Genomic DNA, 144,179 nt, shown 5'->3' on the forward strand with positions numbered 1-144,179 from the left:
TGAGATCTTTCTCCTTTTTTTAATGTAAACATTTATTGCAGTGTACTTCCCTCTTCTATTTTTGCTGCATCCCATAAGTTTTGGTAATTTTTGTTTTCATTTTCATTTGTCTTGAGGTAACATCTTTTTTTAAAAAATTAATTAATTAATTAATTTTTGGCTGTGTTGGGTCTTCATTGCTGTGCATGGGCTTTCTCTAGTTGCGGCGAGCGGGCTTCTCATCGCAGTGGCTTCTCTTGTTGTGGAGCACGGGCCCTAGAGCACACAGGCTTCAGTAGTTGGGGCACGTGGGCTCAGTAGTTGTGGCTTGCGGGCTCTAGAGTGCAGGCTCAGTAGTTGTGGTGCACGGGCTTAGTTGCTCCACAGCATGTGGGATCTTCCTGGACCAGGGCTTGAACCCGTGTACCTTGCATTGGCAGATGGATTCTTAACCACTGCGCCACCAGGGAAGTCCTTGAGGTATCTTCTAATGTCCTTTTTGATTTCTTGTTTGACCTAATGGTTGTTCAAGAGCATGCTGTTTAATTTCCACATACTTGTGAATTTTCCAGTTAGTTTTTTCAAAGATAAGCAAAATAGACAAACACCTAGTTAGACTAAGATAAAAAGAAGACTCAAATAAAATCAGAAATGAAAGAGGAGTCATTACAACTGACACTACAGAAATAAAAAGGATCGTAAGAGACCACTATGAACAACTATACACCAACAAACTGGATAACCTAGAAGAAATGGATAAATTCCTAGAAACATACAGCCTCCCAAGACTAAATCATGAAGAAACAGAAAGTCTGAACAGACCTATAATTAGTATAGCAATTGAATCAGTAATCAAAATCTCCCAAAAAAGAAAACCAGAGAAACACATGGCTTCATGGTGAATCACACCAAACAATTAAAGAAGAATTAGTGCCAATCCTTCTCAAACTCTTTCAAAAAATCGAAGAGTGAACACTTCCAAACATTTCATGAGGCCAGCATTAACCTGATACCAAAAACAGATAAAGACACCACAAGAAAAGAAAACTATAGCCAATATCTCTGATGAATATAGATGCAAAGTTCCTCATCAAAATACTAGCAAACTGAAGGCAACAGCACATTGGAAGGATCGTACACCACAACCAAGTGAGATTTATCCTTAGGATGGAAGGATGTTTCAGTATATGAAAATCAATTAATGTGATATACCATATTACCAGAATAAAGAATAAAAATCATAGATCATCTCAATAAATACAGAAAAAGCCTCTGACAAAATCTAACAGCTTTTCATGATAAAAATTCTAAACAAACTAGAAATAGAAGGAAAGTACTTCAACATAATAAAGACTAATTATGAAAAGCCCACAGGAAACATTATACTTAATGGTGAAAAACTGAAAGCTTTTCCCCTAAGATCAAACCAAAAATCTTCTTCAAAGCAAAGGAAACAATCAACAGAATAAAAAGGCAACTTATGGAATGGGAGAAAATATTTGCAAACCATACATCTGACAAGGAGTTAATCTTCAAAATATATTAGTAACTCCTACAACTCTTTAAAAATGGGCTAAAGACTTAAACAGACATTTTTCCAAAGAAGACATACTGATGGCCAAGAGATATATGAAAAATGTTCAATGTCACTAATCATCAGGGAAATGCAGATCAAAACCACAATGAGACATCACTTCACGCCTGTCAGGATGGTTATTATATTAAAAACAAAACAAAACAAAACAAGAGACAACAAGTGTTGGCAAGAATGTGGAGAAATTGGAACCCTTGCATTCTGTTGGTAGGAATGCAAAATGGTACAACTGCTATGGAGAACAGTATGGAGCTTTCTCAGAAAATTAAACGTAAAACTACCATTTGATCCGGCAATCCCATTTCTGGGTATTTATCCAAAATAACTGAAATCAGAATCTTGAAGAGATATTAGCATTCCCTTGTTCATTGCATCACTACTCACAATAGCCAAATGTGGAAACAACCTAAGTGTCCCTTGACAGATGAATGAATAAAGAAAATGCGGTAGATACAGACGATGGAATACTATTAACCTTTAAAAAAAGAAAGGAATTCTGCAATATGTGACAACATGGTTGAACCTTGTTGAACCATGCTAAATGAAATAAGCCAATCACAGAAGAATAAATACTGCATGATTCCACATACATGAGATATCTAAAATAGTCAAATTCCTAGAATCAAAGAGTGGAAGGGTGGTTGCCAGGAGCTGGAGGTGGAAGAAATGGGAAGTTACTAGTCAACTGACATAAAGGTTCCGTTAAGAAAGATAAATAAGTTCTAGAGATCTTCTGTACAACCCTGTACCTATAGTCAACAATACTGGGCTGTACACTTAAATTTTCGTTAAAAGGGTAGCTCTCAGGTTAAGTGCTCTACCCACAGTTAAAAAAAAAAAAAAAGAGCTTCAATCAGCAAAAGTTTTTCTGGGCAGGATGACATGCAAATGAGCTAGTTTCTCTCTCTCCCTTCCCCATAGCACCCCTAGGAGACTACAGACCAAACTTTTTGCTTATCATGTAGTTTTTTGTCAAGAGGTCACCCATTATATATAGGTGACTCATCTTCACCTCGGATGAAGTACAGCTTCTCCACTGATGCCAAACAGCCTTTTCTAAATTGCTACAGGGTCAAGTATATGATCTGGGTGCTCAGGGATGTCAACCCATACGCTGCAGCCCTTAAAACCATGAGTCATTACTAAAAGGTACCAAGCTCTGGTCCTACGTCATATCAAACCCACCAGGGAAGCTTGGCCTTCCTTATGTCTAACAAATCAACCCTACTTAGGTCTATTTCCTCTTGATTGGTTCTCTAAGAAAACAACTTTGAACTTCACACAATTGAGTACTCAATTTTCCATAGTTTAGTTGGTTCCTTGTTTCTCTTATGTTCATCTCCTCTATTCCATGGTCTTGCAGTTTTCTTGTATCATCTCCACCTCCCTCAAGCAACGAGCGGCACCCACCTTACATCTCTGGTCTAATCGTATGATTTCCGGGCCTACCTGGTGGGTGCTAGTGGGGAGGTGAGTGGAGTCTAGGATGGGAGCAGGTTCTTAGAGTGGGGCCCTTGAGATCCAGGGAAACTGACACTCTTCCAGAATTACCTATCAGCATAAACATTGTCTTTGATCCATTGTAAAGTCTGAGAAAGCGGTTGTCTGCAACACTGTAATATCAAATTCATGCACCAGGCCACAGTATGCTTGTGGGAACGTGCCTAATAAAGATTATTTAGAAGGGATTATAAGGCTATGGGCCTTTAAAATTATTTCTAGTAAACAGTATATTATTTTGCACCAGTTAATTTCTAAATACCTTACGACATGATGTAGGTCTAAACAGAAAACTAACTTTACAGCACTCTAAAGCCCTGTAATCCTCATGTTGGTGTCTTGAGACACATTTTCGTGCACAGAAAATCACACTGGGCACCTTCCTTCCAGACATTTAGGATAGAGGTATTTACTGGTCATATGGGTTCAGAATGCAGCACACTTCTGTGGGCTGAAAAGTTACAATATAAATACTACAGGGAAGCCTTTCCTGTACCTTATGTTTCAAAACATGGTTAATTAGTATTATATAAAAATAGAGTATACCCCAAATGGTAAATTTGGTGAATCACTTACTTTTATATTTTCTGACACTAATATGTAAAGAAAATTTCTTCCTTGACCAAGAAGACAATAAACCAAACAAATATAGTACATGTGGGAGTGGAGAAAATAAATCTGACATTTTTCCTAGTGCCTCGATCTGACTATTTATTATATTTCTAATTATAGAGCATGGACAGGGCTGTTTTAGGCTGGAATGCAAAATTAGTGAGAAGAGATCATTTCCTGGGTAGAGTCAGAGCATTTCCTGAAGTATCATTAATCTGTCTTTTTTTTTCTCTCTCTCTCAAGACATACAACGCAATGTCTTTTAGTTTAATGATACTAGTTTCCAGGTAATCAAACTAGAAATGCAGAAACATGGCCCGATGTTGATAAGCCAGTATGGTCTAGCTGATTACATCTTCCTTAGGTGATTTTCAGAATCACTAGGATGCTACTTAAACATACATACACACACTCCAAAATCGTTCTCTGAGATTCATCTCCCCTCGCTGCCGATCTCATTAAGGCATTCTCATCAAAAGTCATATGCGATGAAATTATCATCCCCCATCAGTAGAGCAGATAAAGCGAACTCAGGTGCCTAAGTGCCTTTCCCTGATCAATAATGATGATGCTGGGGCAGTCACATAACTCATGTTCTTGCTCTGACCTACTGAGTTTTCACTTCATCTAAGTAGCTTACCTAGATTACGCAGGCTCCCACCTGGACCAGCTAAATGGCATTATGATGAGGCTCTAATTTTCAAACCTAAGATGTAAAGGGACGGTTTAGAACTATCCTGTGAAGTTCATTAGTGCAGAAAACGAAATACTTCTTCTGGTCCAGGATGGTTTGGGGACCTAAACTATCTGGTTTACATCTGCACAGTAATCAGTTTTGTTGATCAACTGCCATATCTCCAGGTGACTGGCATTTGTGAAGAAAAAAAACTGTAAACAACTCTAGTCGGGAACTGAAAAGGGAAAAAAAATTAAATGCTGCTCTAGGACAAAAGGAGAAGCTGCTGTGGTAACCAGATTTTTCTATCTAACTGAAATATGTTTCCATCTAATTACACAGCATCTAATTATGCTATTTACATCCCCTGCCAGAACAACTATACAGAAGTTTAAAGCAAGCAAACTGTAGATGTGTACATCTACGGTCTAAAGGTGTCCACTTGCAATGCTGAAAAAAGCATTGTGAAATAAATATATATTGGAAGAGTTATATGAAATATGGAGATACTGTCTCCATTCCACGAAAGAATTAATTGAAAATAAATAAAAATTACTCTTTTTGATTGTTAAGCATGTACTAGAAAAGACTCTTTTTGTAGGGATATATACACAGAAACCAATTCATCAAGCCATACAGAAACCAATTCATCAAGCCATTTACTGTGTGGCCAATAACTTAAATATGGGAGAAACACAACTCTAAATATATTTAAATCTCTCTGTACTTACTAAAAAGTTACACTGACATGCATAGTGATGTGAGCTCTTCAAAACTCCCATTTCATTTTCCCTTAGGTCCTTATTATTTGCATTATTTTATCATTCATGTTATTTACACTACAACATGTACAACATAAATTAGCCAAAAGTTTCGGTCAAGGTATAGTTGGTAGACTGACTTCAGATGAAGCTGGATAAGGGGCTTTACACTTGCAGTTTCTAAAGAGCTCAAAAGTTTTAAATTGCAAGATATATTTTATAATTTTACCAATGTTATAATAATGAACTAGAAGCTATTCTTTAACCCAAATCCATTTTGAGAATAATTAGAACCAATAAGCATCATTCCCCTGAACTAAATGTTGTCAATCCTGGGACTTCCCTGGTGGCGCAGTGGTTGAGAATCCGCCTGCCAATGCAGGGGACACGGGTTCGAGCCCTGGTCTGGGAAGATCCCACATGCCGCAGAGCAACTAAGCCCGTGCACCACAACTACTGAGCCTGCGCTCTAGAGCCCACAAGCCACAACTACTGAGCCCTCGAGCCACAACTACTGAGCCTGCGTGCTGCAACTACTGAAGCCCGCGCGCCTAGAGCCCAAGTTCACACAGAAGGCCCAAGATATCCAGAAAAGGGAAAGTTAACTTCAGCACTGTTTCAGAAGACAGAGTATCTTCCTTTTAGAAAGATTCCCAAAAAAGTGAGCTTAAGTTATCTGAAAAACTAACATATTTGGAACACATTCCCCTGTAATGGCAGATGAACAAGGCTTTGTTGTGCTTGTGAAATCGGGTTGTTTTTGTTTTTGTTTTTTTAGTTTTGCTTGTTCTTTTTTTATTTATTTTTGAATTTTATTTTATTTTTTTATACAGCAGGTTCTTATTAGTTATCTGTTTCATACATATTAGTGTATATACGTCAATCCCAATCTCCTTATTGTGCTTGTGAAATCTGAAGTGGCCGACTTTGCATAAGCCCTCCAAACAGCGCACTAAGCTCTGCCCTATCTGTAAACAGAGGGATAGACTGGGCACTTAGGCAGTAATGGTTCAGGATCAACTATGGCATAATCAGATTAACTTCAGGCAGTCATCACTTTCTTCTGCTTTGGTTGGTTAATCCTCAAGGTCTCCTTTCAATCAAGCATATCCTCTTATTTAATGGGTGTTCAAGTAAAATAGAGACCACCTTGCCAAGTTTTGCAAATAAGTAAACCCATGCACAAAAGCCCAGAAACTTCACTTAAGTTCACAGATAAAACTCATAAGCAGACCCGACAATTCAAAAGATTAGCAGGAGAGGGACTTCCCTGGTGGCGCAGTGGTTAATAATCTGCCAGCCAATGCAGGGGACATGGGTTTGATCTCTGGTCCAGGAAGATCCCACATGCCACATGCCCGTGTGCCACAAATACTGAGCCTGCACTCTAGAGCCCACGAGCCACAACTACTGAGCCACGAGCCACAACTACTGAGCCCGTGTGCCACAACTACTGAAGCCCATGCACCTAGAGCCCATGCTCTGCTACAAGAGAAGCCACCACAATGAGAAGCCCTTGCACCGCAACGAAGAGTAGCCCCTGCTCGCCACACCTAGAGAAAGCCCGCACGCAGCAACAAAGACCCAATGCAATCAAAAATTAAATTAAATTAAATCTTAAAAAAAAAAAAAAAAGATTAGCAGGAGGGAATTTAGCCAATCAGATAGTGCAAAATAAAAGTTACTTAGAATCTCCCCTTTAAAATAAGGTTGAACCTTGTCTACAATACTGATAATAATGTTGATATGAAGACATTAATAGAACACTTTTTTTTTTTTTTTTTGGCTGCCTTGGGTCTTCATTGCTGTGCACGGGCTTTCTCTAGTTGCAGAGAGCAGGGGCTACTCTCCATTGTGGTGCGCGGACTTCTCATTGCAGTGGCTTCTCTTGCTGCAGAGCACGGGCTCTAGGTGCGCGGGCTTCAGTAGTTGTGGTGCTCAGGCTCAGTAGTTGTGGCTCGCGGGCTTAGTTGCTCCGCGGCATGTGGGATCTTCCCAGACCAGGGATCGAACCCGTGTCCCCTGCATTGGCAAGAGGATTCTTAACCACTGTGCCACCAGGGAAGCCCCCATATACTTTTAAATTACTGTTAGTAGGGTGTATTTTAGAATTCTGCAGGTGTATTTGGACTTTCAGCCGTTTGGGGCTATAGCCAAAGTTGTGGGAATTTATGCCCCCTTGAGCCAAAACAATAAAGGTTCGTTCACAGAGCCAAATTGGCAGCCACTTTGCCCAGTTCTGCTACGCAGTCCAGCATCTTCCCACAGCCCTCAGGCCGTATTGGGAGTGGACGGTATCACCTCCCACACACACACTGTTAAGCCCCCCTCTGATTCTGAGCAGCCTCCCTCTGGTTCTGTGATTTCTTGGACCCACTGGGTGCTCAGGAAGGTGACGGTTTGGGTTTAAACGGCCCCCTAACCCCAGTAGCTGAACTTGGAGGTTTAGAACACCTCAAACTTTGAACTTGGAGGTTTAGAACACCTCAAACTTCTTCCCTTTTAGGACAACTTGAATAAAACTTAGAGTCAGCAAAGGAGAGGCTATTTTAAACTGGAGAGGAAAATTACAACCATGGTTCTTAAACACTTTTAGCCATGGGTTCCTCTAAGATCTAAGAACTTGATCAAAGCTATAGACTCCAAAATAATAATAATAATAATAAAAGGAAAGAAAGGAAAGAATACCTACATAATTCACAATTTGTGTGAAACACAAATTTCAAGGGAGAAGTCATCAACGTCCTGAATCTCATCCAGGATGCAAATGAAATCAATCCTGCCACGGCCATCTCCCCAGGTCCCTTGACAGCTTTGAATCGTGTTCCTTGTTTTCTAGTCTGGGGTCAGCTGGCTTGGCACCTCGCTGGTTGGTGAGCCTGGGGCACTGTGTCGGGTGGGATAGGAGGGGAGAGGTGCGGAGGGGGGCACAGATCTGGGCCCCTCTCCCCGTCTCCTCATTGGCATTCCTCACACTCAGTTCTGGCTGAAAGCTTAGGAGGCTGTGCCAGCTCTGACTGGTCTTCTACTAAATAGGGGTAATTCACATAGAATTTCTTTTCAACACTTCCAGGATTCCTTTCTGGGGCTAAGGACATGATCCAACAAGAAATCGAGTCCAACAGTTTCAGCAAAAATACAATTAAAAGCACATACTAGAATGTGTTTGTGTCCAATGGCCATTTCTGATAAATACCTTAACTGTTTAACAAACATTGAGGAGAAACTGAAAACATCCAAAAGCCACTCATCCCATTTGCACTGGCCTGTAAGTGCTGGCAAACGTCAGTGTCTGGGAAGGCTTTTAATGTTATTGACAGCTTATTCAAATAGGCTGGAGTGGTCCCACAGGGCCTGAATCACTACTACTGCTGAGGAATAAGCCACTTATACAACAAGATGGGGAGAAATCTCAGAACTAAGTGCTGGGCTGTGCCTCAATCAAAATGGCCCTTCTCAGCATCTATGACGTAACCAGAAGGCCGTAACCCTTTCTTCCAGTTACAACCAACTAGCCGCGAGAGTGCCATGAAAGCCACAGCATGGAATGGCTTCCTTTAAGAAAAAACAAAGACCAAAAACCAAAAATCTTTTAAATAGGTAGTGCTGCTTCAGGAAACTTTAACAGTTGTGATGGTTGCAGAAAATACCGTGGTCTCAGTTTCTTTCAGATACATCATACGTCCTCCCTGAGAGGACAAAAATGTCAGGGCATTGTCCAGAAGGAAAGAAGGGGGAGAAGAGACCTGGCAGTGCTGAAAGAAGGCTTGAAGTTGGGGGAGAGAGGACCAGACAGTTGAAGCAGCTGCCCGCGCTGGCCAGGGAGGAAAGGACGCCGCATGCACAGGGGCGCACTGGGTGCCCAGTGATTTCGAGGCTCCGTGTTCCTCGGTGGAGAAGGTAAAAGAACAAAATTATTTGCGGCTAGAGAATGGTGACTCTGATTCATTTTTTAAAATGTGTATTTGTGTGTATTATGTCTGTATATAAATACACATATAAATACACACAGATGTGTGTGTGTGTATTTTTTTTTTTTTTTTTTTTTTGCAGGAGGGTGGAGGTAAGATGGCAGACTGAGGAAAGAGGAGATCAAGATAGTGTTAAAAAAAAGCAATATCAATTACTTAGAACTTATTTGAAGAGCTCTGATGGGCTTTTGGAAAATCTAGGTAGCAAAAGGCAATTTATACGTTCCTGGGTAAACCGTCTGGATAAAGAACCACGAAGGCATCGTAAGTGTCTGATTCTACTGGTATGAAACATCTTGCTTAGTACTCTTCACAGTAAAGTCACGGGAGGTTTCAGAGACTGATAACACTCAAACTGCAGGATCATAAAGACAGGCTGGTTGCTTGTCTGTCTGGCAACCAAAATTTGGCTGCGCCATTGCTCATTAGGCTCTGAATCAGGGGCTAATCAGGGGAAATAGAAGGAAGAGAAACTCAAATCAGTCCATTTGTGAGCAGCTCTAGTCAAAAGATGGACGAGAAGGAGATTTAAACTATCATGAAGTTTGGTTCTTATCTGTGGGTTTTAATTATCTTTGGATCTTGGCTCCCAGGGGAAGCAGTAATTGAGAGCCAGCTATAGAAATGGAAATTATAAGATGGGGAGGATGTCAGCATTCTGAATGGCAGATGGTCTTGGTTTTAAGAGGCCAGTTGGCAGTGTTGTGTCTCTCCTGACGTTTATCCATCAGAAGATGCAAGGCAGAAAAAGCTCATTTGCAATTCTGTGTCAGAGCCACCAGGATGACACTGAGACCTCTCAGTAGATAAACAGTAGGAGGCTCATGATGACAAGAGTACGGGGCAGAGGTAGGAGTCCAGATGCAGACCTCTCCTCCCGCTTTGTAAGTGAAACCCAGCTTGGGGACTTAAAAACTCCACAAGGCAGAGAGTGTGTTTTGTATAGAGACGGACAAAGTCCTCAGCCTTGGGGCTAAGTGGGGGCTTCTCTAGTGTCTCGAAACACAAGGACCAAGGTCTGATGACTTTTTGTCTAAAAATCTATGTAATGGTTTACTGCCATGGAGAGATATTTGGGATAAATTGTGCTATGTGAAAAAGCAGCTTATAAAATAGTATATTAAATGATTCCATCTTGTATACAATATATCTATACATGAAAAAAAGAAATCTGGGAGGAAACATGCAAAAATGCAAACTGATTATATTTTGGAGGTGGGATTATGGACGGTTTTTATTTTCTTCTATTTGCTTAATTAAATCTTTAAAATCTTCAACACTGAACATATATTACTTGCCTAATAAGACATAGTTTAACACACATTAATATTAAAATGTATTTAATGTATTTTAAACTCGTTAAAATGTATTAAAAATGTATTAATGAGGTATCACGTACCCATGGTATTGAACCCGTGAGAATAAAAAAGTAATTTCACAACTGATTTCTAAAAACTTCTAAGTGGATGCCCCAGGATCTCCTTAAGGAAAGGTCTGGAGGAATACAATGTAGGTTTCACTGGCTACAATATATTTACAAGAATGTTTAAGGTCGCTAACTACTTAGGACCTTATGGAACTCGTAATTAAATGTACTCTTTCTATATAGTTATGGCTTCAAGAGTACACTAGAGGTACTAGTGGCAACCAAATTTTGGCTACCCCATTGCTCATGTCTAGGACACTCTCTTCTCCCCCAGGACCGATCTTTTCTTCCTTACACAGAGTGACTGGATGTGTGGGAAGCAGCAGAAGTTTTCTTCTCACTTGAGAAGGGCTCACTTGAGAAGGGCTCACTTTGAGCCCTGATCCAGGGCTCAAAGGATAGCAAATCAAGATGATAATTCCCCAGTTTTGGGCACCAGAGTGTTGAGCGAAAACTTTCCTCCTGTTTTACTTTTGGTGGATTTAATTCTACTGTTTTGCTGAGGGGGTGGAGGTTCCCACAAGGAATAGTGCCGCTCTGCCCCCTCCCTTTTAAAGTGCTTCCTCTTCCACTTCTGCTTCCCACTCATCCAGTCACTCTGTGCAAGGAAGACAAGATCGGTCCCGGTGGAGAAGAGAGGCTTCTAGACTGGACTTAACCGAGGTCAGTAAAGAAGCTCCTGTAGATGTGCAATGGTGAATGGCTAGGATAGAGTGTTTGCCATGGCAATGGGCGTGACTGGGCTAAATCTGAGAGATGAAAAAAAATACCTGGGACTTTGCTGAGACTGTTATTCGGCCATTTTCCACAGCAACAAAGACGGCAGTAACAACAGGCAACCACTCGGATCGGGCCATTAGGGCGTCTGATACTTTATACATACATACTCTCTTACAAACCCACAACAAACTTGCCCCGTAGAAATGAACGGCCCCATCTTACAGAGGAGGAAGCTAAACCTGAGGGATGTTCAGCACACCCCATGGGAGCATAATGTCGGTGCTTAAATGCATAATTCTGGGGTCAGACACTCTGGGTTCTTCTCTCAGCTTCTTCACTTGCTATCAGGGTGACACAGGGCAAAATACCTAACCTCTCTGTTGTTCAGTTTCCTCATCTGTAAAATAGAGATAGTAACAGGGTCAACTGCCCGGGGGCTGTATGGGGATTAAACAGCATAAGGAGAGGACGGAGAGCCTTTAGCTTGGTACGAGCCATGCAGCCACCTTCAACTGGCACTGATTCATTTCTCATTCCATGACGAGGGGATGGCAAGCCCAGGTCAGTCTGAGTCAAAGCTCTTTCCATCCCCCAAACACACCTGATATAATGTAGCCACAGCTCAAGGGGCCTCCCAACCTCTATTTTGATCCTTTCCATGGTCCAGAAGGTCATCCTCCAGCCACATGCAATACTCACAGAGACAGAGTTTCCACCTCCACTTCCCAGAGAAATAAGGAAAACAACGCTGAAGTGAACATTTTATGAGGCTCAAGACCAGGTTTCAAAACCTGAACTACTGTTTCAGATAAGTGTGTTTTTAAGAGATGCAACTAAGATAGAGACACTGTCTAATGCGCTACTAGTATCTCCAAGTGTCCAAACTGTAGTCTTTTGTCAAATTTGTTTCTATCATCTGGAAAAACAAGTAAGAGAAGAAAATTCTGATATGTAATTCTGTCTCAAGTGGTTTCTGAATAAAGCCCCGATGATTTATCTTCTCCAGTGGTGTCTTAAGGATGGTTGCTGTTATTTTTGTTTTATTAGTGCAACAAATGAACAAGCAGTCAGTGGATATGGAATTCCAACTTCCCAAATTACTTTTGATCTTTGTCAAAGCACAGACTACACCTTTAAATGGTGGTAATCAATGTGTGTGTTTCATGCTCTGGGCCTATCATGTGATGATCTAACATTTGTACCTCAATGTCCAAAATGTCTGCTCCTCTCCCTCAACCCCTGGAATATGAGATCATGCCACACATTCCATATTCATATCAACCCCTTATGTATTTTAGATAAGTTTTCATTAGCTATGTTCTTTCTCATTCTGCCATTCTGCCTTTTAGAATTGTCTTATTATATTCCATTATTGAAATGATGATCAGTTTTCTGTATTCCAATGCATCTTCTTTTGTAAGATGACATGACTATTCAGAAAAATCTTCACTGACTTCAGACTTAGGCTAAAAACATTACTTTGTTTTCTTTCCCTCCCTCCCTCCCTCCCTTCTTTCCCCTCTTTTTCTTTTTTATTAAGACTTTATTTTTTAGAGCAATTTTAGGTTCACAGCAGAATTGAGGGGAAGGTACAGAAATGTCCCGTATACCCCCAGCCCCACACATGCACAGCCTCCGTCATTACCAACATCCTCCACCAGGTGGTACATTTGTTACAACTGATGAACCTACATTGACACATCATCATCACCCAAAGTCTATTGTTTACATTACGGTTCCCTCACGGTGTTGTACATTCTGTGTACAACAAATTTGTAATGACATGTATCCATCATTATGGTATTTCTTTTTTTTTCTCCAACATGTAACACTATGGCTTATAGGAAATTTATCGCAATATTTGGTTATGACCAAAATATAAGTTATTCTTTCTCTTACTGTTTTCTCTTCAAACTGTTATTCTACTGTTCTAGCAAGCTTGATTAAGTAATTGATCCTTTCTTCAAAAGCTGTATTGCTTATTTGTATGTGTTAAATTAAGTTCACTAATCTAAATCAAAATCTGTAATTTCTATACTATTATTTTTAATCTGCCTAGCTTTCAATCCAACATCAGAGAATTTTAACAATGATCATTTGTAATAGATTTTTAAATTTAAGACAAGGTTATCGTCATGACTTCTATTTGTTAAAATTTCAGTTTTGATGTTCTTGATTCCTTATTCCAGATGATTTAACTATCAAATTATAAGGTATTTGGTGAGGCTTTTATTCATAAATCTTTGAGCCAAAGAAGGATGGGAATTCCTGTGTCAACCAGTCAAAGGATATTTTTAAATTCAGCAAGTAGTTATTAAGCCCCTGCCATGTGCAGGCAGTTTTCTAGGCTCCAGGGCTGAAGAGATAAGCAACGGTATGCCTCTTTCCACTCCACCCCCAAAAGAGAGCAATTCAAATTCATAAAGGTTAAAGTCAAAATAGAACGCAAATACCTAGAACAGCTCCAGGAAGGCTGCCCGCTCTCCCCTCACCCTCCCATATGGGATTTCACTTATAAGTATCAACACAAAGAAAGAGCTCCAGGAAGCAAAGGACTCACTGATGAGTGAGAAATACCTGAAAGCAAGATACAGGTTGATGTAATTGTTCGTTACATTTCTTGGACAATTCAAATGTTTCTGCATATTACCTCATTTGACTGAATACTCCATTTTTACATGGGCCTAATTCATGTAGGGAATCAGAGGTGAAAAGGCCATAAAAGCCTGGATTATAAAACGTACCTGAGATTAAGAGATAATGCGTCACTGGTGTGGATAAATCCAAAGACCATCCTGACCAACATCAGATCTAGGTCAGCAACATAAGCCAGGCAGAAGTGTTTTCACTGGCCAGTTTAGGCTACCATTGCTAGTTTAATTAAAGAGTTATGACATCAGTGTGGAAACACAAAGGGAGAGCAGCTGTGTTCCAGTGAAAACATTTCTGCAATTTCCATCAACACAGATAAGCTCCTACACGAACACAAAAGAGATGTGTGCAAAGTCACAAACTAGGAGGAACTGTACGCAGAGGGCGATCGCAGAGTTTTCATGGAGAAGGAATTACCCTTCTTAGATGATTAGATTGCCCTCCTGTTTATGTTTTCATTATTGTCTCTTAACGTGCATGGTCCAGATTTGAAAGAAAAGTCATAGGACTTCGAAGACGTTATAACCATTAACCAACCACATGAAGAAAAGTCCCGAGGCTGAACAGAGGAACAACTCAATTACTTTACTTCACTGGGAGTCCAGACACGCCCACCCTCAAGCACCCCTGCCATCCATCATTAAGAGTAATGCCTTGAGTCTAACCCCGGGCCCAGCCCACACGTGGCCATCCTTCATCAGTGTCCTCAAAGCAGACACTTGTTAAACAGGTGGTTTTAAACATTCTATGCCTAGACTTGTTTCCCCACACGTCCTGTTAATTGCCTTCGAGTAACCCTTTCCAGTACCGTGCTTTCATGCGTATGTAAATCATCCGCTCGTCTGATCAACACTGATGTGCGGCTGAGAAGAAAAGTATGTTTCGTGCTATTTTGAGTACCTCACCTTTAGAAGCCTACCCCTGAGCACACCATTTGCAGCGCACGATTCACTTCCCAACTCCGATTTTACTCTGAGAAACAACCTTTTACAAAATTGCCTGTAACTTTCATGCTTCCTGACTTTTATTGATATTCCACATCCACAGTGGATAAGGAATTACCCCAAACATTCAATTATCTGATAGATTTTAAGATCTTAAAGCTGAAGATGTATTTGCTTAAGGGTTCATTTATGTTTTTAGAGACTTCACTGTTTTTCCTCCTCTTCGCCCTGGGTAGTTCATCTTTCCTCTGGGGATCCTCTACGCAGTGTATAGCTTCTCATTTTTTTTCTTTTTCTGAAGATGAACAGTGCACACCTGACCGCGGTATCCAGCAAAGACTGACTGTGAGCGTGATGGGACCATCTGGCACCAGGACTCAGATTTAATGAATGTTTACTGGATGAGTACCAAGTGTCAGATCCTGAGCAAGGGGCTTCTGCACATGTGGCTGCACCTGGGCCTAATTCATTAATTGACTATTTTAAAAAATCCCCTTGTACTAACCATGCCTTTTATTTTCTGTATCCTGATCTTTTGACATCTTGGGGCCTTGAGAACCCTGGAGGGACTGCTCCTCCCAGGGTGAGCCAACCTAGAGATAATCAACTTGCCTTCCCGCAAGCCTTTCCACATGCACACCGACCAAGCCGAGTCCACACTCCTAACCGCCTCGTTATTGGCTCTCACACCTCGGGCCACTCTCCACCTGCCCTTGTCTCCTCAGGGCCAGGCATCAGCCTACTGGGAACAGCCCCTCTGTGGCAGAGCCTCTGAAATTCTTCAAACGAGCTAATCCCAAACCTGCTTCCCTTGCCTTTTCTGTTCCTTCCAGTGGAACCACAATAAAGACTCTTGTCCACATTTTCCCTCCTCCCCTCCTCCCCCTGCCCCCACTGCATGATATAGCAAGGCTCCTGCTTCCAGCAGACTGTGAGTATAATAAAATTCTTCCACTAAGACAGTCATTTCCATATCTGCATGTCTCACCACACCTGATTAAAACAAATCCTGGGTACCGCTAAAACATCCCACAGAATCACAGAATCATAGAATTGGCAGCTAAGATTATTTTGTTTTTGTTGGTTTGTTTCATTCTACCTTCTTTGCTCTGTAAAAACAAGTGTTAAGCCTTCTTTTTTTTTTTTTGGTCTTTTGTCATTTGTCTGGCCCATGTTAACAATACTTAATAAAAGTAATTGTATGTAAGCTCTTTAAGTATGTAACCAAAAAGATTTAATTACTATTTTTTGCTGTGTGAAAGAGCCAGCTCTGGCCTACGTGCCAAGTCCCTTCACAGCCTCCACTGCCACGCCACATTGCCACACCTGCTTGTGGAGGAGGGGTAACCAGCCTCTGCTCACAGCACTTATCCTCTCCCCGAACAAGCAGACTAAATGAATCTTAGGAACTCAGGGGTGACCTTGGTTTGTTAGATGTGTTTCAAAGTCCCCACATTTCCCTGGACTGGAATCTGGGTGTGTCTCTGCAGGTCCAGCTATTCCGTTCATAGACCCTGGGGTGATCTGGGCAGTGCGAATTCACTTCAGTCCTCAGGACAGCTCCAGAGCTTGCTGCTACATCAACTTCTCTGCCATTCCTTCTGCTGGCATCTTCACCCAGCTCCCTGGCCCTGGCCTAGACGTGCATTCTGCTTGACCAGGAGCAATAAGGAAGCAGAGGCCCTGGCAGATGCAGGTCTGCCTTGCCCATCAAGGTTTTCTCTTTCCTTCCTTCCTTCCTCCCTCCCTCTCTTTCTTTGTTTCTCTCTTTCTCTTTATCTTGTTTCTTTCTCCCTTCCTTCTTTCCTTCCTTCCTCCCTCCCTCCCGCTTTCTTTCTCTTCCTTCCTTCCTTCCTTTCTTTTTTCTTTTTCTTTTTCTTCCCTTCCTTCCTTCCTTTTCCTTCCTTCCTTCCTTTCTTTCTTTCTCTCTTTTCATTCTCCCTTCCTTCCTTCCTTTCTCTCTCTCTCTTTTCTTTCCCTTTCTTTTTTTTCTTTTGTCTTTTTCTTTGCCAAATGTCAAAATATAAAGACGGCCTCTTTGGGGGGTTAAAAAGCAGACTGTAAGGCACGGCCTTTAAGTAGACATATATTTTCTTGGGGATGTACATCCAGACAAGGTCACGAGCACTGAGTTTCTGTTTCAGAGGAGCCTACTGAAGGAAAAGGTGTTTACCTGTCATCTGGTACGTGTTACATCTACAACAGGACAAGTACATGAAAATGAACTAAGCATAAAATTCAAGCAATTAATGATTCTGGATCATACAAAAGAACCAAGATATAAGTTGTTATAAATTCCTTCAGTGGTCAAAGATCAATAAAAGCCACACTGGAATTTCTTCTACTAGTTTCCAGAAACTAGTTCTGCAATGGCATGAAATATTTTGTATTGGGCTTTGTAAATAGAAAAAAAGGACTTAATGCTGGCCTGTATTCTTTCTCTATGTTTGGCATTTCTGTCAATGTCTTCATTTTAAGAATATGTTTTCTAACCAGCAGGAGAGTAGTGAGCTGCCTGACGTGTCTCCCTGTCTTCCAAAGGGGATATTCATTCACTCGTTCTATGCATACTTATTGAGCAGCTCAACTATGTGTCAGGACTATCCTAAGGGGTTGGCATATGGCAGAGAACAAGGCAGAAAAAGTCCTTGCCCTCTTGGAGCTTGGAGTTTAACAAAATGCATGACTCTGTGAATGAATGAATACATGCAAGGTGGGAGGCAGGTTATTCACAAAACTGAGTGGGCACAGATTAACATATTTCATTGATAAGGTTCACTTTTTCCTCACACTTTAATATCTCTGAAATCAGGATGTGTCTTAATACTGATGGTGTCTTAAAACGGCTGACAACTTGGCAGCAGTCACAGCACAATTGTCATTTCCCTGCATTTGCATAAACTTGGTCATCGCTATTCATGTTGCCATCACTTCCACTAAGTTAGGGGCATCCTTAGCACTGCACGTGTTCTGTTAAACTGCCATTTAAATGGTTTTCAAAAAGATTACACTACGATTTGGCACTTAAAGATGTTACTGTGTATGTACCAAGGCAAACAAACAGAGCAGTGGGGCCTGAATGTTATATTACTGGAGGAAACATTTGTCTTTGTTTGGCATTTCCACATTACCTTGCAAAGCAAAATCCAAATGCTTTACCAGACTGAAGAAAAACACAAAAGAGGAATCTGTGTTACAGTTTGTAAGTGAGACATCCAAACCGATTGCCTATCACACCATAAGCAATGCTACTGAAGGTACCAGCAGGAAAAAGTACCAAAAGCCATGGAAGAGATGAAGGAATCTTGAAAGCAATGAGATGCTAGTGTGACAGATTCATGCAGTGTCATGGAAGACCACTGTTAAAGTGGCATGTCATAATATAATTGGCAGTATTTTCTCTTTCTTCCTGTATAACAAATATCATGCTATGTCTTACAGCTGACATTTTCAATCTGATGAAATACAGAAATAAAGATGGATTGGTAGTTAATGAGAAGTTTTAAAACTAGAATAGAATGCAGAGTGGAAGTTTGTTGATACTGGACATTTTTAGGTTAGTGAAGCATTTGCATGCACCCAACTTCAGGCAAACTGTACCATGTCAATAATTTGGTATAGTTTTGTATGTTTTTGGTACATTTTCCATTCTGGTGCAAGAGTGACAATGAGTAAACCTCATGTTCTACTTTCCCAACTTTAATTAGTGCTGCTCCAGTTCTTGGCCATTTAGAGATATCAGAGGGGAGGTGCCACGGCTGTCTTCTAAACTAAAACCTCACCACGCTGCAGGGGATGGAGTGAAATAATTAGACAGGAGAGCCCATTTGAAATCCCAAAGCATGCACACGGGACCTTGCAATGCTTAGCACTAGATTAACATGAGTAAAATGCCAACTACATGGATATGCTTCCAGGCAGCATATGGTCACAGCTCAAAAAAGCATTTATTTCTTTTTAGCCTTAGTACTGCATCATTTTGGAACCAAAATGTACAGTTGAAGACTATACAAAGGGAGAGAATACACACACATACACACCCCCCTAGGGAAGAGAAATGATAAAACAGTGGTTGTAGATTATAATAATAAATTTTTTTTAGGCACAGCTTCAAGCTTACTGTCACAACTGTGACACAAGGTTTCCATACCCTTCAGCCAAGTGACAACTGCCTCAGTGTAAAAGGGAGTAATCAAATCAGAAATAGGTGTGTGGCCACATCCATCACCAATATAACCGGTAAAAGCGTTTCTGTATGGTGAATACGTATCTTCAGCAGTGTTGACAACAGGCTACACCACACAAATGGCATTTTGCACTCCGGAGAAGGCCTGCTTCCTGCTCCTAGGGTCCATAGTGAATTTCCTTTCTGGTCAGTAGAGGAGAATCCAGGGATTCCCTGGAATAACACCACCTTCCCCAGTGACCTTGTTTCAGTCTTCCGTTGTAAGTAGACAGGGCTGTGTCAGGAATTCTCTGACAGTTGGTACAGGAGGATGAGTGGGCCAGTGGGAGCGCCGCAGGGGATATGCTGCTGCCAGCTGGTGGGGGGCACTTATACGTGCACACTTATAATAGACTTGAATGGCTGAGAGGGGAGAGACTGCTCCTTAAGTGCGAGTGAGGGAAACACTTGGTTACCTGTCTTCTGGAACCAAGCTATGTGGAAGGGCAAGGAGTTTATATGTCTGGAGATTTCCATCTGATTTACATCCTGGGGATTGGGGGTGTGGGGGGAGGAGTCTACGGAGTCCCTGATGTCACCCTTGGGTGAAGGGAATACCTGCGGGGCACAGGCACACAGTGGTGGGTTCCCAGAGGGAGAAGATACTCTACAAAGGGGTCTGATCTAGGAGGCTGGGAGATGCAGTACAGGTTGCCATATCTGGATTTCCTGCTATATCATAACATGGGCAACTCTCTCTCAAGAGGGGCTGGGAGACAGCATAAGATAGTGGAAAAGAGCATGGGCAGGGAGTCACACACATCCGGGGTCAAATCCCACCTCTATCATTTGACAAGTAATCTTGGGAAAATTGAAAAACTCTTTAAACCTTAAAACAGGGGAAGTAATAATAACTCGTCAGGGTGACTGTGAGAATTAAAAGTTATACGTAAAATACTTAGTACTATATCTGGCACGTAGTATGTGCTCGACGTACTGTGTTACCATTGACCAAGGAGGTTTCCTTCCCTTTAATATGTAAATGTTCTCACAGAAGTGGTGGGACCTGGTGTGGGGATAAATCATATGGACCAGAGCAAGGGGTTGACGTCCTTGGCTAAGGGTGTCCCCAGGGTACAAAAGTTGGCATTATCAAGTTGTCTTATGGTATGAATATTTTTGATAAGAAATAAAGTAACTTGGGCTTCCCTGGTGGCGCAGTGGTTAAGAGTCCGCCTGCCAATGTAGGGGACACGGGTTCGAGCCCTGGTCCGGGAAGATCCCACATGCCGCGGAGCAACTAAGCCCGTGCGCCACAACTACTGAGCCTGCGGCCTAGAGCCCGCGAGCCACAACTACTGAAGCCCGCACACCGCAACTACTGAAGCCCATGCGCCTAGAGCCCGTGCTCCGCAACAAGAGAAGCCACCGCAATGAGAAGCCCGCGCACCGCAACGAAGAGTAGCCCCCGCTCACCGCAACTAGAGAACGCCCGCACGCAGCAACGAAGACCCATCGTGGCCAAAACTAAAAATAAATAAAATAAATAAATTTATATTAAAAAAAATAAAGTACCTGGGAGAATCCACACATGTGATCAGAAACGTATCAGACTGATTAGAATTAAACAGAATTCAACATACACTTGTTGAGATCTGCTCATTTCAAGTCCATAGGACATCCACATGACTACCTCTACTCTGAGCTACTTTATGACAGATGTGTTCCTACAATCATGTGTGAAACTCAACGCTAACTTTATTTCTCTGCATTCGAGGAAGTTTTGTAAAGCAAATCATCCACACCTAATCCATCTTTTTTTGAAGGTCGAAACTTTCTCCCATCTTCAAGTGGGTACGTGGGTTCTGTATTCCTTCTTCCCACCTCTCACCCTAAGAGCTGGGCCACAACTTCTACTCTCTTTCACGTGCTCCACCCCAGCACTCAGGGAAAACATGTAGCATTAAGAAAATATTCAAGATTTGACAGAAGAATCATCGGCACCTTGGTCACATTGTTTAGGGACCTTTAATTAGAAGGTAAGGGAGACTTAACTACCTGCGGCAAAAGCCACAGTACGGGGGGCTCTGAGTGCCCGGTCTCCGGAAAGTCCCCTCCCCCAGGGGGATTCCCGCAGAGGAATGTCCTCAGGGAAGAGCCTGCGTCAGGAATGCTGCTCGGGCCAGAAAGTGGCCTGCGTTCCTGCATGCCCACATTCAGGTCACGGGCGTCCCCGGCCAGGGTGACCTGTCTCCCTCTAATGGGGTTGCGCCTCAGGGACCCCCCGAGTCCGGCTCCTCTCGTCTCAGCATCAAACTTTCTCCTGGAACAAAACCTCTTTCAAACCACATGGGGGCAGGAGGATGGAGGATGGCAAAGCCACCAGCTGCTGCCCGGAGACAGCCCTCCTCCCCCAGCCCGCTTCCCTCAGCCGCCACCCTCTTCCTCGCAGGGAAAGCGGCCCAGACAGCGCAGCCCCGCCCAGCCCCGCCCAGCCCGCGCCCCAGCCCACCGCCCGCTCGCTGCAGCCCAGGGCTTTGCAAAGCCACTTTCCTGCGCTGCGACGCCCGGGGCGACGGGGCGAGCCCAGCCGAGTACCTTTAGGAAGAGGTCAGGACACCGGCGCCCAAGGAGACCCGCAGCATCGCCTGGACGCCGCCGCTGCCGCCGCCGCCGCCGCCGCGGGAGGCTACTCCGCTGCGCCAAGAGCCGGAGCTGGCGGGGACCCGGCACCGCCGCCGCCGCCGCCGCCGCCGCCGCTGCTGCCGCCTGCGCCGCTCGAGCTCCCTGCGCCGCGCTGCGCTCGCTGCGCCCTGGCTGAGCTGCCCGGCGACCGCCACTGTCAAGCGGAGCCCCGCCCCCTGCGCGCCGGGCGAGCCGCGGCCCCCGGGACGCGCCGCCGCCCGGATTGGCTGCGGAGTCACTGGCTCCGCCCCCATCGCCGCGCCCCTCCCGCGCTAGGGGCGCGCGCGGCTGTCGGGTCTTTCCAGGGGCGCCGCGGAGGGTGGGGTCCCGGGCTGGGCGAGACTTCCTGCGTGTAGCGCGCGCGAAGACTCCGCTACTGGGCTCTGCAGTTTCTCCTTGGCCCGCGCCGAAATAGACGACCAAGAAGGACAGGAAAAGAGAAAGCATTTTCTCTAGGGCCCTTCGCGGGGAAGGCAGGGGCTGCAGCAATTCTGGTGTGAAGTCTTAATTATATAAAGATATTTATTTATTAAGGAAGCCCAGAAAAGGCTACCTAGGGTGGAGTCTCGGAATTATAGACAGAGGGTTTTTTTGTTTTGTTTTTGCTTTTTTTTTTTTTTAACCTGAAGGTGCCCTCACACACTGTCCAAACTTCTTCATTTTATGTGGAAACTAAATCCAGTTCAACAACTTATCCAAGGTCACAGAGCAAGGAGATTGATTTTGTACTTCTGTATTAAATCGAAGCTGCTTCAGCTTTTATTTCTCAGTCATGCAGAGATGCGTTCTAATAACTGAGCTATGTACACAGTGTAACAAGAAATTAAGAGTCCATAGAGACAGAAAGTAGACTAGCGGTTGCTAGGGGGCGGGGAAGGGGGGATGGGGAGTGACTGCTAATAGGTTGGGGTTTCTTTGGGGGTAATGTGACTGTTCCTCAATGTGTTAGTGGCGATGGATGCACAATTCTGAATATACTAAAAACCACTGCGCTGTACACTTTAAGTGAAATTGTGGTACAGGTTTCCCCTGCTACCCGAAGTAGAGTGTTCCTATGAAGCCTTTCATAAGCCAAAACGGCGTAAAGCACAGAAGCAATTACCTTGAGGCACGTCTTGCTAACGCATACACAAAATAAATGGAGATAAAGCACAGATGCTCACAGACACAGTTCAAAACTATGGCAGATTGATGCTGCGATGCTGAGTGTAGTTCCCGGAGGAGGACCTTGGCAGGGCCACTCTCCTTGCCCAGGTTGGCGCTGCCTCCATAACGGCTTGTTGCAAATCAAATGACAAACGCTATGTTTGCTTTTTGCCTTTTACATAAAAGCAAAAACCCTCCTGGGATTTCCTTCAGTTAGCGAAAATGGTTACTAATGTAGGTTTGTCGTAAAAGCAAAGTGGTATATGGCAAACTTTTGGAAAAACCGAGGCTACCTGTATGTGAATTACATCTCAGTAAAGCTGTTATAAAACCATATTGAGAGTTATAGTGCTTTAGGGAGACACACGTAAGCACATAGTTGGAGTATGTCACAATTCTGTTCTTTGTGGGCAGAAATGGTTTATATGCATGCACCCATCCACTCATTCAATAAACCATGTATCTTTATCAGGTACTCTGACAGGGGTACAAAGATTGATAATACATGATCTCTGTCTTCAAAGAGTTGCCGGACTGTTAAGGGGACAGTCGTTATAACACAATAAGGTGTTACTCCAAGGAGGTAAGACAGCGCCAGGTTTAGGGTACTAAGACCGAAGGCAGGACCTTGGCACAGGCGTGGAGGGGCTGGTGTTGTGCTGTCTTTTAGCAATGAATGATGTGGTCCTGTGTGGGAGGTGTGGCAGGAAGTGAAGCTGGACAGTTCCTCACAGGACAAACTATCGCTGTGGATTAGAGCTCAGTTCAAGAGGGGCAGCCTAATCAGGAAGTGAAATTTTGAATTCCTCTGGGTCTTTCTTATCCCTCCTGTAGTGTGTGATTTTGGTGGTCTTAATCTAAGCCCCGTTCCGTCGTCTCTGAGAGGCATAGTAGTATCATTAGCTGGCCTTTGTTTCTACCTTTTTATTTCACGAAGGGCTTTCTTGCATTCTCTCCTGAAAGTGGAGAGGTGAGGGGATGCACTTAAGGCCGTATGGTTTTTAAGTGATGGAGCTGAGACAGAACTCATTTCCTGGCTCTGAGAAAGCTTTTTTTTTTTTAATTTTATGTATTTATTTATTTTTGGCTGCGTTGGGTCCTCGTTGCTGCGCGTGGTCTTTCTTTAGTAGCGGCGAGCAGGGGCTACTCTTCCTTGCGGTGCGCGGGCTTCTCATTGCGGTGGCGTCTCTTGTTGCAGAGCACGGACTCTAGGCGTGCGGGCTTCAGTAGTTGTGGCACGTGGGCTCAGTAGCTGTGGCTCGCGGGCTCTAGAACGCAGGCTCAGCAGTGTGGCGCACGGGCTTAGTTGCTCCGTGGCATGTGGGATCTTCCCGGACCAGGGCTCGAACCCGTCTCCCCTGCACTGGCAGGCGGATTCTTAACCACTGCGCCACCAGGGAAGTCCCCAAGAGCATTTTTCTTTTCCTCCACCTTTTCTCTCAACTCTCGTGGGATCATGAACACCTTTGAAAGCGGGTACTGTGCTTTGTTAATTTCCTTATTTCCCCTCCCCCCCACCTGCATCCCCCATCTATCCTTACCCTGTGCACTTCCTCACCCCCTTCCCCATCCCCATCCAGGCACTGAGAGTGCCTGGGACCCAATAGGCCCTCAATGAATGTCTGTTAAATGTTCAGTATCATTTTACCATCAAAAAGGGTATCATCTTTTTGTTGTTGTTACTAACTGTTTATAGTGCTGACATACACTATGAAGCTTGGAAATTAATTGGCCCATATAGTGTGTACACTCTGGAGTTTTGGGACATAGTTGTAAGAACATTAGAGAATCACATCCCACACTTTAATAAGCTGTGAGTTGAACCCTAAATCTAAATGCCTGAAATTTAAAAGTTAGTCTCAATCTACGGAAGCACAATTTTAATATTTTAACAGTAAATAAGCTAAGTACTTGCCAGCGGAATAATTTTAATACTTATTATAGAATTTTTTTTCGCTCTGAGGAGATAATTTCCTAGTAGTTTTAAAGATCTTTGAAATCTTTTCTAAATCTTCCTTGCTTCTTTTCTTTTTCTTTTTCCGGTCATCCTTTTAGTCTCATTTTTATCCTTCACAAGATTGTAATATCTAATTAACACCACAGCATTACAATGCTCTTTTCCCTAAATTTCTGTGCAAAAATCTAGGGAATGCAGAAGAATGGGGGAGTGCTGATCTCCCTGGAGTCTTTAGGCAGGGGAGAACCAATGAGAAGGCTGGAGCTATTCCTCTTGCAGGATCAGATGTTGTCCCTCCCCGAGGAGTTATGATGTACTGGAAGAAATGAGATAATGAAAATAAGCAAGCTACTTTGTGAATGTTATCAAATATCATCAGCCCCAGCCAGATAGATCCCTAAATAAGTATTCGTTACTGATCAGAGTAAAAGCAGATGAACATGACAGTTTTCCTAATACATTTAGAAAAAAAATGATTTGTGCGAAAGGACCAACTTAATTGGACCACACATAACAGCGTGTGGGAAACAGTCCTCGGGAAGAGGAAAGTGGTGTCATTGGAGGGGTTCAGCCCCTGTCAGCCGTCCACTGTACCCAGCCATGGCTCCACAGCCTTCTCAAGCAGGCTTCCTCCTTTCCAGGTCACTTGGCAGAGAGCTATTGGGACAGTGATCCGCTACTGCCCCTTGGGATATTTACGGGACCTGCTTCTATAGACGAAAAGACAATCAAAGGTAGAGAGGAGGAACCAGAACGTTCCCCTGCTGAGCCACCTGCCAGATCCTGGTGTTTCCAGCCAGCTAGCCTGGGGTCCCTTGCCGTTCTAGGAGAATCAACGTACCTTGTGGCAAAATTTCAGGAAAGGAAGGATACCAGCAGACAGTGACTGCAAACGTTGGTAGCCCCATGAAAAAGAACAATTTTGTAAGTAGTGTAAATGTGAAAATTGTGAAGTTTCTTTTTTTTTTTTTAAATCAAAACGAATGCTAAAATTGTATACTCTAAAAAGTTAACAGTGGGGACCCATTCCCTAGCTGAGAAAAGAACACATCATCCTGTCTGGGTGATCAGGGGAAAAGGCATCATGATGGAGATGGATTCTGAGCTGACAATGAAAGATGCGTGAGGAACAGGAGTCTGAGAATGAGGGGGAGGGAAGAGCAGGAGTAAACAGCACCTGGAAAGCCCCGGGGTGTGAATGTGTTTACGGTTTCAGAAGAAAGCCAGCTGACTTGATGTGGATGAAGTGTGGAGGGGATACACGTTTCTGTTCATCTACACTGATTATACGTTCTCTGCCTTTGCATATTACAGGTCCCCCACCTCCACTTCCAGAAAAATAGCTTTGTATTTAAGAGAGAAAAGAAACAGGCTTGAAGTAACTTGGCTGTTTCCTAGAGAATGAGAAAATAAAAATTTTCATATTATGTGAAAGTAAAGTCAAGCATGATATGCAATTATTCAGAGTAAACCACTTAAAAGGCTCTTCAGTACAATAAAGAAGAATAGTTATCCCAAAGGAAGCTTACTGTTTTGACATTTAACTGGGAAGACATCCAAAAATTTAGACTAGGGTTATAGCCCTTGCCTTTCTTTTGGAAGACTTCATAGTGATTGTTCAGAGAAGCTGATGTTTGCAGTTCTAGTTACCTTCAAATGATAATAAAATAAAACAAAACCCAACAGATGCATGTGTTTAAAGGAGATTGACACTGAAATCATTTCTATCTTTTAAATGATTGACTTGAAGCATTTTTTTGATGTAGCTAAACTTCTCTCAAAAATGAACTCAAATTATCCTTTTTTATTTCTTAACTCTCTCTTTTTGATTACTTTTAAAAACTACTATTGCCAGGTTGTCTTGACCACTTAACATGATAACAATTACTTTACTTCTTTTGAAGGATGTCATTCTAGTTACGAAATGAAACTAGAGGACCTCCAACATTGGTGGTGGGTGGAATAGATGCAGGGCTGTCCCAGGACTGGTTTGGAGTCAGGCAGATTTGAATGATCTAAGCTAGTTTTGCAGATTCCGTTCTCATTTCCAGCTAGCACTTTTGTGCTTTTATCAGGTTAAAAGACACGTGACTACTGGAAGAACCATGTATATATTATATTCTATACAAGTAGCAACTGCAATGTTTTCAGCTTTAGGTTGGTTCCTGAGGCCTTGCTGCTCTGCACCCACAGCCCTCAGCATGATTCAAAATTCAGATGGATGCTTGTGGACTAGGAAGCCTGGGGGGCTTATGTGGAGATTGGCCATCAGCAAGGGCCCGGAGAAGTGAAAATCAGGGCAGTTCCACCTCTACCCGTGTGCGGAGTGTGAAAAGCTCCAATACCATTCGTCTCCCTTAACAATTTATTGAAGTGAAATCAGGTTAAACTAAACTCACAGCCACCTTGAAGACAGAAGGGTAAATTGCAGCTTGAGGGATGTGCATGGACAAGGGGAGGGAGATTCCCACCTGAGCTGGGATGTGAAGGTTGAAAGATTGTATATACGTGCATCCAGGTTTTTTTCAGCACCATCTGCAGAATTGTTCTCAGGCTCTCTCTTGCACACAGCCCATTCTCTGCCACTCCTTGGGCCAGGTATGGTTCGGTGGTGGCATCATCGGGTTTGCCTACAGATATCAAACCTTGTGAATTTCTTGTGAAATATTATGTATTTCATTAATTTTTCCCCCAAGACTATATGTTTCTAACAGATGTATTTCTATAATTATCTTTTCAAACCAGTACCTACCACGGTCTGAAGTAAGAGGCTCTAAGTATTTTATAGTTAAAGATTCCAATTTGAGTTCACTAACCACTGCTGACTAAAACCACAATAAATTGCAAATGTGTAATTTTCAGGCATGTGCTGAAAATTTACCCAAATTATAGACTTTGAAGTGATAAAGAATCAACAAAATATATAATTTTGATGAATTTAGAAATGTTGAACAATTAATTATTATAAATAAAAATGAAAGTAATACCTCTGTTTGCTCAGAAAAAAAATCATTTTTAAATTCAACTAGGAAATAAAGATGAACTGTAATGAGTGTTGAATCAACTGTAACCTGATTTGTTATGAACCAGATTAATGTAGTATTAATTAGTTTGATTATAGTCTATTTATATATCAGAGCATGAATTTAGAAATCTTGAAGTAATACGTAATTACAGAGTAAATTTTTTTTCCATAAAAATGTGTCTTAATTTCCCTAAAATTAATCATGGAAAGAAAAATTGCAAACCTCATATAAAGCAAAATATATTTATATCTATTTGCTCTTTCAATATTCAAAAATTCCTAGGGACTTTAAAACCCTAACAAAAATATTATATTTGTTATAAATGTTGTTGCTTTATTGTTTAGTGATTGCTCTTCATTGATGTAATCCCTACAATACTGTTGTTACTTGTTTCTCCAAACATACCTTAGGAAAATGAATTAAGCATTATATAATCAGTGGATAATAATATTGAACTCACAAATAATATAACTGCTCTTTTCCCTATATTTTAAAAGAAATATTAAGATAAAAGAAACTTATAGTTAATTTTTACTTTATTCATTTCTTTGTCAGTGGTTGTGGTAACTCCCTATGACTAAGACACAGAGTTTTAGCTGTAGAAAATCTATGTCTAAGCTGTTCAAGTTTAATATTCTTTCATCATTTAGTTCATCCCCCCAAGTTGGTTAAATATAAGTATTGGCCCTGCACAATCAAATCCTACAGACAGTATTGAAAATGTTGTTTTCATTTTTACAGAGTATGCCTTTGATTTTTCTAGAAAATGAGATGTGCATGCCTCTAGGATGAATAATGCCCAAGTATGCATTTAAAATACTTTTAGATATTGATTTTTAAATCATATTTCAGAAACCATTACAGTTGTGCTTACAAACACAATCTCAGACATCTCTATAGTATTCAGTAACAGCTGTTGGGTCAGAGAAATAATGTACTTCATTTTAAAAACAATTTAATGCCAGATGTATATGCCCATTATAAATTTGGATTTAAGATATTTGATTAATAGAAATATCAAAGGAAATAGTCCTACTTTACATTCTAAGAAATTAAACTTCTTTTCTGGGTCAGTTATTAGGAGAGAAATACCGAGTCAACAATCTGGTTTATTTTATAGTATCCATTAGGTACACTGACACAGCTGAATTTTTCTCTCAAAGGTTCTTTTTTTTTTAATGTTGTTCCTTAATTGGAAAAAAATTACCCAGATCCTAAGGGAAAAAAATTACTAAAAATCATACAATTTGATGGTATAAATTAATAGCACTAATTGTGCAACAAAATATTATGCTAACCAAAATAAACAGTTATGTAATTGCCTTGAAACATAGACTGAATAAACTCTTCAATCCCCCCCCCAGAATCATACAATTTGTTCTCCACCTTACAAAAACTAAATCTTTAGTCAAGACTATGAAAAAATAAATTATTTCTTTCTTGCAGCTGATGATTATTAATTTTGACAATCTGATATTAAGCAAAAGTGAGGAGCACTCTGATCTTGCAAAGACTCAAGTTTTTGTTTTTCTAAGTCTTGCATTTTAATGTGGTTTTCTTTATACAGTGACAACTCAATGAACAAATCCTTCAGGAATAAAGTTTCATTATAACAAAATTGTCCAAAGTTGACAGAAATGACCTACAAAAAAACATAGGGAGTAAGCTCCTTGACACTGGTCTTGGCAATGATGTTTTTTAGATTTGACACCAAAAGCAAAAGCACCAAAAGCAAAAAAAAAAACAAGTGGGACTACATCAAACTAAAAAGCATCTACACAGCAAAACAAACCATCAACAAAATGAAAGAAAATACAACCTACAGAATGAGAAAATATTTGCAACTCATACATCTGCTAAGGGGTTAATATCTAAAATATATAAAGAACTCACACAACTCAATAGCAAAAAATCAAACAATTCAACTTAAAAATGGGCAGAGGAACTGAATACACATTTTTCCAAAGAAGACATATAAATGATCAATAGGTACATGGAAAGGTACTCACATCCTTAATCATCAGGGAAATGCAAATCAAAACTACGATGAGATATCACCTCACACCTGTTAGAATGGCTATTATCAAAAAGACAAGAGATAACAAGTGTTGGTGAGGATGTGGAGAAAAGGGAACCCTTGTGCACTGTTGGTGGGAGTGGAAATTGGTTTAGCCTCTAAGGAAAGCAGTTTGGAGGTTCCTCAAAAAACTAAAAATAGAATTACCATATGATGCAGCAATCCCACTTCTGGATATATACCCAGAGCAAATGAAAATAGAATATCAGAGAGATATCTGCACTTTCATGTTCATAGCAGCATTATTCACAATAGCCAAGATATGGAAACAATGTTAAGTGTCCATCAACAGATGAATGGATAAAGAAGGTGTGGTATATGTACAGATGATCCCCAACTTATGATGTTTTGACTTATGATTTTTTGACTTTATGATGGTGCAAAAGTGATATGCATTCTGTAGAAACTGTACTTTGAATTTTTTTTTTTGGCTGTGTTGGGTCTTCGTTGCTGCGCGCTTTCTCTAGTTGTGGCGAGTGGGAGCTACTCTTCGTTGCGGTGCGCGGGCTTCTCATTGCGGTGGCTTCTCTTGCTGCAGAGCACGGGCTCTAGGCACACGGGCTTCAGTAGTTGAGGCGCAGGCTCAATAGTTGTGGCTCACGGGCTCTAGAGCGCAGGCTCAGTAGTTGTGGCGCATGGGCTTAGTTGCTCCGCAGCATGTGGGATCTTCCTGGACAAGGGCTCGAACCCATTGTCCCCTGCATTGGCAGGCGGATTCTTAACCACTGTGCCACCAGGGAAGCCCCTGTACTTTGAATTTTGAATTTAGATCTTTTCCTGGGCTAGTGATAGGTGGTACGATACTCTCTTGTGTGATTCTGGGCAGCGACAGCGAGCCGCAGCTCCCAGTCAACCAGAGGCTCACAAGGGTGAGCAGCTGATACACCTACAACCATTCCGTACCCATAACAACCATTCTGTTTTTCACTTTCAATACAGAATCCAATACACGGCATGAGATATTCAACACTTTGTTATATTGTCGCCTATTCTATAAAATAGGCTTTGTGTTAGATGATTTTGCCCAACTGTAGGCTAATGTTGTGTTCTGAGCATGTTGAAGGTAGGCTGGGCTAAGCTATGTTGTTCAGTAGGTTAGGAGTATTAAATACATTTTCAATTTATGATATTTTCAACATACGATGGGTTTATGGGGCATAACCCTATCATAAGTCGAGGAAGATCTGTATATACAATCAAATATTATTCAGACACAACAAAGAAGGAAATGGTGCCATTTGTGACAACATGGGTGAACCTGGAGGGCATTATGCTACGTGAAATAAGCCAAACAAAGAAAGACAAATGCCGTATGGTATCACTTATATGTGGACTCTGAAATAAATAAATAAGTAAATAAAATAAACAAACACACAAATAAATAAATTTATTTTTAAAATGTCAAACTCATAGAAACAAAGAGTAGAAAAGTGGTTGCCTTGGGGTGGGGAGGGTGGGGAAAATAGAGAGAGGCTGCTAAAAGGCCACAAACAAAAAAAATAAGCAAAACTGACCATATTTAAATCTTATACCTGTACATGAATCATGTGAAGCACAGCTACCCTAATATGTTAAGAGGAAAAAATATCTCTTTCAACTGCATACATGTGTTACATCCAAGTGTCTGGAAGGCAGACATAAACATCATTCTGGAATATGTGGAAGTTGGTGAAATCTGTCTCCCCCGTCCCTATCCCCCATTTTCCCACTCCATTCATTTCACTGAATGAGTGAATGACTTGTTTTTAGTCATTTTGGATAGTCAGGACTTTGGGGCAACATTAGTGATGTGGGCCTTATATTTGCCAATTCATGAGAACAAAAGGCAAGGTTTGCCATGTTGGTTTTCTCTCTTCAGGAGATGAGCAGCGGGTACGTGTTAGTAGGAGGCATTTGCTGGGCTCCTCATTCCTCTGCGGGGCTTTACTGCTTACCGTACAGCTTCTCCACTTGTCCCCGTCATCTCCTCCCTAGCGTCCTCTTTGCTTGGTTTCCGCTCTTCCCCGCCTCGTCTAAATGGCAGCTGTGCTTCTCACAGGAAACTGCTGTTTAACATCACCGCTGATCAACCTCCCCAAACCCCCTTGGCAGTATCACTCTCTTCACACAGCTTCTACCTCAGGAAATGCAGAATGATTCTGTTGCATATGCTGGGGGAGTTTTAAAGCTTCACGATTTTTTAAAACATGTAGGTTGAAATACCGCGAGTGTGTCTGGGTACCTACTACTTCTCTTTTGGGTGGCACTCAGTAGGTTAATACATAATGGTCCTCACGCATAGGCACTGCTCCTCTAATTGTCTCATTTTGGCACGTTTATGCTTCAGAATTGCCAGATCAGAGGAGATCATCATTGACAGACAGTTCAGTCCTCTCTGTTCTGAAGCCAAGGTATACTACCAGACTGAAGGGAATCAAGGGAATCAAAAAGGCTTTTGGCAAGATGGTATCGACGTTCCCAGAACTTTGAAGGAAGGAAACTAGCAGGTAGAGGGCCTCTACATCAAGAGATTAGGGCTGGGAGGAACCTTCTCAGATTGGGGTGAAAGTGGTCATTCCAGCTGCAGTTCTCTTCGCTCCCCCCAGCCAGCCGGAGCCTGGCCCTCCTTAGCTGTCAAGTCTGAAACGTCCACCATTGGAATCTCTAATGGGGAAAATGGTTCCCATGGGCCACTTGTCTTTAGGAAGTTATTATTAACATGTATTTGCTATATGTTATCTGGGAGCAGCCCCTCCCTACCCAGCCTCTTCTGTAATCTATGTTAGCCTCGGACTAGCTAGTTAGCCCTTAAAACCTGAGGGCATAAGACCCATTGACTAATGGGGTTATGAGTGGGGAAGGAGTGCATGCCTTGGGTTGGGGAGTGGAGGTAAATAAAGATACTGAGTCATGGACAGCCAAATTAGGGTGAGGAGTTTGGGAGGCCAAGGGATTGCAAGGGGAGAAAACCTGTACAAAGGTTGGTAGACCCTAAGGAAGAGAGAAAAGTGACATGAACAGAGAGGGGACGAGAAGAGACACTTAAACCAACTTTGCATTTTTTGTTTTTCTTTGTTTAGCCTGGATCTTATTCTGTTTACTGTCAAATGAACTCCCACTCTCTCTATTAATTATTTATTAATTTTTTGGGGGAAAATTAAGGATAATTTGTTCACTCTTGTTCACTGGTGTTGACAGAGCAGCTCCACTTTCTACAGTGGGCTTTTTGAATGGGATCTGCTTTCTCCTCATCAGTGCTGGAAAAGGACTAAGAGAAAGATTGCTGCCCTTAGCAAAGGGAAAATGCTTTAACTTTTAATTAATATTGTGTTTTTCATTGAATCGAGATGAGGAAATCAAAGATCTCTGAAGGTTGCTGAAGGTGGAGAGAGGCTAAGACCCTCATTATAACCCCTAATTTTTCTTTTATAACAATTTACAGGTCAGTGAATTGTCACACTAATCGGAGACTTTCTCTCTCAAAAAAAGAGATAGAGATGATAGATAGATGATACATAGATAGATAAATAAGATATAGATAGACGATTGACAGATTAGATAGATAGATAGATGGTAGATAGATAGCTGGATAGATAGATGGAGTGTTTGCAGTGGCTGCGGTTCACTGGATGCTATGTCTTACCGACTTGGCATAGGACATGGTGGTCAGAGGAAGAGAAGTTGTGACACGGTGGTCACACCTTCTCAATGGGAGAGGCTCCCAGTGACGCTGTGCACTGAAGAGCTGCCGTCCCCACTATGTCCAGTCTCTGCATTACCAGTCTCTCCTTCCATTGCAAATCGAAATGTCCATCATTCTTCTGATTTCCAGTCTAGCTACCATCTCTCTGATGAGACTCCTAATTATTATGAAGAAATTTCAACAACAGAAAGAAAAATGAACCAAGGCGTGCTTACAAAGTTCTCTAGCCAGGATGGGCTGAAATATTAGCAATAGACCCCCCTCCTCATAAAATCATTATACTATAACTTCCTATCATTAACAGGACTGGGGCCACATAATCTCCTTTATATCTGGTCCTGTGTCTACCTCAGACTCTCTTATGTCTTAGTTCATTTATACCCAAGACTACAGGGCTTCCTGTAGCCTGGGATCTGGGTGTGTAGTCATAAAATATTTTATGTAGAAATGTTTGTTGTAAATATGCAGAGTCCTTTGATATTCTCTCAGTGTTCTTGATCTTTTACATCTCTTTATGAGCCTTAGAGAGTGAGTTCCAGCCACCTATGAGAATAACCCAGGGAAATATTTTTCTAGAGCAATCTGAATGGTTTAATGCTGAGAAGGATGAACTTAACAAAGAAAAGAACAACTCCAGAATCTACTGAATAACAAATTATCTAGCAACTTACACTCTGTAGTGTTTTCCCAAGACACATCTTATCATTAAATCTTCATGCCATAACCCTGTAAGATAGATGGGGAGGAATTATTCTTCTCTTAGAAACATTTGAGGTTCAAGACAGTAAGAGGCTTGTTCGAGATCACACTGCCTCTCTGTGGCTGATCTGGGACTTGAACTAGGTCTTTTGATCCCCGGTGTGAGATTTATGTTCCATTTCTACCCAAGGGTTTGAAAAGCTCACCTTTCTTTTATGGTGTTTCACAGGTTGGTGTATTCAGAAAGCAGACTCTGAGACAGTCTAGCGTTCAGGGGGTTTATTAGGGTGTACTCACGGGATCAACTCCTGTGGAAAGGAGAGGGAGGAAGAAGACTAGGCAGAGGGAGAAGTGAGCTCGGATGCAAGACCAACGCCACGGGGAGCTCTGGATCCAGGCAGTCTGGTTCCAGGTCCCCCCTTCAGTGACCCCATCTCTTTTCCCCTGAATTTGTCAAGAGCAGGGACTATTTATGTCTCTAATGTTTAGTATAGTGTTTGGCACATAAAAGACACTTCATGCTTTCTGAATGAATGAACAAAGTTGTAAAGAACCAAAATGCTTCACAGCAGGGAAGTGGTTAAATCAATTAGGATTAATACTTCAATGGAAAATCACTGAATCTCAATATAGAAAAAATAACAGTTATGAAAACTGGGGAACATGAAAAAATTTTACACTCTCGCAAAAGAAAAACAGCACCATGTAATTGTATATATGCTGGGTTTGCAATGAGGGAAAACATATCCATTAACATAATAGAAAATAAATAAATGAAAATCATATTATATTAAAGTGAGGGGATTATGGGTGATTTTCATTTTTTTATTTAAGTTTCTTTCAGTGTTGCCATAGTTTAGTTTGTGCAATACTAATTACATTGTTAAAAAGAAAAGAAAACAGGGCTTCCCTGGTGGCGCAGTGGTTGAGAATCTGCCTGCCAATGCAGGGGACACGGGTTCGAGCCCTGGTCTGGGAAGATCCCACATGCCGCGGAGCGACTGGGCCCGTGAGCCACAATTGCTGAGCCTGCACGTCTGGAGCCTGTGCTCCGCAACAGGAGAGGCCGCGATAGTGAGGCCCGCGCACCGCGATGAACAGTGGCCCCCGCTTGCCGCAACTAGAGAAAGCCCTCGCACAGAAACGGAGACCCAACACAGCCAAAAATAGATAAATAAATAAATAAATAAATAAATTAAAAAAAAAAAAAAAAGAAAAGAAAACAAATCACCAGTTTGTGGCTTTTCCAGCACCACTGTCGGCCTGGGAGTGAGGCTGTTGAGCCCCAGCAGTGACTTGGGGTTTATTGAGATGGGGAGGAGATCTGGCTGTCGAAGCCATTCAGCCACTCTGGAGTTCGGGGAATGCTGTATTTTACTTCCTTAATCCACCCCCAGGGAAGACGTTATCTCCTTGGCTAGAGGCTCTTCCCAAATCTTTTTAACTCTTAAATTGAATCCTCAATATCTGCTGATTCAAAATTGCATTGAGTTAATGGAGTTTTGTTTCTTTTGATTCACGTTCACTTATCACAAGATGTTTGAATCCTTTAGCAAATTTTTTATTCAATACCATCATACAAGTTCATTACTTGGCAGTGTTCTTTAAGCTTCTCATGGTGATAGACCACGAACCTATTCAGGGATTGCTGTCTTCTTGTGCAGAAAGAGACCCCTTTTCTCTCCTTCATATGCTTTGCAGGTGACTTAATAACATTCTGGCATTTTTGCTAGATAGATATTGATTCTGTTTTGGCTAGTGTTCTAAATTCTCCAGTGTGCTTCAACCTGACTGCACTACTTGCACCGGGGTTTAAACCCTGATCTTCACTCTTCCTCTTTGAATCCCTTCTCTCTTCTCTTAACTCTCTGAAGCAAATTCTGCCAAATAAAACTCTGCTGTTTGCTCAGCCACTGGGCAGTCTCTCCTGAGAGTGGGACCGAGGTCTGTTCTCTGATGCGTCCCATTCTCTGAGCAAATTTTCCCCCTCTTGTGAATCAGAGTCAAGGGTTTTACTTCACTTTATATTACCTCTGTGCTCTGCACGGCCACATTCACCCTCAGCACAAGGAAGAAGGAAGGAAGTCACATATGCTCTCTCCTTTAAGAAAGTCTGATTTCACCAAAGATTACTCAAAGGGTACTCTATTCAGTAGGTAATAAAGTTGTGAAAAAATCTTATCTGAATCTCAGCATCTTCTTCTAGGTATGGTTTTTATATCCCTGGGTATGTTTTCTTATATATTAATGATCTATACTTTCTAATGTGGCTTTGAAGACAAAGGACGTAGGCAAGGAAGAGAGTAATAGAAATGGGGAATTTCTAGAGATATATATATATATTTCTCCATACATATAAACCCATCTCCCTCCATCCTGGATAACACCATTTCAACCATCTAAAACCCGTGGGTTATTCTGGATAACTAAATAGTGATTTCAGGCAGCCAGGGACATACACATTTCATTCATTCATTCAACAAATTCTTGAGCACCTACTATGCATTAGGCACTGTTCTAGACAACCATTTGTCCACCGAAGCTTAAACTTTGAAATGAATTCTTCTGAAATCTTTTAGATTTCTTTTCACCTTATCCTTTCTACAGTACTCATACTAATCTAATCTTTTCTAGGTGACATAAGTTTAGATACAGCTTGGTAGAGTGGAAAGAATTTTATTGTGTCGAGAGAACTGGATTTTAGTTTCAGTTCTGCTAAAAATTATTTGTGTCTCCTTATGTATTTCTTTACAGATTGTGTTCTATATAAAAGTTCCTTGTAAACTGTGGAAGGCTATGCACATCTAAGGCATCATCCTTATGGACAGTAATTCTAATACTGGATCATAATGCATATATTTCTTCAGTATCAACTAAGGTGTACGGAATTATTTGCCCCTATACTAAATGGACCTAGATTTCAGGGCTTTTAGCACTTGTATATATGTGTAGGGGTGCTGAGTTGGGTAAACTGTGGTGGGGCATTGGGGGAGATTCACCACCCTTGCAGATTTATTCTGGACAGACGTAAAATGAATTTTCATACTGTTTTCCTTCTGTTTTGAGAAAGACTTGTAGGGGGAAGCTATCTTTCATAAAATTTGTTCATGCTAAAGGAAAGCCTATAATTTCAAAGCTTTTCCTTCTGTTTTGTGTAGCCAAAGGGCAGAGATCCTAAATAGAAGGCCCTTTGTTTAACAATGTGGATTCATATTTTGGATAAGCCAGGGTAGGCTTGAAAGTCAGTTTGGGGCAGGGGCAAAACTATTCTGAAGAAGGGATTAACAGAATTTGTGGGATAAAACGGCTGGCAGTCAGGGTAGGGAGAAGGGGTGTGTGTGTGTGTGTGTGTGTGTGTGTGTGTGTGTGTGTGTGTGTGTGTGTGTGTGTGTGTGTGTGTGTGTGTAACAGAAAAGCCCCAGAAGATGCAGACAGTGTGGGCCTAAATGTAGAGAGGGAAATGACTGAATGAGCTTTTAGAACACACTTCATTTAAGTTTTGTGTTCTTTTTTTTTTTTTAGCTGAACTGTAATCTGTCTTCATTACCCTCAGCTATCAGTCTGTTAATGGTACACGGAGTTGAGGGATAACACAGCCTCCCTACAGCACCCCTCTGCTCTGTGAGTGTGTTGGCACCATATCGAGGGAGGACTGAGGCCCATGGTCCAGACAGTTGAGGCTAGAGGAGGCCCAGGGCTGGGGATCAGGGGAGAAGGAAAGTGCTCACAGAACAGGAACCGATTTAGCCAATTGTAAATCCCCTGAAAAGTCAAAGAAACCTCGCTTGAGGAGACTTTGGGACATTCTAACGTTATGATATGCAGGATGAGGGCTTGAGTCATTTAAATTTTAATTCTAAAAGATGGTGGAACCACAAAAAAGTTTATGAACTAATATTGGGGTGGCCAAAAAGTTCGTTCGGGTTTTCCGTAAAATGCTATGGAAAACCTGAACAAACTTTTTGGCCAACCCAATATAACTGATAACAATATATACACTGGCAAAATTAAACAGATAATCACATTAGTGATATTTGCTTTAGGTCTTTTTTTTTTTTTTTTTAGAACAATTGTTAAAGACAGATTAAAATTTTTTTCTTTCCCAGAGGTAAATCCTTTCTTAAAATTGCAGAATATCATTCCCATGTATAAGATATATAAGGGATATATTGTTTTGTGTTTTAAAATTTTGTGTAAGTGATATAGTGTACTCCATTTTTTATAACTGTTTTCAGTCAATATTACGTTCTTGACATTTCTCTATTTTGATACATGAGATCACTTTAACTGTTGAATGATAATGGATTGTTTTACTTAATAAGCCATAGTTTACCCATTCTCCTACTGCAGGACAGTGAGACTGCCTCTGCTTTTGTGCTAACACAAATACTGAACAAACATTGTAGCACTGAACATCTCTGTATTCATCTCTTTGTGCCCATGTGCTCCGATTTCTCTAGGGTGAACACCTGCAAGTTGAATTGCTGGTTTGTGGGATGTCTTAGCCTGGATCCCCTAGAAAAATCAGAGCCTGAGGCAAGGTTTAAGAGCTAGTGCTTTATTAGGAAGCCAATCCTAGAGCAGTGAGGCTGAGAGAAGCAGAATGTGAGGCGGAGAAGGATAAGGAGCAAATGCAAGGTTTGTGCAAATGCCAGAGCTTCAGAACAAGCCAAAACGAGCAGCTGGGCAGGTGGACCCACTTGGCCACATGAGGTGTCTCTGGATAGGCTTTAGGGGAACGTATTCCTAGGAATAGTTCCCTGGAGCAGGACAAGTGGAAATGGATCTGTTGGCCCCCTTTTCTCTTCTCTGTCCTATGGACAAAGTTCATTCAGAGGGGAGTAAATCACCCTGCACTTTCAGATTACAAGCCCTGGCCTCTTCAGTAGTTGCCGGAGAAGCCAGATTCTACTACCCCTCCTCCACTCTCACACTCCTGTGGCCTGATGCGTCTTCCTGAACAGGAAGTGATGGAAGAACCAGAGACTCTTGTACACCTGAAACATTGTAAATCAACTATACTTCAATGAAAAAAAGTAATTTATTTATTTATTTATATTGAAGTGTAATTGACATAACATTAGTTTCATGTGTACAACATAGTGATTTGATCTTCATGAGGGCAGCTCAGTGGAGTGGTGAGGGTGGAGGTCAGTGGTTGAGAAGTCATGGGAGGTGAGATGCTGATGACCAAGAATGTACTATTCTTTCAAAATGTTTAGCTATAAAGAGAAGGTGAGAATAAGACAGATGCTAAAGGAGGGTGCAGGATGGTGGGATTGTCTTCTTTGCGGTGAGAATTCTGAGCATTGCGAGCTGAGGAGAAAGAGCCGGCAGAGGGAGGGAGAGGCTGGTGACACAGGGAGGGAGTTTACAGATGATGGTGCAAAGTTGGAGGTGGAGCTGAACCCTGGGTCAAGAACCACATGTTCTATGCTGGTTCCACAGGGAAATCAGGTATGTCATTGTCTCTTTATCCTAACAACATTTTCCCAGGAGTATACCCAGTCATAAGTGCTGGACATCCCTGTGCATCTATGTCTGTTTCAGAGGATAATGCAGGTGATAGCAGACCTATTTTTACACTTATGTGAAGAGATCAGTCTGATTTGTAGTTAAGATGTTTGCTTGTTAATTATCCTGATCTCTGCATTCCTGGATCTTGCTAGCAATAGGCCATCTAATTTTTAAGTTGTACTTACTGCTGTATTGTTGTAAGTGCCTGTGTCCTAGAAAAGCTTCAATGTCTGAGGCTTTGCTTCAGTATTTTTTCCAGAATAGAAGCTTCCTGGAAGGAAATCCACTGAAAGGAGTGGATTTCTGAACATTGGTGGCTCTGTGCATTGATTCTTCCTGAGAAAAGGGAAATTGAGAATTGAATGATCTTTGAACTTTATGTAAACTTTTGGATTTTTAATCCATATCAACCTTCAGCAAGTGTTTTAATCCACATAATAGATCTTCCCAGAAATGGGCCAAGACATCAGTTTATGTGACATAATCTTAAGGAAAGTCAGTTATAGAGAATGATAGAGATTTAAAGATATTTGTCTGAGGTCTTGGAAGTAGTTGATGGCTGACCTTGAACTACGTCACCAGCCCCCTTACTTCTGACAGTGTATTTCCTTGTATTAAATGTGTGTTGTCTTAGCAAGAAACTATACAGCTTTCATTACAAAACCTATACTGAATCAGACACCCCCGCACCATGAAGTCAGAGAATCACTAAACAAGTGAACGTTTTACTAGCTCCCAGATAGTCCAGAAATAATTTCTTCTGTATAAAGTAGTTATGAACTTATAACTCAAAATTGTTATGAGTTTCTTCAGGTCCTGGGGGTAGGAGGTGTCACTATGGACTTGGACCAGGCTGTTCAGACAGCAGACGATCCCCACTGCCAATCTGCAATTTTGTCACTTGGCCTTTTTGTTCTCTATTTCTTCATTTGTAATTTGTTCCTTCCGTATGTGTCATGTGGAGAAATATCCTGAAGACTAGTGTAATGAAATACAGGGAGTAATAGGTTTCAACTAGCTTTCAGGGCTTTGGGAAGTATTTCTCAAGGACTTTGAGATCTCCCACTGAAAAGCCATGTAAAAGGAGAATCATCTTATTTCATTTCATTTTCCTGGTCAGAGATAAACATTATCATTATTAAATATACATCTTCTGTCTTTCATAAACAAGATGTCAGACAACTGATATATAAACAGAAACATAAACAGATTAATATATAAATAGATACATAGAGATCTTTGTAATCATTCTCTTATCTACCACAATAAGGAAATAAAACACAAATACTTATCTTCAATGTTTTGTTTCTTAAGTTGCCTAAGTCTATTTATTAAATAGAACCATATGCCCATTTACATTATACTGCAAAAACTAAAAAGAGATATGTCTTACATGTATTCCTTGTTAATTTTGGAAGATACATTTCCTTCAGACTCCCTTGGAGGATTTATCAAATGATAGGGTAGATATGATTGATGTGAAGTCTTTACCACTTCTCATCTCTAACATGTGCATTCTCTGGATTTCTGCACTGCTTATGAACTTGAGGATGGTAAAACAGAGTGAAGAATCACCTGGAGTGAGATAAAATCTTGAAAATGTGGCATGAGTAGATAGGTAGCAAATCACCAAATGCTAATTTGATCTGGCAACTGAGTCATCCTTAGGAGACAAACACTGGGGAGATGGGTCTGCTTTTGTGGCTCCTTGATTTTATAGAGACCAGGTAGATGAAGCCGCAGAATTGGGGTGCAAGATGGGATTGGGGGAAGGTGATACCACTATTTATACAAAAGTTCAGATATGCCTAATTTCACTTAAAGCACCTGACCATCAAGAAGCTATTTCAGCAACTGTGATTGGCATAAACTAGTTTAACTTTAATTAGATATAAAACTTAAGAATAAAACAAAGTGATGTAGAAAAGCTTGGCTATGTCTAGTACAGATAAACCACAAAGCCTCTTTTCGTACTGATGTCTGAGGTTCCATATTGATTTTTTAGAATATCTTTTTCTTTTCAAGACAAGATACGTTATACACAAAGGCATAATAACATGTGGATCAGGTAATTTGCCCTCACCCTCTCCTACTCAGAGATGGCACAGTCTGTGGCCTCTTAAATTCTGGAGTGACATTTAATTGATGTTTATCTTGTCATGGAAAATGGCTCATGAACAGAGGTATTTTCACAACCACGTAGAAATACTGGGTTTAGAAAACAAGTCTGACCCAACACAAAAGATTTCACTCAGCCCAGATAAAACACTATCATTTGCTAAAATTAAACATATTTCTGATGGTTTTCTATTTATATACCAGTACAGAATAAGACTGTAAATCACTAAGCTATTAGAATTCAATTTTATACTATTTGTCATGCTGCTGACCAATATAGAGCTTCCATTTTTCCATGAAATATGCTGCCAAATTCCCTGGTGCATCTGACCTTGTGCTTCTCCTCATGTCCAAAGCTCAACAGTTAAGAGTGTAGACATTCACAAACACAGTTCCCAGATCCTTGCTTCCCGGCCCATGCCTGAGGCTCGAGAATGGGAAACTGGGAGACACATTTGTGCTAAGACTGAGACACCCTACACTCAGGGTCTATTCCTTATTTATGCTTTTGATGTTGGGAAATATATTAGAAATAAATCATGTGATGTTCAAGGACTGGCAAAGGACATTTAAAAAAATAGACAAGTTGGGAAGCAACTAATCATAGTGAGGAGATAAGACAGAGGAAATTTGAAACTATAAGGAAAAAGGGTGGCCTAGTCAATGGGTAGGGACATTATTTCTAGAATAAGAGTGAAAAGCTTTCACTGATATAAGGAATATCTCACTAGATCAAAATAAAGGAACTCCCATGATGGTTTTAGTCAATATTAGATAATAACAGGTAAGTTACTGACACAGCTGTGATGCATAAACTCTGGGATTCTTTCTTTCCTGGATGCTACTGGATAAAAGGGCATCTCATTTAATATGCAGTAGGAGGTGATGTGGAGTTCTGAGTCAGCTGCTTACATTTCATCTTATTAAAGGAACTCAGAATGAAGTGAAGAGTAAAGAAATTAAGTTACTGCTCCATGCTTTGGAAAAGGGGGGATGAGAAAGAAAAATGTAAAGAGGTGTCTTGTTAACTACGGTGCTGTGTTTGTTTCCTAGTTATATTCTCTACCAAGAAAAACATGGGTAACAGTCAATAAGCCCTATCTGTGGTCTTTACTGAATTTAAAATAATGTATAGACAAATGCAAATTATAATTTTATTTACCTGATTCTTTTTTTTTTTCACATATAAACTTTCCATATAAAAACATGTCCAGGACTTCACAACTACTTTTCATTTTCAAAAAACAAATCCAAACTTACCAGCCTTTTTGTTAAAAACAATAGGAATTTATCTGAGTCCAGTATTCTTAAATCCCCCTTAACACTTCTTATCTGTGTGTTCTATGATGGCAGAACTTGCCAGCAATAGGGATACTGCTCTTAAGAAATTATACTTTAAAACATATTAAAATGTAGTTTTTGGCAGTTGGAGTGCCCAATTTGCCTTTATGGCATGGGCAACTTTAAGACAAATATTTTGAGAGCTCAGTTCTTCTCACATTAAATACAAGCTGAAAAGGTGAATGGTACTAGGCGAATGGTCAGCGTGCCTCTCTGGTCATATGTTAGACTTCGAACCTTGTACGAAGTTCTGCTTTCAAAGCCGCTAATCCACGGGCCTCCATAGGGCAGGACTTGAGGTGGGTGGACATCTTGGAAATCCTTCGCTATCAGTTCAGCAGGATGCTGATGATTTCATTTGACGTTGAAAAAGCAAGGAGAGAGATGTTAGGCTTATGCTATTACCGCCACGCTAGAGTTAGATGTCGTGACTGTTTTTATTTTATGGACAGCACAATTCAATTTAAAAACAGACCATGCAGCGCCAACGTATGAGCATCCGCTGGTAGGTTGGCCGCGTTGGCGAGCTAGAGAACAACTGCTTATCAGCCTACTATTTATGGATTCACTTGTGCATTTCAGGCATGTCGGTGAGGAGAACTCTCAGGTACAGTTCTCAGCCCAGTTGGTAAACAGTACAGCTGCCATCGGAATGCAGTGCCTGACATCATCCTGCCGTGCTCTCTGTGCAGAAAGGTTCGCAGTTGGTAAAGATGAAAAGCACTGCAGATGTCATCTTCCAAATGCTGTGCTTTTTTAGGTAGTCCAATGAAAGTCCAGTGCTCCAAAACCATTACTAGGAAACTGGTTTCACTATATTCTCCTCGAGGTTTATTTTGTTCAAAACCCCAAGTTTCAGTGACGAGGAGTCATCGGCCCACACGATGGATGTAGACAAACTTTTTTTTTCAGTTTTGAAAATCGATTTCCTCTGATGTTTGTGCAGCAGCTGTTTCAACTTGTCTTTGAAAAAGCTGGTTGTGAGAGTGTAGAGGATTGGGTTCAAGGCACTGTTTACCGGGAGGAAAAAAATGACGACCCAGGAAGTGATTGTTTCTGAGAAGGAAACGAAGTGTGAAAGAAAGTTGAGGTTTTCATAGACACAAGACACATAACACTTTATAGTCAATGCTACTTTTGAGACGGCTACCTGGTTCGTTTACGTTCTCTCTCATCTCATGGAAAATCTCTTTGCTGGAAGAGCATAGGAGCCACGAATTCAAGGTCCTACCACCAACTTTTCTGAGTTTCAGAAACTACTTCGCAGGTTGTTACGAAACAACACGGGAGGAAATATGTGAAAACACTTCACAAACTATAAATTGATATATAATGTATTTTTCTTGTTTTTATTGCCCTTCCTTATAGAAAAATAAGAAAATGAGGAAATAATTCATAATCAATAGGACAGTGTCCAGAACTAGAAGGTTCTGGTCCAGAGTCAGCTCTGACCTTGGTCTGAATTTCAGTCCTGAAGGTCTTCCTGCCCTGCCCTCATATCCCCGCTGCTATATTCAGAGTGCAGTCAGAAGATTTGAAGAGCAAAAAAGAATATATCTCCAAACTCAATGAATTCCTTCTGTGTGAAGGCTTACAAAGGCTAATAGAATATTAAGGGAAATATGCCAGAAAAAGTGAGAAGGAACTTTGGATGGCAGTGACATTTCTGAATTCAGTTGTCCCTCAGAATCCACCATGGAAGTGGTTCCAGGAGCTCCACAGACACCGAAATCAACAGGTTCTCAAGTCCGTTAAATAAAATGGCATAGTATTTGCATATAACCTATGCACATCCCCCCGTATACTTTACATCATCTCTAGATTACTTCACCTAATACAAGGTACAGCCATGTAAAGAGTTGTAAATACAATGTAAATGCTATGTAAATATTTGCCAGCACAAGGCAAATTAAAGTTTTGCTTTTTGGAACTTTCTGGAAATTTTTTTCCAATATTTTCCATCTGCAGTTGGTTGAATGCATGGATTTGGAATGCAGGGCTACGGAGGGCCGACGGTACATCGGTTGCTTGGTTAGGATGAAATCTATTTTCTCCCTTAAACAGAGCCTGCTCCCAGGGTTACACACTTCTTAGCTGTGTGACTGTGGGCAAATCCCCTAAGCTCCCCAGACCTCAACTGCCTTATCTGTGAAAGGGGCTGACGATAACTTACATGACTGAAGTCAGTGAGCTGGGCCGGCTCTGCGGACAACCATTTTTAGCACATTTTCAGAACCTGGGGTTCTCCAGTCCCACCACACTCTGCTGTCTCCTCCCCCATCTTCAAAAGTCTGAGAACTGCCAGCTCAGGTGAGAGCTGGACATAAGCCTAGCATCCTTCCTCTCCCCCTCTCCTTTGTGACCCCCTCCTTCCCTCCCCATCCTGTAAATTTCTTATCCTTCAGACACTGTTACTTGTTCTTCTCTTAGCCCTGCTCTGTTCCCTGCATCCTGTCTGTTCTTCCTCCGGTTTACTTTTCCATTTCTTCTCTGACTTTATCTGCACTTTCCTCCTTCCCTTTGATCTCTCCCTTCTCCTTTTTCTATGTTTGCCTTTCCTCTTTTCCACCCCGTCTTCTCTTTCTTTTCCTTATTTCTTTTTAACTGGAAAGAATATGAAAGAAATACGTTTGTATTTAGCATACCTTAGATTTATTAAATGAAGTTTTATATTACTATATTATCTGTCCTTAATTTAAAAAAAAAATTAGATATGAACAGTTTGTGACTGAAGAAAAAGTCAGTTGTTTTTTGTCTGTTGTGTCCCCAAAGGAGGTTGTGATCAGGAATGAGACTTCCTGTTCGTCTCAGGATGACTCACTGATGTAAGGTTAGCACGTAAGTCCTGAGATGGGAGGGCTGAAGCCAGCTTATCTTTGGGGCTGACCCCATGTACTCTCAGTGACCTACCATGATGGAGCAGACCCCGGAGTTCTTGGAGGGTGGGGACAGGGGGCATTTAGGTCCATGAATGTAGCAATTTCTACAACACCATGGGAAGTTGGGCAAGCGAGGAGGGGCTTAGTCAAGTGTGGTAAAGACTTTTCTCCTAGGTGCACTGAGGTATTCAAGACAAACCTCAAAGGACTGAACTATAAAATGTAGAGAAAGACCAATGTGTGGCCCAATAACATTTTCATGATTTTTTTTCCTATTCTAGTTCCATATCATGATCTGAAATGTCTTAGACTCTCTCTAAGAATAATGATTACTACCCCTGCTATCAGAAAACCTTGTTGTGAGACTAAGCTCATAGGTTAAGGGGATGCTGCAAATGTTGTATATCATTTTGCAGTGAGGCATTTGGCAAGGCAGAGGGACATAAATAGTTGCAGGTGTTTGTTACTTGTACATTCATCACTCTTTTATAAGGGCTTCTGATGTGTCAACCCCATGCTTGACACTTCTTTTGTTTTTATCCAAAAGATTTCATATTCCATGGAATCTCATTATAAAGTCATACAAATAGAATTTCACAAAATTGATTTATCTTAGGCCTATTGTCAGAAAGTTTAGTTAAGAATAAAATTAAATGACTGTTAAAGATGTTCCTCTGGTACAAATCCTGAAAACATCTTCTACCAAGATGAAGAAGACAATTCCTGCCCTGGAGGAACACTCCAAATAGATTCGCAATAGGCTGAAAAAGTGAGTTGAAGATGATCCCAAAGTTTGTTTCCCTGAGGGTTGGGCAAAAGCCCTGGGTGGACCCTAGAATGGCTACAATTTCTAGGTCCCAGAAAGGCCTTCAAGCAAAATCCTAACTAATGAAAGGTGATTTTCTCTGGTTGAAGCAGGGGTGTGGCCTTTTAGATAGGCACTTTCATGGAACATTAGACCTCCACAGGGCACAGTGTGACAACCACATGGCTAGGGCCACGAAATAGACTGGTGGTTCTTAACCAGGGTTGTGCACCTTAGAATCACAAAACACCCATGTAGAGGCCTTGGCCCCTACAGGCTAAATTCAGAGGCCCAGGGTGAAACCCGGGCATGTATATTTTGTTTTGTTTTAGGTACTCTTGGTGAAGCACCACTATCTAGCTCAAGTGGAAGCAAGACACTAATACTTAGTTTTTCTCTGTCTCCTGTGTTTTTGTTATTCTTGTCTGGGTTGCACCATTACCCAGTTCCTATCGTAGAATACTGATTATAAAACACTTAGGAAATCCTAAACCTTTGTATTCAAGTTGTAGGTATTTATGGAGAACTTACTATATGTGATGGACTGTATTCTCGCCTCGTCAAACAAAGGGCATAAGAAAGCACAACGTACTTGGGAATAACAGAAGGGACTGACCTGGTATTTCCACCCGGAAGAGGGAAAGGATTTTAATTACAAATACAGGAATCCAGCAGATGGCATCAGAGAACACTATAAAAAAGAAACGGTTTGCGACGGCCGCCTCTCTTCCAGTGTTATTCCTCACTTCTGAAGTCTGCAAGGCAGTTTTTTGAATGGAACAGAACATAATAGTATAGGAAAACACAATGATGAGAAAAGCCAGCAAATTCATACCTGTTGGGAAAAGCACACCTCTTAACATCTCAGGTGTATAAATCAACAGTAGAAATATTGTGTTACGTAGATGTTCAATATGGTGCCTCTCCCCCTCCCCTGTACTTCCAGGAAGCATACTTGGTATAAGCCCAGTGGTAAATCAGCTAAAACCCTGAATCCAAGGCTATAAACTGGAACAAATTGAAAAAATTGGGTTTGCCAGATCAAAAAGGTATTTTAAATACATACACTTTTCCAAGAATTGTAGACTTTGAAATTCAGATCTATGTATATCATGAGGTAAATTTTAGCTTTTTTAAAGCAGGAAAAAAGCTATTTCATTTTTAGTTCTCTGCAAATTCAAACCTTAAGGGATTACTGTAATCACATGTACAGCTCAAGAAATCAATATGCCCCTATTCCTTTAACTTATAAGTATGAATAAGATACCCTTGGAATATCAAGAAGACAATAGCCTCAGAAACATTATTTCTTATGTTTTTTGGTCTTAAAAAAAATAATACATAGGACTAAAATACATTTTTATTTTTTTCTTCAGATTGCCCATAGTAATCTAAACTAAAATTCAGAACCTTTTAGACTTGTTTTAGAAAAACGAGGAATAAGAGAAAAATTAAAAATTCAACTATATAAATTACTCTTTTAGGATCAAATATGTTCAGAAGATTCTCACTTATCATTATCGTATAATGCTGACTTCTTTGTCACTCTGTTATATTCTTGCTATCATAAAAATCGTAAAAGTGATCACCTTATTCCTTATAGTGAACATAAAATTTCCATATAATTTCAGAGTTGTTTAAAAAATGTTCATCTGATTAGACTGTATGTAAGACTGGTGAAGTCTAGGGAAAAATTCTATAAATTCAAGGTGTTCCATTGTTTTTATCCAAAAGATTTCATATTCCATGGACTCTCATTATAAATTCATATAAATAGAATTTCACAAAATTAATTTATCTCAGGCCTATTGTCAGAAAGTTTAGTTAAGAATAAAATAAGGGTGGAGCTTCAAGATGGCTGAAGAGTAAGACGCGGAGATCACCTTCCTCTCCACAAATACATCAGAAATACATCTACATGTGGAACAACTCCTACAGAACTCCTACTGAACGCTGGCAGAAGACATCAGATCCCCAAAAGGCAAGAAACTCCCCACGTACCTGGGTAGGGCAAAAGAAAAAAGAAAAAACAGAAACAAAAGAACAGGGACGGGACCTGCACCAGTGGGAGGGAGCTGTGAAGGAGGAAAGGTTTCCAAACACTAGGAAGCCCCTTCGCGGGCGGAGACTGCGGGTGGCGGGGGGGAAGCATCGGAGCCACGGAGGAGAGCGCAGTCACAGGGGTGCGGAGGGCAAAGCGGAGAGATTCCCGCACGGAGGATCGGTGCCGACCAGCACTCACCAGCCCGAGAGGCTTGTCTGCTCACCCGCCGGGGCGGGCGGGGGCTGGGAGCCGAGGCTCGGGCTTCGGTCGGATCCCAGGGAGAGGACTGGGGTTGGCGGCGTGAACACAGCCTGAAGGGGCTAGTGCGCCACAGCTAGCCGGGAGGGAGTCCGGGAAAAAGTCTGGAGCTGCCGAACAGGCAAGAGACTTTTTCTTGCCTCTTTGTTTCCTGGTGCGCAAGGAGAGGGGATTCAGAGCGCTGCCTAAACGAGCTCCAGAGACAGGCGTGAGCCGCGGCTATCAGCGCGGACCCCAGAGACGGGCATGAGACGCTAAGGCTGCTGCTGCCGCCACCAAGAAGCCTGTGTGCGAGCACAGGTCACTCTCCACACCGCCCCTCCCGGGAGCCTGTGCAGCCCGCCACCACCAGGCTCCCGTGGTCCAGGGACAACTTCCCCGGGAGAACGCACGGCGCGCCTCAGGCTGGTGCAACTTTGTGCTGGCCGCTGCCGCCGCAGGTTCGCCCCACATCCGTACCCCTCCCTCCCCCCGGCCTGACTGAGGCAGAGCCCCTGAATCAGCTGCTACTTTAACCTTGTCCTGTCTGAGCGAGGAACAGACGCCCTCAGGCGACCTACACGAAGAAGCGGGTCCAAATCCAAAGCTGAACCCCGGGAGCTGTGTGAACAAAGAAGGGAAAGGGAAATCTCTCCCAGCAGCCTCAGGAGCAGCAGATTAAAGCTCCACAATCAACTTGATGTACCTGCATCTGTGGAATACCTGAATAGACAACGGATCATCCCAAATTGAGGAGGTGGACTTTGGGAGCAACGATATATATATTTTGTTCCCTTTTTCTCTTTTTCTGAGTGTGTATGTGTATTCTTCTGTGTGTGATTTTGTCTTTATGGCTTTCCTTTTACCATTTGTCCTAGGGTTCTGTCTGTCCGTTTTTTCTGTGTTTCTTTTTTTATTACTTTTTAAAAATTTTTTCTTAATAATTATTTTTTCTTTTAATAACTTTATTTTATATTATTTTACTTTATTTTATTTTACTTTATCTTCTTTCTCTCTTGCTTTCTATTTTTTCTCCCTTTTATTCTGAGCCGTGTGGATGACAGGCTCTTGGTGCTCCAGCCAGGCATCAGGGCTGTGCCTCTGAGGTGGGAGAGCCAAGTTCAGGACACTGGTCCACAAGAGACCTCCCAGCTCCAGGTAATATCAAACAGTGAAAATCTCCCAGAGATCTCCATCTCAATGCCAAGACCCAGCTTCACTCAACGACCAGCAAGCTACAGTGCTGGACACCCTATGCCAAACAACTAGCAAGACAGGAACACAACCCCACCCATTAGCAGAGAGGCTGCCTAAAATCATAATAAGGCCACAGACACCCCAAAACACACCACCGGACGTGGACCTGCCCACAGAAAGACAAGATCCAGCCTCAACCACCAAAACACAGGCACTAGTCCCCTCCACCAGGAAGCCTACACAACCCACTGAACCAACCTTAGCCACTGGGGACAGACACCAAAAACAATGGGAACTACGAACCTGCAGCCTGTGAAAAGGAGACCCCCAAACACAGTAACTTAAGCAAAATGAGAAGACAGAGAAACACACAGCAGATGAAGGAGCAAGGCAAAAACCCACCAGACCTAACAAAGGAAGAGGAAATAGGCAGTCTACCTGAAAAAGAATTCAGAATAATGATAGTAAAGATGATCCAAAATCTTGGAAATAGAATAGAGAAAATACAAACATTTAACAAGGACCTAGAAGAACTAAAGAGCAAATAAACAGTGATTAACAACACAATAAATGAAATTAAAAATTCTCTGGAAGGGATCAATAGCAGAATAACTGAGGCAGAAGAACGGATAAGTGACCTGGAAGATAAAATAGTGTAAATAACTACTGCAGAGCAGAATAAAGAAAAAAGAATGAAAAGAATTGAGGACAGTCTCAGAGACCTCTGGGACAACATTAAATGCACCAACATTCGAATTATAGGGGTCCCAGAAGAAGAAGAGAAAAAGAAAGGGAATGAGAAAATATTTGAAGAGATTATAGTTGAAAATTTCCCTAATATGGGAAAGGAAATAGTTAATCAAGTCCTGGAAGCACAGAGAGTCCCATACAGGATAAATCCAAGGAGAAACGCACCAAGACACATCTTAATCAAACTATCAAAAATTAAATATAAAGAAAACGTATTAAAAGCAGCAAGGGAAAAACAACAAATAACACACAAGGGAATCCCCATAAGCTTAACAGCTGATTTCTCAGCAGAAACTCTGCAAGCCAGAAGGGAGTGGCAGGACATATTTAAAGTGATGAAGGAGAAAAACGTACAAGCAAGATTATTCTACCTAGCAAGGATCTCATTCAGATTTGACAGAGAAATTAAAATATTTACAGACAAGCAAAAGCTGAGAGAATTCAGCACCACCAAACCAGCTTTACAACAAATGTTAAAGGAACTTCTCTACGCAGGAAACACAAGAGAAGGAAAAGACCTACAATAACAAACCCAAAACAATTAAGAAAATGGTAATAGGAACATACATATCGATAATTACCTTAAATGTAAATGGATTAAATGCTCCAGCCAAAAGACATAGACTGGCTGAATGGATACAAAAACAAGACCCGTATATATGCTGTCTACAAGAGACCCACTTCAGACCTAGGGACACATACAGACTGAAAGTGAGGGGATGGAAAAAGATATTCCATGCAAATGGAAATCAGAAGAAAGCTGGAGTAACAATTCTCATATCACACAAAATAGACTTTAAAATAAAGACTATTACAAGAGACAAAGAAGGACACTATATAATGATCAAGGGATCAATCCAAGAAGAAGATATAACAATTGTAAATATTTATGCACCCAACATAGGAGAAGCTCAATACATAAGGCAAATGCTAACAGCCATAAAAGGGGAAATCGACAGTAACACAATCATAGTAGGGGACTTTAACACCCCACTTTCACCAATGGACAGATCATCCAAAATGAAAATAAATAAGGAAACACAAGCTTTAAATGATACATTAAAAAAGATGGACTTAACTGGTATTTATAGGACATTCCATCCAAAAACAACAGAATCCACTTTCTTCTCAAGTGCTCATGGAACATTCTCCAGGATAGATCATATCTTGGGTCACAAATCAAGCCTTGGTAAATTTAAGAAAATTGAAATCGCATCAAGTATCTTTTCCGACCACAACACTATGAGACTAGATATCAACTACAGGAAAAAATCTGTAAAAAATACAAACACATGGAGGCTAAACAATACACTACTTAATAACCAAGAGATCACTGAAGAAATCAAAGACGAAATCAAAAAATACCTAGAAACAAATGACAATGGAAACACGACGACCCAAAACCTTTGGGATGCAGCAAAAGCAGTTCTAAGAGGGAAGTTTATAGCAATACAATCCTACCTTAAGAAACAAGAAACATCTCAAATAAACAACCTAATCTTACACCTAAAGCAATTAGAGAAAGAAGAACAAAAAAACCCCAAAGTTAGCAGAAGGAAAGAAATCATAAAGATCCGATCAGAAATAAATGAAAAAGAAATAAAGGAAACGATAGCAAGGATCAGTAAAACTAAAAGCTGGTTCTTTGAGAAGATAAAATTGATAAACCATTAGCCAGACGCATCAAGAAAAAAAGGGAGAAGACTCAAATCAATAGAATTAGAAATGAAAAAGGAGAAGTAACAACTGACACTGCAGAAATACAAAGGATCATGAGAGACTACTACAAGCAACTCTATGCCAATAAAATGGACAACCTGGAAGAAATGGACAAATTCTTAGAAATGTACAACCTTCCGAGACTGAACCAGGAAGAAATAGAAAATATGAACAGACCAATCACAAGCACTGAAATTGAAACTGTAATTAAAAATCTTCCATAAAACAAAAGCCCAGGACCGGATGGATTCACAGGCGAATTCTATCAAACATTTAGAGAAGAGCTGTCACCTATCCTTCTCAAACTCTTCCAAAATATAGCAGAGGGAGGTACACTCCCAAACTCATTCTACAAGGCCACCATCACCCTGATACCAAAACCAGACAAAGATGTCACAAAGAAAGGAAACTACAGGCCAATATCGCTGATGAACATAGATGCAAAAATCCTCAACAAAATACTAGCAAACAGAATCCAACAGCACATTAAAAGGATTGTACACCATGATCAAGTGGGGTTTATCCCAGGAATGCAAGGATTCTTCAAAATATGCAAATCAATCAATGTGATACACCATATTAACAAATTGAAGGAGAAAAACCATATGATCATCTCAATAGATGCAGAAAAAGCTTTTGACAAAATTCAACACCCATTTATGATAAAAACCCTCCAGAAAGTAGGCATAGAGGGAACTTTCCTCAACATAATAAAGGCCATATATGACAAACCCACAGCCAACATCGTCCTCAGTGGTGAAAAACTGAAACCATTTCCACTAAGATCGGGAACAAGACAAGGCTGCCCACTCTCACCACTATTATTCAACATAGTTTTGGAAGTTTTAGCCACAGCAATCAGAGAAGAGGCAGAAATAAAAGGAATCCAAATCGGAAAAGAAGAAGTAAAGCTGTCACTGTTTGCAGATGACATGATACTATACATAGAGAATCCTAAAGATGCTACCTGAAAACTACTAGAGCTAATCAATGAATTTGGTAAAGTAGCAGGATACAACATTAATGCACAGAAATCTCTAGCATTCCTATACACTAATGATGAAAAATCTGAAAGAGAAATTAAGGAAACACTCCCATTTACCACTGCAACAAAAAGAATAAAATATCTAGGAATAAACCTACCTAAGGAGACCAAAGACCTGTATGCAGAAAATTACAAGACACTGATGAAAGAAATTAAAGATGATACAAATAGATGGAGAGCTATACCATGTTCTTGGATTGGAAGAATCAACATTGTGAAAATGACTCTACTACCCAAAGCAATCTACAGATTCAATGCAATCCCTATCAAACTACCAATGGCATTTTTCACAGAACTAGAACCAAAAATTTCACAATTTGTATGGAAACACAAAAGACCCCAAATAGCCAAAGCAATCTTGAGAAAGAAAAATGGAGCTGGAGGAATCAGGCTCCCTGACTTCAGACTACACTACAAAGCTACAGTAATCAATACAGTATGGTACTGGCACAAAAACAGAAATATAGATCAATGGAACAGGATAGAAAGCCCAGAGATAAACCCACGCACATATGTTCACCTTATCTTTGATAAAGCAGGCAAGAATATACAGTGGAGAAAAGACAGCCTCTTCAATAAGTGGTGTTGGGAAAACTGGACAGCTACATGTAAAAGTATGAAGTTAGAACACTCCCTAACACCATACACAAAAATAAACTCAGTCGATTAAAGACCTAAATGTAAGGCCAGACACCATCAAACTCTTAGAGGAAAACATAGGCAGAACACTCTATGACATAAATCACAGCAAGATCCTTTTTGACCCACCTCCTAGAGAAATGGAAATAAAAACAAAAATAAACAAATGGGACCTAATGAAAGTTAAAAGCTTTTGCACAGCAAAGGAAACCATAAACAAGATGAAAAGACAACCCTCAGAATGGGAGAAAATATTTGCAAATGAAGCAACTGACAAAGGATTAATCTCCAAAATTTACAAGCAGCTCCTGCAGCTCAATATCAAAAAAACAAACAACCCAATCCAAAAATAGGCAGAAGACCTAAACAGACATTTCTCTGAAGAAGATATACAGATCGCCAACAAACACATGAAAGGATGCTCAACATCATTTATCATTAGAGAAATGCAAATGAAAACTACAATGAGATATCATCTCACACCAGTCAGAATGGCCATCATCAAAAAATCTACAAACAATAAATGCTGGAGAGGGTGTGGAGAAAAGGGAACCCTCTTGCACTGTTGGTGGGAATGTAAATTGATACAGCCACTATGGAGAACAGTATGGAGGTTCCTTAAAAAACTAAAAATAGAACTACCATACGACCCAGCAATCCCACTACTGGGCATATACCCTGAGAAAACCATAATTCAAAAAGAGTCATGTACCAAAATGTTCATTGCAGCTCTATTTACAATAGCCAGGACATGGAAGCAACCTAAGTGTCCATCGACAGATGAATGGATAAAGAAGATGTGACACATATATACAATGGAATATTACTCAGCCATAAAAAGAAACGAAACTGAGTCATTTGTAGTGAGGTGGATGGACCTAGAGTCTGTCATACAGAGTGAAGTAAGTCAGAAAGAGAAAAACAAATACCGTATGCTAACACATATATATGGAATCTAAGAAGAAAAAAAAAAAAGGTCATGAAGAACCTAGGGGTAAGAGGGGAATAAAGACACAGACCTACTAGAGAATGGACTTGAGGATATGGGGAGGGGGAAGGGTAAGCTGTGACAAAGTGAGACAGTGGCATGGACATATATACACTACCAAACGTAAAATAGATAGCTAGTGGGAAGCAGCCGCATAGCACAGGGAGATCAGCTCTGTGCTTTGTGACCACCTAGAGGGGTGGGATAGGGAGGATGGTAGGGAGGGAGATGCAAGAGGGAGGAGATATGGGAACATATATATATGTATAACTGATTCACTTTGTTATAAAGCAGAAACTAACACACCATTGTAAAGCAATTATAGTCCAATAAAGGTGTTAAAGAAAAAAAGAATAAAATAAAATGGCTGTTAAAGATGTTCCTCTGGTACAAATCCTGAAAACAGACTTATAGAAAGGTTCAGAAGTGTATGTTCTGAAAGCACCATAGGAATGTGAGATGTTAACAATAGGGGAACCTGGGTGAGGGGTATAAGGAAACTGTACTGTCCTGGCAAATTTTCTCTAAATCTAAATATATTCTAAAATAAAAAAAATTATTTAAAAACTATATATTCTTATATTTTTTAAGCAAAAGAAGGGGCTCTAGGACTCCATCTCTCACAGATAAGCTATGTATATGTAGATGATGTTTATGTGCGTGTGCTAAACCCTTGTAGTGACGCCCACACCTTAACTGTAAGATCCAGCCATGCCATAGTTCTTTTTTTTTTTTTTTTTCCACACCATAGTTCTTTTGCCCTTTATCTGGGCCTGTTCCCTGGCTGTGGGTCTCTAGCTCCTGGCACACGACCTCTGCCTTCACTTGGCTAATGTGTCCTCATCCTTTGGGCCTCCGTTTGGATTCATTTCTACTGGGATGTCTTCCCTGGTCCTCAGATCTGGGGCTCCTGGAACATCCTGTACTCCTCCTTCGTGGCATCTGTCAGCCTGTGACATGAGGACGTGTTTCCTTGTCTTCATCCTTCTTTCTGGCTACAGATCCGTGGGGCCAATCTGTTTTATCCCCAGTTCCCAAAATAGTGCCTGGCCTATAGGAGGTGCTTAATAAATTCTGTTTGAACCAATGAATGTACAGTAGTGTGTGTGCATATGTGTGTGTGACGGAGAGAGGGTTTCCATGAAGTGCACCTATGCCGGGAACGGCTTACAATATTGTAGGAGTGCCATAGCCATGAAAAAATGGTTATCAAACAGGGTTTATGTGAGGAGTATTATTAAAATGGTGCAAATAAAGTGTTTTCTTTTTCAGAGGAAGAAGAGAAGGAATAGATGCAGAATAGCTGGGAGTGGCAGTTAGGGCCATTTTGTGATGGGCTTTAAGTGACTAATTTAAACTTGACTTTGGTTGTAGGGAGTTCCTGCAGGTCTCTGAGCAGAGGATACTCAGTCCTTTTGGTACTCAGGTAGTGAACAGATAAATAGGAAAGAGAAGACCCCAGAAGCCAAAAGACCAGTGAGGGCTAATGTAATAATTCAGGGCAGAGGTCATAAGGCTTTAAGCAAAGGTGACAGTAGTAGGTAGAGACTGGAAGAAAGAGAAGACAAAGGTGTATTTCGAGGGAAAATAGTTGATGAAAAAGAAAGGATGAGGACTTCTCTGGTGGCGCAGTGGTTAAGAATCTGCCTGCCAATGCAGGGGACACAGGTTCAATCCCTGGTCCGGGAAGATCCCACATGCCACAGAGCAACTAAGCCCATGCACCACAACTACTGAGCCTGTGCTCCAGAGCCCACGAGCCACAACTATTGAGCCCGCGCGCCTAGAGCCCGTGCTCTGCAACAAGAGAAGCCACCGCAATGAGAAGCCCGCGCACCGCAACGAAGAGTAGCCCCCGCTCACCATGAGAGAAAGCCCGCGCACAGCAACAAAGACCCAAAGCAGTCAAAAATAAATTAATTAATTTTAAAAAAAGATAACGAATATTAAAAAAACCGAAAAGATGATGGAGCTTATTGACTTCTTAGATGAGGGGACAAGATGAGAAGGGGGAATCAAAATGATAATATTGCCCTAGTTAAAGAGGGGACATGGGAATGGCCTTAGTTTTAAGCAAGAGAGATACCTACTAGACAATTTTAAAAGTCTTTTTAATCTTTAAAGGCTAAACTTCTCATTCATTTGTAATAGAGAAGGTAGCGTTTTCTTTTCTAAAACGCTTCATTCTCCCTCTTTAATTGGGAGAATTAAGAAAACCAAAAAGCAAAGAGTTTTATTAAGCACCCTTCTGTTGCGGACTTTGGAACTGCATTTACAAAAGGTAATAAACCTTCCTGGTATTTCCATTCAGATAATCTCCTGCTAGTCAGTTTCAAGAATTTTATTATTATTTATTTAGCTCATAACTAGACTGTAAAAAAATGAGTTCAAATAACTCGGTAGCGTCACAGGACAAGGCAGTGAACTAGAATTCCTCCAGCTCATTGTCACTTTGTATGAACATGAAATCAAAGGGTCTTACAGATAATAAAAAGATCATTCAGAGATCCTGACAGTATGTTTTTGTTTTCCATACTAAATCTCTATAATAAAAAATTTAATAAAACCTCCTATAAATACACAGCAAGGACTTTTCTTTAAAAAAGGAAAACAGTCTTGACTATATTTGTTTACTTTCTGAAATGGAGAAATATGGCTTTACTGAAATCTATGGTATTGCTACAAGAATAACGTTTGTCCAGGAAATGAAAAATATAATTTACCTAGGAAAATTCCAAGAGAATATCCTTTGCTTCCAATATCTTCTGTTTGGTCACAGTAAAGTGGGAAGCATACTCCATTTTTTCCATAAAAGTTTCCAAAATAATCCTCCTTCCAAAATGGAATCACAGCTATTAAAAATCCCACAATCCAGATGCAAATGAGGATGACCGAGGTCTGCCATTTTCCAGGACGGATGTTACTGAAGGGAAAGACAACGGCCAGGAACTTCTCCAAAGTCAAGTACGTCAGCAGGAGGACGGAGACCTCGGTGGACAGCACGGCCAGGAAGCCCAGGAGGCGGCACTCTAAGCTCTCCATCCACAGCAACGCGTACTTCTGATACTGCCCGCGGTATTTTAGATCAAAAACGCCAACGAAGAACAAATAAACACCCATCAGGCAGTCCGCACCTATTGAAGAGTCATAGAATGTATGTTGGTAGTTCCAGCATCTCCGTCTTAGTTTTCTGATTTAGGTCTGCTTCCTTCTTCCTGTATTAAGTGAACTAACGTAAAACCTGCAATAGTGCCTAGAAGCCAATGGACTTCAAAAGGTGTACTATTTCTAAAGTACTACACTGCATCTTTGTTTTATAATTTTGAAAAAAATGGTGGTGGGGAGATAATTTGCGGGGGTATGGGGGGGGTCTAGGTTTTAAACAGTAAAAAATATTACTAACATAGTTAATAAAGGAATCATTTTCTGGGCTTGAGGAGCATAGATGCTATTGCGATTGAAGGTTAAACAAAACATAGTTCTATAACCCACAACCTGTCCTCTATAATCCATCCCTTAACTCATCGGCTCCCTGTTACCCCATTTCGAAGACATAAGTCACTGCAGATTCATGCCATCCAGAAAAGAGCAGCCAAAGAGAACAACAGCACCTTCATACTTTAAAAAAAATTACCCAGCATATATAATTCATATTAAACGCCATCTGTTGAATGCCAATATAATCTAGAGCACAGCTCTCCGAAGATATCCTTAATCCATTTATATAGGAAACATACTTACAACAAAGGATTTTGATGGATGTAGCATGGGTCGTGTTTTCAGCTTTAATGAAAGATCTCATGCCAATGACAAAAAGATTTCCAAAGCAGGTTATGAAAGCTATAACCCAGACAAATATTCTGAGGATATTGTTAGCCAAGAGGTCCTCAAATGAAGAAATGCCATCAGTCAAGGGCATACATATTCGGACATGGGAAGCATAGGAGCAGTATCGAAAGTTTTTGAAATAACTAAAGTCAAAGGGAAAAAAGAGTCACTTTACAGCAATGACACAGAAATGACAGTTGCAGACCTATTGGGGCTGCAGCTGTGTTAGGTGTGTGGCTTCACTAGGCTTGGTTATTTTTGTTTAGTAGTGATTACGTAATTATAGAGTTCTTCATTAAATATTACATTACTCTCGGCAGTGTTCTTCCTTTAAAGGTGAAGAACCTAAACAACATAGGTATCTGCTGTGGCTTGTCTGAGGTGAGTCAGGGGAGGACATGAGAATGGGAAATCTCCAGGACTCTACTTTTCCCCATCACATTGGGTGATCCTCTAGGGTATTACAAAAAAGTAGATTGTCATTGTTAAATTGATCTTTAGCAAACATTCAGGGGCTTCGGTTTGGGGTATAAGGGACCCACAGAGTAGCTCACTAAAAACATTCCTGTCTTGTACTTAGTTTTAAGTATATTCACTTAAACTAGCCTTCTTTTCCCTGGTACAGACAGGAAGGGAAGGTCCCTGAGACTAGGAAAATTCAGTCTCATTGAAGTGAGGAGGAGAAGCAGCTGCCTTAAACACAGATTCCTTAATAGGGCCTGGAAGGACTTAAACCATTTCTAGAGAAAAATACAGGCCTGTCTGTGATCAATGTGTTTGTGGTCTAAGTGTGTGGAATCTTGAAGGGCTGGAATTGGGGAGATCATTTGGTTTACTGCCATTCTCCAAACCTGTTATGTTTAGGATTTTCTCCCATAAAACTCATTTTATTTTTATATTCGCTCACCACCTCTTTTAGTTCTTTTCTCTTCATCTAATCTTTTTTTGTCATCTGCCCATTCAATTGCTAAACTAGCAAGTTAAAGAAAGTTTGTTTATATTTTTTTACATTTATATGTGTAGATAAAATTGCTTTGGTAAAAAAAATTCCATTGGATACAATTAAAAGAGCAATTAACTGTTTTATTTTAAAAAGCCAATGTTCTCAACATATGAATCCTATATCCTCTGCACTTTTTAAAAACTTCTGACGTTCAATATAATACAACAATTTAAAAACATTTTAAAGATAAGGTACAGCATGGTGATTATAGTTAATAATACTGTCTTGTATATTTGAAAGTAGCTAAGAGAGTAGATTTTAAAAGTTCTCATCGGGCTTCCCTGGTGGCGCAGTGGTTGAGAATCTGCCTGCCAATGCAGGGGACATGGGTTCGAGCCCTGGTCGGGGAAGATCCCACATGCCGCGGAGCAACTGGGCCCGTGAGCCACAACTACTGAGCCTGCGCGTCTGGAGCCTGTGCTCCACAACAAGAGAGGCCACGATAGTGAGAGGCCCGCGCACCGCGATAAAGAGTGGCCCCTGCTCGCCGCAACTAGAGAAAGCCCTCGCACAGAAACGAAGACCCAACACAGCCAAAAATAAATAAATTAATTAATTAATTTAAAAAAAAAGTTCTCATCACAAGAAAAAAAATTTTGCAACAATGTGTGGTGATGGATGTTAACTAGACTCATTGTGGTGATCATTTTGCAATATAGACAAATATTGCATCATTATGTTGTACACAGGAAACTATAATGTTGTATGTCAATTATATCTCAGTAAAAAAGTGAAAATAAAAATAAAGTAGAAGAAAATTTGAAAAAAAGAGAGGCAGGGAAAAAAAAGAAAGCTTTACTTTGCCCCGGCTTCCAGGCCTCCCATGATTGGACCCCTGGCTACCCTGATCCGCCTCAGCGCTTCCCGTCCATGCTCACTCCACCCAGACACGTCGGCTCCCTTCTAATCCTCGAACAAGCCAGGCTCACCCCCTTCTCCGTGCAGTGCTTTTGCTTTTCTCTCTTCCTGGAAGATCTTCCAGGAGGAATTGTCTCCTTCCACTCAGGGCTGCTTGACTGTCACATCTCTGACTTCTAGGTGAACTACCTACATCCTCCTTCCTTCCCTTTATCTTGCTATACTTTTCTTCCCAGCATTTCTTAATGATTTATTTGTTAACTAGTTTACTTTCTGGTTCCCAAAGCTAAAGGGAAGCTCCGTGAGGCAGACCCTTCTCTCTCCCATTCATCCCTGTGTTCTCCCTGGCATGGGGGAAGTACTCAACAAATACTTGTTAGATGGCAAATGAATGATGCATGGTTTAGTGCTGGGTATGTCACATAGAGATATTGAAGGCTATCCCTGCCCTCAAGTAGCTTACGGTGGTCCAACCTCTCCTCCCACTGGGACCAGGGCACTGGTTGGCAGGTGGACGTGTTTCAATAAACGATGGGCAAGGAAGATGAAAGAAGAATCACTAGGTCACTTAGTAGGGAAGTAACTAAGTTCACACATTTTCTGTTAATTGTTGGGTCCTTCTTGACCTCAACCTGCGGTTCATATTTAAAGCAGCAGCTTCTCCATCAAGTTCTATAAAGGTTGAATTTCTCTGTTCTAAGGAGACTTCACATTCTGCCTGCAGCAAGGAAATGATAGCCTCATGAAATATTTATCTACTAGAGCCACAGAAAGAGAATTTATGAAAACCATGTGGATATACATCAAATACTTGTCTTTGGGTAATCACACCTACTGCACAGACATAAACAAAATATTCTCCCAAAAGGTCACCTTCACACCAACCATTTCAGCCCCTTGCTGATCCCAACTTGATATCTTACATCGAATCCTCCCTATTGTTGTGGATAACAATGGTTGATTTTTGAAGTCATGAACACATTAGATTACACAGTTGATAAAGAAATGATCATGTCATAAACTCCTATATTAAGACAACTTACACAGTGCACTTTAGCCAAATATATTAACGTGACTTATGAGAACTACTATAAAGATTAATTACCTCCATTTTGCAGTGCACTCAGTAACAGAAACAACACCTGGAATTTACATAGCACCTTTCCTCTTAAGGGCTCAAATCTTAGAGTAGCTGACTGCTCACTCATGTGAGGTGAATTAATGTTTCCAGGTCTCCTGAGTACCATTAGCCAGTGACTTCATCTTGTGTCATATGTGGCATTCTGGTACCCTAATCTCTTACTGGGCCTCAACTAGATAAACAGCATGTTTCCAGAGAGAAGTGTCATTCATGTCAGCACATCATAATATTGAGCTCTATTTGAACAGGGACCAAAGGTGACAAAATTAAAAAGTTCTCCATAAAAAGACTTTTCTTGCGTAAAAACACATTGCAGGGGCTTCCCTGGTGGCACAGTGGTTAAGAATCCACCTGCCCAGGCAGGGGACACAGGTTCGAGCCCTGGTCCGGGAAGATCCCACATGCCGCAGAGCAACTAAGCCCGTGCGCCACAACTACTGAGCCTGCGCTCTAGAGCCCGCGAGCCACAACTACTGAGCCCACGTGCTATAACTACTGAAGCCTGCACGCCTAGAGCCCGTGCTCCGCAACAAGAGAAGCCACCACAACGATGAGTAGCCCCCGCTCGCCGCAACTAAAAAAAAGCCAACGCACAGCGATGAAGACCCAATGCAGCCAAAAATAAATAAATAAATAAATTAATTAACTAAAAACAAAACACATTGCAGTGATACATCAGACAGTTTAAAAGAGAATATCAGCAACATTTCACCATACTTTCTTCCCCATCGGCAACATTTCACCATACTTTTTTCCCCATTCTTTCATACATACATACATACATGTGAGAAAGATTCTTCATGGGCTGAAACATTTGTGTGTTTATACTTGGAATCTCTATCCTTTCCAGGTCTCTGGAAAATATGCACAATAGGTTTCATGTTTTTAGGATTTAACTTTTAAATCATTGTATTCTTTGTCAATCTTAAAAACCATGCTTCAAAATCTTGTTATAAATTCAAATTAGGATGAAAATTTTACAATAAACTGTCTTAGAAAACTGCCATTTCTATTTATGCCTCCTGTAACTTGGAGCTGATTTGTCACTTTCATATGCAGAACAACCTTCTAATAAAACACGTTCATTCATTTCTTTGACTTAAAAATGACAGTTGTGATTTGTATGATTGTGAAACTGGCTCTGTAGTTTGATTTTATAAACCACGAAATATGAGTTAGAGGGTTTCAGACAGGACTTGATATTTTCAACCTGAGTTTTGTCAGAATCTGTATTTAAATACAGTCACTTCTTCCTGGCCTATGTATCTTTAAGGTAGAAAACCATGGAAGCAATAATAAAAGGAGCTCCGATTCAGGACAATCATTTTCTAAGACAACAGTGGGAAGCATAATTCCTGTAATTCCTCCAACCCCATAAAATGTCCACACAGGACTCCAGTGATAACCTCTAACACTCCTCATTTATCCAGAAGCTTCTTCAAATATGGATTATTAGAAGACACTTTAGGATGGCATGAATTAAGGGAGTCTGCCATGTTCTCAGGAAACATAGACGGAAAGAGGATAATCTAAAAAGATAGAAACCTTTTGCTTTTTAAAGGCTTATTTTGAAAGATGTTTGATTATCACTCAGCTTCTTTTGGGCAAATCTGAATAAGGATTTCTGGACAAGGTTCTGAGTTTTCCTTTGCATATTGAGTCCTTTATAGAGGACCTTGGTGGTCAGAAATGAGACTTAGAAAACAATTCTACCACTGAATCATCACAGGGCCCCTCCTGCAGGAAACTCTGGAGTCCTTTTTAAAGGATTCCGCCCCCCCCTTCTTTCTTTTGCTCTCTAGCTTCTGAACTTATCACAGTTTTACCATTACATGGATTATGTGATTATTTGATGAATAGCCTGTGGTTTTCAAAAGAGCAGAGGCTACTATATACTGAGTGCCCAAGACAGTGCTATGATTAAGTTGGTGGCTAATAAATGTTTGTAAAATAAATGTGTAAATGAATCTTTAGAGAAAAGAAAATGAGACAATAAAGAAAGAAAAAAATGAAGAAAGGGAAGTATGGGGTAAATAGTTACTACTTTGACTTTTCAGAAAGGCGTGATGTGTAACTTGATACTTTGCCTTTCAGAATTCAGTACATAGTGAGTGAAGGGAAGATCACTTTGTCCACATCTTCTGGCTTCTTGAAAGCAGGAACCAAGTCTTTTTCATCACTGGATGTTCACTAATATCTATTGAGAATCTAAATCTTGTATTAATTTCCAACAGAAAACTATTTAGCAAGAATAAAAAGTGATATTAAGGATTGGTCTTTGGAATTAAATGAAGAAAGGCTTTGGGCTGGGATGAGGTAAAGTAATATGCACTCTGTGGGGAAAAAAAACCCAGACTTTAACCAAAAATAGCTATTCATGGGAAAGGAACTGATGAGGCTCAAAGAACAGCTGGCAGAGTTCTTGGCACCATTTAACATCTAGTATGTTTGAAATTTTAAAATACTAAACAATATTAATTGTCTGAATGTTCATATTTATGGGATAATTTTTTCTTTACTGATTGAAAAGTAAAAAGCATGCTCTGAGGATCGATATCAAGTAGACTGTTGTAGGAAAGAAGAAAGGAAAAAGTAGAGAAGTCTTATATAATTTGCTATTTTTTTTTACCGACTGCTTAGTAACACAACTATTGCAAATTTAATTCTTTGTGAAAACTGTAAGAGATTTTTCCATATGAATCCTGTTTTCAGGAAGGAGCTATATATAGCTTCAAACACAGAAATGGTCTTTACACACACTGAATGGTAAAAAATGAGATTCTGTTGTCATGCAGTACATACTTGATGGTAATCATGATATTAACAACTGTCTGAGGATGCATGCTCAAATTAAAAGCCCTCCTGTGTGCCAAATACCTGTTTAAAAATAAATGTGGTCCTAAGTAAAGCACACACACTAAAATTATAATCAACATACTGTTACATTTGACTTACAGAGACTGAAGTTGTTTAAGACTTTCAAACTGGTTCTTGTGGAGATACAAAAGAGGATTGGATGACAGGTTCCTTTTGTACCATTAGAAGGGAGGAGGAAAGAAGCATGAGGATATTATTATTTTGGAAACTCAAGATGTTGCCATTTAAATCTGATAACAGGGGGAAGAAGAACTTACAGTTTTTGAAGAAGCTTCAGGTCTTTGAAAATGTGGGGTGGTAGCTCCATTATCATATTGCTAGACAGGTCCCTGTTGGTGACAGTGAAAACCCAAAGCAATTACATTGGAAATAAATGACATAGTTATTACTCCTCACAACTGTCATCAGCCCATTTGATGTAACAGAAAATACAATCCAATTTAACCAACCTGATAGCTTGTTACCCAACAAAGTCATGTGAGTCAGCCACATGGATATGTTTTCCATCACTTTCAGACAGGTGACATTTCGCTCATCCAGTTCCCATATCTGGAACTTCCTCTCAGCCCCTCTCCAACACACTCCCAACATGGCTTCAATGTCTACTTTGATTAATTCCCTCTGTTTTAGGTACTCTTTGTACCTTCAACCATTCATTGTTTCTGTGATTCCTATTTGGTTCATGTATGTGATATCTTGTTTATCCAACTACATTAGAAGCTTTCTGAGATCAAGACCTATGTCTCTACTTATTTTGCATTCCAACTAAGAGAGTTTTGACCACACAATATCTGCCCAGATGATCTTGAATGGATAAGTTCACATATTTTTAGTCTACTTTTATATGGTACTTTTTTTTTTAGAAGAAATTGAGAATTTAGATCTAAATATAATAGGGCTGTCCAATCCAGAAAGAATTGCAGGGCAGTGTCCCTACAGAATGTGAAAAAGAGATCTGTCAGGATAAGAAGGAATCAGGAATCTTGAAGGGTCCAAAATATCCTCTGAGCCAGAGAAGATGTTAAAAGTGAAACAGATGTGAAATCGCCTAGGAGTCAAACAAAAGATCTTATCTATTTTTGATTTTTTGGTGTTCCTGATGGATATATGGGAGTGACAAATAACTATGACTTAGTTTTTTCTCTAAAAAAGCTTACAGTTAGAGTAAACAACTAGATTATGAAACAAAAGAATGAAACAAGTGTTATTACACAAGTACAGATGAAAAACAGAGGAAGGAATCATCAAACTTGGCCTGGGAAATTAGGAAGCGTTTGAGCAAAGTTTGATGATTTTTATAGGTGGAGTCAAAGAAGAGCAGATTTTTCAGGTGAGGATTAAGCAGGACCAGAGAAACAGATGCTTGGAAGTCAGTGACATCTCCATGAGTCAGCAAGTCGTCCAATGTGGGTGGAGGATAGAAAGGATGGGGAGATGTAGAGGAGGTGAGCCTGGAAAAGAGCCTGGAGACAAAATGGGAAGGCCATGAATACCTTCCAAGGCAGTATTTCCCAGAGTACAGTTCAGGCATCAGAATCAAGGAAGATGCTTATAAAAAGAGCACTTTCCTGGTGCCACTCCAGAACTATCACACCCGAATCTCTGGAAGGGAGCCTGGTAACATGCATTTAAAGCCAGCATTCCTTGTGATTCTTCTGAACATTAACATTTGAAAACTCTGTCAAGGACTTTGCTTTATGGCAGGCAACAAGGAAGGAGAATGTTAAACAGGACAGTGGGAAAATATGCTCTGGGTTATGGGATGATAATTCTGTTAGAAGAATGAAAGATAGGATGAAATGCCAGAGATTCAGAGGAGGGAGACCTGGCAGGAGGCTGTGACCCTGGACTGGGTGAGAGCTGATATGGGTTGAAGGAGGCACTGGCAGCGTTTACGGTCTGATAGGGCATCAAGTGTAAAGAGAGTTAGAAGGAAAGGGAACAGTCTTCTAGCCAGGCTGCCAGGAAGAATGCAGATTCCACTACGATAGGCAAGCCTAGGGGAAGAAGCTGGCTGTGGGGTAAGGGTCATCTGTAAATTAACTTAAACAAATAGATTTTGAGGGACTGTCATGACATCCAAGTGTAGACAGCCTGCCAGCTGGTGTTCTGATCTGGTGCTCCAGATGCAAGGAGCACAAGTGGGTCACGGCACAGAAGAAAGCCACAGGTGTGCACAGATCAGAGGGAGAGTGACAACAAAACAAGATGACGATGATCTCGTACACCTGGAGAACGTCCTGCAAAGTGTTACCTTGAAAAATAAAGTACAGTCTTCTGTGCGGAAAGGATCTGAGTGGCCTCATCTAAGTGTGCTTTTTCCTCTCCAGAAGGGGCTTGTGGTCAAGAAGGCACAGTAAAATTATCTAACATTTTTGTAAACTTAAGAAATGTAAATGCCTTGTTCGAGTTAATTCTATTGAGTTCTGAATTTCTTCAATCATACTGGTGCTATCTGGATTGGAATGAATTATTGGTGGTCCTAAAAGAAGAAAGCTAGCGTCTCTTATTTAGGCTCTTTTTTTTTGGCGGGGGCAGGGGGTTGGCTTTGCCTAAGTGTAGTATAAGACGAGGATTAGGAAAATGTTCAGAATGTGGACTCCGTACCACTGTCTCCTTTAGTTTGTATAAAAACACACTCTTGTTTGTCCTGGGCTACTCCTCCATTCCACCCCCGTAACCCAAATCTGTATCCATCCTCCAAGGTCTGATCAGGAATGCCCCTGTGAGAAAGCAGTGAGCTCTTCTAAGTGAGCTGTCTTTAATTTTTTGCCATAGAATGATAATATTTTAGTTCTAATGTGGTGCTTTGCACATTATAGGTACTTAAATATTTGTGGATTTGGTTTATGATACTCATTCATTAGATTAAATTATCTTAATTATTTGTGAATTGTTTTTCAAATTACTCTTATTGAACTACTTTTCACAGTCCTTTCTGGATTTCAAAGCAAGGTATAAAGAATGGGGGAGAAGGTGATTAAGAAATTAATTTCCATTTTTTAGACTTCAGATCAGGAGAAGGAGATCTCTACCCTAATCACCACTATTTGTAATGTAACAGACAATTTTAAATGCCAATGATACACCATTTTGTGGGTAGCGATGAATTAATAGCAAGACAGATGATTTTCAAAAGGTTTAGATCTACAAAACATATATTTGAACAGAAAAATGTACATGAGCTCTCTGAATATTTTTCAATGAGCCTCTTTCTAGACATTTCTATTTGCGTCATCTGCTCTGGAAGTTATAATATCTTAAGGGATAATAAGCATGTTCACTCTTTTGTTTAGTTATAATTGATTAATATTATTTCAGTCATTTATTCATTCAGCAAGCATGTATTGAGAATTAATTGTACTCCAGACATTAGAGAGGAGAATCCCTGAGTTTAAGGAGCCATGGAAAACTCATTTACTCCCAAACACACATATGTATGAAATCAGTCAAAGAAAATAGGCAGAGAAATTAGAGTAGGCTAAATCCATATTAAGCCCACTGTTTGATTTTTACTTTGCTTTTAGGATAATGTTGGTTTTCTTAACTGATTTTGAATATCCAGTGGTCTACAGGATTTTGATTGCTACTAATGAAAAGCAGTCTCACTAGTCATTTAGATTTGTAATCCTGAAGAAGCAATCATATTTTCCTAGTAGACAATGCTACTTACAGTTCTCCTAAATTTTTTAATGACGAAAATGTCTTCTCTGGAACAAAATCAATTTGATTTCTAGGCAGAAACCTGTAAGACATGGTAAGAGTCAGCATTGTTGATTTGTGTCTGCTGTAGTAATCAGTTCTCATTGGGAGATGCCATTGATCCGGGTGTAATTTAATAAGCCTCCTTTGAAGTCTCAAAGCAAGGCACGTTCTGGTGTGGAACACAGGCAGGAGTTTCTTACAGAGAATGTATCCATATGCTCTCTCCAGGACATGCTCCCGTAAGGAACTTGAGGTGCTGAGTGTGGTTTACGGAGCTGCACTTTGTTTGGATTCTGATTACTTTAGAAAGTGTTTCTTTCCCAACATGCACACATGCAATGTCAAATTTGGACCCTGTTAATAATTCTGCGAAGGCTTTGAGAGGATCTTTGGGTAAGGCACATTCCTTATAAGAAGAAGTCCAGAAAAAGAGCAAAGCTTGAACCAACCCCATTTGGGCCACAAACAAATTTTAAATTTGGTGGGGGAACAGTGATTTTACATTTCCTCTGTCTAGAAATGGAATCCTCCAGGACAAACGGCAAAAAAGAGGGGGTCGTCAGCTAACTACCTTACAGGGGTGTAAACAAATGAGATATAGAGTATGAAGGTGATTCAAAAGCTACATGGTGTTATAAAACAGGAGGCGTGGATGGTATTTGTTTATCTTCCAGTGTTCTCTCTCATTATCTATAAGACAAAGAATAAACTCTTTGCATCTCCTATGTGGGATAGCCTCTTTTCTTACTAAATATGCTAATCTTCAATCTGATTGATAAATCTGCAACCTGGCAACAGCCTTATCTCTTAGTCTGTTGGAGAAAAGTGGTTAGATTACTACAAATGGATATGCTCTGATTTTTCTTTCCCAACCACCCATCCAAGCAACAAACATTACTAAGTACTTACTATATATGGAGAACTATGATTAAAACAAAAGCACATTCTTGTGTTTTTAAGCTTACCAGTGCAAATGTGCCAATTAACCGATCCATCTGCCTTCCTGCCCCCATAAAAAACACAGTCGGCAATCAGAATCACCAGTCAGAATCTTTGGCCAATCAGAATACATTAGAGGTTCTTCTCTTTAGAATAAAATTTTGTTTTCTTTAAAGAGAGAGACATCAAGTGATAAGTGTCATTAGCAGTAACCACTTTCACATACATTATCTCATTTCCTTGTTGACCGTGGGGTTAGGTACCAGTTCAGCAGAGAGAGTGCACAGAAATGATGACTGCCCTCAGAAAGAAGGAGGCTTAAATGGTTGGCAGCTAAACATAAGGCTTGGCCCTACCATCCAAGTCAATAGATCCATGTGTACATTTTCTAGTACTGCAGTTTCAGACCAAGGCTGTAAACAAAACATACTTTAAAATTCCTTGCCAACATTTCCTTTCGATTTCCAAAGCTACTGGGTTTCCCCTCATTTACTGAATTACATTGTATACTTACAGCACTGTGAGTGAATTGCACGACAGAAAGGTGGAATTCGTAAGGTATTTTATTCCATTGCCTTCCAAATCCCTAAAAGGCATGGAGAAAAACTATTTTTAATGTTTTTCCACAAATCATATGTCTAAAGGCAGTTTTTGGTGATATAACAGTTCTGAACTTTATTTTTACTTCATTCCAATTTTTAGGCTTTCCTCCTACTTATTGCAGGGTCAGTATAATTAATATTTTGTATCTTTTCCCCCTTCTAATTAGTGTTAGAACTTAATAAAATTGAGCGAAAGGGCAGCCCGCCATTTAGTGAATGTGTCTCTGTGCCGGACACCATGCTATTAATTAGCATAAAATTTGTACAGTAATAACAGTAACTCCCATTTACTGGGCTTTTATAGTGTCAGGTACTGTTCTGAGTGCATAATACACACTCCTACAAAGTTGGCATTATTACCTCCCATTGAACATATGAGGAATCTGAGGATCTTGGAAATTCACTTTTCTTCTCGTCACACAGCTACTGAGGGGTAGAACTGACCTTCTAACTCCGATCCATCTGAAGCTAATGCCTAGACACTTAGTCATGGCATCGTACATCGCTATAGTCTCCCCTCCCCTCCCCTCCCCCAGGGTCAGGTAGATATTTGTGTCTCTGTTTTGCTGAAGGAGAAACTCAGGCCAAACTATCTACCGACTACTGGATGCCAGAGTCAGGACGGCGAGCCCCGAGCTGTGTGAAGGGAAGTGCCTGCTCTTTCTACCTCCTGCCATGCTGCTGATGCTGACTGCAGTGCTCCTCCGAGGGTCCCGGTCCCAGCATCACCTGGGAACTTGTTAAAATGCAGGTCCCCAGGCTCCACCCCAGACCCACTGAATCAGAAACGCTAGGACTGAGGTCCAGCGGGCTGTCCTAAGTCTTTGCGCTGCTTGCGCTGTACGCTGACGCTGGAGAAGCACTGGTGGAGAGATGACGTTCCGCCAAGGTGAACCTTAGGACAGCAGCACCCGCACCGTCAGGGAACAACCTCGGGAACACTCTGACATGGCCGCTTCCAGCAGCGCCAAGGAAGGAGACGATCGGCTCTGCTGCCAACTCTCCTCATTCCGTTTACCGCTGGCTTCCTACAGGCTTCCCGTACAATAGCTGTTTTGCTGCCTCTGAACCTTTCTCACGTTCACGTTAAAATCACCAGTTCCTTTGTCATTGCCTTTAAAATCCTATTTTAAAGCCATCTTGGAGGTCTTGCAGGAACTCAACTGTTTTTTTCACTCTTAAAATACAGCAATTGCAAATAATAAACGGTGTAGTCCCTTGAAAGTCCAAATATTGTTCAGTAGAATAGGGAAAATGTTTTTACATCTCATAACACTTTGCAGTTGTGAGCAACAGTCCTAGCTGATAGCAAGTGAGGGAGGAGAAGCATGGCCAAGGTGGGTTTTTTCTGCCTTTGAACTGGGGCGATTTGGGTCTGACCTCTCAGCTCTCATTTGTGATCAGCCAATCTTGCTAACGACATCTTTTCACTGAGTGTCTATTTTTTGCCTCGTGTCTGTGGGAGCCTAGAGTGAAAATGAGTGTCCCCAGAACCCGGGGCTTGGATGTTGCTTCCTGGTCTCCTGCTTGTTGCTGATGCCCATTTTGGGGACGGGGTGGGTACAGGCTGGAGGCCTGATATTTTTCTGTTAACGTTACTCCTTCATGTTGCTTTCCCATTGTGTGGATGTACTTGCTTAGCTTCTAAGTATTTTCCACCTATTCTTAATTTTTTTAATTAATTAATTAATTTATTTATTTATTTTTTGCTGTGTTGGGTCTTCGTTTCTGTGCGAGGGCTTTCTCTAGTTGTGGTAAGCGGGGGCCACTCTTCATCGCGGTGCGCGGGCCTCTCACTATCGCGGCCTCTCTTGTTGCGGAGCACAGGCTCCAGACGCGCAGGCTCAGTAGTTGTGGCTCACGGGCCCAGTTGCTCCGCGGCATGTGGGATCTTCCCAGACCGGGGCTCGAACCCGTGTCCCCTGCATTGGCAGGCAGATTCTCAACCACTGCGCCACCAGGGAAGCCCCCATCTATTATTAATGAGTTTTATTCTCATGTTTTTCAGATCATCAATTCCCCCCCCCCCCCCGCTTTGTTTTTTTAAGGCAGCTCTGCACGGCATGTGGGATCTTAGTTTTCTGACCAGGGATCAAACCCGTGCCCCCTGCATTGGGAGCATGGAGTCTAAACCACTGGACTGCCAGGGAAGTCCCATCACTCCCATTTTTAACATTTAGCACACTTACGTGAGAGCCCCATTGCCTTAAAAGCCTTTTGATAACAGGTATGTAAATAATTTTTTTAAGTCAGTAAATAAACACAAGGTCACCTAATAGTGTTGTAACAAGTGAGGCTAGTTCAGAGAGGATCCAAAGCTGAGGTACTAAAATTTTATCATATTATGGGTATTGAGTCCCCTGATTTGACAATGGGGAGAGTTCTGGGGGGACAGTACAACTGGCATTTTCCCAGGACAGGAAGTCGCTCCTGTGCCAATCCTGCCTGTCTCAGGAGACCGTGAATATGAACATGGTGGAATGGTGGGTAGTGGTAGTGAAACCAAATGGTTTAAATGTGTATTGGTCGAAAGCTACCAAGGAGTGGAAATGGTTTAGCACGTTCATTTGCAGAGTTTTTTTTGAGCACTATTATGTGCTGATCCTTGTGCTGGGTATAAAATCACAGAATTTACTGAATGGTAGGGGATAAACAAGTAAACAGATGGTTCTATGATGACAGTGCCCTGAGACAGCGGTGCAGTGGGAGGAGGGGAGGCGTGGTGGAGGCTCTCCTGTCGTAATCGGGGCACAGAGGCAACCACTGAACTGGTGGGTGTGTCAGAGACGGCTTCCTGAAGGTGACACTTAAATTGACTTTTGAAGGAAATGTCGGAGAATGAAGAAGCAAGACCTTTCAAGTTGAAGGAACAACATGTGTTCAGGGAACTGACTGAAGGAGCAGTAGTTCGGTGTATCTGAAAGGAAGGCACAAGAGGAGAAGGGGCTGGCAAAGAGACCAGGTGCAGTAAGGGATAGAGGACAACGGGTCTCTGGTGCTAAACTGGGAGGCTTGAACTTTACCCTCACACCCGTGGGGATTCCCAAAAGATGTTTAAACCAGGAAGTGACATGATCAGATTTTGGTTTTAGAAAGAAAAGCAGAGATGAGCTTTTTGTGTAACTGTGAATTAACTTCAGGGCTAGTTTCCTGAATCTGGGCGAATAACAAATTAGCTGCTAAGTGCATACTCACATCCAGCTGAGTTGAGGCATTTGGGCACACATCTGCTTGGGAAGGGCTTCTAAGTAGTTATTCACCATAGACCTTTACACAAAGAAGAGATTAATTAGAAACGAAATGATATGCCACTTTAAGAACAGTATTTTTACTATTTCCACAGTTTGGGAACTTGTATGCTAAAATCAATATATTAGGATGAAGAATATAAACATAACTACCTCTTCAAAATGGTCTCTAGATATGTGTGTGGCATGGATAAGGGAGTAGATGTCAGAGAAACTATGAATGCATAAGTGTGATACATAACCTAGGAATAAATATGAAACAGTTTGACTTTATGAGATGAAACAGAAGTATATACTGGGTAATAATTTTGAAGTTCATGGTAATTTTCCTTGTAAACTTCAAATTTGCAATCATTTCCAGCATCATACATCCAAAATTTCATTTTAAGAGAAATGTTAATCATTTACAATATTAAAAGGCCACACTGGAAACTGCATTAAATCCAAGAAGTGATAGTGGGGGGCATTTGGGGAAGAAAACAACTCATGAGCATGTTAAGCTGCATGATTAATTTATGATATTGTGGTCCCTTTTCACAAATGGAAAATTAATGATGCTATATGATCAACTGTAAAGGAACATAATAATCCCCTGCTGATAAATCATCCCAGTATATTAATAAACACTGCAAATGTAATTATGAGAAAAGCTTAGTTGCTAAGACAAAGATTTTGGAATTTTCAGTTACTCTTGCTGGACAAAGGCACATTTTCCTTTGTTAAAAATGCAGTTGGAGCTGAACTCCTGGAAGACTCTAACAAATTTAAATGTAGTAAGGAGATGAAAATGAATACTATCTTCGGTGAACCACTGCAAATAAAAACATGCCTTAAAAAACCAAAACAGAACATGCCTTAGGACTAAAGGGAATTAAAGGAGATCAAAAGGAATTGAACTAGTCGGCTTCAAATATACCATGAGCCATGGATAGGAAGTAGCAATAGTAACTGTGGCTTGAAATACAGGGAAGGTTTTGACTAATATACATTGTAGGGGGCTTGATTTTCCTAAAGCTCTTTTTGTAAGCTAGTTTTAGACGTCATTGCAATTTATAGACAGACGGATTGAAAGGTAGATGAATACTTACAGGAAAAACAAGGAATTTAATCCAGTAAACAACCGCTGTGAAATTCTGGTTATGGGATTGTCATCTAGAATTCTGACAAAACGTATCACAAACATTTCCAATGTTACATACATTTGCGAAATTAAACCAGGAAGAAATAAAAGGCCGTGTCAATCCTGTCTCCCCCCAACACCTGCTCTCCTCCTTCCTGTCTGTCCACACTTGGCTCAGGGCTCTTCCCAGAGAGCTTTTACTTCACCCCGTGGCTGGAGCAGCACTTTCCTCCAAACCCCCATAATCCCCATCCCAGGATTTATCAAGTCCATCCCGATGGTCTGTGCTCCCTGTATCCACCTCCCTTTGGACTTAAGAACCTTCACCTCTGGGTTCCTGGGTCCAGACAAGCTGCACTTAGCTATTGGCTGATTATGGGCTCCATAAATGCTTTGACCTACTGATTGACTGAATGAAAAATGAATGAAAAATAATTCTTAGGAAATCACAAATGGTTCCTTGGTCTCACAGTGTTTAAATGATGTAATTAGTGGGGCCTATGCAAACAAACTTATTAGAAGTTTTGAGGGTGAAAGAGTGAAAAGATTTACAAATTCAAATCACTGTTTCTAATTCTATATGGTATTTTCCTAGAAAAAAATAGATAAGAGGAAATATGCCTTCTTTTCTCTCGTTGCCTTTGAAGCCAGGTACCATTTCCTCTTACTTTCAGAGGTACCTGAGGGTAGGATATGGAGAAGGGGGCTTCTGAGCACCTACTATATGCCAGGCATTCTGCATGTGACACTTTATATATGTTATATGATTTAATTCTCACAACATCCCTCTTAGAAAAAAGGAATTATGATTACAGTTTAAAGATGAGGAAAAAGAGGCCTAGGAAGATCAAGAAAATTGCCTGGAACATTAAGCATGGGGCCATGGCATACACAAGGATCTGGATGAAGCTGAAGTCCTGGCTTTTTCCACTAGACCAGGCTGACCTACAGAAAATGGGGAAACTGACACAGCCTTCTAACTGCCCTTTGTTCATTTTTCCTGATGAAAACACAGACCTCTGATGTGAGACTCCTTAGGATGGAGCTGGTGGCTCAGCTTGATAAGTGATGAAACACAACAAGCTCACATATTTTCAGTCTTTTCTATGAATTCTCTGGAAATCGAAAAAGGTCTTATCTTGCTTACTTTCTAGGTCTGTGGTTTTCAACAGAGGGCACTCTTTCCCCCAAGGGATATTTGGGATTGTCTGGAGACATTTTTGATTGTTGCAACTCTGAGAACGAGTACTGTTGGCATCTAGTGGGGTAGAGGCCACAGATGGCACTAAACATCCTAAAATGCACGCCCCCCACCACAATCAAAGAATTATCTGGGCCAAAATGCCAGTAGAGCTGGGCTGAGACACCCAGCTATAGGTAAACACCAGGTGGATGGATGACTTAGCAAGCCGACTTCTGGGCGCAGAGGCCACCTGAAAAAACATAGCACTGATTTCTCTTCACACAACCACTATTTGGCATGCCATTATCTGAAGTGCTTGGGTAACATGCTCCAGATTATGTGACAAGCAGAAAAATAAGTATAATAAACAAGATACATACATAGATGGAAACGATGAGCCTTGATGAGTATCATTAGGACTGTGATCTGAGGGAAGGAAAAGCTAGAATACTTACAGCCAAGTTAGATGATGTAAGTCTTTGAATACTCCAGGTCTGAGAGTTGTAATGCAGTTGTGGTTGAGATATCTACAAATAGCACGGGTGAGTAAATTAGGCAAACTTAATACTCCACTTTAGTCACATATAATTACTGGACATCTGTTTCTGAAAGCACTCTACTGGATGAGCAGGGGCCAGAAAATCAAAGAACAGGCAGGAGATACAGATAACCAAAAGCCCAGTGTAACAAGCACCAGGGCCAGGACCAGGAAAGTGGCCAAAAATAATGTATTAGGACATTATATTATGTTAGAGTGTAACGGTAGAATAAATATGTGAGGTGATTTTTGCTTTTCTCCTTTTGGTCACATCCTTAGTAGACTAACATTTTAAGAAAGTGTATAGGTAAGTTATATATTTTCTATTTGTGGAAATGACCCAAACTTGAGGAGACAAGATTAAAGAGAGCCTTTATACCTGTCTTCTGGTAAAACCTGGAATTTTTTAGCAGTTCTTTCAGTGTAATAACTAATTACACTGTACTTTGTGAAAACTTATTTCTCCCATTTCTCTATATCCAAAGTCGAGCCTTTAAAAAAGTACCATTCATTCTACCCTTTTAATTGTTACTTAAAATTGTACTCATAATTATAAAGAAGTTACTCACAGTATTTGCAGATTATGTAATCCAAAGAATGCTTTCCTGGATATATGTCTAATACAATTATGCTGAAGGAATCTGGTAGGAATAAGACAGAAGAGTCATGTGATTATGGTTCATGTATTTGTTAGGTTGTTTCTTCACCTAAAGACAATTTGTGCTCCTGGCTCATAAAATCCTGTCTTATTCTCATGTTGGGAGGTAGAAGCATTGCCAATGAGAGAAGGCTGTGAGCCTAGCTGTGTCTGCTGTCCTGATAGCGCCCGTGCAATGAGACCCCGACATCTCTGACTTGAACCACTGAGGTCCAGTATGCTGTGTGTGGGGACAGAACTAGTCGTATTTCTGCAAACTGGCACTCTGGTGGCCTTCCTCCTCTGACATGCAGGAGTTGCCCACCATGTGAGACTAGCCAGGCTCTCACTGCTGAGCTTTCTTGCTCTTTCAGTACAGGGTTCCACCTTCAACTCCTCAATTCTCTTCATTCTATTCCCATGAAACGAGGTGACGGCAAGTCTCGTTCTGTTTCAAGATGCAGAGTGAGGAGGATGCAGCTAGTTAGAGAGGGGCTCAAGGTCACAAATGGCATCAGTGGCTGAACTGGGGCCAGTGTACCAACTTCAGCTCACAGGGCCATGAGCTACTTAACCGCTGAAGCAATCTAGCAAGAGTGTATGGATTCAATAATAGCACTTTCAGGAGTATCTAAGTAAACAACTTCCATTTCCTATGCTCATTATATTAATACAATGGGGGGTTAGCCTTGATTTCATATTTTCTAAAGAACTTTAGGCAGGAAATATTCACGCTATTAATAGTAACTAACGTCTACATAATCTTCTGAGTGGCTTCCCTATCTCTTATTTTGATTTGATTTGGGTCCTAAAGTTTTGTTTTGATTTGTTTTGTTTTTGGCCACGTGGCTTGTGGGATCTTAGTTTCCCCAACCAGGGACTGAACCCATGCCCCCTGCAGTGGAAGTGCAGAGTCCTAACCACTGGACCGCCAGGGAATTCCTGCTTCCTAAAATATTTTACACTTTCTCATTGTTATGATACTTCACTGCAAAACTATTGGTAGATCTTTTGCTTGTTCGGCATCTGGCTGTACTCTGAATTTTGTTACACCACAGTTACTCCCAGTGAAGCTTCCCAGCCTTTGAGTCATGACTGCGTTGTAGGTGTGCTGGGATACTGATGTCCTCAGCCCTCAAGGTGGCAAAGTAAAGCCAAGATTAGCTTCCAGTTATTAACAAACCCATCTTTTATCCCAAATATTGAACAAATATTGTCATTTTCTCTGTGTACCACCATGTGGAAAAGCTGCGTACTACAGAGCACATGCATTACAACTGTAGTGACACACAAAGCAACAATTTCAATCCTACAAAGTAAACTTGAAACCCTGTAAGAACTCGTGCCATTCCACCCCCCTCTCCCTGCTGCAACATGTCTGTAAGGAGATGCTTCACATTGTAGCATAAATTCTGCTTTTGCTTTAAAGTTCTGCTATGCATAGAACGAACCCATACAGATCAATATCTGTTTTAGCATTTTCAGAGCCCTTAGAGTGATGTAATGAAAGTTAATATGGTGAATTATATTACAATAGCAAATGAAAATAGAAAAAGAATATAACACCATAATCTACGTATTTGAAGTTCCTCTTAAATATAAAATTTACTACCTAACTAGTGTTATTTACATTTCATTTAAGATAATTAAGTCAAAAGTGCACTGCACATTTTACCTACACGTTGTCAATCTTGAAGAGATGGGGGCAGTCATAAATTGTGAATTTGACCTTGTGCTTTTGATCTGCACGACTCACCTGATATGTTCAGTCTATCTGCCTTCACTGACACCAGTTAAGACTCCAACTTCTTAAATAATAAAGAAGCTCTAGTCTTCTATTTAGCCAGTTTGCTGGCACCCCACGGAGAACTAGAGTCCCATGTCTCTCGTCTCAGACTTAGGCTGCTGAATTTTTTAACTTGATCCTTCAGTATCTGCTTTCTTCTTTACAGAATAGTAGCTTGGTGAATATGAGGGGAAATTTGGAAACATGACAATTTGGCAAGTGGTGTCCTCTTTTTCTTCACAGCTGAGATATGAGCCCGTTTGATATACTTTACACTGAATGGTTTTTCTAAGAATAACTTACTGGTTCATGAATTCCTGCTGTTTCAGCTGTCAGGACTTTTCAAGCAGAAACGCCAGGAATTTATGTACCTGAAACTAAAGCAAATAAATGCTTTAATGGCATGCATGTTTATAGACTATTTTTTTAATGCAACATTCTGTATTCATGAGCCAGGCAGACTCCTTGAATTACATTTTGTTGCCAATGATTGCGCTGAACAAGAACCCAGTTTAAGAAGGAATTCCTAATTTATATAAAATTTATGTCACAGTGAGGAGAGGAACTGCTGTTGGTTTCCGTGGTAGCAGTGATGAAGTATTACTGTCAAGCTTATAAATTGTATTTTATTTCTTTCTCTCAAAGATCATCTTAAATTGCTTCTTACCCCCTAATGTTAGAAAGTTTAAAAGAATATTAAAAAGAATAAACTGATCGCTAGTAAAAGCATTCAGATAAGTGACATTTGTTCATCTAGCAATTAACATTTTATTTTGACTTAGGAATTTCTTTTTCTGGATGCCTAAATGACCTTAATTTCACTGTGAATATTTAGAGCATGCAAGACCGGAGACGCACTTGACGTTAAACTGGGTGATCCCTTAGGATATATCCCAATACGACTTAAAGATGCATATCAACTTTATAAGCTCAAGACAATCTAAAACACATATTCATGCATGTCTTTTCCCTGGTCAAACAGAATAAAGCCCAGATGATCTAGCCTAGCGTTCAAAGGCCCTACAATCATGATTCAATGACCTCTCCAGCATACACTCCATCATTCCTGTGGGAACTCTTCTCCTTTAGACAAACTTCCCTGGTCACTCTCTTCCTAACATCCTTTGAGTGTTTCTGCTTATGCTTTTTTGGTCCTCCTTGCTGAAGATGCTCCCCACCTTCTCTTTAGCCCTGTGTGTTAGTCCTACACATCATTCCTTCAACAAAATACACACTGATCCTCATCTATGTTTCAGTGTATGTGACAATGAGGGGTGCTGGCAGTGGCGGTACATGGTACTAGGAGAGAGCCAGAGGACCATCCAGTTCAGGAAGAGGGTAGGATGGTCATGAGGGGTTTCTTCAGAGTCCAAGGACGAAGGTGAGGGGTTCACAAAATGGAATCATAATTGAAAGAATGACCTAAGACATGTTCAAAACTCAGACAGCGAAGAATACAATGGGCAGTAGAAATGAATTTCTAGTTACATTTTGGAAACAAGAAAATGTTAAGGAAAAGCCCAAGCCTGCTGTATGGGACATGTTTTATATTATCATGAAATAACAGAAAAATATAAATTCTCAACTCCTACATTGTTCTTGTCTTCTTGGTCAATGAAAGTGATCTCAGGACTGAAGTGAATAAATAGGATACAGCGTTGTGGCAGTGAAAGCCCAAAATGGTAGAATAAGTTAATCAAAATGAGTTAAAGCCTCTGGTTTGGACAATTTCTCCTAGAAACTGAGAAACACTGAAAATGCGTACACTCAGTCGTGATCAATGGAATCTGGAAAAAGGAACAGCAGCTGGAAAATTAAAGATGGCAAATGCCCTTTTGATTTTCCAAAAGGTAAGTAGATTTCACAAGCTATAGTTGGATGAGCTTGAAGTTGGTTCTGGGCGAGATTGTAGGACAGGATATTGTGATGCTGCTTTGTGAGCACCTCAAAGAGAACAGGGCAGTTCACGAAAAACAGGGCACGTCAGACCAACCTGATTTTCTTCATTTAAAGACTGATCAGATAAAAATGTGCGGTCGACTTTGCTTATATGTCTCCCGGGCATTGATTAAGTGGTTTTATGATGCTTTTACAGACAAAATAAAGAACACTGGCACTGTCCTGATCAATATTCTGCTCCATGACTTAGGTGACGATGGCTCATCTTATTTTCAGATAACAGAGTGCTGGGATGAAGAGTGAATCTGTTGGATGAGCCAAAAAGATCTTCCCAGTCTGGTAAGAAAAGCTGAATCTAACAGGGTGAAACCGAATAGGGATAAATCTGAAGTGCCACAACTAGCTCTCAGGTGCTAAGCACACAAGTACAGGATGGAGAAGCTGTCACTTGTCAGTTATGCATATGGTACAGGATGAGGGCTTTTAGAGACACAATCACTAGGAGTTAAGAGTATGAAGTAGCCACAAAAAGAACAAATGTAACCTTAGGGCATAAGGAGTTTAGAAAGGAAGGGTTGCTAGCTTCCCCCTGTTCTGCCCTTGTATGTGTCATACAAGTGATAATATTACATTTATTCTAGATACCACACGTAAGGAATATGTAGGTGACCATATACAGAGTGACAAACAGATTTGAAACCAGGCCCTTTGGGGAAGAAGTTAAGGATTCGAGGCTGCGTGGGGAGAAACCTGTGGTGAGGGGCATGGTGATAATGGCCAGCTTTGAATATCAGAGGAGTTACAGAGAAGACTTATTGGGTGTGTTCTGATCCGTCTCATGGGGTAACGCTCAGAATCATGGGGAGCTTTAGAGGTGTTTGGGGCAGTAGTAGAGTTATGTGACAGGACAGTTTACTAGCATATCATTTGAAATTCCTTTCCCTCAGCACCTCCTAATTCCCTTCCTGGTTTATTTTTTTTCCCCGTAATCACTATCTAACACACTACGCATTTTTATCTTTCTGCATTGGAAGTTGAGCTCCTTGAGGAGAGGGCTTTTCATATGTGTTGTTTACCGCTATATCCTTGACACCTCATAGGTATCAATAAATATTTGTTGAAAGAATGAACGAACATGTGGGCTTGGCCAGCTTTTACCCTCCTGCTGTCTCTACCAAGAGTTCTGGGGTTGTCCATCTAGTTTCTTCCTTCCCCTGACACCCTTTCCTGGGGATGGTTTGTGTTTTGCTACATTGGTTGTTCGGACTGTTGTAATGCAGGATCAGGAAGAAAAGGGACAGGACAGGACAAGGGCTTGTCTGAGACTGGGGAGATTTTTCTGCGAGTTTTGGAGAGTGGCAGGAGGAGCTGAGTGGTATGAAAAGGGGATGGGGGAGGGGAAGGAGATTTAAAGAAGAGTCGCTGAGCTTATGAGCTGCTTTAGCATATTTGAATAATGTTTATAAAGAACTTCGGTTATTTTGAAACCAAAATTTGTTTTCTGGACACTTTCATCGATGGTAACAATATTCTGAGATTGGCCCATGTGGGTGGACTTCCAGAGGACTATAGTCAGAGGTTTGGCTTTGAAGCCAAGTTCTAACACTTGTCAGCTGGCTGACTTTGGACAAACAACCTTTCTTCTCCAAGGATGGCTTCCTCATTCCTGAAAGGAATCTGATGCTGTCTGCCCTACCTCACAGACTTTGAGGATCAAAGTCCAAATGAGAATTCCAAATGTTGGAAGTCTTTGTCAACTTTAAAAAGTGATAGATGAGGGGGCTTCCCTGGTGGTGCAGTGGTTGAGAATCCGCCTGCCAATGCAGGGGACACGGGTTCAAGCCCTGGTCTGGGAAGATCCCACATGCCACGGAGCAACTGGGCCCGTGAGCCACAATTACTGAGCCTGCACGTCTGGAGCCTGTGCTCCGCAACAAGAGAGGCCGTGATAGTGAGAGGCCCGCGCACCGCGATGAAGAATGGTCCCCACTTGCCACAACTAGAGAAAGCCCTCGCACAGAAACGAAGACCCAACACAGCCATAAAAAAATAAAAAAATAAAAAAAAATTTAAAAAAAAAGCTGAAAGCATCAAAAGACTTTAAAAAAAAAAAAAGTGATAGATGAATGTAAGAAATTGTGTTTAATCTCCCTTGATGTGCCTTGCATGTAAGAGACACTTGGTGAATGTTTATTGATAAGAGTCTTATAATTTTTTTCTCTCTGAGTCTCTGGGAGAATCAAATTGCCTCGAAAGCATCAAATAACACCTTGCATTAAGAGAACCCCTGCTGAGTGATATTCAGGTTATGATGTGGTACCTAAGTTTTCTCAGACTTAGGAGAAATTAAACGTTTAATTGGAGAAATTTCCAGCTGATCTGGGCAATCTGGTGGGAAAAAAAATCTCTACTTTTTTTCACTAGGGAAAATTGAGGCCTGTATTATCAATAGCGCTTCCACATTCTTCCCTTCAGTGGGCTACAGATACCGAGAGAGAAGTATTGACACAGAACAAAGCTATGAATCAGCAGTCCAGGGAAGGACTTGGCCTGCGAAGTCTAATTTTAAATCTCCTTGCTTAACCTTCTAGTGATACCTCTGCCTCCCCAGAAGTCAGCTTTCCCCAAATTCGGGGGCAAAAGATATAGCAGGGAGTCCTGCGTGGGACAGAAGAGTATGTGTTGGTAGAAGATTCAATTAGATGCTAGAGCAATTTCTTTCCATCTCTAGGTTTCTGTTTATTGTAGAATAAACACTGCACTGGGCATCAGAAGATATGGGCTGTAATTCTAGCTCTTCTACTAGTTAGTTGTAGATCTTAGGTAAGTCATTTAACTATTGCAGACTTTAGTTACCTTGTAAATAATGAGAAGACTTAATTAGGAATTCATAAGACTTCTATGACTCTAGATAATAGTTTTAAACAGCTACTCTAAAACATGAATATTTTTCCTTCCTTTCTGCTAGGCTATTTTAGTTTTCTTCCCTTCAGCATTATTCAGGGAGTGCAAGGACAATATTGATGCGTAGAAATGAACAGGCTGTGATTCTAAGCATTTCCAGTAAGACCAGAAGCAGTAGGGTTAAGATTCCTTCTCTAGAGGAATCTGGAACCCCAGAGGCAATGCATAGCTCCTCCAGGGGACAACAGCAACATGAGCACATTCTCCAGGATGGAGCGGAAGAAGCTCACTGAATCACAGAGGCTACAATCAAACACAGGCATGATTCTCTGTGTTCACACAAGATTCTTCCTCACTACTGGACTTCCTTCAGGGACTTCCTTTCTTGTATAAGGGAGTCTGTACCTAAATTCATGAGCAGCACAGAACTGTTGATGGCATTTCAAACCAAATGTGTTTGTCCAGTACAGCAAAGGATCAGATTATTTTTTATCCTTGATTTTAATATATATCACATTTCTAGAAACTTTCTCTTCTATTCTGAATGTTAAAGGGCAAAATTGTAAGATGATGGTACTATCTAGGGGCCTTACAACATTGTCTTGCTAATTTTCTAATCTAGTCTAATGATCATCTTGGCAAGCGCAGAAACTTGACCTCTCCATTATCCCAGAGTGACTCAGGCTCAGAGGGACTGACACATAGTAACCAAACTCTCAAGAGGTTGAATATTTAATTGCTTTATTTATTTATTTATCTATCTATCTATCTCTCTACCTATCTATCTATTTATTTATTGGCCACATCATGCAGCACATGGGATTTCAGTTCCCCGACCAGGGATCGAACCCATGCCCCCTGCAGTGGAAGTGTGGAGCCCTAACCACTGGACTGCCAGGGAATGTCCTAATTGCTTTATTTAAATAGGATGTATTCCATTCCACTAATTGGAATGTTATTATTCCCCATCCAAGGTAACCTCCCAAATACTTTAGTATGAATAATTTAGGAAGTTAATGTAGTCATCATAAGGTTGATTGATGAGCAGGGAATCAAAGCAAAGAGATTCTCCATCTTGATATGAACAGTGTCACAATAAAGCTCATGGGAGTTAGGGTGGAGATGCACAATCCATCCCTGCTCCCCAACAGAGACTAATGGTGGAGACGCACAATCCATCCCTGCCCCCCAACAGAGACTAATGGTGGAGACGCACAATCCATCCCTGCCCCCCAACAGAGACTATCTCTAGGGATTGTATCTCTCAGATCCTGGTTTTCTTTTTTTGATGATGCTGGAAGCATCCTGACACTTTGTTTCTCATGGCTGACCGTGTCCTATTTATTATTTTCTTTCCTCAGATATGCTAATATCACCGATTTCACCAAGATCGTGTTTTTGCTCTTTTTGTCCTGCGAGACAGTCCATATCCTATCATTATATGTTTTAAACGATGGTTATTGTCTATGCTAACACTCTTCCAGGTTAAAAAGTGCATCTAGTGCCTCTGAATCTGCAATGTCATTTTCCAAATGATCTGGAGTAAAACCGTGGAACTATGTATTTTCTTACTGAGATGCTTAATCCAGTTTAACTCTCTACGGAAAGTTTAAGTAAAACCAGTTGTTATTTTAAATTATGAAATGGAAAGAAAGCATACTTTTCAATGCTTTATTGTCTAATCTTAATTACATTTAGAAAAATAACTTTAATGATAAAGGTAATCAACCTTATATTTCATTTTACTCTTAGATTAAAAACATCTTAAACAAAACATCCCATAGATTTTCCCATAAAAACACTATTAATAGCTACTTACATCTTTTTAAGTTCTGTGTATTTGATGAAAACTTTATCTGAAAGACTGTGAATACTGTTTTTCTTAAGAGACCTAAAATAACATGGAAAGAAAACGTTATTATGGATTTTATGACCAACCAAACTCTTCCCTAGAAGCTGCATGCTTGAGAATATTTGAAGATGCTCCATACTACTTCACACACATTTGAAAATGCCCATAATAAATAAAAACTTTCATGTGAGAATGAAAAGTCCATAAAGCAAAATTAAAGCAGTTTTCAAATACTTGACAAGGTTAGACAGTTAGTACAATATAATAGACTGGAACATCTATGGTGATTTAACTTTTTCTTCTCTAGATAATTTAACAAAACACAACAAAAATCCTAACCAACTCATGCATGCCCAAATTATGATATGTCTGCAGGCAAATTCCTGAGGCTCTCAAAACTTCTATGCAGAGTTCAGAAAAACTTGCACAATTATGTCACAGCTAGCTTTGTGGATCTTTTATACCTTAAAGTCTTGGACAAATTACCACTACTTAAAATGAGATAGAATAAGTGAGTACCTTTCCTTTTTTTTCAAATTTTTATTTTTACTTGTATAGTACTGGCATATTAGTAATAATACATGAATTGGAAAGTAACTGAAAATAACTCCAGGCCACAGACGTTTGTGAGCTAAACGATAACCTGGCTAATCTAACATACAGTGTTTAAAACATTTTTTCCCTGGAGAAGAAGCGTGCAGAGTTCTCTGATGGCTGGTGGTTTTAAAGGGACTTTCTATGATTTTGCTAATATGTAAGTAGCATAAAACAGAACAAAGAGAGTTTAGATTAGACTACACGGTTTTCAGGTGACTTTAGGAGCAAATATCAAGATTTGAATTTTACTCACAGTAATGTCACATTGCTGGAAACAGTTGGCACAGACTTCAAGCCAGCATTTATACATTCCAACTCAGTTTCTTTGCAGTCACAGCGTTGTGGGTACTGATTTAAAACTAGGGGGCAAAAAGAGTAACGATTCAATAGGAAAAAAAACCTCTTTAATTATGACTTTATTTCTAGTAACTGGCATTGTTCTTTTTCCATTGAATGTATAACATTCACATCTTGTTAAATGAACTTATTCTGGCCCATAATAAAAGCAAACAACAATTTTCTCCCAGTCAAATATAGACTTGGGACTTCCCTGGTGGCGCAGTGGTTAAGAATCCACCTGCTAATGCAGCGGACACGGGTTCGAGCCCTGGTCTGGGAAGATCCCACATGCTGCGGAGCAACTAAGCCTGTGCGCCACAACTACTGAGTCTGCGCTCTAGAGCCCGTGAGCCACAACTAGTGAGCCTGCGTGCTGCACCTACTGAAGCCCGCGTGCCTAGAGCCCGTGCTCCACAACAAGAGAAGCCACCACAATGAGAAGCCCGTGCACCGCAACAGAGTAGCCCCTGCTCACCACAACTAGAGAAAGCCCGTGCACAGCAGTGAAGACCCAACGCAGCCAAAAATAAATAAATAAAGTATGAAAAACAAAACCAAAAACAAATATAGACTCATGTGGTATTCATCTCAGTTCTAGCTTCCAGTGGTCATTTCAGAGGCATTTAACAAGGGATTAGAAAGAAACCACAGAGATGTTTAAATAGCATAAAAGCATATGGTGAACAAGATTAAGTTCTTTTCAATGAAAAACATGAGTATGATTGAGTAAATCTTTAATGGGTATAACTGAGTCAATTCCATTTAATTGAATGGCACAAAGAGGTTGCTCAGTAAATGCTTGTTGGTTAAAATTAAACTCAATTATTTTCCCCCTTTCAAACTTCTCTTAGAGCTGCGACAAGAGTGAGATGCAGGCTGGGCAGTGGCCACCACTGTGCCTTGGTGAAATCAACCAACCCAGACACCCTATCATTCCGGCTCTTAGCTTTTCATCACTATGAAGTTAACGTGGTAGGTAAAAGTTGTAGAGAAACTGTAAAGCAGAAAAAGACCAAAGATCCATCTATCTGAAGCATTCGGAAGGAAGAAAAACACTTTAGGATTTACTTTGAAGGAACTCACATAATTATTAATACAATGGCATATTACCATAATTAGTAAGATTTATCATAATATATTAATAATATATAAACATTATCACATAATTCTTTTATTTACATATTATGTAGTTATTAATTATGTTAATTGTTAAAATAATGGCATATGAGAAATCTATGGAGAAACCAGGCCAAGTTGGTCCGCAAAACAATGACTGTGTGTGTGTGTGTGTGTGTCTGTGTGTGTGCGTGTGAGAGAGAGAGAGAGAGTTGGGGGATGATATTAATGGAGCATTTGATGTTGCCTCTGATCCTGTGGGTATTTTTTTTGAAGGAGCTAAAAAAAGTGAGAGTTATTTTCAAATGTTTATATTTATTATTTATTCAAATCTGATTATAAGTTCTTTCTAATTGCTCTGCTTCTTTTAGATCACTTTTATTCAAACCTTATTTTTAAAATCAATTTCACCAAATTTTAGTAAATCCAACAAACTTTTATTGAGTACCTCCCTAATCCAAAAGATGCATTCTAGTGTATAAGTGTTTAGAAAATATTCTGTGGTGTTCGTAGGCTTATGCTCATCATCTCAACTTCCTAAAGATAACTCCAGATTGTTTACTTCAATGTTTAACTGACATTGAAAATAGCGGTTACATTATTAGATTGAAAGCCTAGGATTGGAAGCTCTTATTTACCAATAAGAGAATTTCGTGTACTCCAAGCTGAGCCAGTTGACTAAACCAGAAATGTGAGTGGAACTCCCTCACCTGCAGGTCAGTCAAACCCCAACCTCTGGCTGCTTCTTCTGAAGTGCCTCTTGAAGCTCTCTCTACCTCACTCTTCCCAGAGGTATTTTCTGGGCTCAGGTTCTTAGTATTAGCCTGGAGCATTGCAAGAAACATAACGTCCAGTGTCTCTTTCACCAAGCTTTCTCCTCAACCTCGGCAAAGTTGACATCGGGGTCGGACCAGGACCATTCTCTGGCGTGAGGAGCTGACCTGTGCACTGTAGAAGGCTCAGCAGCATCCTAGGCCTCCGCCCGCTGGATGCCAGCAGTCACCCACCCCTCTCCAGCTGTGACAACCCAGAATGTCTCCCGACATTGCCAAATGCTCTCCAGGGGCAGAACGGTCTCAGGCTGAGAACACCGTTCTGACCCATTCTTTAAAATTCTGGTAGAAGAATCATTTTCACATACACTTCTTATCACTTCATCTTCCTCTTCACTAAATGGAAATAAGCTCACAACTTTGTTGGCTGCCCCTTGTATACAGCAGTGATCTCCACCATGGCATGTGTACAAGATGACCCATTGTGGTTCCGGAAGAAAATGTTAGAGTTTTCAGTTATATTTATTTTTAATCTTTTTAGTTTACTCCTTTCAATTTCTAACTTTATGTATGATATATTTGTGTATAATAAAGTATAAAATAAGTGGTAATTATAACCTGGTATTATAAAGTGCATAATATACTGTAGTGTAGTATTTAACATATGGACTTTATATACATATATTACGTATCCATACTAATGTATGCTTGTAATTGTACATACACCTACATATCTATGTATATACATATTATATGTAATATAATAATAGATTAACATATAATATAATCTGTGTATACAGAGAGATATAATTCTATCTCTGGGATAGAGGCCAAACTCCAGAGAGTGCACCCAAAACCCTCTGTGCGCTGGCTCCACCCTTCTGGGTCCAGCTCCTGCTCCTCCACCTCGTGTACTAGAACGAATGTGAAGCAGGCTCTGACTGACCCCACTGTTTTGCTGATTGAACTCCCCTGCTCATCCTGTCATCTCTTCCCCTTCCCTCCATCCAAGGACTTCCAAGTCCATCTCAATGTCACCTTGTCTGTGGATTTTTCCCCATCCCTGGCACAGCCATCATTTCTCCCAGAGGGCTTCCACATTCCCTTGTGCAAACGTCCTTCCTTCAGTTTCGCACAAATATTGTATCATTCCTGGTTCTATAAGGGTCTGTCTTTCCTGCAACAGTGTGAGGTATTTGAGGACCTTAGTCATCCTTGCACTCTCAGTGCCTAACATAGGTCCTGGAAAGTAGTTGGTGCTTAATATCTTTATTAAAGAAAGTAACCAAAGGGAGTAAGATCTTTATTATTTGTCACAAGTATTCAGTACCTATGTATTCTTGCACTCATAGGCTAATACATAGAATGAGCATGAATGGAGCATGCTGTTTTCTTCTTTCCATCTTTTCAGTCCCAAGAGCAGATAATAGACCAGTTGACCACTGAAATACATTGAACTGAAATTGAAACTCTAAAGGGAATTTATCACACTACCCATATAAATCCATGCCCCATAAATAATGTTGCTCGCAAAGCTGAGGCTGAGTCTTCAGACCAATACTACTTACAGCACTCCTGTGTTAATGCCACATTATTAGCATCTCCATGGACTGTGCCAAACAGAGTCGCCCATCCACTAGTGTCTCCTGTGAAACACACGGCGATGAACATGTGTCAGTTATTCTAGAAATAAAATATCAAATTACAAAACAAAAGTATAAAAATTTGATCATGAAATCAATTAAAAAAATTTGTTTAAGTAATAGAAAGATAACAAGGGAGAAAAAGGTAGGCAAACATCTGGAGTCTTGTCTTTTTCTGCAATTACAAATAGTTTAAATGTGTGTATCATAAAATATATAATGAAAATAGATGATTATTTTCCATACATGTATCCATCTTGAAAAATATCACCTGTCTCTAATGCTGACATTTTAAATGTTTGATTTTAATTTTGAGGTCCTCAGCAGAAAATATAATCTGAATTTTATTTTGTCATATGCACACGTGTATGTAGATACATACTTGATATATCTAATGAGTTCTGACAAAGTTTATGTCACCTGACCTTTTTAATAAGGAAAAAACCAAGTTCCTTTTAATAAAGTCTGTCTAGTCCTGATGAGAAAAATATTTTCTCAACTTGTCAGATGATACAATCTGCTTATTTGCCAAGTTTTCCGTTTTTTGCAATAAAATTGTATTCTTTTAAAAAAGAAGGCTTGATTTTTTTTTTTTTTTTTTTTTAATTTATTTTATTTATTTATTTATTTATTTTTGGCTGTGTTGGGTCTTCGCTTCTGTGCGAGGGCTTTCTCTGGCTGTGGCGAGCGGGGGCCACTCTTCATCACGGTGCGCGGGCCTCTCACTGTCGCGGCCTCTCTCGTTGCGGAGCACAGGCTCCAGACGCGCAGGCTCAGTAGTTGTGGCTCACGGGCCCAGATGCTCCGCGGCACGTGGGATCTTCCCAGACCAGGGCTCGAACCCGTGTGCCCTGCATTGGCAGGCAGATTCTCAACCACTGCGCCACCAGGGAAGCCCAAGGCTTGATTTTTGAAGCATCATTACTTTAGCATAAGCTATTAAAGTGGCAAAACACACAATATGATGTATGATACTGAAGTTCATACAAATAGAAAAGTAAATTTAAATAACTGCCCACAGGTCCCTTTGATCTCTGAAAATTTTAGTTTATTTTTATTTCTTGCTGATAACCTCAGTGGTTTTTAAAATTATTCTATTTGATGCCTTTACATGAATTATTTAATTTGCGTTCCTAACACCCTCATGAGGTAGATAACATGCATGGTCTAAGATTTCCACTGAAGAGGAAAGGCCAAGAATTTGAGTGACTTGCCATTGGCATCCAGAGAGCTGCCCCACCACGAGCACTGATTGTACTCTACTGTTCTAGGATCTGGTGACACCAAAACAAATAAGAACTCTCCTCAAGGAGTTTATGTCTAGTGAGAGAAGTACAGTGTAAAGACAAGGCAGTCCTTAGTACGGTCGTCCGGGTATACCCAGGGTGCTATGGCAACAGAGAGAAAGGGTGCTTGTCCTAGACCTGGGGTAGAGCTTCAGGGTGGGGAGGCATGGCTGGGAAAGCCAAGCTTCTCAGGGGAGGAGGGGACACCTAAACTGCACCCTACAGGCTGAGTAGGAGTGATTCACAGGTGGTGAAGGCAGCGGTGCTGGGAGCATGCATGAGTTCCCAGGGGCAGGAGAGCAGATTCTAGAGATGCGCACTGGCACTCCTGGACTTTGCTGTCGCCTCTGATTGCTAGCTGGGCAGTGCCAAGGAGTGGCAGTTCTGTGTGGCATAAAACACACAGGATTCATTCAGATTCAGGAGACCTGGGTTCTAGTGTATATACTCTGTGACTAACTAGACATGTCAACCTCTCTTGGCTTCAGTTTCTTCAAGAGAATAATACACATGTTAGATTAGATGACACGTACAGTCCTGATATACAGACCTAAAATGGCCTATAAGACCTTTCGTGATCTGACCCGTTACCTCTTTACCCTCTTTATCCTTGCTCACTCCGCCCAAGCCAATCAGACTTTTCCTTCCCACAAACACATTGTCTTGTTTCATTCAGCCTCAGGGCCTTTGCATTTGCTGTTTCCTTTGCCTGGAACTTTGCCAGAATATTTCATGGTTTCTTTCTTCTTTTCATTTCATTCTCAATTCAAATGTCATCATCTCAGAGAGGGTTTTTCTGGCTATATCTTTAAAGTAGCCTTTCCCCCAACTCACTTTCTATCCCATTATCCTGTTCTATATACTTCATGGCACTTATCACTCTCTGAAATTATTTAATTTGTTTATGTACAAGTTTACTGTCCTCCTTCTTCACATGGTCCCTGTGAACCGCGTAAGGGCAAGACACTTGTCTCCCTTGAGCCTGCTGCGTCCTGGTGACTTGGAGAGCACACAATGGGCACTGGATATGGGTCTACTGAATAACTTAATTCTCTAGGCAGGCCCATTTGCACTTTAAGGATATTCCTTCAGCTGAACCAAATTACCAAGCCATAGGGAAGTGGTCATAGTAAGCCATTTAAAATTAAAATATGGGTATCCAAGTACAACTTTAAATAATTTCATTTTTAAATCAAATACAACTTTTTCTAATACTGTATTTCTGATTTAAGCAACCTCTATATATGAGAATTCTGGGAATTATCACAAATCCATTGGGGAGCAATTAGTTGTGTCACAACAGGATTCCCTATAGAATACCAAATCCCCTTTTCCCCTTTTTCATCACCATTAGCATTCGATCCACCCACAGTTTTGGGAGGTTCACAAGGGGTGGTGTCCGTATGGAGCTGAGCCCAGGACTCACCACAGTTCTCCTCGTCAGCTCCGTTCCCGCAGTCGTCCACGCCGTCACAGTGAAACGCACGGGGTAAGCACTGGGTCAGGTTCCCACAGGGAAAATATCCTTTTGGGCACAAAGGAGTGATTGTACTTCCTTCGGTCAGTGCAAAATCTATGTGAAAGAGGGGATAGAAGTCTTACATAATGGGAAGAAATTGTTAATATGGCCAAACTCTTTTTGTGTTATCCCATTTAATTTTCACAAAACGCTATGAGTTGAGTTTGTCTGGCGTTATTCTTAGTGTACAGTTTCTCTGAAAAATGTTCATAATTATAACATTTAAAATAATCACAATCATACCAAACACCAGTTATACCAAGAGTGGAATCAAGGCTCATTTTGAATTTGCTTCAGGAAGGCAACGGTAAACAAAACCAAAGCAATTGTCCTACTTTTGTATGAAATTAAAGACCTGTTCACTCCTGGAAACAAAAAGGTAAAACCATGAGCTAACAGGACCAAATAGGTGGATTTATTTACTTATTAATCCTTTATAAGGAGGATTTGAGGTGACATAATGAAAATACACATGCAAAAGGAGAGTTTAAGTGTGCATGACAGTGAAATCCAGAACCGCACTGGAAAAAGGAGAGATAATACTGAGTAATAACATCTAACACTCATTGGGCTTACTGTGTGCCAGGTAGTTTGCACAGTGGTTACTCTCAGTTATTCCTTCAACAAGTCTATGTGTGGGTGATAGTATCCTTCCTATTTCAGGGTTAGGGAAGTTGAATGCAAAATCACACAGGTAGATTTGAATCATCCCTCTGACCCCAGAGGCCCATTTTTAACCGTCTTGCTCGGGGGAATCAGGACCCTGCATTTCAAGGAGCGTAAGTCCTCTATGAGGAGGAATTAAAAATAGTCTTCTTGTGCTGGGAATGTAAGAGAAAATGAATGAGAGTTGAGCAACTGCTGGGTTGAATGAGAAAGCACAGAAAGGAAATATAATTAACATTTACAAAGTTACTGTATCTGTGGATAGGATGACCAAAGAAATTCCAGAATTTTTGATGCAAGAGACACTCTTTTAATTTTGAAAGAGTACTTTCCAGAAAATAAAGAGATGTGGGTTTTTTTGTAAATACTCTAGTAAAAATTTGGAAGTCATGTGTTTTTTTTAAAAAAAGGGAGCATGGGTTGGACAGAAATAGGTGAGGGAGATTAAGAGGTACAAACTTCCAGCTGCAAAATAAATGAGTCAAGGGTATAAAATGTGAGTGGGGGGGGGGAAATGGAGTGCAAGATGAAACTTCACAGAAACAGATTTAAGGAGAGTGTAGACTCAGGCAGAGAGTAGTATAGTAGTCTACTCAGGATAGACTCATCATGACTAATTGAAGGCAACAAGGGCTGTTGGCAAAGTTTTCCTAACTGCACCACTGAAGGTTGGCATCATGGCCAGGAATTTTCTTGGGTTGGGGGTACGGGGCTTTTTAATACTGCAGAGGACTAGAGAATCAACCTTCGAGGAGCATCTTCTACTGCGTGCTGGGTGTTTCCTAATTATTTCACTTAATCCTAACAGCAACTTTGTGTTGTTGGTGTTATTATCCCCACGTAAAGATGAGGAATGAAGGCTGAGAATATGAAGGCACTTCTACTCTGGTTCTTGGGAAAACACCCTGGCGAGGTCTGGGCCCTCCAAGCAAATGCTGCCTTGCATTGAGGTGTTCTCCCACCAGACGGATCACCAGGCTCTCCTAAAGTCGGTGAAGGCTGCTGGCCTTCCTTGTTTAACGAATCATGCCGTTCGTAAAAGGGCAGGGGTTTGCTACAGGCACTAAAGCTATGTCTGAGTTACGGTGCATGCCAAGCTTTTAGTGATATTGTTAGAGAGGATGAGTAGATTATTTGATTTTTTGAGCTTTAGTCCTTTAGTCATGATGACCCTCAAGATCCAGCAAACACATGAAAGAGCAGCATCTGGCCCTTTCCTGGGGACAGCCAGATGAAGCAGTGTCCGTTCTCCCATGGAAGCTGCTGCTGCAACCACTAGGCCTTCCCTGAGTGGCGAGTGTGGCCCTCGGATTCTTTTCTACCCACTGGATTTTTGTTTTTACAAAAGCAAGAACTATTTTCTCTGCTTCTGCTGCAGTGGTCGATGAATGATTTACTATAAGCAATTGGGCATAAGACCAGTCAGGTCTGACTATTTTAGGAAAACTCTCTGCTGTGTGGCTCTGGGGTTTGGCTTGTTAAGTCTATTCACACAGGGGAGGCATGCTGAGTCATAGATTTTAAAATCTCTTAACTTCTTATAAAGATTTCTACAGAGGGCAGATTTATAAAAACTAGCTGTCCTCCTGTGTTTGGAACATGAATAAGGGTCAATATTTCTTAGTGTAGCAGCTTTAGAATTGTTTAAAATAGTAACTCGCAGTTAGAAGTAAATTTAGTATCACATCACAGTCTGGTATACAAACTCACACACACATACACACACACAGAAAGCAAAATTTCTTGAAATATTACTTACCTTTTACTACAGTGGATGAACTCTGATCATTGCTATTCTATCTTATTCAGTTGAAAAGGCATCACAAGTCACTAAGTTGATCTCACGGGCCACTAATGGCATGGGACCCACTATTTTAAAATATTCATTAGTAATGAAGTCCTCTGGAGACCATCAGACCCAGATTGTAACTCTCTCTGCCACTCCCAAGCTGTGTGACTTCGAGCAAGCTGCTTAACCTCTTTAAACTTTAGTTTTCTCATATTTAAAATAGGGGTAATGATAATATCCCAGGAACCAGACAAGTTAGTGCTTGTGAAGTGCTGAAGAGTGCCTGGCCCACGGTAGACCCTTGGTTAATGTTGGCATACAGGCAATTTCAATGCAAAGTGAAAAAATAGGACTTTAATGGAAGGTTGCTGTGCCTTAGCATTGCATGATCTTTTTATATGACTTCTATGAAAGAAAGAATAGGACTATAATAAAGTTTCTCCAACTTCTTCATGTTATTCTATTTTAAAAGCCATGTGACATATATGGTTTCTATTTTAAGCAGCCTCAAATCTCTTTTGAAAGCTGAAGGGGGGTTGTAAATGATTAAGCAACAAAAATGTCCTTACAACTTCCTAATAATATTTTTTATTGATCTAGAAGAGGTGATTACTCATTTGATTAAAGACAATTTTGAAACAGAAAACTGAGGCTGTGTAAGATATTTTGAAGGTGGAATACTGTCTTCCATTATAGGGTTTTATCATGAAGATAACCTTGAGTTCTCTGAGGGTTGGACTCAACTAAATGTGCATCCTCACAGATGCAGACTCATTGCGAGGGAGACAAACAGTCAAGTGTCACAGACAAGAAGGATCAAGATTATTTCCTTTTCCCTGGGGAAAAAATGGGTTTCACCTAGCAAGTACGGGTGAAGGAAGCGGAGGAGAAAGACTGCCCATGTACAAACAGCACCTACCAACTGTATTTCTCAAAATTCTCCATTTTCACCCCAGAATGGAATATTCCTGAAAACAACTCAAGGTATAAATTTTATGTGGAAGGAAAATAAATAAATAGAATCTATTCCCTACCTACCCCTTGCCTCCTGTATCCTAAATCCCAGTTGTCTAACATAGTGCCTCGTACTTACTTGGTATTCAATAAAATTTTTTTAATGAACAAATGAATTAATGGGTCATTTAGGAATAAAAGAAGAGTTGAAGGAATAGCCCCTTTAAAAATGTAGAATTCCCATAGTTGCAAGGTAATGTTTTTATTTTGATGAGAAAGTATTTTTTAGTCTTCAAGGTATTTATCATTTATCATTCGGTTATTATACAATTTAGAAAATGATTAAGAATCCTTGCTGTATTTGGCGCATACTGAAAAAGAATCAATACCCATCTGTAGACAGCATATTATGCTGTCTATTCTTCCTGCCATCTGTGGAAGTGGAGATAGTTTTACTGAAACTCGGGGATTATAAAAACGGAGGATGCCTACATACAAGCTGTGCCAGTAGTTTCTGCAGCAGTTTCTAAGGGACCTGTGTCAAACACACGGCTGAGAGGAGGTCTGAACATATGAAAGAAAATTTCTCCATCATGGTCTTTCTCGTCTCTCTTCTGGTCAATGTTCTGGACATATCTGTGCAAAGGGATTCTAAAATGACTCCTTGATAGCTTTTGGAAACCAACTGACCGCTGCCTAAGAACATACTTTGTTGCCCACAAACCCCTTCCTTGTTGGGAAACTACCGGTGAGAATGATCTTACAGGTGCTCAGTTTGAGAATCGATGGAGGTGAGCAAGACCCTCTCTGCTTTCTCTGATTCTCTGCCAATGCTTGTCCTGCATGAAGCTGAAGAAAGCCTTTATCGTCTCAGCCTGGTTTTCTGGCTGAGACTCTCTCCACAGCCCTGCCAGGGATGATGGTCCCACCACCCACAGGGAGCCCAGAGGATCCTGGCCAGTGAGGCCATTTCCCAGCGTGCACTGCTCCTAGTGGAGTTCAATCCAGTTCGGATGCAGGGGAGCCTCTGCCATTTACTCTAAAGAGCCAGTTACTGCAGCACAGGAAGAAACATTCATTTAACATCTAGGAAATTTTAGCTGAGTGTGTACTACGTGCTACCTCAACAAGGCAGACAACGTCCATTCCCACCCGGAGCTCAGGTGGCAGGATCTCCAAGAGGGGCAGCAGCGCTACTCAGTGAAGCAAAGGTGAATCCAGGTCATTCGCTGAGTCCACCTACTGGATGCCCCCCTCCTTCTGGGAAGAGTCTGAGCGCCACTAAAACCTCACCTTTCTAGGGCACCCAATTTATTATTTGTTTGAAGGAAACTAGTAAAGTCTGCCTTAAAAAGTGGTTATGTTAAGGTGAGTGGAGAGAAATTACCCTGTTGGTGGTTGTTTTTTGAAGTTAGAAATCTTGTCCCTTTATGCTACTGTTCAGTCCTCCCAGCTTTGACAATATTGTGTGGCCATATCAGTCAGTATGTGTAGAATTCAGATCCAGTTGCACGCACACATTTACCCCAACTTCTTCCCATTTCAAAGATTCCTACCTTAACTGAGTTTCTCTAAGCCCCTATTTTCTGCAGTGTTCTTCTGAGACAAACCCACCACCTCTGACTGGTGAATGCCCTTCAGGATCCTACTCACAGGTTTTTCTGCAGAAACCATCACCCCATCTCCCTCTTCAGACTACTGCCCAATGTTTGGACAGATTTGGGGAAATGATGCTTAACTATGTGGGACAGAGTATAGGTTCAATACGTGTTGATTTAAATCGGAAAAAAAAAAGAATTTTAAATTGCCAACATCATCCTCACCAGGGATGGATTTCCATGCTATGTCCCCCTTGGCTGGGTGCTTTTATGTGGGTCACAAACTGAACACCATGGTTCTTGGTGGGTTCTAAGGTATATGCAGGCACAAGAAAGATTTCTCTTCCCAAAACATCTCTTCTACTGACCAGTAAACTGCTTAAGCTTCATTTTAAGGGATGCATTCTTTTAGGTTCATATCTTGTCTTTTAGTATTTAAATCCCTATCTTGTTCTGCATGAGTTTGAAAGACTGGCTTCTTCCTAAAATCTGCCTGTGTACAATGAACTCAGAGAATGAACACTGTGGTGGATGAAGGGAAGAAGAACATGGAAAGGGTGATTATGAAAGAGACAGGGTGAAACCTGACAGAAACTTGGCATGGGAAATGTGGAGAGGAGAGAAGATGATAGCTTTTTCCTTTCACGGCTCTCTCTTCCAATTCCTCTCTGAGTGGTTGACTGCTCTGTCTCGAGGGACTTTCACTGGCTGTTCTTCTTGGTGGTAATTCTCTCAAATTCTAGTCAAATCAACTTACATATTTACCTGTATCCTAGGCTGCTGCATATGACTGGGCAGGATGTACCTTGCACAAGTATGGGGCACTGTTCACACAGCTGCTAGTGTTGAGCTGTGGCTACACAGTACAAGGCTGAGGCCCTGGATGCTTATTTTATGATGCACAAAGGTTGATGGGCTCCCTTCCTGCCCATGGGAAAGCCTCCCATCTGTGTTCTATATTCCACTTCATCTCCTCTTCTCAGAATCTCTCTCCATTATCTCCTTTCTCCCCTGTATTTCCAATATTCCTGTCTCGCCACTGGTTTTTCTGTTCACACTAATCTTATTCAATCATCTCCCATCTTCAAAACAAACAAATCAATCAACCAACTAACCAGTCAAGCAAGCAAGCAAGCAACCAACCAACCAATCAACTAACCAACCCAATCCTATTATAGTCACACTGGAACTGAGACACCCTTCTCTCTTCAAAGTTAAATTTCTCAGAAAAATCATACTAGCCAATGTTTCCACTTCCTCACCACCCTTTCTTTCTTCAGTTCACAGCATTCAGTCTTGGCCTTGCTGCTCCACTGAAATTCTTCCCACTGGAATCACTCATGTCCTCTTTGTTACTAACACCAGACATATTTTATAGTCTTCATTTTACTTAGTTCTCTGCAGCATCAGACACAGCCAACCACAGTTACCAGGTTGAAACCTTTTCTCCCTTGGCTTTGTGATGTCTCACTGCCCTGGTTTACTTCCTTCTTCTCCACGCTCTCTAAAGGCCCTGTCTCTATTCCCACCCATCTCCTTAATGCATTGGCTCTTTTTTTCTTTGTCAATATCCTGAATGTCACTGATATGCATTGGGTCAGAATCAAATCAATTAGAGAATTTAGAGGGACCTGCAAAGAGTTACTAGTATTTTAGTTTGTCAAACAAGAACATTAAAAAAACCTAAATTACCACTATTATAATAATGATTATAAGAAAAACAGTATTTTATTGCTAAAAATTTGAGAGAATATATGCACAGAAGAAAAGATAATCCTTTGAAAGGAATACATTTAGCTTTACAAAAAAACTAACTTATTTTTGCTCACGGACTGCTGAAACTTTCATTCCTGACAGCAGTGGCCTGGAACACAGTGTTTGGAACTATGTGTGAGAAAACTAAATCTGGCAATGTTGACCAGAATTCTTCAGGGAAGTTAGCCCTCTGTTCTATAACTCACAAATATTTTCTCCCAGTTTATCACTTGTCTTTAACTTTGCTTACAACAGAGGCTCCAGAGAGGAAACGATCTGATCCTGACTTTAAAATAACTATGCAAACTAAAAATAGAAAACATTCTATTTTTAGAATATTCTGTATAAAATATTTAAATATTCTATAATAAAAACCCATAGCATATAATATACTTAATGGTAACTTTTTGAAGACATTTAGTTTGAGGTTGGGATCAGGGCAGTGATGTCCATCATTATTACATCTTTTCAAGGCTGTCGTGGAGGACTTAGCAAATGTAGTGAGGCAAGGCAAGCAAATCAATCATATACAAGTTGCGAGAAATAAAACTGTCATTATTCATGAATGATATGAGGGTGAACATAAAAAATCCAAAATAATAAATTATTAGTGCTATAGAGTTTATCAAGGTTTCTGTAAAATCAATTTAATTTCTATATATCATCTACAAACAATTAGAAAGGGAAATGTTTAAAAAATACTTTTACTATAGCATCAACTGTGTCATATTCAGGAATACATCAAACAAAAGCCTGCAAGACATTTATGTAAGGTATATAAAATTACTGATAGACATTAAAGACCTAAATAAATGGAGTTAATTCTCTCAAACTGGGGAATTCCCTGGGGGTCCAATGGTAAAGAATCCTCCTTCCAATGCAGGGGACGCGGGTTCGATTCCTGGTCGGGGAACTAAGATCCCACATGCTGCCGGGGCAACTAAGCCCGCGTGCCACAACTACTGAGCTCGCATGCCTCAATGAGATAGCCGTGTGCCGCAAACTACAGAGCCTATGTGCCCTGGAGCCCACGTGCCACGACTAGAGAGAAAATCTGCACGCCACAACTAGAGAGAAGCCCAAGCGCCACAACGAAGATCCCATGTGCCGCAACTAAGACCCGACACGGCCAAAAAAATAAAGAAAATAAATAAATAAAAATAAATAAATATTTTTTTAAAAACAGCTTTATATATATATAATTGAAAAGCTGACATTTAAAAAAAAAGACCTAAATAAATGGAGTTAATTCTTTTCTCAAATTGATCTATGGGTTCACAGCAATTCCAATAAGAATCCAGGAGTGTACATGTATATGTATGTGTGCGTAGAAATGGATAAGCTGTTTCTCCAACGCATATGGTGACGATAAAGGATGGGAGGAACTAGCTGTGTCTTGAACAAGGAACACAAGGTGAGAGAACTGTTTACCTGTATATCAGGACTTATGATAATGATACAATAATTCAGAAAGTTCAGAAAAATACAGATACACACGGACATTTGATTTAGGACCAAGTGGCACTGCAGAGCAGTAGTGGGGGTTAGTCACCTCTAAGTAGATTATGGATCTAAAGATTAAAGGTGAAACAATAGTTTCTGGAAGATAATATAGGAGAAAAGACTTATCACTTTAGGGTAGGATTTTAAGGGAAAAAACAAAACAAAACAAAAAATGAAAGCATTAATCATAAAAGATAGCTAAATTAGACTATATTAAAATTCAGAACTTCTGTTAACCCAAAAATAAAAATAAAACAAAGTCACCATTAAGAATATGTAGAGGCAAGCCTCAGAGTAAAAGATGTTTGCAGAAAGTTTTGTAATTAGGAGAGAGAGAGAAAGAGAGAGAGAGGTCAGTCCTACAAATTAATAAGGAAAAGATAAACAGTAAATAGAAAAATGGGCGAGAGACTTGAACAGACACTAAACAAAAGAGGATATCCAAATGGCCAAAAACATCTGAAAAGGCATAAATCTAATTAGTAGTCAGGGAAATGCAAATTACCATATGCAAAAACAAATGACCAGTATGGTTACGTATAATTTAAAAAACTACCAATAATACACTGGTGAGAATGTCAAGCTATGCAAACTCTCCTGCACTGACAGAAGTGTTAACTGGAACAACTGCTTTGGAAAACAGTTTGTCATTATCTACTAAACTTGATGATTGAGAACCTTATGAGTCAGCAGTTTTAGTTCTTGGTACATGCCCATAGAAATGCATGCACATGTGCACCAAGAGACTCAGACAAACAGCAATATTCACAGAAGCATTATTTATAATAGCCCCAAACTGGAAACAATACAAACGTCCTTGAAAAAACTAAAGTGGATAAAAATTGTGGTATATTTATCAATGGTATACTATATAGTATTGAAAATGAACAAAAAGTCATTCAAAGTGATTTCAGATCAAGCATAGCCAGTGAGCAGTTCTCCTTTACTTTTTTTTTTTTTAACATCTTTATTGGAGTATAATTGCTTTACAATGGTGTGTTAGTTTCTGCTTTATAACAAAGTGAATCAGCTATACATATACATATATCCCCATATCTCCTCCCTCTTGAGTGTCCCTCCCACCCTCCCTATCCCACCCCTCTACGTGGACACAAAGCACCAAGCTGATCTCCCTGTGCTATGGGGCTGCTTCCCACTAGCTATCTATTTTTACATTTGGTAATGTATATATGTCCATGCCACTCTCTCACTTCGTCCCACCTTACCCTTCCCACTCCCTGTGTCCTCAAGTCCATTCTCTACATCTGCGTCTTTATTCCTGTCCTGTCCCTAGGTTCATCAGAACCACTTTTTTTTTTTTCTTTAGATTCCATATATATGTGTTAGCATACGGTATTTTTCTCTTTCTGACTTACTTCACTCTATATGACAGACCCTAGGTCCATCCATCTCACTAGAAATGACTCAATTTTGTTTCTTTTATGGCTGAGTAATATTCCATTGTATATATGTGCCACATCTTCTTTATCCATTCATCTGTCGATGGACACTTAGGTTGCTTCCATGTCCTGGCTATTGGAAATAGAGCTGCAATGAACATTGTGGTACATGACTCTTTTCGAATTATGGTTTTCTCAGTGTATATACCCAGTAGTGGGATTGCTGGGTCGTATGGTAGTTCTATTTTTAGTTTTTTAAGGAAACTCCATCCTCTTCTCCATAGTGGCTGTATCAATTTACATTCCCACCAACAGTGCAGGAGGGTTCCCTTTTCTCCACACCCTCTCTAGCATTTACTGTTTGTAGATTTTTTGATGATGGCCATTCTGACTGGTGTGAGGTGATACCTCATTGTAGTTTTGATTTGCATTTCTCTAATGATTAGTGATGTTGAGCATCCTTTCATGTGTTTGTTGGCAATCTGTATATATTCTTTGAAGAAATGTCTATTTAGGTCTTCTGCCCATTTTTGGACTGGGCTGTTTTTTCGATAGTGAGCTGCATGAGCTGCTTGTAAATTTTGGAGATTAATTCTTTGTCAGTTGCTTCATTTGTAAATATTTTCTCCCATTCTGCGGGTTGTCTTTTCGTGTTGTTTTCCTTTGCTGTGCAAAAGCTTTTAAGTTTCATTAGGTCCCATTTGTTTATTTTTCTTTTTATTTCCATTACTCTAGGAGGTGGGTCAAAAAGGATCTTGCTGTGATTTATGTCACAGAGTGTTCTGCCTATGTTTTCCTCTAAGAGTTTTGTAGTGTCTGGTCTTACATTTAGGTCTTTAATCCATTTTGAGTTTATTTTTGTGTATGGTGTTAAGGAGTGTTCTAATTTCATTCTTTTACATGTAGCTGTCCAGTTTTCCCAGCACCACTTATTGAACAGGCTGTCTTTTCTCCATTGTATATTCTTGCCTCCTTTGTCAAAAATAAGGTGACCATATGTGCGTGGGTTTATCTCTGGGCTTTCTATCCTGTTCCATTGATTTATATTTCTGTTTTTGTGCCAGTACCATACTGTCTTGATTATGGTAGCTTTGTAATATAGTCTGAAGTCTGGCAGCCTGATTCCTCCAGCTCCGTTTTTCTTTCTCAATATTGCTTTGGCTATTCAGGGTCTTTTGTGTTTCCATACAAATTGTGAAATTTTTGGTTCTAGTTCTGTGAAAAATGCCAGTGGTAGTTTGATAAGGATTGCATTGAATCTGTAGATTGCTTTGGGTAGTAGTCATTTTCACAATGTTGATTCTTCCAATCCAAGAACATGGTATATCTCTCCATCTGTTTGTATCATCTTTAATTTCTTGTGTACTCAGCAAAACCATTGTGTCGTTGGTTTACTAATTTCTTATTTCTTAAGGAGGGAGTGCTAATTAGCATCAAGACTACTTTATAGCTAACCTTGTGTATTAATTATACTTTTTTGAATTTTACTGTCCATTGAGTCAGTATATTGATCATTAGATCAGCTATTCCCTTGCCGAACACTTAATTTGTCCTTATAACCCCCAAAATTGAAAAAAGAAGACTTTTCAGGTAGTATTAACATGTCAAATAATCCAAGTGAATCCAATTAGCAATCCTGGTATGCACAAAGAGTATAACAAGGAATTAGCATCCCTTACAGAAAAAAAAGCCTACTCATATTTTGATGTGCTAACTGCAATACCAGTGTTTCCAGAGGTGTGACCTATGGGGCAGATTCATCAGACCACCTAGAATGCTTCTTAAATGTACAGAGTCCCACACCCCACCCTAGACTTATCAAATCTATGGGGGGGCTAGAGTCCTAGAATCTATTTCTTTACCATCATCACAAGTGATTCTTAGCAATTCAATAATTGCACCGATGTTTGGCTATGGCTGAGAGGTTCTCTGGTATGCTGAAGGTCAAAGGCTTCAGAGGATCAGGGCTGTGACTTGAACACAGGTCGGCTCACCCCTAAATCTAGCATCCTTGCCACTCTGCTACCTCTCCTATCCTAACCCCTTCCGTTGTGTAGCACTCTACTTCATGATTTCAAATCTCTGGTGTGTATGCCCTTTCATGTCCAATCTCTGATTAAGCAAAATCTGAAGAATTAAAAACTACCTTCTTTTCTGAGCTTTGGGTCAAAGATGATCTATTGTGAGCAAATCCTGAATATGCTTCCCACAACATTTAGTTTTCCAAAGATAGAGAAGACTGTTACTATGTTTTTTCACTGAAATATTTAGTTTAATGAAGAGGGAATCTCCACAGAACATGAACAGAGAAAAAGCTGCTGTTGTGAGAGGAGCTAAGCCCACTTGGTTGACAGGAGCCTAGATTGGATGAGCAGTTAGATCTGGCTCCCACGCCTGTTTGAGAAAGTGGCTGAATGCAGCCTGACCAGCAGAGGCTGGGACCTACATGAAGCTACCTGCTGGGACAGAGCCCCTAACAATGCATGGGGGATGAAATGCCTCTGCTGACCACCTGAGGTTGTGACTTGAATATTGCCCCTTGCCCATGGCCGGTAGGGAAAGCAGTGGTGGTATCTCTGCAAACTGAGCATGAGATTTGGAACTGGATCACCCACCCACAAGGTAAAATCCCTGAGATACTCATAAACTATGGCTCAGAACTGAACACTCCAATGGACTCTGTTGAGGCAATTCTGAGACCACTCATAGGGAGACATGTGCAGGAGAAAAATCCTCCAACTTCATGAAAATGTCCAGGCCTCCAAAAAAGAAAGAATTCATACCTGGGGAACTGGGAGATAACATTATCTTCCCCTTATCAAACATATTCTATTAACACAGAACTTCCCTGGGCAAAAAAAAAAAAAAAAAAGTGATATACCACTGATGAGAACAATATTTATTGCAAGCTTAGTGTTTTTCTATACATACACAACATCTAGAATTATAGGGATGAAGAATTGATGCATGTGAACAAAGCACTTTAAAATGTTTCCTCTAATTCCACTATGATTTCTTTTTAATTAATTAATTAATTTTTGGCTGTGGTGGATCTTCGTTGCTGTGCATGGGCTTTTTCTAGTTGTGGCGAGCAGGGGCCACCCCTCGTTGCAGTGCGCGGGCTTCTTATTGCGGTGGCTTCTCCCGTTGCGGAGCATGGGCTCTAGGTGCACAGGCTTCAGTAGTTGTGGCGTGCAGGCTCAGTACTTGTGGCACACAGGCTCTAGAGCGCAGGCTCAGGAGTTGTGGCGCACGGGCTTAGTTGCTCTGCAGCATGTGAGCTCTTCCCCGACCAGGGCTCGAACCCATGTCCTCCGCACTGGCAGGCGGACTCTTAACCACTGCACCACCAGGGAAGCCCTCCACTATGATTTCTTATATAAACCAAGCACATTCATTTTGCCTGATAAATGGTAAGTTACATTTTTACCAAACAAGGAAACCAAGCTGTTTTGGGTTCTCAAACATATATATACTCCTAAAAAGTCTGTGCATTTATCATCATGTAACTATGTACACAAAAACTATTCTTAGTTAATTGAATTTTATTCAAGCCACAATTTCTTAGGATGAATGTGCCATTTTTCAACATCAGTTTATTTGAAGCAACATCCCCATTTTCGTCTTTAAGATTCAGGTGACAGCCAATTTTGTCACTTCAAGTGAGAGTCCTTAAAACTCTTTTATTGCATCTGGTCATATTCATTCACAGTAAGATGAACAAATGAATAAACATCTGTTGTGAGATGTATTTAGTTAGTGTCTTTAAAGATAACTTATCTCAAATGGCCTTAACTTCTGGGTTTCTGATATTTTTCCTCTTCCCTCACAGCAGGCTCCATTCAGCCCTGAAGCAGGTGAGTTTCTTTTTCATTAGTGGTGCTCCTTTAGCCTCTCAGTATAACTGTCTTGCAATATAATTGATTTTCACAGCTATCGGCAGCATGGATATAATTGTGTGAAATTAAAATTTAGTTCAGAAACGTTTTCTTAAGTCACAGCATCCAAGGCGAACAGACGTTACTGAGAAAGGACCAAGATGAGATTTGAACTAGTCCATTAGGGGGCAGTCAAATACTGTTCACGTCCAAATGCTGCTCTAGCCCTGCTTTTGATGACTACCTTTTTCAAGGTTAGCAAATTATTTGAATAAGTAGCAACTGGTAGTTATCCAGTAGCATTCTCAATACTTCATGCTTTCAGTTTCCCATATAAGCCCATGTTTTTTGGTTTGCAATATTGTTCATAATTAGTCCATAAAAAACTTTTTTTGGAGGGAGTTTGAAGCTGGTTAACAAGGACACCCAGTGAATAAATGGATGATAAAATACATGAAAAAAGTGATAATAAGACATGTTATCTTATCAATTAATGTCTGTAGCTTAAGATGGTTGGTTGTATCATTTATTCATTAGGCATGCAAGGGTGATCATGGCCAGAAGAGAAAAGACAATCATATAATTGTTAACTTTTCCCTTTGTTTAGATCTGGTCTAAGAATCTATCACAAATATTCATTTAAATTTAAAAAGCAATTTTTACTCTTACATAATTCTAAATGACTTTTCTTTGTTTATGATAAAGAGCCTTACTGCTTTAACTGTGTAATTTTAACTGCTTTAACTAATTTAACTCTAATTTTATTGTGAAAAAGAAAAAAGTTTTGTTAATATATATAACAAATTATTATTATTTTTATAAGTAGGAATAAGATATCAAAGCATTGGTTAACATATCTAACTTTGAAAATAAATGATTTTAAATATAAATTATCAATTGAAAAAAATATAAAATTAGAAAGTAAAAATTTCCAGGGAATTACAATTAAATATCAGATTGATACTATGGATTTTAAATATGACATTTACTTAGAAATTAAAAAAATCATGTTTAAAGTTTCTTTCCTTCGTTTTTTAAAGAACACCATTACACATTGTGGTAAATCTTAAAACATTATTTTAGTAATAGATATTTTTCTTCTCATAAAGATTTTGTTTTTCTAAGGCAAATCAATTAGATGCATTACCATAAGCAAAAGTAGTTAAAACTGGTTAACTATAGTTACAGTCTTGTACATTAAAGAATTTTTTAAGGGCATAGATAATCTCTATGAAGTGTGTTGAATGCAAGAACCTATTTTTTAACTGTCTGTCCTTAAAAATCATAAAAAATTGAATATTATAAATGTGCACAGGGCATGAACTTCTGAGGGAAGAAGACCTTATATCAAGAGTAGACTGCTTTCGGGCTTCCTTGGTGGCGCAGTGGTTGAGAATCTGCCTGCTAATGCAGGGGACACGGGTTCGAGCCCTGGTCTGGGAAGATCCCACATGCCGCGGAGCAACTGGCACGTGCGCCACAACTACTGAGCCTGCGCGTCTGGAGCCTGTGCTCCGCAAGAAGAGAGGCAGCGATAGTGAGAGAGGCCCACGCACCGCGATGAAGAGTGGCCCCCGCTTGCCGCAACTAGAGAAAGCCCTCGCACAGAAACGAAGACCCAACACAGCTAAAAATAAATAAATAAATAAATAAATAAAAGATTAAAAAAAAAAAAAGAGTAGACTGCTTTCTACAACTGTATTACATGCAAAATGAGTTCATATATCGTTTCTCCTTAGATAACACTTAAGTTTTCATGTAAGAAAGATTAAAATATAAGACAAAAATCATGTGACATGTATTAAAATATTTTAAAATAATCTGAAACAAAGTTTTAGTATTTCAAATTCAAACTAAAATTTAAATATTAAAAAATCTTTTATCTGTTAGAAGTTCTTAAATAACTGCTCATAAATACTGCATTTTATTTCAATATTTAAAATATTCAGTTGACTTCATTTAATAAAATTAAACATTTTAAAAACCTAAAACGAATTTCTCAGAAAAGAAAAATAATTTTGAATTCTAACTTTAGTCTCAGAGGTTTATCAAAAGTTTTTAAGAAAGACAATGAACTTAAATACATTTTAAAATAATAATAATAAACCCAACGTGCCTTGGGTATGATGAATAGATTATTTACAAGTGTACACGCTCATAACAAAACAAGTCTATATTTTTCTTTAAAACCAGGGGAAGATTAAATTTTATTTTTTTTTCAGCTTTACAATAAAAATACTGCCAACTTGAAAATGAGCAGTTTGGCTAAAATGAAAAGTTTAAAAATAAAAAACAGAAAATAGAATTATATGAATAGGTAACTTTTGTCCATTTTTAATTATTTTATTTTACATAGGTTTGCTCTTAGGGAGAGATACTGATTTTTAGATTTGTCTTTGGCTTTGCAGTTCCCAGTTTAACTATGTTAACAATGAAACATAGCAACAAACAATTATATAAAATTTATGAACAGATTTCAACAGGTTGAAATTTCATAAGGCAAAATTTTAAGTTATTAATTGTCATACATTTTTTCAAATACTAAAAAAAATTTCTCCATTATAATTGATTTCTTCAACATTGTTTTTTAAAGCTATCTTATTACAATTTTAACAACATTTAAAGGCAAGTTTCCATGAAAAATTTGTTGCATCTAGAAATCGCTAGGATGGGACTATAGGCAACTAGTGATAATGACAATGCAAACTGGATGTCTGTTTATCAAACACTGCAATGAGTGTATCATAAATATGATAGAACCAAGTAGAAGTATTCTGTTCTTTTGGAATTGCACTCATTCAAGCAAGAAAGCAGTAGCCTTACCTTTGACATCCATCAGAACGATGAAATGAAGTAGAAGGGACATTGCAATCAATCTGCGGCTGAAGAGACGCTTAATACCAGAAAAATAACAACGGGTTCACAGCAATTGAGTTATTAGATGTATGCTCCTTAACCTCAGAAGGAGTTCTGATATAGTAGCTTCAGTGCCTCCCCTGTGTCTGAGCATGCTCAACAGCTAGAACTTTACTGGCACGAGAGGAGACGGTCTTTGTCACTATGCAGCCTCTCTTTTTCATCCTTTCTTTTTTGGTTTCATTTTATTTTAAATCTACAGTTGTATTCTTGGTCATTAATTCATTATAGTACGTACAGAGAGACATATATAAGACTCTGGTATTATTAGGTAAGAAACATTTTTTAAAATCACTCTAAAAATATGTTCCCCTTAGAGCATGTAGTACAATTTGCTCTTAATTTAAATCCAAATGTATACAGAAATTCTCAAATAGAAAGGGATATAGATTTACACTGAAAAGGTGACGAAACTCTTTTCAAGCATATTTTTCATGCAATAAAAAAGTGACCAAAAAACTACTCACTGGCAAATACATGAAGAACTCCTACTTCCATTCAAATGCACTTAAATGTTTTCAAATGACATACAGAAAGTAATAATTAAATATACAGCCCTGTGTTTAATAGTTACTTACTGTAAGACATTCACACAATATTTTAAAGTTCATTTACTTCCTCTGTAATCATATTCTTTTTTTAAAATGGATAATTTTATTCTTGCTTTCAATCCCATGTTGCATACCTATTAGAAAATATTAATTATAATTCAGTTCTTACATCCTGAAAGCAGCTTTTAAAACAGCATAGTTAAAGTATAGAAAGGGACTTTGGTTGTAGGATTCAGTTGATCCTAGTGTAATGATAAAGAGTCTACAAAAGGACATTGTAGAATTTCGTTGTCTATGAAATTCTGAGAAATGTCTATGTAGACATATGAAACACTTTGTAGTTCTGATTTGGACATAGGATTTTGTAAGGGAATGATACAGATTCTCTTACACGTTGTTATTAATCATCATAACACTGAAAAAACACTGAAAAACTATCCTGTGACAAATGGCTATTGTCATCACAAATCATAAGAGATGGGGTTTTCATTGCTCTTTCTTTCATTCCAGCCTTTGATAGAATAAAGATTCAAAGGGAATTTCAAATAGAAAATATTTTATTTATCACATAAGGTAGTTAGTTCTTTTCTCTTTTAAGAAGTGAGCTAAATTCCCTAAGACTTTTTCCAGATACATTTAGATGTGTTCTCATCTTATTTTTCAAACCAAAAGAGAGAGCAACAAAGAAAATAAAGGAAAAACAATGAAAAGAAGTATTTCAAGGTTTTTTCTTATATTTCAAGCACTTTTTTTTCTTCATTAACCTCGAGGTCTTTTTAGATAAAATTTGCCTTAGTTCATGTAAAAAAAATTCAGAGTGATCAGTTTTTCTTACATTTTGTGTTCTACTAACAAGATGATGGGTGCTAGTTTCTGGTACTGAAACTTTGAGCATGAATTTTTAAGTGCAATTAAATACCATGAATTGCCCATCACAAGTCTATTTGAAGTTTAAATATATACTCCATGAAAACACAATTTTTGGAGAAAGAAGAAATGTCAAGATTTCAAAGAACTTAATTTCAACTTCTTCGTGAATATTAAGCCTTAGAAATAGATTTAAATTGTTAAAAAGCTGAATCACCATCCCTTTGTGTTAAGCTTTTCAAAGTTAATCTTTGAAATATTAACATGAAAAATTCAAAACTCCATAATTATAAATAATAGTTAAGAACATGTTAGGCTCATTCATTATTGGTTTCTAAAGACGGAGAGTGCAAGTACTGAAACGTGTTTCATTTAATATGTTTTAACTTTGATTTACTTAGTATGAGTATCCAGCATTTTGAACTGAAACCCAAATGGTTGAAATGTACACAAGGATATAATATATGTGTTTAAATAAGGGTGAATGGATTTACTCTTTCCTCGGAGACTAAGTTGGTAAGGAAGCTCCAGAGAGTGCTTCATGCAGAGCTGAGAGGAAGACTTGTACAAACTGATTCATCCCTGGATATTAACTTCAAATTTGCACAAGTGTATTTTATTGATCCTTGCCTGAATCAGTTTATTCCTTCATTCCAGTCTCCTGTGGGTAGCACTCATATTTTTGGCAATAACAGTATAAAAGCTCATATAAATATAGTATTTAATAAATAGCATAATTCAATATAATTCTCGCTAATTCAAGGGAATTTATTTACTGAAAGGACTAATTACCTAGTTTAATAGTGGGGGGGGCGGGGTTGGCGGAGAGGTAGGGGCATTTTCTTAGCCTCTACTGTAACTTTTATTCACATCTTAGAAGCCATTGTTACATATAAAGTTCTGAAATCTAGAACATAATTTAAATATGGTCAGAAAACCCTGATATTAACTCACTTTCAGAAGTGTGTGATTGTTTTTCATATAAGCTATAATTTACTATCTTGCTAAATCAGTATTTTCAATCAAGATATTTGCTAAACACTCACACTGTATAGGCTTGTTAAATGCCTCTTATTTCCACAGTCTCTAGTCTTTCATTCACAAAACCTATTCATTAGCTGTTTAGTATCACTTTCTGTTTTGAGGGAAAGGACATAGGATAGTCAATGAAGGAATTATATTAACAGATAAGATTTTTCCCCAAAAAGATAAATTATAGAATAATAAATATAAGAATCCCACGCTCATGATATTAGGCCAACAATGGCAATGTTCACTTGAATAGCCTCCATATACGAAGTTATAGTAAAACATTAGATATTCAGCTATACCAGCTAAGTATTTGTGATTATAATTATGTTAGCCTTTCTTCATGAGATTATACCATTAACTCGTCATTCTGTAAGACTGATATTTTGAGTAACCTTTTCAGCAATGGTAGCAGACTTATTTGCACTCTGTAGACAGAGCAAACCTAACTGAATCACATAATCTCATTAGCATAGAGTGTCAGTCAATTAAGCAAACCAGTCCTGATATAGGGTCCATTTTGAGAAGGGAAGTCTCAGTTAGGTGTTCTAACTCTGATATTTTACACTTAAAATAATTTAAGTCATGCTCCATTTATCTAGGAATTTCAGCTCTTGGCAAGCTCAGTGATTAGGAGTATAGCTACAAACCCAGAGTAAAAAATATCACCGAGACATCCACTCCTGGCAGGATGGTAGATTAGATACTCTGAAAAGCCTTCTTGCTTGAAAATAATAGCTCCTGCATAAAACAATTTTCACTACATTTCTGGAGTGTTAAAAATGAGAAGAATTAAGTCTAAAGGAAAAGCACAAGACAAAACAAAAACAAAATGCTGAAACGGCAATGCAGAACAGTAAACAAGTAAACAGTAAACAAACGTAAAAGGCAAGACGTGCCTGCAAACAAATGCGGATATCAACTTTTAGACCAACTTCCAGACCAAGCTTGTGTCAGTGGCAAGGTCTCAGGGCTCAGCCTCAGCCTCCCCAGAGGATTAAGCTGAGCAATGTCAAAGAGGCACCCTGTAGCACCGTGAAATACACACATAAACTCTGTAGAAAACATCCTTAATTTAGTTCCTTAGGGTTTACCCAGATTAACATCAACCAAATATAGGCTCATTATCAAAAATCAACCAAGCACACTTGGGTGACACTTAGCAGAAATAAAAGCAATGGATTTAGAACCCCAAGAACTTCAAATATTGAAATTATCAGTTATGGAATATAAAATGTTTACAGGAAGAAACACATGGAATCACAAAAGTGAGTAAGAAATAAGAAACCATTCAAAAGAACCAAAGAGAATTTTTAGACACGAACAACATATTTGTGGAACTTAAGAACTCAATGGATGGGTAAAAGTAGTCATTAAGACATAGTTGAGAAAAAAAGTTGTAGATTGGAATAAAGAGGTAAAGAAATTATCCAGAATGTAGTACAGATAAACAGGGAATGAACAAAATTAAAGAAGAGTTAGGAGGAAAGAGTGAAAAGTTTCAACATACAGCTAATTAGAGTCCCAGAAGGGGTGAATTGTGAGAATAAGGAAGAGAGAATATTTGGGGGAGATCATGACTAAGAATTTTCTAGAAATGATAAAATATAAAATTTACAGATATAGGAAGAACAATTTCTCGTAGGCAGTGCAAATAAAAATAAATCCACATCTGGACATTTGGTGTTGAAATTGGGTAATAGCAAATATACAGAGAAGGCTTTAAAGGAAAGCAGAGAGAAAAAACAGGTGAGCTACAAAGGGAAAACTAGAATACTAGCAGATTTCTCAGCAACAATGATGGAAGCCAGAATAGGTGCAATAGCATTTAAATTCTGGGAGAAAATGACTGGCAACTAAAAACTGTGTTCCTAGGAAAACTATATTTTAAAGGGAGCAAAAGATATATTAAAAAGTTAAGTAAGAACCCAAATGAAGGATACAGATAAGAAGTTAAATGGCCTTTCAGGGAAGGGAACAATCTGAGATGCAAAGACCATTAGATGAAACCTGTGCTCTGCATATCTTGAACATAACGGATTGAGAGATTACGAAGTCATGTCAGCTATTCTCACAGAGGTATTAAGATACTCTCAAGTCAGGCTGATGGCAGAAGGAAGTAAAGCAGATTCTTGTACCTGAGTGAGACTGCGAGAATACTGCCCACACATACATGGCCAGACCAAAAAGAGGGTAGTTACTCAAAAAGCATATGAGAGATATTATGGTACATTAGATTAGCATTCCTGATTATTCCACTTTCTGCAAAAGGATTATGCACTCCCACTTTTTGCCATGTGACTTGGCAGTACCTCTTATAGGTAGTGTATATTTCTCTGCTGCATTGACTTTTGCCTTTGTCGTGAGACTGATTTTGACCAATTAAATGTGACTAGATGTAGCATGTGCCACGTTCCAGCAGAGGCTTTAAATGTGCTTGTGTGGTGTGGCTTGGTTCCCCCTGCACTCCCTAGCCAGAACGAGAGTCACGTGCAGCATGCTTGAACCTGAGTCCAGCCAAGCCCAGAAGAGCCACAGATGACCCACAGACCCATGAGCAAGGCATACATGTTTATTGTTGTAAGCCACTGAGATTTCTGTTTTATTGCTGTTGTTTTGGTTGCCACAACAAACCCTGACTCAGACAGATGGATCTGGAAGTCATTGGTCCTGATCTTAGTTTTTCAGGACAAAAACTGAGGATATTGGGTTAGCAGCATGTGCTACGTATATTAAGTAAATTAGTGCACAAATTCCATTTTTATTTGAAGAAATTTTCTTCTTTTGGAATGTCTTTTGCATTATATATTATTTCCAAATTTCTTAGAGTAAATTATTCAGGTATTACTTGCAGAGGTGACATTCCCTTCATTATTCACAAAATCATTCATAAAGTTATTAAGTTCTTTTGTTTTTCTGAAATTCTGTATAATATGACTGAGCTTAAATAAACAAATAGGTGCTATTTTCTAGTGCATGTGTACCGTGGTCTCTAATTGCCTTCATTTTAAAGCTTCAGGTAACATAAAATAAATTAGAACACTATTTGGTGAATGTTTGAATTTTCAGGTCTGTGTATTGAGTTTACCCTGAATGAACGTACCTTTATTTATAAAACACAATCATGTATATTGCTGGGTAATGATCTTTGATGTAAAGTGAAAAGCCACAAATCATTTTTATCTAAATTCTTCTCACATTCATTATGCCAGCCCTTCGTTTTATAGGATCATAAAAACACAAACCTGGCAGAGCCTACCAATGCCCTCAAATCAGCCCAAATGCTCATGACGGCCATTATTCTCATCCTGTTCTCTTATTTCGTCTTTTGCTTGAGTATGAACACTGATCTGGGCACTGCTTCTTCATTCTATAATTTTACATTCTGACAGCTGGATGCAGTATCCAGAAAAGTGCCCAAATTGTTGGCCTTAGATGGGAGAGTGAGCGGAAGACCCTAAATAAGTAATAAACCGGTTAATTTCTGGATAGCAGAGTTAACGCTCTTCACCTTTGTGCAACTCTTTGTTAACTCATGATGGATATTTTCATTTGTGGACTTATTCATTCAACAAACCTTTATTGAGTTTACTTACGTTGGAGCTGAAGAGTGGGGGGCGCGTGGCCTTACAGAGGGTGGACTGAACAGGGCTGTGGGAGGATGCCCAATGCTTTCGTGGAACAGGGACAAGCTTAGGAAGTGCTTTTTAAGCCATGGGAAGAAATGTAGACTTTATGTGGCAGGAAAGGGAGAATTGTTGAGAAGCTTTAATCAAATAGAAGGGGGAGTGGGCTGGCCACTGTGTGGAGGGTATGTTGGAGAGGACACAGTCTGGAAGCAGGAGGACCCATTAGATCCACTGCAGTAGCCCAGGAAGGCATGGACCAAAGCAGAAGGAACAGAGAAGAGGGAACAAATCTAAGATATACTTAGGAGATAAAATTGAAGGGATATGGTGAGCAATGGAAGGAAGGGAGAGAAAGATGCCTCAGGTGATTCTCAGATCTCTAAACTGAGCCACTGGGTAATAGACCCAGGAGGAGGAGTGTTTTATCAGAGACAGTGTTGACTGAATATTTCCATGTGCTGAACTTGAGGGGCCTGAGGCACATCCAGATAGCAATGTCTAGCCAACAGTTGGAAATAGAAGTTAGAATTCAGGAAAGAGGTATGGTGTGGGAGACAAGGAGTCTCATTCATAGAATAATTACCTAAAATACTTTAAAATAAAGAGATTGAAAAGCTACAGTTAAAAATTTTTAATCATATAGTTGCTATACATATATATAAGAAGATATTCATTAGAAGCTTTAATTAAAAGTCATTAAAATTCTAAGGCACTAGAGTTACACATAGCTAATTTCAGATTACTATCTAATGAACATTCATTATAGGACCAGCATACCTGGTCTCCATTTGGGTGAACCAAAGTAAAAGATCTATGAAAAAAAAAATGACAATATCACAGAGAGTAGGTGAAGTAATTATATGTACACATGCATATTCCAAGCACATATGCAGAAAATCAGTTAGATCCTGTCAATACAATGGTACTGGATTTTAGAATGCATACTTAAGGCACATAAAGCTGACAAATGAATAGGAGTAAACACTAAACTTCGTGAAAATGTCGAAAAGTTTTATGTTGTGGGATCTGATACAGCAGCTAACTTCAGAATCAAGTTGATGAATCCAAATAAGTAGGGCCAAGCACAGGGCTAGATAAAGGCTAAAATCCTCTATTAAATCACAGAGCTGTCCCTGAGGCAGATGCATGTAAGGATGACTTCTCTAGGTATTTTAGGAGTCCCCTGAGCTCCGATGAGAACCAAGGGAGCTCAAAGAGACTCTGGAAGGCAGCCTGGATAGGAGCTGAGGTGAGAGAGAGAAAGAGAAGTGATTTCACTGGCTAGTGCCAACAGTGGCCTAAAGTTCTTACGTGAGTCACGCAGCATAGCAAGCTGCCTAGAATCAATACTTTCTTCCTGTCCACATGCCTCTGTAGGCTTAAGACATCTCCCATTCTTTTAGTCATATTTAACATATATATATGTGCGTGTGTGTATACACACACACACATATGACATAGGAAGATGGTAGAGGGAGGGGATGCACCATCACAGTACAGTATTTGAAAAGCAAATAGGCCAAGAGGAAGGAACTAAGTAGTAGAACTGATAACAAGAACTTATGAAGTGAACATGTACACTGGAGAACAATGAAGAAAAATAGGCTAAAATAAAGAGATGTTTCCAAATGTCATAGCCATACTTAGAGTAAGCCCATGGAAGAAAAGGGAAAATCCAGAATTGTATACTGTATATACATTTTTTTCTTTTCTGCTCCGGAAAGCTCAGAGAGTGAAAAAGCTTCCAAAGATATGTTAATAATAATTACAGTTTTTGTTCATCTCACATCTGGTAGTGTTATTTTTCTATTCGAGACAGTTAATAACCAGCTATTCTGGAAGTCACACAACCATACCAGGCAGGATCATATACAGATAACTGTTAATAGAACAACAATCCAAGGCTCAGCAATAAACAGCAGTTTTCCCAGGAGTGGCTTGGATGCTGATTTTTGAGGAAGGCCAAAGCTTACATCATCACAGACTACTATGACATTTACATGAACTGGTGGTGCTCAAGAAATATTTAGCTCTCCTATAAAATTTCCCAAAAAAATTCCTATAAAATTTTCCAAAGAATTTTGACTTTCTTATAGCAGATTTCTTTTGTCATTTCCTTATCTTTATGCTGTTCAATTTTTACCTTCAGTTTTTTGCTGTTGAAGTTTTTCACAAAAAATCTGAAACTCAAATTATAATTTTGTAACTATTGCCAAATGTAGCAATGAAGTCACCAGTGGATATAACAGATACATACAGGAAATCCCTAAAAAATTAAAACAGAATATGCAACTCTGTGTTTCTTATAAAATGGAGATACTTGATTTCTAAGACTTTCCCAGGACAGACCTCCGAATCCTAAATGAGCTCATGGTCTGAACAGAGCACGTTGTAAAACACTATCTTCCCAGGGGAAAATCACTTTTAACTCGTTCTTTTATTATACTCAGTGTAAACCAAAATGTTGTGTAAAATAATAGGTATATATTTATATATTTTAAAAACTTTACTGAGTTGTAGATTATATATAATAAAAATTTTTTAAAATATAGCCTATATACCAATTTTGTGTATGTATTTATATAAATTTTAGCTCTTACATTTAAGTTTAAAAGACCAGAAAATTGTTACAGTCTAGGATTATGGAGATGGACTGAATATGTTGGATGGTAAATATTATGGAGGGCTTTAATTTTTTTTGGCATGAAGGCTTCGGGCTTGATGCAGCAGGTGACAGGAAGTCGTCTGTGGCCACTGAGCAGGAGAAGCATGTGTGGGAAGGTATGTTTTGGGGAGACAGGTCAAGCAGTGGTGTGAACGAAGGAACAGAGTTAAGAGGGAGAGACCAGAAAATAGAAGAGCAATTTGGAAAAAAGATAAAATTAGATCTGTATCTCACATTGAACATAAGAATTAACTCCAAATGGATTAGAGCTCAAAAGGTAAAAGATGAAAGCACACAAGCACTAGAAGACAACATGGATGAATGCTTCTTTAAGGTGTAAGGAAAGACTTTCTAACTATGAATCAAAATGCAAAGGTAATAAAAGAAAAAAATATATATGTATATGCTTACTACTGGTGCTTTCTCATGGGAACCCTCACTGTTGTGTTAGCTCATTTCCTACTAGAATGCTGGGTGATGTGTTGATGTGCTGGTCTTTCTGTTAAATTTATTGGGCCAGGGTTTCATTTACCTCCTGTGGCTCTATTAGAATGAGGAGCAGCTGCTCTGTGATCTTAGGTCTTCCTTTACTAGAAGTAGGGTATGAAAAACCACAATAGCAGAGTGCTCTGCTCTCAGAGGTCTTCCGTCTCTTGCTTTTTTCTTCCAAGCAGCACTTTCTTCCTTTTCTCCGCCTCTGACTAGCCCTTGTATCATATTTAGGGGTTCACCTGTTAGACCCCTACATAATGGTGTAAAAGAAAACTTTAACCATTTCTCACATAAAATAATTCTGGAAAGTTGCTTGTCCAGGCTGGCTCGGTAGATTCGCTATGTCAACAAGGACTCATGCCACACCAAGAATAGGAGGTGTAGTCTTTCATTCCAGGTGGAAACATGCAAATGAAAAAGCAGGGCTAAGTTACTGAGAAGGAAGGAGAGAGGGATGTTGCAATGGTCAACTTGCAATCTCTAAAGCACCCTTCCTTAGCTTGCAGGTTTTAGGATGCCTTTTTTTTTTAATTAATTTTTATTGGAGTATGGTTGCTTTACAATGTTGTGTTAGTCTCCACTGCACAACAAAATGAATCAGCCATACACATACAGATATCCCCTCCCTTCTGGACTTCCCTCCCATTTAGATTACCACAGTGTTAGGATGCTTTTTATATAGTAATTCATGTCTGTTCACTTTACCACTATATTCAATAGCAAAGACTGTTACTTCGTCATCATTTTATCCTGAGTTCTTAACACAGTCCTTGTCATATACATATGTATAATATGTTGAATTATATTGCTTGAACAACTCCTGCCACTTCTACCTATGGCTTTATCGTATCATTGGAAATTATAGTCCCTAAATTAAATAGAAAGAGCTTTTCTAAGGAGGGAAGGTTTACTATATTTGTTAAAGAGCTCATTTACCTGAAGAAGAGACTCTGTGATCTAAACGGCTGACGGTCCCTGCTTGCCCAGGAAAGTCTCCATTAACTGTGAAGTGGGGACTTCACAGAGAGACATGTGAGGTGCCATATCATTCTCCCTCACTCCCACTCTTCTGCCTGAGGGCCCCATCTGCACTTTGGATAGGTGAATTCTTCCCATAAATGTTGACCCATGTTTCTAGCTTCTACTGGTGCATCAGTTTTATACCTTGTTCTTGTTTTCATTTTAAAGACAGGTTGGCAGGAGGCAAATCAGGGGCCACTAGCTGGGTTCTATTTTATTACAGAGATCCCACATTATAGAATTTCCATGGGAACTGTCTTGTCAAAAAATCTTGCCAAAACTTCAGATTCTTAATATATAACAGGATCTTGCAATAGTTGCATTCGCAACAATAGTATCTGTAAAATACATGTCTTTCCATTGAGTCAACAGACCCATTGATTTTCATTATAAAACCAAAAATATATTTCTCTAGAAAACATTTGGCCCTAAAATATCAGGAAAACCATGTTTCATGATACAGCATATCCTTTAATTTATATAAAGAAAGATTTTGCAGTTCCAGTAAAATAAATAAATGCAAATAAACTCTAATAATATATATATTTTAAATATACACAATTCTTTTTCTTGTTTTGCTTAAAGCTCTAAATGGTAAACAATATGAAGTTTACACTTTTGCTAAATTAGAAAGTTGCAGCTTTGTAAAACTCTTTCTCCAATATTTTAAAGCAGAATATATTTCATCTCCTTGGTTTGCATTCTCAGACATGTTTTGTGTCCCTTTCAGAAGCCACTGCTAACAGAACACTACAGAAATAGAGGAGGATATGTGTATGTAGTATGTGTGTATGTATGAGAGAGAGAGACAGAGAGAGAGAGAGAGAGAGGAGGAGGAGGAGGAGGAGGAGAGTGAAAGGGAGGGGGAGGGGGAGGGGAGAGAGAGAAATCCTCTGAGTCTGAAAAAACTGAAAGAGCAAAATAGTGTTAACAATCCAGAAAGTCTGGCCATTGAATAAACCAGAAAACCTCATTTGCTGAAACAAACACTGAGACTCTGATAAGTCTGCGGAGTCTGTCTTCAGCATATGTTGAAGTAGTTCTGTAGCTTAAAAACTGTCTAAGTACTAATTTTAGCAAATTGAATCTGTTGGATTTTATAACAGGTACCAATTATGTATTTGAATAATTATATATTCAATTATATTGAATAACTGAACACTTCATTTAATGTGTCTTTTAGGAATATAAACAGGTTGGCATTCCATAAATACATCAACTTTTGATTAGGATTTTTCACTACATGAAACTCTGAACTCAGAACATGATCACGTATTGTATAATATTTGTTGGAGAAACATGTTGGATTACTTTGGATTTGGCAAATCTCCAGCCCATGGGCCAAATCTGGCCTCAACTCTAGTTCATCTGAATCTTGACAAATATCCCCTGTGTGAGTGTGGGCCTCACAGCAGCTTCTGCAGCCCTCAGGGCAATTTTATTGCTGGGATTACTCAAATTTGAGAAGAGTCTGTGAAGATTTAATGATGATTTGGGAGACCAACGAACTGCAGATTTTAACTCAACAAAATGTTGAAGGACAGAAGGTTCAGCTTCCAGGTAACAGCACCTTAGACAGCACAGCTTTAGAGAATAGCAGTTCACCCTGGACTCCCTCTGGTCCAGAAACCACAGGGCTTCTCCTTTGCTGCTGCTGTTGCTGTTGTTGTTTATTCCTTCCTTCTTCTTCCCCCTCTTCCTTTTTAGCATTGGTCCAGGTGCAGAGGAGACTCTCAGTAAACATTTGCTGATTGTGTAAAGGGGGGATATTTCCTTCATCAATCTTTCTCTTTAATCTCTGTGTTTCTCACCACCTCTCATCGCCTTCTTTTTCGTTTTCTTTTTCACTGTTTCCTTCATTTAAATTAATACAACATGGAGCTCAAATACATTTAGATTCCAATGGTTTTAGTTCCATAACAGAATTTATTTGCTGAAAAGAATTTTAGGATTTATGTACTCCATGAGTAAATTGATAAACTGACTGTTTTATAGTTCTCAGAAAAGAAAAAGAGATTATTTTTAAATCTTGGTTGATTTCTCTCTTTGACATTATAAGTTATTGAGAAAAAAATTATTTTATTGCTCTTAACTACTTGATGAACTAACTAAACATCATTATTAGAAAAGCACCAAAAACGATTTTAAGATAGCAGCATTGAAGTAAGCAAAACTTTTGCTTTGCTTCTTTTCCCAAGTTACTAGGCTCTAAAAGGTTTACTTTAAACACTCAGGATCATTGTTTTTAAGCTTAGCCATGTTACATAAATCAAGAACAGGTATGTCCTAATGAAAAGATACTTAATTACGATCAGAAAAAATGCTTTGACACAAGTATTATCTTAGAATATTCCTCCTTTGAGGTGTCTTCCCTATAGGTCATTTCCTAACTTGAGATGGTACATGTGTGCCACACAGCGGACTGGGACTCCCTTGGGAGGTCACTGCAAATGGGGTAGGAGTGATGACTGGGCTGGGGCTGAAGTTGGGAATGGAGGATCCCTGGAGTTGAATTACTGATGGAGACAAAGCAGAGCTGGGAAAGCCTGCAACCCTGTTTTCCTTTGGCCACTTCATGCTTCCTTGACTCCAGCCACTCAGTCTACGTTAATGCTTTTCAAATGCATCCATGATTTTTCACCTACAACCTCTGCTCACATACTGTTCTCCCTGTCTGTAGTGGTTGCCTAGGAGTCTATGTTTGTCCAAATACATATAATGTGTCCTTCAAGACCTGATAAAAGTCCCACTGCCTTCTCATCAAAACTCTTCCAAATTTCCCAGCTCACAGAGATTTCTCCCTCTTCTCAAATTCTGAGGCAGTTTTTGTTCACAATATATAATTTATTGCTGCCTATATAGTGTGGTGACATTATTTGCTCTTTTGGGTATATGTTCTCATTCCTCTTCTAAGTTCTAAGCTCTTCAATGGCAGAGATCTTGATGTCCATGGTGCATTAAAGTGACTCGGTTATAGTAATTCCTCCGTAATTATCTGCTCACTGTAATATAAAAGGTCTGATCTCAAGTTTGAAAAATAAAAGTGGGAGACTTTCCCCTACTCCTGGGAGCTTTGTTCTTATGAGCAGTAAATGAGATAATACATTTCAACCATGGTTTATTAGCCTTGTTATTTTATGACCTCCTCAAATACTGGCTTTTATGATATGAGAAATGCCTGACTTTTCTATTCGGTTTTAACTTCATCCCTTTTCTAATTAGTAATTCAGTTATATAACAATAAATATAATAATTGATAATATTTCACTTCCATAGGCCACTTTATACTTTGCAAAGTGTCTTTACAGACCTCGTTTAATCTTCGTAACAACTCTGAAGTAGGCAGGATTAATATTTTTCACCCCATTTTTTTATCAGGTGACAAATTCAGGCTGACAGTTCAAATGGCTTCCTCAAGGTCACTTCAGCACTGCCCATGTATCTCAGCTCCTTGTCTAATGCACTTCCCCCCCTTTAAAGATTCATGTTTATGACTATTTCCCAATGGTGGTGAGAAAAGACGCATGACTTCCGTTTGCTCTGTCAGCTTGGCAGAATTGAAATCTCAAGCTTCTTTTGTGGCTGAGTTAACCTAGAGCAATAAAACTCTGGGAAATAGGGTGATGCTGTCCAAACCCATAGCAGTTCAAGTTGAAGCAGAAAGCCAACTTAGCCAGTTTTAATGAGGAAAATGATTGCCAGGATGTTGACAGGGAATATCAGTACATTTTCCCTCCTAGTAGTGAAGCCTGTTTTGGAAACCAAATACCAATCCATTCTATCTGAATAGAGATTTTTATAGTTACCAAAGCACTGTTAAATACCTATTCTCAGTTGATCCCCCCCATCATCCTTCAGTGTGAAGCAGAACAGATATGATTATCCCCCTTCTCATTCTATAGCAGGAAATGGGGTTGCTGGCAGGCTCCCTGAGGGGAGAAGTCCTACAGACCACCTTAAGCCCCCAACAGTGGGGCTCTGGGGAAGGGACACACAAGGGCAGGGAACCTTAAGTGTATTGTGGAGTTTCTTGTAATTAATTATTGTTCTTCCCCAAAGTCTTCACTTTCCCTTGTGACTAGTTGTAAAATAATTGTGAAACAAAAAAGGAGTTCTTTGAAAAAGAGGATGAATGGGTAAGGGAGGCACTGCTGAAATTGAGATCAGGACAAACCTTTTGTGAAATAATAGGAAATAAATATCTGTTGGCTTCTGCCCCTGGTTCCTGATAATGTTTGTTCCTCGACGCTGGTTCCTGACACAAAGCTCCTAAATCCCTTGTAATTTCCTCGTGATAGGAATGTCTTTTGTTCTAATGAGGTGACTTTTGATGGATTCCTGGATTGGGGCTGGTCACCAGAAAGACCAAGCCATGATCAGAAGCTTGGAACTTTCAGGCCCACCTCCCATTCTCGGGAGAGGCAAGAGGGGCTGGCAATTGAGTAAATAAATGATCAAACCTTCATAAAAAAATCCCTAAGAGTGCAGCGTTCAGAGAAACTTCCAGGTTGGTGAACACATCTACAAGCTGGGGAAAGACGCACTACAACTCTATAGGGACAGAAGCTCCTGTGCTCAGGACCCTTCCAGACCTCGCCCTATGTAACACTTCTCTCCCGCTGTTCATTTGTAGCCACTGAAATAGCCTTTGTAATAAATCAGCAGTAGTAAGTAAACTGTTTTCCTGAGTTCTGTGAGCTGCTTTAGCATATTACTGAACGCGAGGAGAGGGTCATGGGAACCTCTAATTTTAGCCAAGAAGGACATAAATGGTGGGCAACCTGAGGACTCAACCCTTGTGATGGGCATCTGAAGGAGGGGGCAGTCTTGTGGGGTCTGTGATAACTCTGTTTAGTGTTAGAAATGAATGGAATTGTAGGACACCCAGCTGGTGTGGGAGAATCGGTGGGTGTGGGAACAAAGCCCCGCACCTGGTGTATTATGAACGTGAGAACTGAGGAAAACTGTGTGCTTTTCATAGACACCTTTGTGCCCCTTTCTCAGAAATCAAACAGCTCATTTAGAAGCAAGATCGCAAGCTTGGCTTCAGGCTTTAAAATTGGCTGACTTGTTTACAAACCACCTGGGGGTAGGAATGGGGATGGCAAGGACCCAGGAAACATGCTAAGTGTCAAGCTCAGAGAAAATTTTGCTAAATTAAGGATATATTTGATTCTAGCTTATTCTTAATATTGAAAAATTAAAATAGAAATATTTTAGCCCAAATATTCTCACAGGTAATTGGTCTCCATTGAGAGTATCTTTCTTTTTCATACATATTTTAAAATTGAGGTATAATTGACGTATAACATTGTATTAGTTTCAGGTGTACAACATAACAATTTGATATTTGTATATATTGTGAAACTATCATCACAATAAGTCTAGTTATCCCTCACCATGTATAGTTACAAAATTTTTTTTTCCTGTGATAAAACCTTTAAAGGTTTACTGTCTCAGCAGCTTGCAAATATACAACACAGTATTATTGACCATAGTCATCACAGTGTACATGTCCATGACTTATTTATTTTATAACTGGAGACTTGTACCTTTTGACACCTTTACCCATTTCAACCCTTACTCCCTCCCTGTCTCTGGCAACTACCAATCTGTTTTCTGTATCTATGAGCTCGGTTTCTTTGTTTTTGTTTTAAACTTCACATATTAGTGAGATTATATGGTATTTGCCTCTGTCTGACTTACTTCATTTAGCATAATACCTTCAAGGTCCATCCATGTTGTAAAAATTGGCAAGATTTCATTCTTTTTATGGATGAATATATTCCATTTTGCATATACATATATACCACATTTTCTTTATTCATTCATCCATTGGTGGTCACTTAGGTTCCTTCCATGTCTTGGCTATTGTAAGTAAAACTGCAATGGACATGGGGGTGCAAATAACTTTTTGAATTATTGTTTTCTTTGAATAAATGCCCCGATGTGAATTGCTGGATTACATGGTAGTTCTATTTTTAATTTTTTGAGGAAACTCCATGCTGTTTTCCATAGTGGTTGCACCAATTTACATTCCCACCAACAGTGCACAAGAGTTCCTTTTTCTTCACATTCTCCCTAACACTTGTCATTTCTTGTCTTTTTTATAGTAGTCATTTTAATAGGTGTGAGGTGATATTTCATTGTGGTTTTTGATTTGCATTTCCTTGAAGATTAGTGATGTTGAGCATCTTTTTACATACGTGTTGGTCATTTGAATGTCCTCTTTGGAAAAATGTCTATACAGATCCTCTGCCCATTTTTTAATTGAATTTTTTTTCCTATTGAGTTGAAGGAGTTCTTTATATATTTTGGATATTAGCCCCTTATTAGATATAGGATTTGCAAATATTTGCAAATATGCAAATGTTGATTCTTCCAATCCAAGAACATGGTATATCTCTCCATCTATTTGTATCATCTTTAATTTCTTTCATCAGTGTCTTATAATTTTCTGCATACAGGTCTTTTGTCTCCTTAGGTAGGTTTATTCCTAGATATTTAATTCTTTTTGGTACAATGGTAAATGGGAGTGTTTCCTTAATTTCACTTTCAGATTTTTCATCATTAGTGTATAGGAATGCTAGAGATTTCTGTGCATTAATTTTGTATGCTGCTACTTTACCAAATTCATTGATTAGCTCTAGTAGTTTTCTGGTAGCATCTTTAGAATTCTCTATATGTAGTATCATGTCACCTGCAAACAGTGACAGCTTTACTTCTTCTTTTCCAATTTGGAATCCTTTTCTTTCTTTTTCTTCTCTGATTGCTGTGGCTAAAACTTCCAAAACTATGTTGAATAATAGTGGTGAGAGTGGGCAACCTTGTCTTCTTCCTGATCTTAGTGGAAATGGTTTCAGTTTTTCACCATTGAGGACAATGTTGGCTGTGGGTTTGTCATATGTGGCCTTTATTATTTTGAGGAAAGTTCCCTCTATGCCTACTTTCTGGAGGGTTTTTATCATAAATAGGTGTTGAATTTTGTCAAAAGCTTTCTCTGCATCTATTGAGATGATCATATAGTTTTTTTCCTTTAAATTGTTAATACGGTGTATCACATTGATTGATTTGCATATATTGAAGAATCCTTGCATTCCTGGGATAAAAGCCACTTGATCATGGTGTATGATCCTTTTAATGTGTTGTTGGATTCTGTTTGCTAGTATTTTGCTCAGGATTTTTGCATCTATGTTCATCAGTGATATCGGCCTGTAGTTTTCTTTCTTTGTGACATCTTTGTCTGATTTTGGTATCAGGGAGATGGTGGCCTCGTAGAATGAGTTTGGGAGTGTTCCTCCCTTTACTATGTTTTGGAGGAGTTTGAGAAGGATAGGTGACAGCTCTTCTCTAAATGTTTGATAGAATTCGCCTGTGAAGCCATCTGGCCCTGGGCTTTTGTTTGTTGGAAGTTTTTTAATCACAGTTTCAATTTCAGTGCTTGTGATTGGTCTGTTCATATTTTCTATTTCTTCCTGGTTCAGTCTCAGCAGGTTGTGCATTTCTAAGAATTTGTCCATTTCTTCCAGGTTGTGCATTTTATTGGCATAGGGTTGCTTGTAGTAATCTCTCATGATCCTTTGTATTTCTGCAGTGTCAGTTGTTACATCTCCTTCTTCATTTCTAATTCTGTTGATTTGAGTCTTCTCCCTTTTTTTCTTGATGAGTCTGGCTAATGGTTTATCAATTTTGTTTATCTTCTCAAAGGACCAGCTTTTAGTTTTATTGATCTTTGCTACCACTTCCTTCATTTCTTTTTCATTTATTTCTGATCGGATCTTTATGATTTCTTTCCTTCTGCTAACTTTGTGGTTTTTTTGTTCTTCTTTCTCTAATTCCTTTTGGTGTAAGGTTAGGTTGTTTGAGATGTTTTTTGTTTCTTAAGGTAGGATTGTATTGCTATAAACTTCCCTCTTAGAACTGCTTCTTCTGCATCCCATAGGTTTTGGGTCGTCGTGTTTTCATTGTCATTTGTTTCTAAGTATTTTCTGATTTCCTCTCTGATTTCTTCAGTGATCTCTTGGTTATTAAGTAGTGTATTGTTTAGCCTCCATGTGTTTGTATATTTTACAGATTTTTTTCCTGTAATTGATATCTAGTCTCATAGCATTGTGGTTGGAAAAGATACTTGAAAGGATTTCAATTTTCTTAAATTTACCAAGGCTTGATTTGTGACCCAAGATATGATCTATCATGGAGAATGTTCCATGAGCACTTGAGAAGAAAGTGGATTCTGTTGTTTTTGGATGGAATGTCCTATAAATATCAATTAAGTCCATCTTGTTTAATGTGTCATTTAAAGCTTGTGTTTCCTTATTTATTTTCATTTTGGATGATCTGTCCATTGGTGAAAGTGGGGTGTTAAAGTCCCCTACTATGACTGTGTTACTGTTGATTTCCCCTTTTATGGGTGTTAGCATTTGCCTTATGTATTGAGGTGCTCCTATGTTGGGTGCATAAATATTTACAATTGTTATATCTTCTTCTTGGATTGATCCCTTGATCATTATGTAGTGTCCTTCTTTGTCTCTTATAATAGTCTTTGTTTTAAAGTCTATTTTGTCTGGTATGAGAATTGCTACTCCAGCTTTCTTTTGATATCCATTTGCATGGAATATCTTTTTCCAACCCCACACTTTCAGTCTGTATGTGTCCCTAGGTCTGAAGTGGGTCTCTTGTAGACAGCATATATACGGGTCTTGTTTTTGTATCCATTCAGCCAGTCTATGTCTTTTGGCTGGAGCATTTAATCCATTTACATTTAAGGTAATTATCAATATGTATGTTCCTATTACCATTTTCTTAATTGTTTTGGGTTTGTTATTGTAGGTCTTTTCCTTCTCTTGTGTTTTCTGCCTAGAGAAGTTCCTTTAGCATTTGTTGTAAAGCTGGTTTGGTGGTGCTGAATTCTCTTAGCTTTTGCTTGTCTGTAAAGGTTTTAATTTCTCTGTCAAATCTGAATGAGGTCCTTGCTGGGTAGAGTAATCTTGGTTGTAGGTTTTACTCCTTCATCACTTTAAATATGTCCTGCCACTCCCTTCTGGCTTGCAGAGTTTCTGCTGAAAGATCAGCTGTTAACCTTATGGGGATTCCCTTGTGCGTTATTTGTTGCCTTTCCCTTGCTGCTTTTAATATTTGTTCTTTGTACTTAATATTTGATAGTTTGATTAATATGTGTCTTGGCATGTTTCTCCTTGGATTTATCCTGTATGGGACTCTCTGTGCTTCCTGGACTTGATTAACTATTTCCTTTCCCATATTAGGGAATTTTTCAACTATAATCTCTTCAAATATTTTCTCATTCCCTTTCTTTTTCTCTTCTTCTTCTGGGACCCCTATAATTCGAATGTTGGTGCATTTAATGCTGTCCCAGAGGTCTCTGAGAGTGTCCTCATTTTTTTTCATTCTTTTTTCTTTATTCTGCTCTGCAGTAGTTATTTCTACTATTTTATTTTCTAGGTCACTTATCCGTTCTTCTGCCTCAGTTATTCTGCTATTGATCCCTTCTAGAGAATTTTAAATTTCACTTAGTTTGCTGTTCCTCACTGTTTGTTTGCTCTTTAGTTCTTCTAGGTCCTTGTTAAACGTTTCTTGTATTTTCTCCATTCTATTTCCAAGATTTTGGATCATCTTTACTATCATTATTCTGAATTCTTTTTCAGGTAGACTGCCTATTTCCTCTTTCTTTGTCAGGTCTGGTGGGTTTTTGCCTTGCTCCTTCATCTGCTGTGTGTTTCTCTGTCTTCTCATTTTGCTTAACTTACTGTGTTTGGGGTCTCCTTTTCACAGGCTGCAGGTTCGTAGTTCCCGTTGTTTTTGGTGTCTGTCCCCAGTGGCTAAGGTTGGTTCAGTGGGTTGTGTAGGCTTCCTGGTGGAGGGGACTAGTGCCTGTGTTCTGGTGGATGAGGCTGGATCTGTCTTTCTGGTGGGCAGGTCCACGTCTGGTGGTGTGTTTTGGGGTGTCTGTGGCCTTACTATGATTTTAGGCAGCCTCTCTGCTAATGGATGGTGTTGTGTTCCTGTCTTGCTAGTTGTTTGGCATAGGCTGTCCAGCCCTGTAGCTTGCTGGTCGTTGAGAGAAGCTGGGTCTTGGCGTTGAAATGGAGATCTCTGGGAGATTTTCGCCGTTTGATATTACTTGGAGCTGGGAGGTCTCTTGTGGACCAGTGTCCTGAACTTGGCTCTCCCACCTCAGAGGCACAGCCCTGATGCCTGGCTGGAGCACCAAGAGCCTGTCATCCACACGGCTCAGAATAAAAGGGAGGAAAGAAAGAAAGAAAGAAAGAAGAAGATAAAATAAAATAAAGTAAAATAAAGTTTTTAAATAAAAAATTATTTAAAAATTTTTTTAAATTAAAAAAAAGGAAGAAAGAAGAGAGCAATCAAACCAAAAAACAAATCCACCAATGATAACAAGTGCTAAAAACTATATTAAACAAAACAAAACAAAACAAAACAAAAACGGACAGACAGAACCCTAGGACAAATGCTAAAAGCAAAGCTATACAGACAAAATCACACACAGAAGAATACACGTACACACTCACAAAAAGAGAAAAAGGGAAAAAATATATATATAATGTTGCTCCCAAAGTCCACCTCTTCAATTTGGGAGGATTCGTTGTCTATTCAGGTGTCCCACAGATGCAGGGTACATCAAGTTGACTGTGGAGATTTAATCTGCTGCTCCTGAGGCTGCTGGGAGAGATTTCCCTTTCTCTTCTTTGTTCGCACAGCTCCCGGGGTTCAGTTTTTGATTTGGCCCCGCCTCTGTGTGTAGGTCGCCTGAGGGCGTCTCTTCCCCACCCAGACAGGATGGGGTTAAAGGAGCAGCTGCTTTGGGGGCTCTGGCTCACTCAGGCCGGGGGGAAGAAGGGGTACAGAGTGAGGGGTGAGACTGCAGCGGCAGAGGCATGCGTGATGTTGCATCAGCCTGAGGCACTCTGTGTTCTCCCGGAGAAGTTGTCCCTGGACACGGGACCCTGGCAGTGGCGGCTGCACAGGCTCCCGGGAGGGGAGGTGTGGAGAGTGACCTGTGCTTGCACACAGGCTTCTTGGTGGCGGCAGCAGCAGGCTTAGCGTTTCATGCCCGTCTCTGGGGTCCGTGCTGATAGCCGCGGCTTGCGCCCGTCTCTGGAGCTCCTTTAAGCGGTGCTCTGAATACCCCTCCTCGCGCACCAGGAAACAAAGAGGCAAGAAAAAGTCTCTTGCCTCTTCGGCAGCTCCAGACTTTTTTCCGGACTCCCTCCCGGCTAGCCGTGGCGCACTAGCCCCTTCAGGCTGTGTCCACGCAGCCAACCCCAGTCCTCTCCCTGCGATCCGACCTCCGAAGCCCAAGCCTCAGCTCTCAGCCCCCGCCTGCTCCAGCGGGTGAGCAGACAAGCCTCTCGGGCTGGTGAGTGCTGGTCGGCACCGATCCTCTGTGCGGGAATCTCTCCGCTTTGCCCTCCGCACCCCTGTAGCTGCACTCTCCTCCGTGGCTCCGAAGCTTCCCCTCTGCCCACCCCCCATCTCTACCACTGAAGGGGCTTCCTAGTGTGTGGAAACCTTTCCTCCTTCACAGCTCCCTCCCATTGGTGCAGGTCCCATCCCTATTCTTTTGTCTCTGTTTTTTCTTTTTTCTTTTGCCCTACCCAGGTACGTGGGGGGTTTCTTGCCTTTTGGGAGGTCTGAGGTCTTCTGCCAGCATTCAGTAGGTGCTCTGTAGGAGTTGTTCCACATGTAGATGTATTTCTGATGTATTTGTGGGGAGGAAGGTGATCTCCACGTCTTACTCTTCCGCCATCTTGAAGCTCCCTCCTCATTTAATCTTAATTGCCTCTTTAAATGCCCTATCTCCAAATACTGTCACATTCTGAGGGACTGGGGGTTAAGACCTCAATATATGAATTTTGGGGAGGAGGGGCATGCAATTCAGCCCATAAGAGCAGCAAAGAGAGGAGGCACACACTGCCATGCTGTGTTTTGTAGGAGTGATGTCTTCTCCTCCTTGCATGGCTACCTAGTCCCTGGTGTGGTCTCTGACCCTTCCAGGGTCTAAGTGGAAGCCACGGAAAAAACAGGAGAAGCAGGAAAGGACTTACTTGGTTTGTACCAATCTAACCAGGCTTTGGCTCTTTCTTTGGCAGATATTTAACTATGATTCTCTGGGCTTGGTGGCGAATGAGCAAAGCTGATTCTTTTTCTTGGGGTGCAGCTCTGTGGCTTTCAGAAGTCCTGACTGGCAACACTTGGCCACGGTTGCTGGACAGTCTCCTGGCTGGCCACTTGGGGTTCCTCCACTGGCTTCTGAGAACTTTGCGGGGGGCCACTCCTCCTGGCTGTCTTCTGGGGCAATATTTAAAATGGACCCAGACTGGCTTTCTCTCCTGAGTGGCCCATGTTGGCTCCAGAGGAAATACATTCTTGCTTTCTTTTTCTCTGGCTGCCATGGTTTTTAACTTCAATTACCAGAGTAGTCACTTGTGATCTCACCATATCCACAGCTGAAGCAGCTGTTGTGAGGACACCAGTGGTCTGCTAGGGAGGCTGCCCTCCGTGGTTGTGAAAGGTGGAGCCTCAGGGAGCCCGAGCACAGCTGGGCTCCACAGAGAGGCCAGGAGAAGAAAACGCCCCAGAAAAAGGTGCCACTTGTGGACACCTATTTTCAGAGTAACGTGCCTCTGCTCAGAGACTCTTATAGTAGAAACAATACAACCAGTCTGTGATTTCACACCACTGAGAACCTCATGCCGTGACTCATGGAAATGCTTATGTAAGGTCCCTGTTTCTCTTTCTTCTAATTATAGAGGTTCAAATTCGGTTCATGGGGCTGTGTAGCAGTAGACACCTCACCACCCCTACCCATGGGGTGAGGAAGACCATGGGGTGGGGAGATCAGGGGAGGAAGCTGCATCTCCACCCTCCCCTCAAGCCCCTACTTACGCTAAACCTCTCTCTCCTTTCCAGTCACACAATGAAAACCATGTGCACAAATGGATGTAGAACAAAGAAGGTTGTCTGTCCTGCTCAGCCGGAAAATGTCTGGTTATAACTGGAAATAAATTAAACTGTCCCAAATGTGGTTTCAACACCACAATCGTTATTATTTTTAGCTAATATTTTAAAGCTCTTTCTATACAAAAATGATGTTCTAACTACTTTTTACTACTACTTTTTAACTATATTAATCCTCACAACAATCTCATGAAGTGAATACTACAGATGTGTAGGAAAAAATATTACACAACTATTAAAAAGCATGTTAAAAAAAGAAACTTAAGGATATGGAAAATGCTCACAGAGCAAACTGAATGGAAAAAGAAAGTTAAATTATTTAGATAGTATGATCCCAATTTTTTTTTAATGAAAATTATACATGCATAGGAGAAAAACTGGAAACAACTGAAATTATAATCTCAGTGGGTGATGGAATTATAAATTGTTTTATTTTCTTCTATTATACATTTCTGTAGTTTTCAATTTTTTTCACAATTAGCATGTATTACTTTTATAATCAGAGAACTGTTACTCAAGAAAGATATGTCTGTCAGCAGTGTGGAAGATGGTTAGGACAGGGGAATGATGGTTCCAACAGAAACTAATATTTATGAAGCTCTTGTTATGTACCAGGCATGATATTAAACATTTATATTACTTAAAGTGATTTCCACAGTAACTTTATGAGGTGGTTACTATTATTGCCCCCATTTTATAGATGAAGAAACTGAAGCACAGAGAGGTCAAGTTGCTTGAGGTAGGCAGAGCCAGCAGCCAAAGTCAGCCCTGGGTCTGTGTTCAATCCTTGAACACATTCCTGGCTCCTGGGGCACAGCCATTAGGCACTTAATACTACAATCCAGAAGGAGCTTGTTATCATTGGTGGCTCTTCAAAGGATGGATTTATACAGCCCTCGTGCTAAGTGTTCTAGCCTGCCATCAAAGGAAGGCCCAGAAGGCACGGATGAAGGGATCTTGGCTGACATTCCCGACAATACTCCCCAGACGACATGGTTCTGGAAATGGTCAGAAGAAAAATCCATTTTGGGGAGCAAATTGCCAAGAAGAAGCTAAACGGCATTTAACTAGATATTAGTTCAGAGAGTAAACCTTGGAACCAATTGAGGTGGCCGACCTGCTGGACACTGATCTACAAATCTGAACCCACCAAACTCACTCTTCCCTCAGACTTTTCCACAGGCTGTTCCTCTTCACAGAATGCGCTTTCCCCAGATCTTGGTGGAGTTAGAGCTCTCACTTCACTCAGGTCCAGGCTCAGAGAGGCCCTGCTGACTAGGTTACCCAAAATATCCAACTCCATCCTGCTACCTCCCGTCACTCTGCTTTCCCTCTTAGCCCTTTCTCCACCCACAATCATTTTATATATTTATGTATTTGTTGTCAGTCTCCTGTCTTTAGAATGTAAGTTCCTCAAGGCCAAGGTCTGGGACTGTTTTCTTCATTATCTATCCAAAGTACCTACAACATGCTTGGCTATAGCTGATGCTCAATAAATTATATGTGGAGGGACTGAGTGAGTGAATTCACGAGCGAATGAAAACCTCTGTATAGTGTTAAGAGAGGAGAGCTGGCATGCTGATATTTGGGAGCAATTTCTCTAGCTTAACGGCTTTGTCATTGCTCGTGGCTTTGGTGCATGGAGCGGCCAACACATTGAGTGATGACAGTAGGGAACATGTGCTCTCAATAAACCACATGGCTCCTCTGTGTTGAGAACATAGTACCTGGAGGAAGAACCATCAGGGTCTGCTAAAGTCACCTTATCTAAAGAAAAGATTTGAAGAAAGGACTCTGGAAAGTAGAAGTAAGTCCAGAACACAGAGCTGAGATGATTTTGCTGCTCCAAAGCGATTTTATGACTTTAATGTAGCTTCTTTCTGGGTAAGAAATTCTCCAACCACCTTGCAGGGGCTCCTCCATAATTTTTGCTTGAAATGAAATCCATTATGAGTAAGTATGTAGCAAATAGTAACAACTTTTAAACCGAAATAGGGAAAACCATCTGGATTACTTGGCAATATAGAAGTCCAGCCTGATGACGAAAGCCAGGCACTGTAATTTGGATTGCCTGAGGGGTATGATTCATCACATTATCACTCCTTAGGGGCAGAATCGAATCTGTTTACAAACGAGGAATTCTAAACACAGAGAAGCAGCTGCAGATTTTCCTGGTTTAGACCAGCCATTATCTCAGGTCTAAGGTAACCTTTAGAGCTTTTCTCCCCTCGCTACTCTATTGATTAAGTAAAAGCCAGATACAATAATTTGGAGCCCTGAGTGGCTGGGGTTCTTTGATAGATTGGGAGCTAGGAAGGCAGAAGACAGCTGTTCAACTCCTCCAGACCTTTGTAGTCAGGAAGCTGGGACTTCCAACTATGTATGTTGCAGTGTAGAAGCAGGAAAGAAAAGTTTTTCCAGAGTTGGTTTTATTTTAACATATTTTATTTTTGTAAATATTTTTGAAGTATAACATCCAAAAAAGTGTGCAAATCTTAACCATACAGCTGAATATATCTTCACACAGTGAATGCACTCATGTGGTCTGCAGACACAGATTATGAAACTGCACTGCACCAAAGACCGCCCCTCCTACGTCTCCCTCCTATCACTGCCCACTGCCACCGGGCAACCACCACTGTGACTTCCAAAAGCATACGTTTTTTTGGCCTGTTCTTTTACTCCACACAAGTGGAATCACGCACACATTCCACTGTGTGAGTAGCCTTCCTCACTCAACATCACAGCTGCAAAACGCAACTGAATTTTGCAACTAAACCTCCATCCATTCTCACTGTTTTCCACCAAAGACTGTATGTAGATCCATCCACCACCCCTCACAGATGAACTTCTGTACTGCTCCAGTCTGTGGCCACTGCAAACAGTGGTTCCATGAACATCTGCAGATGTGTCTTTTGGTGAGCGTATGTGTGTACTTAGTTGGGTATATATCAATACCTAGGAGCAGAATTGCTCAGCCACAGGCTCCTCACAAGCAGCAGGTTTAAGTCCAAACTCCATAGCACAGACCCCAGCGCCCTACATTCCATGAACCTGTGGTCTGTTTCAGACCCATCTCTCATATCCCACTCTGCAATTCCTAAAGACTGATTGTCAAGATATCCCATGTCCTGCGCCAAGCCCATTTATTCCCCTTTCTTGCCTGACAAACCCCTTCTGATTCTTCAAAGTTCAGCTTAAATATTAGTGAGCCCTTGCCTGAGGAGTGCTCTTAAAGGAAAGATGGCTAGAGGATCCATTTATGGAAGAAATCACTTGAGGCCACGATTGTAGCTCTCTGATAAGTTCAGTGTGTTAATTTTAAATTAATGCTTTAATTTTTTATAAAATACATGTTCATTATGGAAAACTGAAAATAGGAAAAATGTAGTAAAATAAAAAAATAAAAGGTACCCAATGAAAGTGCCGTTGCCATTATGGACTGCTTATGTACCATCATCTTTGTACTGAAGTTGATGATGCCCTTTCAAACCTCAACGTTTCTCAACACTATTACTGACTCTTGATACTCACAATTTTCAGTGACTACATAATATTTCTTGCATGGATATACTATAATTTGTTTAACTCTTCCCAGTTGGATTGTTTCCAATTTTTGTTATCATAAATGATGGTGTGCAGAGTACCTATATGCACACAGCTCTGTCTATATTTCTGTTTATTTCCTTGTGAGAGATTGTTAGAAGTTGACTACTCAAAACAGATATGAAGATTTTTAAGACTCTTTATACATATTATCAAGTTGCTTTACAAAAGTATTAGATCACTACTCCCACCTGCGATGTATTAGAGTTTGTTTCACAGCACCCTAACCAGAATTGTGTATCTTTAAATTTTTTTTTTTTTGCTTATTCCATTGGGTTTGTTTTTGTTTTGTTTTTCATATCTTGTTGTTATGCTTTAACTTCTTTGTTTATTAGTTCAGTTGAACCTTTTTCTTCATATGTTTACTGGCTATTTGTTTTTCTTCTTCTATGAGCTAAGTTAGAATCAACCAGCCTCAAGGTACAGAACTGAACATCAGTGAATATGTTCAATAGTAAGAAGATTCATTTACCTCACTCACTGATCAAATTGAGCTATTGTATACACTCTTATATAAGACTGTTTGTCAAATTAAGTTTAGTTTTAAAAAAAACAATGTTAAAAAACACAAAAGGAAGAACTTAATTCATTCAACACTAATTGATAGTCTGTTGTGTACCATTATTGTGCTAGAGATGGTAGACAAAGATAAATTAAACATATTTTGCTCTCAAGATGCTCAGAAGTTATAGCATAAAGAGTGTAAAACAGATATTTGATAGAGAGCAGAAAACTCAGAGTTCATTGTGCACTCAGAGGAGAGGATCTAACTCCTTCCCATGAATTAGAGAAATCAGAAAGGGCAGGGGATTTTTGAGAGAAATACTAAGAGTGAGAAGGAGTTTACAAGGCAGAAGAATAGTTACCTTGTCTAACAGGCACCAATTATTACGGGATCCTTCTGTGTCCTACTGTCCCTACTAGGAAAAGGTCAGATGCTTGGTGGGATTGGAGAATAAGGTACATTAGGTAGAGATAAGAGCCAGCAATGGTTAGTTCAAAGCTAAAATATGAAGCTTATATGTACTGATAAGGAATTTGGACTTATCCTATTTTTGGTAAGGAATCAACATTTCAAAACAAGAGACTATTATCCTTATTTTTCAGCTGAAGAATTGGAGGTTTAGAGAGGTTAAGTGATTTGCCAAGTTATGCTGTCAGGAAGTGAAAGAATTTGAAACCATACCATCTGACTCCTGAAACAGGGTTTTTTGTACAAAGCTACAATTCTTCCTATTATTCCACGCATCCTCACCATACCCGTAGGAAGCATGCTCCAGGAACTGTGCTAGATGCTCCAGACAGCAGGAGACAAACCTGTTCTGTTCTCTCTGCACAGCACACCTCCACACCCGACACCCCCCACCAACATCACATACGCAACAAGAGAGGAAAAGCCACCCATCTACCTGGCAAAGGCTAGGATGTGGGAGATGATGCAGGGGGTGCTGGGCTCTCAACATCCTTTGTTTTAGGCTCAGAACCAAAGAATATATTCATTGACAACAAGAATACTAATCACACTTCTATTTACCTTCCCACAAGCTAGTATGGCCTCAAATATCAAGGGTTACAGAAGCATTTTTAAAAATTTACACCCAAATTGATTAAAGAGAATTCTTATTCAGATAATTAGCCTTTGTAAATTGGAATGAAAGGGAAAAAACGCTTTTTTTCCCTGGACTTCAGGATAATCATTCTGTCCCTTATTAAAGACCCATTGTCTGGGAACTTTGGGCCATAATCTAGAAAAGCAAACCCCTACACAACAGGGGTGTAGCTCAGTAGTAGAGAGCGTGTTTAGCAAATCCCATTCCTTGACAGCATCCATGAAAGCAAGTTTTCACTTCTATCCTATCGATCTTCTCTTCACTTTCAATGACCTGGCCTCCAAAGTTAAAGAAAACCTGAAAATACTGTCTGTGTTCTTAGGACCTATAGTTTCCTTCCCAGCACCTGAAAGTTACTGGAGATATTTTGCAGGTCTGTTCATTTTCTATGAATTATTCCCACATGTATGGGCAGATGCAAGGAGCTGAAGTGTCGATAAGAGGTTTGCTGTATTTTGGCAGGCTCTCTGCTGGATAGCAGCTCATAAAGAACAAAGTCAGGTGGTGAACCTTGTGCCTAGGATGATGTGAGGGACCTCTCCAGAAAAGGCTGGAATTCATTAACCACCATTCGGAGATGGGGTCAAGGTTCCACCTGCGATCTAAGGCATGTGAAGTCTCATTGTTTTTCTGCAGCCTGCTAATTGCTCAGGAGATGCACATCAACCCTCTGACAGAAGCCCAAAGCTAGTCACACAGATTTGGTGGCAGAGAATTACTTTTACCTTCAAGCTCTTCAACCCCTTTAATTGATTTATTATTTTTTTAATTAATTTATTTATTTGGTTTTATTTTTGGTTGTGCTGTGTCTTTGTTGCTGCGCACGGGCTTTCTCTAGTTGTGGTGAGTGGGGGCTACTCTTCGTTGTGGTGTGCGGGCTACTCATTGCGGTGGCTTCTCATTGCAGTGGCTTCTCTTGTTGTGGAGCACGGGCTCTAGGCACGCGGGCTTCAGTAGTTGTGGCACGTTGGCTCAGTAGTTGTGGCTCGTGGGCTCTAGAGCCCAGGCTCAGTAGTTGTGGCGCACGGGCTTAGTTGCTCCGTGGCATGTGGGATCTTCCCGGACCAGGGCTCGAACCCGTGTCCCCTGAACTGGCAGGCAGATTCTTAACCACTGCGCCACCAGGAAAGCCTGGCAACCCCTTTATTTTGATGTGATTTTTTAATTTATAAAATACATTTGAATATTTATATTTATTTCATTTATATTCTATTTATTTTGATTCCCCATTGATTCTTTATAGTCTGCCTTTGTACATCATTCTTGACTCTTTTTTTTTTTTGTAAAGAGCACTTCCCCTTTCCTCAAAGGGTCACTGCATGTATACTGGGGAAGACTTGAGAAATACTGGCAAAGGTCTGGGCATTTTTATTAATTTGCACTGGCCATGTAGCTGCTCAGATTTTAAAAGAAAATATAAAGTACACAACTATGAATTGCATTTTCTAAAAATCTACCACTTTTCATCTGAGATACAATAAACAGCAAGATAAGGTAATTTCTGCAAAGACACAGCCAAAGATTTGAGTTTGATAGAATAAGTTTCTAGAACTAGATGATTTTCAAACTATTAAGAATAAGGTTCAAAATAAAAGAACACATGTCTAATATTCAAAGCAAAGATGTTTGTTTTGTCTAGTAAAGTTCAGATGTTGACTATTTATTGTATTTTTTATGGGTAACAATGTGATACTGATTACCAAGATAAACCAGAGATAAACAAACACAATTATGAGAAATTTCTTCTGATTATATATATATATATAAAATGGGATCTGAGTTTCTGCTTTTTGGCTTGAAGCCATATATGGAATAATCTTTTGAAAGATTTATTGATTCTTCCAGGAGAAAGTAATTTTCTCCAGAAACTAAGAAATAGTACCTTCTGTTTATTGTAAAGAGAACATCTGTTAATTATGATTTTTTTCCTTAATTCAGGAATCTTTAAGTGAACGAAAAGAAGGCATTAACCAATAAGAGAAACATTAAGACATCAGTAGATAAATGAGCAAAGAGCCTGAGCAGAAAACAGACAAAAGAGGAAATATGGCTGGAGAAAAAGGGAGGAAAAAATAATGGTTAAAAGTGATTGGCATAATTACTCAGGGAGAAAACTGCATTTGTTTAGCAAAACACTAAATGGGCCATTTCAGATTGTGAAAAGACAGCCCTAGGACATGGCCAAGTGGAAATGAGAGGGGGACTACAGGCCTCTGAGAAGCACAGGGCAAGGAGCGCAGGACTCAGGGGAGAGAGGGGAGCTTGACAAGGTGTGGTCAGGAAGAGGCAGGCCAGCCAGATGCAGGGAACCAGGATCCAAGAAGGAAAGGGATCAATGAGAATTTCCAAGGAGCAGGAATGGCTGGGCCCTTTTATTTATTTTTTATAAGTAAATTAAAGTAAATGAGATAAGTGTTTTTTTAATTAAAAAAAAATTTTTTTTTGCCCACGTGGCATGTGGGATCTTAGTTCCACAACCAGGGCTCAAACCTGTGCCCCCTGCAGTGGAAGCGTGGAGTCTTAACAACTGGACCGTCAGGGAGGTCCCAGCTGTGCCCTTTTACGATAGAAATGTCTCATGTTTAACTTTTAGGTTGTTTGCCGTGCTAAGAGGTTTTGTTTACTTGCAAGTTCCATCCCTCCTTTTGCGGCCCCTCGTATGAAGAGTGTTTGAGGGGAATGAAGAAAAGGGGACAGAGTGATGAGAGTCACATGAGGTAAGAAATGGGAGAGATTGAGAGTTCCATTGATTCAAAAAATTGGAGTAAGAATTGACTAGACGAAAAATATCAAGTCTCCAGACCTGTCACAGTGGACACTAGGTTTTCATCACCCAAGGGAACTGCAGCTACTGAATATTTTAATTTAAATATAATGGAGGGGCTTCCCTGGTGGGACAGTGGTTAAGAATCCGTCTGCCAATGCAGGGGGACACGGGTTCCAGCCCTGGTCTGGGAAGATCCCACATGCCGCGGAGCAACTAAGCCCATGCGTCACAACTACTGAGCCTGCGCTCTAGAGCCCACAGGCCACAACTGCTGAGTCCACGTGCCGCAACTACTGAAGCCCGTGTGCCTGGAGCCTATGCTCCACAACAAGAGAAGCCACCACAATGAGAAGCCCGCACACCGCAACGAAGAGTAGCCCCTGTTCGCTGCAACTAGAGAAAGCCCGCGTGCAGCAAAGAAGACCCAATGCAGCCAAAAATAAATTAAATGCAGCTTATGTGAAGGTAACAGAGTCTTCCTCAAAAGAATAAAAGATTAAGCACCAGGCACTATTTTAGTTATCAAAATAGGGAGGGAAAATATTCACGATGAGCTAGAGTCTTGCCGTTTCGTACCTTTATATATCACTGAAGTCACTGGAAAAGGACTGACCTTTTAGAAAAGTAATTTAGTAATTATGTATCAAGAGACATAAATATGTCAATATGCATAGATCAGTAATCTCACTGTGAGACTAGGTCCTGAGAAAATCATCCAAATATGAAGATGACATTGTCGCTATTTACAGAAGCTAAAAAGTAGAAATGATGTAGATTGACAATTGTTTGGTGAGTCCACTGATTTGCCTTGTTTTTCTCCTTAATTCCACTGAAATTGGCAAAGAATTAAGAGGAAATTTTTAAGAGGAAATCCCGTATCAGCTCTGAAAAATTAGGGACATTACTATAAACAAGGGGAAAATAACAAATCATTTTTAGACTATATAGCAGCAACCAGAGAAGACTGCTCACATTTCAACATGAGCACAGGAGAGACCTCACCTAGGAAATGAGTGCACAGGATCCCCCAAAGGGACCCCAGTGAGCCCTGGGAAACCTCAGACACCGGAAGAGAAGGCTGGCCATCAATCAGTCCATGGGGTGCAGGGGTGATACCTGCTTAACGGCACCAGTTTCCCCCACTTTTGCCCCAGTCTTCACTGACACAGGTCGGCAGTGGGCTCGTGATGACAGTGGTCGTGCTGCATTACCCACACAGGGAACAGCAGCAAAATCCAACCGCTGGCGCCCAGCAGGGATGGTTCCGCCCACGGCAGCCTCTTCTCTCCCCCACTCCTCACCCCACCGCCAGCAGGAGACTAGGTCAAGTCAGACCTGTCCTCCAGGAGGAAGACCTTGCAGCGCAGGAAGTCTCCACCCCCAAGCCGTGCCTGTGCGCCTACCTCACTGCCCAGAACAATCGCTCAGCCGGCAGGCTAGGCTTCTGATCATTCTACCCTCACACCTCACAGCCCATGGGGACCACACTGTGGTAAAATAAAACTTTAGAAAATGTAAAGTTTCCTCTTTCACTATTTGGCAACCGCTGAAAGGTCTAACACGCAATCTCAAAAACAAAACAAAACAAAAGAAAAAACGCTGCTTCAACTCCTGATACTGAACAAACACACATTTTCTCAAGTTGAATAAAGGAAAATCAACAGATAAATAACAATATTCTGTCAAAGGAAGAATAACAATACTTTGTTAATGGATAAATAACAATATTCTGTTAAAGGATAACTTTTTTCAAAAAAGTGAATCATGTTGGCCCTACAAATATAGAACGAACATTTAGTTCATTTTCCAGTAAGATGTAAAAAAGGTGGGAGGGGCAAGGACAAATCCAAAGAGTAGACACAGATGTAAACAATCAGGAATGCAGCGGTGCACTTGTGATTAGATGCAAAACTAGCCTCTTGCACAGAGCAGCAGCCAATCACATCTTCATCTTGTGAAAGGCGTGGTTAGCATAACTGTTGGCCCTCTAAGAATTAACTTCTATCTCTATAGAGCTGCAAAATTGTCAAGCCAATGAAAAGTTCAGATCCCCCCCAAATCCAATAACCTATTAGAAACCTCTAGACCAGGGGTCTGTGAACGTTTTTGTAAAATATTTCTACAGCTATTTTAGGGGTTGTAAGGTCTCTCTTAACTACCCAACTCTTCCCAAAGCCTGGGACCAGCGCAGTCACACAAGGGCCCATGCTCAGAAGAACCCTGTGCTTGGGGTTTAATGCTCTGTGATTGCAGCCTCCAAATTCTTAATAATTTCATCTTTGAATTTGTGTTTTGTAAGTGAAGTCCATTGGGACAATGGAGCACATGCTGAGGGCTTGGAGCTTGGCTCCTGTGGCCCCCCCACCTCCCTACGATGGGTTCTCTGCTATATGCTCCCCACCCCACGAAGCCCCAGGCCCTCTCTGTCCCTGCAACCACCGCTACCCTCCACCTGGGCGTCAACCCAGTGGGGGCATTTCCTGGACTCGAATATAAGGAAGGTCACGGTTGGGCACCTGGCCACTCCTGCTGGCGCTTCCACAGCATGTTCAGTGGGCAGCTGGTTGGGGGGGGGGTGCCTCTCACCCACCCCTGATCCAGTAACAATTGTGCCCCAGCATGAAGATGGCAGTTTGCCATCTGGGTCACTCATTTGCCCTGGGTTGGGGCTGTGGATCCCTAGAAGGGGAGATAATTTGGTGGGTGAAAGTGAGTAGCTTATTGATGGCTTCTCACACATTGTCTGCTTTATCCTTGATGCTTTCAGCCAAATAAGCCAAAGAGCAGCTGATACTGAGCTAGAAATTTACTCCAAGTGTTTCCACGTTTTCTTTCATCCTCAACTCCCTTCTGCTTGCACTTGTTTTCCTTTCCCAGCTGCAGACTGCAATTCTGACCTTAACCCCATTCCAACTCTTTGTTATATTTGCTGTCATTTTGGGTTTTTTAGCCTTCATTTGTATGTGTATTGGGTGTTATGTGTTTGTAACAATATAGGCTTGAATTTCTGCATAGTTACTTTCACAGACGTTTTCCTGGTGTCTTATTTCATCACTTTTAACTAAGAAAATTACCCTGAGCATTCTGTTCTATTCTATTGCTCCATCTGCCTATTCTTTCATCAGTAGCATGTGGGTTCCATGTCAGTGTAGAGGGGTGAAGAGATAAGCCCAGGAATTAGGCAGACCCTGGCTTCACAGCTGATTAGCTGTTTGATCTTGAAGAAGTTAGTGATCTTGAACAACCACTTTAATTCTGTCACTTCTTCTGTAAAATATGGATAATAATAGTGCCTATTTCACAGCATTATTGTGAAGATTAGAAAAGATAATATGCAGAAAGTGGTTAGCATAATGCCCAGCACCTCAGAAGTGCTCAACAAATGATAGTTTATCATCATCATCACTATCATTAGCTTTCTTTAAGATGGATTTTGAAACCCAGTAGTTCACTTCATAATTCATCTTTTTTAAGCAATTTTTGCCTGATTATTTTTTCAATAATTTGCAATCAGTTTGCAAATTTCCAGAACTCTGCTGGGACT

The 144,179-nt window shown here is 40.1% G+C and overlaps 1 protein-coding gene across 1 annotated transcript; it reads right to left on the bottom strand.

Moving 5' to 3' along the window:
* Positions 1–44,044: 44,044 nt before the first annotated feature.
* Positions 44,045–109,323, bottom strand: RXFP2 (relaxin family peptide receptor 2). Its single transcript, XM_061170929.1, has 18 exons — positions 109,311–109,323; positions 92,852–92,998; positions 90,065–90,142; positions 86,522–86,627; positions 85,639–85,710; positions 77,163–77,234; positions 76,511–76,582; positions 74,841–74,912; positions 73,700–73,771; positions 70,417–70,488; positions 68,932–69,003; positions 65,516–65,587; positions 65,337–65,408; positions 63,164–63,235; positions 59,293–59,522; positions 58,275–58,685; positions 47,549–47,767; positions 44,045–44,304 (listed from the first exon to the last, which is right to left on the bottom strand). The coding sequence occupies exons 1-18, from the start codon at positions 109,321–109,323 to the stop codon at positions 44,045–44,047; spliced, it is 2,184 nt and encodes a 727-aa protein (XP_061026912.1).
* Between the last annotated feature and the right edge of the window lie 34,856 nt (positions 109,324–144,179).

This window comes from Eubalaena glacialis, chromosome 16, assembly GCF_028564815.1.
Source record: "Eubalaena glacialis isolate mEubGla1 chromosome 16, mEubGla1.1.hap2.+ XY, whole genome shotgun sequence".
NCBI classification, from domain to species: Eukaryota; Metazoa; Chordata; class Mammalia; order Artiodactyla; family Balaenidae; genus Eubalaena; species Eubalaena glacialis.

Excerpts from the sequence above, each read along its gene's own strand:
- RXFP2 (XM_061170929.1), bottom strand. Across the intron at positions 73,772-74,840 it reads TTAAATTCCTTGTTTTTCCT|GTCTATGGTGAATAACTACT; the intron begins GTAAGTATTCAT and ends CTTTGTGTAAAG. Across the intron at positions 58,686-59,292 it reads ATCCATCAAAATCCTTTGTT|GTGCGGACTGCCTGATGGGT; the intron begins GTAAGTATGTTT and ends ACTCTTCAATAG.